At 42.1% G+C, this 141,741-nt stretch overlaps 12 protein-coding genes, 1 non-coding gene and 1 pseudogene across 15 annotated transcripts in view; 7 read left to right on the forward strand and 7 right to left on the reverse strand.

Moving 5' to 3' along the window:
• Nucleotides 1-897: 897 nt before the first annotated feature.
• On the reverse strand, nt 898-9,088 carry stx3a (syntaxin 3a). Its single transcript, XM_018660862.2, has 10 exons — nt 8,758-9,088; nt 7,561-7,635; nt 7,315-7,414; nt 6,762-6,836; nt 6,603-6,673; nt 5,338-5,446; nt 4,679-4,752; nt 4,414-4,548; nt 1,915-2,025; nt 898-1,332 (listed from the first exon to the last, which is right to left on the reverse strand). Exons 1-10 carry the CDS (start codon nt 8,785-8,787, stop codon nt 1,255-1,257), a joined length of 858 nt encoding a protein of 285 aa, XP_018516378.1. The 5' UTR covers nt 8,788-9,088; the 3' UTR covers nt 898-1,254.
• A 3,404-nt stretch (nt 9,089-12,492) lies between these two features.
• Nucleotides 12,493-13,816, forward strand: LOC108872948 (V-type proton ATPase 116 kDa subunit a 2-like; the record flags this gene model as incomplete). Its single annotated transcript, XM_018660879.2, has 3 exons — nt 12,493-12,563; nt 12,692-12,818; nt 13,441-13,816. Coding segments are annotated over 3 exons (303 nt in total), but the record flags the coding sequence as incomplete, so codon positions are not given.
• On the forward strand, nt 13,658-23,226 carry LOC127138949 (V-type proton ATPase 116 kDa subunit a 3-like; annotated as a pseudogene).
• A 3-nt stretch (nt 23,227-23,229) lies between these two features.
• Nucleotides 23,230-34,631, forward strand: wu:fc21g02 (uncharacterized). Its single transcript, XM_051070268.1, has 15 exons — nt 23,230-23,478; nt 27,321-27,366; nt 28,174-28,318; nt 28,438-28,495; nt 28,643-28,724; nt 29,641-29,756; nt 30,877-31,045; nt 31,371-31,501; nt 32,105-32,170; nt 32,310-32,339; nt 32,521-32,589; nt 32,697-32,831; nt 33,625-33,756; nt 34,397-34,463; nt 34,516-34,631. The coding sequence occupies exons 2-15, from the start codon at nt 27,321-27,323 to the stop codon at nt 34,629-34,631; spliced, it is 1,362 nt and encodes a 453-aa protein (XP_050926225.1). The 5' UTR covers nt 23,230-23,478.
• A 2,934-nt stretch (nt 34,632-37,565) lies between these two features.
• On the reverse strand, nt 37,566-41,922 carry tmem109 (transmembrane protein 109). The gene is made up of 3 exons (XM_018660907.2): nt 41,586-41,922; nt 40,237-40,339; nt 37,566-39,776 (listed from the first exon to the last, which is right to left on the reverse strand). Exons 1-3 carry the CDS (start codon nt 41,787-41,789, stop codon nt 39,403-39,405), a joined length of 681 nt encoding a protein of 226 aa, XP_018516423.1. The 5' UTR covers nt 41,790-41,922; the 3' UTR covers nt 37,566-39,402.
• A 3,424-nt stretch (nt 41,923-45,346) lies between these two features.
• Nucleotides 45,347-53,038, reverse strand: tmem176 (transmembrane protein 176). Of its 2 annotated transcripts, none has more exons than XM_018660922.2 (7): nt 52,891-53,038; nt 51,605-51,746; nt 51,027-51,137; nt 50,840-50,896; nt 49,674-49,820; nt 47,035-47,151; nt 45,347-46,860 (listed from the first exon to the last, which is right to left on the reverse strand). In XM_018660922.2, the coding sequence occupies exons 2-7, from the start codon at nt 51,728-51,730 to the stop codon at nt 46,801-46,803; spliced, it is 618 nt and encodes a 205-aa protein (XP_018516438.1). In that variant the 5' UTR covers nt 51,731-51,746; nt 52,891-53,038; the 3' UTR covers nt 45,347-46,800. The 2 variants fall into 2 exon arrangements, with proteins under 2 accessions (XP_018516438.1, XP_050926527.1); XM_051070570.1 differs by having other exon boundaries at nt 52,816-52,964.
• Nucleotides 53,039-53,105: 67 nt separating this feature from the next.
• On the forward strand, nt 53,106-58,874 carry si:dkey-9i23.16 (uncharacterized protein LOC571915 homolog). Its single transcript, XM_051070571.1, has 6 exons — nt 53,106-53,254; nt 56,223-56,307; nt 56,433-56,543; nt 56,776-56,832; nt 57,409-57,579; nt 57,796-58,874. Exons 2-6 carry the CDS (start codon nt 56,227-56,229, stop codon nt 57,901-57,903), a joined length of 528 nt encoding a protein of 175 aa, XP_050926528.1. The 5' UTR covers nt 53,106-53,254; nt 56,223-56,226; the 3' UTR covers nt 57,904-58,874.
• Nucleotides 58,875-61,507: 2,633 nt separating this feature from the next.
• Nucleotides 61,508-70,267, forward strand: vps37c (VPS37C subunit of ESCRT-I). Its single transcript, XM_018661581.2, is given in 6 exon segments — nt 61,508-61,682; nt 62,043-62,152; nt 64,597-64,712; nt 64,714-64,766; nt 66,197-66,279; nt 67,498-70,267. Coding segments are annotated over 5 exon segments (1,083 nt in total). The 5' UTR covers nt 61,508-61,682; nt 62,043-62,059; the 3' UTR covers nt 68,236-70,267.
• Nucleotides 70,268-76,959: 6,692 nt separating this feature from the next.
• LOC108873383 (uncharacterized) lies at nt 76,960-88,698 on the forward strand. Its single transcript, XM_018661549.2, has 6 exons — nt 76,960-77,195; nt 84,277-84,666; nt 86,042-86,185; nt 86,834-86,884; nt 87,822-87,884; nt 88,004-88,698. Exons 1-6 carry the CDS (start codon nt 77,144-77,146, stop codon nt 88,072-88,074), a joined length of 771 nt encoding a protein of 256 aa, XP_018517065.1. The 5' UTR covers nt 76,960-77,143; the 3' UTR covers nt 88,075-88,698.
• Nucleotides 88,699-98,220: 9,522 nt separating this feature from the next.
• tmem132a (transmembrane protein 132A) lies at nt 98,221-108,141 on the forward strand. The gene is made up of 13 exons (XM_051070269.1): nt 98,221-98,238; nt 98,355-98,636; nt 98,739-98,951; nt 99,063-99,259; nt 101,227-101,364; nt 101,466-101,729; nt 101,835-101,987; nt 102,473-102,668; nt 102,783-102,926; nt 103,028-103,230; nt 103,759-103,978; nt 104,069-104,260; nt 104,717-108,141. Exons 1-13 carry the CDS (start codon nt 98,221-98,223, stop codon nt 105,638-105,640), a joined length of 3,144 nt encoding a protein of 1,047 aa, XP_050926226.1. The 3' UTR covers nt 105,641-108,141.
• trnak-cuu (transfer RNA lysine (anticodon CUU)) lies at nt 108,031-108,103 on the reverse strand. The gene has a single exon. It is a non-coding gene; the product is annotated as a tRNA-Lys (tRNA).
• Nucleotides 108,142-108,286: 145 nt separating the features above from the next.
• Nucleotides 108,287-123,456, reverse strand: si:ch211-89o9.6 (fez family zinc finger protein erm). 2 transcript variants are annotated; one of them, XM_051070568.1, is made up of 8 exons: nt 122,573-123,456; nt 120,662-120,765; nt 120,417-120,534; nt 119,806-119,969; nt 114,022-114,115; nt 113,592-113,707; nt 110,680-111,040; nt 108,287-109,703 (listed from the first exon to the last, which is right to left on the reverse strand). In XM_051070568.1, exons 1-8 carry the CDS (start codon nt 122,862-122,864, stop codon nt 109,114-109,116), a joined length of 1,839 nt encoding a protein of 612 aa, XP_050926525.1. In that variant the 5' UTR covers nt 122,865-123,456; the 3' UTR covers nt 108,287-109,113. The 2 variants fall into 2 exon arrangements, 1 of the variants encoding a protein (XP_050926525.1); XR_007813233.1 differs by lacking the exon at nt 108,287-109,703 and having other exon boundaries at nt 110,891-111,040; nt 112,892-113,707.
• A 139-nt stretch (nt 123,457-123,595) lies between these two features.
• The window catches only part of LOC108873386 (uncharacterized), a 25,153-nt gene continuing 7,007 nt past the window's right edge, over nt 123,596-141,741 (reverse strand). Inside the window, 15 exon segments of the mRNA XM_018661553.2 lie at nt 123,596-126,790; nt 126,792-127,648; nt 127,859-127,973; nt 128,618-128,694; nt 130,786-131,172; nt 132,443-133,061; nt 133,354-133,640; nt 134,008-134,125; nt 135,069-135,157; nt 135,796-136,036; nt 136,245-136,249; nt 136,639-136,742; nt 138,020-138,216; nt 138,218-138,906; nt 139,810-139,876. Of these exon segments, the coding sequence (XP_018517069.2) occupies nt 126,611-126,790; nt 126,792-127,648; nt 127,859-127,973; nt 128,618-128,694; nt 130,786-131,172; nt 132,443-133,061; nt 133,354-133,640; nt 134,008-134,125; nt 135,069-135,157; nt 135,796-136,036; nt 136,245-136,249; nt 136,639-136,742; nt 138,020-138,216; nt 138,218-138,906; nt 139,810-139,876 (4,032 nt within the window). The 3' untranslated portion in view covers nt 123,596-126,610.
• LOC108873393 (gastrula zinc finger protein XlCGF49.1) lies at nt 132,259-135,972 on the reverse strand. Its single transcript, XM_018661561.2, has 4 exons — nt 135,822-135,972; nt 135,069-135,157; nt 134,008-134,125; nt 132,259-133,640 (listed from the first exon to the last, which is right to left on the reverse strand). The coding sequence occupies exon 4, from the start codon at nt 133,080-133,082 to the stop codon at nt 132,435-132,437; it is 648 nt and encodes a 215-aa protein (XP_018517077.1). The 5' UTR covers nt 133,083-133,640; nt 134,008-134,125; nt 135,069-135,157; nt 135,822-135,972; the 3' UTR covers nt 132,259-132,434.

Raw genomic sequence — 141,741 nt, forward strand, 5'->3', positions numbered from 1 at the left:
GCACAGTGGTATGGTTTCCACATCATAACACAAATCATAGACAAAGGTACAAAAGAATAACGACAGCTGTCTCAATACTTACGATACTGACTTCATAGAGATGCATCATGATGACAGGCAGTGTGGTACTCCTGCTACAGGGAGATCTGTCAGAGGCTGGGTTACTTTCACCTCACAGCCACCGCTATTCATTCCAAATACCACATTTAAGTTGTTTCTTGGGTTTAACAACCTTCTGTGAGGGCAGATCCTGACAGCTATTGCATCACCTGAGATAGTAGTTCATTCAGATTTGACAGCTTTGTAAGGAATCTTTCAGTGGCCTACAAATGAAGAAATCTTTTCATATGAAAAAAGTGGACAAAGAAATTAATAAAACAAGAGATATAACAGAGATTGGGGGCGAGACTGAGATGAGATTTGCTCATCGCCCTTGAACACAGAACTGTAAATATCTTGGTGACCCTGTGACCTTTCATCCAGTGCTGCCATCTGGTCAGGTTTTCCACATTTTACCTCTGCAGATTTAGCTAATCTAAAATCAACACTCTTGAAAAGTCCTACCAATATCCACCAGCAGAAACAGAACCTGCACCTAACGTCATTGGATTCATACAAATACTAAAACAGTAATCAGACTGAGGTCAGAGCCAAAGATGTCAGATGTATCTAAATGGACAAATGACTGCTCATTGTGTATCAAGCATTTTGTTTGACTGTTTACCCTGACAGTTTCTAGCTGATATTTCACTTCATTAGATACACCTATACAACCTAACACAATTCAGTATAACAGCTCTACAACAGATGTCACATTTATGATATAATGTTTAGGGTTTTTGTTGGAGCTATTGGTCTGATAGTTCAACAATGGTCATTCTGAAGTGCCTGCACTGCATTGAAGGGTGACTGATTTTTAACCCCTGCTTTGTTTAACGCTGCCATCATATGGCCCTCTATAAATTCTGCAGCCATCCATGAATGCTCACCTAAATATGTATGAGGCAGATAAATTCAATTTAAATGCTGTGGGGTCATGTTAAGATTTTTACGAAGACCTTTCAGGACAGGAGAGTGGATACTGAGGGGAAACTGCACTGAACCTGAATTTACATGTGGAGCACCCTGAGAAGGTTAATTTCTATTTTGAATGAGTTGAAACGACAGTGAAGTGAGCCCTGCTGTGTTTTGTGACCACCTGAGAACATCCTCTACTGCGTGGATTCAGCTGGTGAGCAGCCTCATGCAGGTTTTCTATTTGATGAAGCTGTAGACAAATGACCCGAGGATGATGGCCAGAATCACACAGCAGCAGAAGATCATCATTTGTTTCTGAAGAACAGGGGAAAAGGATGCAAAGAAGATGTTGTTAAAGGACCCTCCCCTACAACTTTGTACTTACATTCACTCAAAACAAATCCAAAACTGAGCACAACTTCGTTTGAGTTAACACCAATTTGAGGAGGGACAAATGGCTAAAAGCAGATGGTTCAAGACTAGGTCCCTTATGTCAAGATTAAACTACAGAAGTGTCTAGTCCTAACTTCAGAGTAAAACAGCTGATGTAGTAGTAAGACACATTTATCAGTGACTACTTACAGCCAAGTGGAATTTATTAAAAGTTCATTTTGTTAACACTTTAAAACTTAATTTACATGGAAAATGAACTAAATTTATGATATTTATTATGTGTGAATATAGAAACAGACATGAAATAAAAGGAATCCTATCAAATGTTCAGATACAAATATTAGTCCAAATGTTACTCTTTTTCAATTATACTGCTTCAGCTAATGTATTCTTATTATTTTTACTGGCTTACAGTAGAGGGAACTAAAGCCTTCAGAAAACTCCATCAAGTATGGGACTGTTAGAGCAGGCCATTACACTCATGTCTGTGCTGAATAAACTCACCCTGCGCGCCTCCTGCTGGAATTTGGCTGCTTTCTTGGTATCGGCCACTGCCCTCTCTACAAAGCCCACCGACTGGTCCATGTTGCTCTCAATCCTGTCAATCATGCCTCCCTGGAGGTGCGTGGTCCCAGATGGAGGGATGTAAGAGAAGAGACAGACAGACAATTAACAAGGAGGATGTATATGTTTGTGATGCTAACACTGGCAGTGGAAATGTGTTGTGTTGTGTTGACTGACTTCACTTTGTCAAACATGTGAGCAGTTTTATGATCTAATGTCCAGCCTGGAGGACTGACAGAGGTGGACTCTCCTCTCCATAATGACTGTCAGGTCAGTTCTCCTGCACAGCTCTGGGATCAGCTGCTCATCTTACTGTTAGAACAGCCATAGTGACTGATCGCAGCGTGTTTATAAATATATGATATTGTAACATATTCAGACGTTGTCTGATTGTGGCCATTCAGAATCACAGTGGAGACTCTTACACTGCATGGTCTTGTCTTCTTATTGTTTAACAAGCTGATTCTTTCACATTATTTAATCAATAAAGATGTGTTGATGTGTGTTTTAGTCCGTGTTGTGTCATGACATCAGATTGCAGACCAACAAAGTAAAAAATCAAAGTGCCATGAAGGTTTCTCAATACTTCAAATTTTCAAAACTCTTGTCACAGTAAGTAAAACTGCTCTGAAGCAGTGGATGTTTCCTTTAATAAAAACCTAAATCAAACCACAAAAAAAGACGAGGGCTGTGTCTGAAATCACTCACTACTCACTATACCGCGATTTTGTAGTGCTGCCCGGACGTATAGTGAGAATTATTATACCCTATATAATGGACTCGTAGTATCCCATAATGCATCATGACAAGCAGCAACTGATATATCCCATCATGCACTGCATTCACACAGAGAGTGGAAAAGACAGAGAGAGACAGAGCAGAACTGCAACACAAACCTTTGCAACTCAACTCCGACAAGACAGAATGTGTAATTATTGCTCCTGAAGGCATAAGTGCTCAAGTCAAGCAGAGGTTTGGGTCTTTTTCTTCCACCTAACGTTCTAACGTTCAGAACATCGGTGTCATTTTTGATCAATCTATGACTTTCGAGTCTCATGTCAAGTCTCTGACCCGATCTTGTTTCTTCCATTTATGAAACATTGTTAAACTCAACACTGTTGTCTCAAGAAGTGACTTGGAGATGCTTGTCCACGCCTTCATCTCTTCTGTTAATCCCCTCCGATCTGTGCAAAATGCTGCCGCACAGCTTCTAACCCACACTCAGAAATCATCACACATCACCCCACTTTTAAAGCTTTTGCACCAACTTCCAGTCAAGTTTAGATTTCATTTTAAAACTTCCTCAGGTAGTGGTCTTCTTATGATTCCACGTAACTGTGATTTGGAGTGACTGGGTGATTGTGCCTTTCAGATCTTAGCTCCAAAGCTGTTGAACAGCCCCTCACCCACTCTTCACATCCACGCATCTTTTAAGACTCAGTGTTAATACACAGAGGTTTGTCACATGTGATTCAGTCCACATGAACTGCTGCTGTGCTGACTGTGCAGAACACTGAAAAAGTAACTGTGGCCATTTTTTTATCACTCTACACACACCACTGGATTTAATCATGGAAATAGGTTAGGAGATCACAAGTGGCCTGAAAACTTAGCCCTGGTCCTCATTCAGTAAATATATTTCTGTTACATATGAAAAGGTTATCAGACGGAACTAAAGCCTTCAGAAAACTCCATCAAGTATGGGACTGTTAGAGCAGGCCATTACATCCATGTCTGTGCTGAATAAACTCACCCTGTGCGCCTCCTGCTAGATTTTGGCTGCTTTCTTGGTATTGGCCAAGAAAGGCAGCTAAAAACTCACTTGTTTAGACAGGAATTTGTGCTTTGATTTTGTGTTTATTATGTTCGCTTGTGTGTGTGTCTCCCTTTCTGTTTTTATGGTGCTGGTTTTTAAATGATACTACTGTGACTGCAGAGCATTCACATACAAATTAACTTTACTTACTTTACATTTCAACAAGACAATTAAAAGAGCTTTTTATATAAAACATTAAATGTATTAAGACAAAACAGAAACACATAAACTGACATTCAAGAGCAATTAAATGCCTCAAATCTGATTTAATAGAAGTCAGCAGCAAACTCTGATGTTTATCTGACATGTTTAATTGTGACGAGATTACTGGAGCAGAAAAAACAACCTGAGTCCTGAGTGTTTGAACATTTTGCAGATGAGCTCACTGTATAGTCCTCTGCATAAAACTCCCTCAATAGTGAATAGAGGGGAGTGAATGAGTGAGTGATTTTGGACACAGCCAATATAACCCTCTCTTTATCTCACGTTTAGAAATCCCTTTGTGGCTGCAGCACAGACTTAAAACAACTGCATCAAATGTGGTGTCATGTTAAGAGAGAGCTGTTCATAACTTTACAGTTTCAAAACTCAGCTCTCAGCTGTGTGTGTGTGTGTGTGTGTACCTGGTTCTCAACCAACATGGCGATATCAACAAACATGTCGTGGAGCTCTTTGATGCTGCTCTCCAGCCTCATGATGTCTTTGTGACGAGCCTCAATCTCATTCAGGGCCTGCTGGTTGATTTTAGACTCCGTAATCTGGGGGAGCACAGTAACAAAAGAAGATAAAATAGTCAGCAGGACAATGAAAATACATTCAAAGAGAAAATACAAAATCAGAAATAGATCAACAGAGAACAAATTACAGTGGTAGTAATGTCAGTCTTACCCCAGCAGTGAAGACGGCTGAGTTTCCTCCCTCCAGCATCTCTTCCAGTTCCTCATCAGTCGTTGCTTTCCCAGCTGTGATGGGCAGACATGACAGTTAAAAAGCTGTTTTAGATCAAATTAAGTGTTTTTAAAATCATAGATGGACAGACATTGACCCCAAACGTCTGAAAGCCAGGACAAAATATCAAACACACTCTGACAGCAGATGACAGGGAAGCTAGCCTGAGTCCTCTCCTGCAAGTTTGTTGATTATTAGTAATAATTATACAACCACACAGTTTAGTTGGTAATCTGTACTTGCAGGTAAAAACTGACATGTAACAGTAGGCCTGTATGGATACCCTTACCACGTGGCCTTTATGAGATCTGTCATGGCTCAGTGTAAAAAATGACTAAATGCTGTGGCACATAGGCCCAATCAGACCACCAGCTCACGTCTGAAGGAGTAATAACATCATCTGACACTTTATAATGGACATGTGAAGTAGTTATAAAATGTGAAGGTTTTCATGTGATGTGAAAACTGATTGATGAAGCTGCAGATGTCTGAAGTGTTTCTGCTCAACACCAGCAACGTGTCCATCAGCACAGTTTGATGTTTGTGATAACATCGTCCTCTTGTCTGATTGTAGCGTGTGTTAATCAGCTGTGACTCACTGATCTCCAGCTGTCGGGCGATTCGTCCTTTGCTCTTATCTCTGAAGTCAACTTGAGCCTCGTTGTACTTTGTCATCACCTCTACAAACTTCTTGGCCAGAATAGCATGCTGGGGAAATGAAAAGTGCAGATTCCCTGTTAACTGACTTCAAAACACAGGTCAGTGTTTAATGGAAATATCATGAAACATATCAGAAAATGAACAAGAGTCTTTTAAATCATTTAAAAATGTGACCATCTTCGTGCTGCATTACTGGTTAGTTATTTTAGTGTGACTTGTTAAGATTAGTATTTAATACCTCTTTGAAATGTTGGATTGTGCCATATGACTGATATCATGCGTTATTTCTATTTTCTGTCAGATACCCAATCTCCGAACTTCACCTTATTAAACAAAAGAAAAGAAATACAGTGGTCTTCATGTTCCACCAGCAAACCACTGAGTTGAACTATCCTGGGGCCAGGTGCAGATAAACCCCTAAAATCTATAACACTCTTGAATATTGGATCCTAGCAGGTGTGTTGGTCCAGCTACTGCAGCAGCTTCATAACAGCGTGCGCTGGAGTAGAAAACAAACGTACCTTTGTCAGATTTACAGCTGTGGAAAGTTTCTATTGTGATCCAAAGAGGAAAAACTCTGACAATGTATTGTAATAAAGTAATGTAGCACTACAATATATAGATGTAGGTGGATCAAACATGGCTATACTTTAATGTTTAATAGGGAACAGAGTGATTATTATTTTAATTTGTTAAATTACAGAGTAATGAGATCTGTGCTATAATATGAAGTACAGCTGGTTAAGGTTAAGAATAGTCTTCTTTCTTAAACATTTACACACACCCAGAGAGCTCAACTTAAGAGCTTCATCATGTCAATGGTCGATAAATTCACCAGAAAGTCATCAGTCAGCCACACTGGGTGACAGTGTAGTCTAATACAGTCAGAGCTTTGAGTTGGTCACATTTAATATGAAACATGATGAGTACTGTATATGATATATTCAAAAAAGAAGCGAACGTAAACACCGTGTACACAGTGCTGTTTCTCAGTAAATCAGCAGTTTTCTCCTTTGTGGTTTCCCTTATTCTCATCCAAGCATTTCTAGTTGTCTAAATCTTATTCACAGATATCACTGTAAACGTTGGATGTTGCAGGCTGTGAAGTTTCACCTCCTCCAGAAGTGTTACAACATTTCAGCTCTAACCTCATAATGAACATGTCGGGTTAATTTCTGGTTATTTTAAAGGTGTATTGTCTGACCTGTGACTTGCGTATCCTGAGGTCAGCTGAGGCCCTCTCATCTGTGTTTGACTCCAGCTGGCGCTCAATACCTGATAACACAAGACAACAGAAATACAACACAAACACTCCATTACTCCATTCTGTTAAAAGGTAATAAATAAATAAATAAATACTGACTCTTCAGTTTGTTTCTAGCGTTGTTGGCCGACTTCTTGATTTCATTGGTGAGGGCTTCAAGGTCATCCTGTGTTTCTGAAAGAGAGAGAGTAAGAACAGAGGGAGATCATTACCAGCAAGAGTAAATATATTTAACATATACTCATATTAGCTACACCTTGCTGGTGTTTGGTTGAACCCCTTTTTCCCTCAGAACTGCCTTAACTCTTCATGGCATAGATTCAACAAGGAGCTTGAAACATTCCTCAGAGATTTTGGTCCATACTGACATGATAACACAGCATCACACAGCTGCTGCAGATTTGTCGGCTGCACATTAATGATGTGAATCTCTCGTTCCACCACATCTCAAAGGTTCTCTCAAAGGTGCTCTACTGGATTGAGATCTGGAGGCCACTTTTAGTTCAGTGAACTCACTGTCATGCTGAAGAAACCACTACACTGTGGTCATGAGAAGTTGAACAGATGGACCTAATAAAGTGGCCGGTGAGTGTAAGTGTGTGTGAGTGTGAGTGTAAGTGTGTGTGTGTGTGTGTGCGTCAGAGGCAGTTACTCTGATCAGATGTCGGGGCTGACAGGATGGTGGAGTAGACTTTTTTGATCTCTGTGACGCTCTCATCAATCTTGTCGATGCTGATGCGGATATCTTCAATCTGAAACACACACACACACCACACAGAGAGAGAGAGAGAGAGAGAGAGAGAGAGAGAGAGAGAGAGAGAGAGAGAGAGAGAGATCAGCAATCAAGAATTTCCCTTTAGAAAAGTGAGGAACACATGGACACAAACAGACAACATACCTGAGCAAAGAAATCATCCATAAAAGCCTCATTCTCCACAGGGACCGCAATGTCGTCTCCTCCAGCATCACTCTTCTGTTAAACACAAACAAAAAAGTGGGTCAAAACTGAACCTGAGAATAACTACAGCACATTTAGTATCCTCCACTAGCGCCAGTATCTTTAAAATATAGAAAAAAAACCCAACAAATATTCTGAAGGGGTTAAGAGGCAATATTCACTTTCCAAGCAGGTACAGGGCTGGGAATCAGCTCACAGACCTCTTTCTTACTGTGTAATGTTAAACACACTGTGGTTTTACACTTTAATAAATGTTACTGTGAGGTCAGGGATGTTTCATGGGTCTGTGCTTTTGAATATTTGCTCCTAGCAGGTGTGTTGGTCCAGCGCTGCAGCAGCTTCTAACAGGTACGCTGGAGTAGAAAACAAACGTACCTTTGTCAGATTCACAGCTGTTGAAGGCTTCTATCTCTACACTACTACATTTAGATGAAGGTGGATCAAACATGGCTAATATTTAATGTTTAATAAGGAACATAGTAATTATTATTCACACAGTAAGAATGAGGTCTGTGCTGATCAGATCTTCTTGGCACCTGATTTATGCAGTAAAATCACACAGTGACAGAATCCTGTCATAAAGTAACACAACATTACTCGGTCACCTCTCCATACTGACTTCTAGCTCCACTCAGCCACAGTTTCCTGTGACAGTGGTTCAGTTCACCCGCAGCTCTGGGTGCTGCTGCTGTCATCTGAGGACACCTACAGGTTAAATGAATGCGTGGCGCTGCACGTTTCAGACTCCACTGATCTTTAACTACTGAGTGTCACATTCATCAGCAACAATAAAACTGGATATCACAGATCACCAGGTGATACCTATTGTCAAATATTTACAAATAAACCAGAGCCATTTCAGATTCAGTTTATATTTGAAGAGAAGCTCCTGTCCTGTGTCTAATCTGCTGCTTCTTATATTTCTAGTATTTCTGTTTTTATATGTGTTGAACATGCAGTGATTTGGTGATTTCATACTGCTGACATTAGACACAGACATATACTGCAGGCACAGTAGCCTACTCTTAAAAAACACATTACTGAAAGTAATCAGGAGGCACATGAAGGCCTGTGCTGTCAACAGGTGTTCCTCGGAGTGAACCTGAACCTGATGATCCTGTGGTAAAGTCTGCCTACCTCCTTCAGCTGCGCCAATCGGTCCTTCATCCTCACAAGGTTGTGGTTCAAACAGAATGTGGATAATCAGATGGGTAACAGAAGACAGCGATCAACAATGCCTCCTCCTGCCTACGGCAGATATTAAAATGGCCTCCTGAGCAGCTCGGTGGAGGTGGAGACGAGTGGCTCCTTGAATTAAAGCAGGATGATAACTGACCGGGGGTCAGCTGTCAGAGCCGCGGACATGAAGATGAGTTAAATCGGGGAAATAATAAAACTGTGTGCGAACAGAAGGTCCTGGTTGTCTGGATGTTTCCTCTCTCAGCTAATATTTGTGGTCAACCAAACCTGAGGTTCCACTAAGCCTCTATCCTCTAAGATCGGATTAGGACAGTAGTACTCAGCACGATAAACCTCCCCTCCCTCTCACCCCTCCCCACGCGTTTAACGGTGCACGTAGACTTCAGGATTTATAACAGACAAAGAAAGAGAAACAAATATTTAAATTCACGTTTTATTTATTTATTGTTTTAAAACTGTATTTGTTTAAATAAAGTTAGTTGAGGCCAACATGATGTTTATATACAGGAGGCCTTTAGCAGTACTTCCAGAAGTATTCACAGAGCTGAGCAGGAGAAAAATCATATCAGTAATTTATTATAACCTTTCCCCCTCATCCACCTTTACTTACCTCTGTTAAAGAAAAGAAAATTTAAAAAGAAAAAACATAAGAGAAGAAAGGAAATCTATAAAACTGTAGGAATCTTCTTTTCCCCCACAAACAGCTAATTGATGAATTTTGCCTTAAATGCATTTGACTCTGTCTTGTCTTTTCTTATCATTATGTAATGTATGTTTATCTTGACATTTATAACATTTATATTATTTTATCACAGTCTTCATGTTTGCCGATCTGTTCTTATTTTGCAATTAAAAAACAAAATAAAACAAGCAAAAACAAAAAACTGTCTCCAGATCACCTTTTACTGTAACACCATGAACACATATTAAAAGTAAAATACACAAATATTTTTTCACATAGTTATGTCTGAGGGGATTTGTTTTTAAGTGACGTCTGAATGGTTACCATATATAATTTCATTATTAGACCAGGTAAATACAGGGAGCTTCAGGGTCTGGAGGGGGTCTTGTTGAATCCTGATTGGCTGTATTACAATATCACTAGAGCATTTGTAAATTCAACATTTGCTAAAAAAGATTGCTGCTATGACTGCTATGAATAGTAATTTTACTATTTCAGCTGCAAGCAGCAATTACTGGGCCCTTAGACGTAGACAGACTTTATTGATCCCTTTGGGATGACTCCCTCAGGTAAATTAAGTTTCCAGCAGCTTATACAGACAGAAGCAGCACACAGGACAGTTTGCAAATGACACAAAATATAAATAGAATAGAATAAGAATGAATTAAGATAAATATACTGAGTATACTGGACTGTATATGGCATTAAGATAAATAAATATACTGAACTGTATATGGCTGGCGGTGGATGAGATTATTGAGTGCACTTGGACCCCACAACCACCGGGACAGTGGTAGCCATTGGGTCATCACAAAACATGACATTTCCTGTTGCCAGTAGGTGGCGCTGTGACTATGCTTGATCATTGGCATGTAGATGTGTTCAAGCCGGGACCCTGATCATACGTGTAAAGTTTGGGATGGATTGGTCAATGTACCTTTGAGTTAGAGCAACTTCCTGCTTCATGGCGAGACACTGAAATTTGCCACAGACACACCCTCCAACAAAAACTCAGAAGCTGTGTCTTTAATTCATTCTCAACAATGTTTGGAAATGGCAAAAACTGTGCAAAAATTGCACAGCAAATTCAAAATGGCTGACTTCCTGTTGGGTTTACATGATGGGTCCAAGAGGCTTTAAGTCTCAGGATGCTACATGTGTGTAAGTTTAGGGTGGAGTCATAAAACCACAGCCATGACAGGTCTACAGAGTGTACGTTTTAGACAGTTGCTGGTGCAGTCATTTCTGAAGTGGGGTCAGACTTTGTCAACATGCAGACATCAAACTCATTAGAACTGAAAACAAAAGCACCACCATGTGTGATGTACACAGCAAACCACAGATCATACTGAGTAATACTCCCCTCTCATGTCTTCTCGTCCTCACTGCCTCGTCCTCTCTTCTCTGTAAAGTGAATTACTGTGACTCCCGTCTTTGGTCACATGAAGGAAGTTAGGTTTCATGGGTTTGTGATTAGAACTTCACATGGCTCTCTGCCTGTCACTGTCTTTACTGCAGCAGTTAGCTGCTGTGTCCTGGTATCTACTGGGAGGAAAAACTGTTCAGGCGAGAAATGTTTTTTAGTTTATTCCAAGCATTTTCAAAACAGACTGTAGATGGTTCCTGTGTTTGAGGACAAAGCATGAGTGGAGATTCACCTCTTTCACCTCTGTTTCTTTCATACTGTGCATTGTAACAAACGGTCTCCTCCTGCAGGTGGTGGTCATGGGAGCGCTGCTGCGGAGCGAAGAGATGTGTCTGGTCCAGATCTTCCTCCAGTCTGGATCAGCCTACAACTGTGTGAGCGAGCTGGGAGAGCTGGGACTGCTGGAGTTCAGAGATGTGAGTCACTGACGTTTGAGAGATCATTCAGTTTACACTCTAGGATCAATGGAGAGCAGACTAAAGAACTTTTTCTATTTTCTAACGCTGCATTAAAGTGAAAGAAACTGAGAGTCCCCACCTTTTACTGATTAAACACAATTTACAGTAAACTGATGGTGAATTCTCTCATACTGCAGCTGCTGTAACTCTGAATGATACAAACCATTGTCTGTTTGTTTGTCAAGGGTTTAATTTCTACAGGTGTTGTGTGTTTCCTGTTTTGACTTTCTCTCTGTGTCTGTCTGTCCTCCCACCCCTCTGTCCCAGCTGAACCCTCACCTGAACTTGTTTCAGAGGAAGTTTGTGAATGAGGTCAGGAGATGTGAGGAGCTGGAGAAGACCTTCTGTGAGTAACGAGCAATGTGCCCTGATTCCAGGCCTGAGACTAATCCTAATCAACTTTTTCTGGGTGGAGTTCAGATGACTGTGACATTCCAAAATCAGTGTGCAGTGTGTTCAGTCAGTATGCAGCACTCTTGTCTAACTCTGTCATGTTGGTTTTCCCCCTCCATCCTTGCCCTCCAGCCTTCCTGGAGCAGGAGATCAGTCGCTCCCTCTCTCCTCCTCTGACCGAGCCACTGACTGTTCCCAGTCCTGCTCCATCAGCTCCTCAGCCCAGGGAGCTGTCAGTGATCGAAGAGGAAAGTGAACGACTGGCCAGAGAATTGACAGAGGTGTGTCTTAAACTGCACACTACACACACACACACTCACAAAACCCACATGTACACATACACATATACAGTAGATAAAAATAAGAAAACTGATATTTTCATTGCAGTCCTTGTGTGTTACTTTGAAACGTACCACCCACCTCAATGTAGCTGTACTACATTGAGGTAGTCTCTGTCTCTGATTCTGGTTCTGGTCAACGTTCTTGTCCCCTTGTCCAAATCCATTTTTCTTTCATGCTCTTCAGGTGTCAAAGAACAGGGACAGTCTGAGGAGTCAGTTTATCCAGCTCAGTCAGTATCGCAGGGTGCTGAATCGGGCGTATTCCTTCACTGAGTCACAGGTAGAAAGTGTGGGTCTGACATTTGCAATCTTTGGTCTGAATGTTCCACTGACGTGTGTGTGTGTGTGTGTGTGTGTGTGTACTTCCAGGTTATACCCCCTCCTTCCCCTCCCTCTCTGGACACCTCCTCACTGTTGGATTATGGGGATGATGTACACCTGAGGTTGGAATATACACTCTCTCTCAAACAATCTTTTTCAAATCAAAGAATGGTTCATCTTAAATTGGTGAAGTTTAAAACACTAACTCTAAATAATGTAGAGATTTACACTTTGTCTCACCACCTTAAAGTTTTGTAGCAGGGGTGGTCCATCCATGGAAAGTGTCAGCGTTCGAGCGACTGCTGTGGAGAGCCTGTCGAGGTTATATCATCGCCGATTTCCAAGAGATGGAGGAGAATTTGGAGTTACCTGAAATGGTAGAGCTGACTTTATTCAGTTGTTTCTATTCTACTGTGGATCAGTCTGTGTATAGTTATGGATTTTACTCACGGCTCATTATGGAGCCAGTCAAATCAAATCAACTTTGACCTGATCAGAGAGCAGCCAGTCACTATGTCAGTGGAGGATATATCAAATTTGTTGCATGTTTAGAACATACTGTGAGAGAAGACTGGACTTCTGACTTTAAAATCTTGCACAGTTCCCGTTTTCATTTTGACTCTACTTCTAATTATTTATTTCTTACTTTGTGCAGTGTCTCTTCTCTTATTCCTGTTCTTATGAAGCTGCTACGCCTGAACTTCCCCCTCATTTCAGTAAAGAGTCTTTTTGCTGCAGACTCATGTTACATCGCCATCTACTGGCCTGACATACCACTGTGTTTTCACTCATTGTGCAGATTAGTTTGCACACTGTCACAGACAAATCGAGTCATATTCTAAAAAAAAAAAGAAACACCATTGAATAATGATATAATGAGATGCATAAAGGTATTTCTGCTACTGTAGATCAGTGGTTGCTCCAGACTTGAAGCTGCAGTGTCTTTAAGAGACTTTCTTTGAATAACTGAATGAGTTTCTGCTCTTCCTTTTATCCCAGGATGAAATGGTGAAGTGGACCGTCTTTCTCATCTCCTACTGGGGCGACAACATCGGTCAAAAAGTGAAGAAAATCTGTGACTGGTTAGTCTCAGAGGGTGATTGATAGGTTTGCTGCCTGAGGTAGAACGAGAGGAGTTAAACTGCTCTTGTTAATAATTTTTGTTGTGTTTTTCTTTTGGATAATTGAACATTTCAATTCAGCACTGCCTGAGAAAATGGCCCACAGCAGCACTGACATCATCATCACAGCCAAAGTGACCACTGAGCTCCTTCTTCATCTTGGGAAGAGGAAGTGGTCTGAGGCTGCCAAATCAGTTGAATACAACAGGTGTTGGACACGTTCAAATCCACATTTGGTGGATGACAGGATGAAAGCTGACGTTCATTTTCTTTTGCAATTTTCAATCACCTGAAACAGAAAAAAACAGAATGTCACAGCTCCTCATGTTTCCTGTGTCTTATTTTCCCTGTTTCTCTCTCCCTGGCTCACCTGCTCTCCTTCAGTCACCATGCTCAGAATAAAAACTCTCCACTCACAGATTGTTCTGTATGCTCTGTGGTACCACACTCTGAGCCGCTCAGCTTGCTGTAATTTCCAACGTTTCTAATGCTTGCGTTTCTAAGCCTGTTCTGGTGCTGACGCCTGCTCCTGCTGATTTGACTGACTCATTGCCATTATCCGACTATGCCACTCGCCTACTATCCATCTCCAGTCTCTGTCGTCTCCCTCTAACCCCCATCCATATACATACACAAGCCCATTTTTACCTAGATAGCATGTTAACATCTCAAGTTGTGTTGATGCCATTTTTCTTGCTGTGAGGCGACAGTGCTAACCACTGCACCACTGTGCTGTTGCAATATTTCAGTTTTTCCTTTTTAATAAATCTGCATTAATGTCTTAAACTCTGTCTTCACGTCATTATTATGTGGTACTGATTGTAGATTTCTGAAGGAAACACGATCTGTACTATCAGTCAAAGGGTTGAACTGTTTAACTCCTCTCCTTCTACTTCCTGTATTCCTCCCAGTCATAGTTTTATGTTTGGGGCAATGGGCAGAGAGCTTGTGTCACAACATCTCATCTCTCCCTTGGTGTTGTGCTCTTGTCTTGTGTAGTTTCCATACCAACACATTTACCTACCCAGAGAGTGCAGAGGAGGGACAGAAGATCCTGGTGGGTCTGCAGACCAGAATAGAAGATATCAAAATGGTAAGGCAGACAATCCACTGTAATAACACAGCATTCAACGACTGCAGCACACTTCTGACTAGGACTCCCATGAGCCTCAGCTTTAAGTGTGCTATCAAAACCAAATGGAGCAGAAAGGTTATGAACTGCTAAACATAACTTCCCAAAAGGTTCAGTGAGTTTTAAATCTGTGCCAGAACAACATGTCGCAGTGTTTTTCTTTATCAGCAGCAGCATGAAGAGTCCTGGTGTTTCCCTGTTCTGTCTAGGTGCTGTCCCAGACTGAGAGTTACCTGCAGCAGCTGCTGTCTCACTGTGTATCTGTCCTGCCACAGTGGAAGGTACTTCATACTCACAGGTGGCAGTACACAAATCTAACTTACCTAAAATCACCCTCACTGACTAATCATAATATAACTGTATTTATCAGTGTGTATGATGGCTGATACAGACATTGTTTATATGTTGTATGCATCAGGGTAAATAATGTTTACTCTGTGTGTTGTGTTGTTTCAATACTATTCACTTAGTTTCAAAGTAGGTTAGATTCATTCATTCAATCATCAGGCAACCTACATCATATTATCATTAACAGCAGTAACAGATTATTATATTTCTGTTTCCTGCAGGTGTGTGTGGGGAAGTGTAAGGCTGTCCATACAGTCCTGAACCTGTGCAGTCCCTCTGTTACAGACAAATGTTTGATAGCAGAGGCCTGGTGTCCAGTCAGGAAGCTGCTGCTCCTGCAGAGCGCTCTCATTGAGGGAACGGTGAGCATGTCACTCTTCAGACATCTATTTTCTACGCCCTTCCACGTTTGGATTATAGTCACTCCCATGAAAAAAGACAAGCTCTGGTGTGCATATAACTACAATGAAAGGGCCATTAACTAAAGACACAGAATAATATGGCACACAGAAATACCTCTGTGCAATGAAAATATTCAGAACCACCATAAAATCAACCAAACACCCAAAAATGGAAATCCACTGTATTAACAAACCCTTTCTTGTAATAAACACTAAAACCAACTGGGCACATCTGTGTGTATGTACAGTCTATGGAAGTCTATGAGGCATCTACAGTGGAGCTGGAGTGAATCCTTACAGACCCTGCATGTCACGAGGTCCATGTAGTCCCTCAAGATTCTCTTTGGGTTCTGTGAAATCCTCCTCTGAGACCAGTTTGCCTTGGGAGACGCTGCCAGGGGCTATAACCCCTGACAACACAACTCACAGTTTCACAGGGACACATAAACCTGTCCACCCATGCCAGTGGTTAGCCTTTATTTGTCTCCCTTTACAAGAAATTTATTTTAGGCATCCGGGAAACATTTGCGTCACAACTCACAACCTCTACACATACGCATGCACAGTCAAAGTTACAGACAGCATTCAGCATTAACAACCTGACTCCATGTCCTGGCTCCTCTGACAGTAAAAGTCCCAGATAATGCACAATGCCCTACAGCAGGTCACTGCACTGTCCTGAGAGAGCCTAAGACATAACAGACTGGTGCGGCATCAGCACCAGCTTTGGGTAGTGACTGAAAGGACAAGATCGCGGATACAAGTGGCTGAAATGGGCTTCCTATGTAGGGCAGCTCAGCCTAAGAGATAGGGTGAGAAACTTGGACATCTGTTGTAGAGCTGCTGCTCCTTTGCATCGAAAGGGGCCAATTCATGTTGTTTGGGCATCTGGTTAGGACGGCTCCCGGGTGTCTTCCCTTTTCCTGGAGTATCCAACTGGGAAGAGACTAGGGTGGACCCAAAACTTGATGGAGAGAGTACATATCTCATCTGACCTAGAAACGCCTCAGGGTCCACCAGGAAGAGCTTGAAAACATTGCTAGTGAGAGGAATGTCTGGAATAGACCTCTTAGCGTGTTGCCACTGCAGTCTGACCTCAGATAAGTGGAGGAAAAATAGACAATTAAAATGGTATTTACAGGGTTTATGCAGCCCCTGATGTGTTCTTCAGTTTGTGAGTGTCCTGAAGCTGCAGAATGCTTCTTTGTTTAAATGTCAGCCATGTCTGTTTGTGTCTCCTCACAGTTTGATATGTTCGTCTCTGCAGTTGGATTTTTCTCTCTTATCTGTCTCTCTCTCTCTGTCAGAGGAGAAGTGCTAGTGTTGTGGACTCCTTCTACAACCGCCTCCCCTCCTCCTCCTCCTCTTCTCCTCCTCCCACCCTGTTCACCACCAACTCTTTCACAGCTGCTTTTCAAAGCATCGTGGAAGCCTATGGAGTGGCCAAATACAGGGAGGTCAATCCAGGTAACACACACACACACACACACACACACACACACACACACACACACACACACACACACACACACAAACACATAAAACGCCTGTGTAAAATGCTGCCATAGTGTAACTGTACACTACAAATGACCTGAGATGTGAGATTATATTTGTGTGTGTGTGTGTGTGTGTGTGTGTGTGTGTGTGTGTGTGTGTGTGTGTGTGAATAGCTGTCTATACCATGGTGACGTTCCCCTTCTTGTTTGCTGTGATGTTTGGAGATGTGGGTCATGGTCTGCTGATGGCTGCAGCTGCTCTCTGGATGATCCTGCAGGACAACAAGAACACACCCAGTAGAAATGAGGTTGTGATCCACACACAGCAGAGCTGACTTAACACTGATGTAAATGTATTAGTTGGAGGCTGTGTAGATTTTATGGAGTTGAGGTATTTTGTAGTGCTCACTCTCAGCCTGTGTAGCATTCATATTTTTTATGTTCAAAATTCAAAAATCTACTGCAGTAACATGCTTTGAAATTTTGGGTTTTCTCATTTTTCTTTACCTGTGTGTGTGTGTGTGTGTGTTGTGTATGTAGATGTGGAGGATGGTGTATGCTGGTCGCTACCTGATCTTATTAATGGGCCTGTTCTCAGTCTACACTGGAGCAATCTATAACGACTGTTTCAGCAGAGGCCTCAGTACCTTCCCCTCAGGATGGCATCTGAGACCAATGAACTGGAGGTGAGAAGGAAAACAAACACACACACACACACACACACACACACACACACACACACACACACACACACACACGGGTGTATGGATGATATGTGTGTAATGATGTAACACTGATGTATCAACAGTGATGAAACCCTCAGAGGGAGCCAGTATCTCAGTTTGGACCCCAACATCGCTGGCGTCTTCCAGGGGCCATACCCCTTTGGCATTGACCCGGTATTGGTCAAGTCTCTACTTGACCTCCTCCTTGTTCTTTCTCTTTGTTTTCCTTGCTCTTCCTGTTTTTGTGTAACACACATTTTTGCCTTAAAAAAGCAGTTTTCCTCTCTTTGTGACTCGTTTGCATGTTCTCATCTCTCAGTTTCAGACGTTTCCTCCTTCCTCTTTCCAGGCTCACTGTGCCTTCATTTATTCAACTGAGAAAAGATCTGATTTGAATAACCGAATGCTTGGTTTTGTCACGCTTTACTTCACCTTAATTTTTCTTTCTTGTCTGTCCAACAACCAGACGTCTCTGCTTTTATTTCTTCTGCCGTGTCCTGTTCTCCTCCTTTGATCATGTCTTTTACTATGTGTTTTTCTCTTTTTATCCTCTCTCCTCCTTTTTATGACCCTCTCGCCTCTTTATTGCCAGCCATTCTCCTCTGCTCATTCTTTACTCTCCTCCTTTCAGTCTTTTTCTTGAGCCTTTCCTGCCATACTTTTTTCTTTTTACAATTTCTTCATTGTTTTTCTCCTTTTCTTTTCCCTTCTTTTACTACTCGTTTGATCATTTTCCCCTCTTCACCTCTCCTTGTGATGCTGTCCTCCTGTAGATCTGGCATCTAGCAAGCAACCACTTGTCCTTTCTCAACTCCTATAAGATGAAGATGTCTATAATAATAGGAGTTGTTCACATAACCTTTGGAGTCTGCCTGTCCTACTTCAACTACAGGTACTGAAAACACAGAGTGCTTTCATTAATGTACTGCATTTTTTCACAGGAAGTGTTTCAGTTCATCTTCATTTAATCTTTGTCTCCACTCTCTGCCTGCAGACACAGAGGTCAGTGGGTCAGTGTATTTCTGGTTCTGATCCCAGAGCATGGTCTTCATGATGGGTCTGTTCGGCTACCTTGGTGTTTCTGATCATTTACAAATGGCTGGTCTATGGGCCAGGGCAGTCAGACCGGGCACCCAGCATCCTCCTGCACTTCATCAACATGCTTCTCTTCACTGACAGCAAGGACTCCCTGCCGCTGTACCCAGGACAGGTGAATCACACTTCTCTTCAGATAGAAATCACTCATCTATCAGCCAGTCAGCCTCCCCTCATCTTCCCCCTCTCTCTCCTCCTGCAGTGGATCGTCCAGAGAGTGGTGATCGTCATGGTTCTGGCATCAGTTCCTGTCTTGTTAGTGGGGAAGCCTCTCTACCTGTGTTACAGTCACAGGGGTCAGAGCACAGCAGTAAGTGTGTGTTATGGGCGTTAAATATATAATGTGATCACCTTCCAAATTATTCTGATGGCACAAATGAAAGGTGGACAGTGGTGCTGTCTACGAGCTCATCACAGCTTCTAAAAGATGAAGAGAGAGTTTATCACAGCAAATAATCACATACTGACAGTTATATCTTCATTTTGATAGAACAAAGATGCTTTTATCCACAAACTGTTGAATATTTCCCACAATTATAAATGGACGTTTCAGTCAGATCAACCTCAGACATTAACTCTCTCCTCTCTTCTCTGCTTTGCCAGTCTGACATTACTGTCACTGTTTATCTGCATCACATATTCACAATAACTCAGAATAAATCACCATCTGAGTAAAGAGCAAAAACGCTCACTCAGTAAGTAAAAAGCATTTATTCACAATAAATCCTCAGCCATATTATTCTGTATCTTTAGTTAATGGCCCTTTCAAAGTAACCACTGATGGAATCGCATTCTCCAGATCACAACAGACTGGACCCAAGAATGCAGACGCTGACTAGCTTTAAGAGCTCTGGAGTTTAATTAAAGTCCAACAAGAAACAAAGGAACAACAACAGATATACCAAGCAGTGGAAAGCCAAAAGTCAAAAGACAGACACTGAAGACACTGGAGAACCAGAGGGAATAACCCACAGGACAGAAACTCCAACAACTCACCAGAGGAGACACAGGAATATATATATGCAGGGAAACTAATTTCAAATGAAACACAGGTGGGACTGAAAAAAGGAGGGAAAAAGAAAAAGACAGGAAGTAAAGCACAATAGACACAACAAGGAGGTAAACTACAAAATAAAACAGGAAGTAACAACCTCCTCAGTCAGTTGTGGAGTGAGTTGGAGACATCAGTTTTCTGAGGTATGTTGTCTTTCAGGTATGGTCCAGTTGCATAGCTTTACCCTCACAGGTATTCTTCAGTTCTCCTCAGTTAAAGTTAGAGTTAGCCTCAGGCATGTAAACAAACCAGGCACGTGCAGCTAATTATGCAGGTTCCAGGCTTCGATCAGCCAGGAAGTCACCCCAGATAATGCCTAACACAATGGTTGTTCACTTCCAGTCAGACTCAGTGTTTGAAATGTCTCACTGTGTGACGCTTCTGCCAAAGGCCCCAATACATGCTGTTTGTGCAGGTCCTTCTTCAACTCGACAATGGAGGTGGTGAATGTAAAGTTAGCACAATTCACAGAGCCACATTTATGGGAAATACAGCAGTTTGAAATACAGTGGAACTATCCTTTAAGTTCACATTTGAGCATTTCACTTTCAACTTTATATTTCTTCTCCACCATATTTCAGAGGGACATACATCAATATAACGATTATGATGATGATTGTCTGTTATAAACTAAAATGTCCAGCAGTGAATGAAGTAGTCCAAATTAGCTCCATCTATCTGAGCTTAAACATTAAAATGCTGCTTATGTGTTAATACAGTATTAGTATTTGTACTTTTGATACTTTGAGTACATTTTAATACTTTTACTTTTACATTTAATTCAGCACACTTGATAACTGCACTGAAAGAAAGGATGTGAGTACTCTTCCACCACTGATAAAGATAAACTTAGAGCTGGTGGAACGAATCTCAAACATACATGTTCATCAGCAGGTTAAAGGAACTCTGGGAGAACACAACGTATCCAACTGTATTCCTGATTTTATGTAATGTCTACGTGTGTGTGTGTGTGTGTGTGTGTGTGTGTAGACAGATCAGTCAGCAGTGACGGACACCAGTTCCATCAACGCCATGCTGGGAGACCTGGAGGGAGGCAGGAGACAACAGCAGGAGGAGGAGGAGGAGGAGGAGGAGGAGGTGAGGAAAGACCTCAGACATCTGAAGATAACTAGATGCTGCGTCCAGCTTTATTTGCTCTCCAGACTTTTTCAGGAACCCGCTCTTTTCTGTGTGGTTTATACAGAAAAGAGCCAAAAGCTGTACAACTTGTTTCCATCAAAATATCATTTTATAATACTTTATTATTTCAAATGCAATTTTATTCTTTTTCATGCCATCAACATCATCTGTCAGTTTGTGTTCTGCCATGTACACTAGTCCCTGTTATGTGTCCAAGTACAGAGTTACTCAGTCACTGTTGAATCCTGTTGTTGTTGCTGTAGGAGTTTGATGCAGTCGAGGTGTTTATGCACCAGGCCATCCACACCATAGAGTATTGTCTTGGATGCATCTCAAATACGGCCTCCTACCTCAGACTGTGGGCTCTCAGTCTCGCACATGCACGTGAGACACACACTTTCTCTCTCTCACACACACAGTGTCTAGTTTTTCTTCTTCTCTCTTTATTTTTATTATTTTATGTTGCTCTCTTTCCCCTCCTCTGAGCTGGACGATGTCTTAAGTTCCATAATGTCATCTCTGCTTTATGTTAAACTGAAGAAAACAAGAACATAACAATAAAAAAATCTGAATATCAGAATTAATTTTTAAAAAATAATACGCGTAGGATGTTCAGTAAAACTCAGAACACAGCAGTTGAAGTGTTAACAACAACTTGTAGCACACACACGTTTCACAGTTTCCACCTGTGAGTGGATGTGCATTTTGACGAACAAAACAACAACAACCTTGTCAGTTCACAGTGACAACAACGACAAGTCAACAGTGGCGTGCTGGTGTATATTTAACATGTGGGTAAAATTTAAACAGATTATGTCCTTCCTGTGTTGATGTACCAGAGAATGATTTGTGCTCAGCGAGTTGAGGGTACAGAACAACCGAAATATCAGCACATGCTCTCCAGTGATGCACACAGCTGTTGCTGGTTTTACATGATGCAGGAACATGTTCACTGTGTTTTCGAGGTTAACGTTGAATACTGAGAGGTGAAATCAACTTTCTCTTAGCTTTGGGAAGCATTTGATGACTGGTTGTTACAAATATGACCATGGTCTTATTAACACACAGTTTTGCATAGCATATTAAGTGTTTCGACCTGTTGTACTCTCCCATCAGAGCTGTCAGATGTGCTGTGGGTGATGGTGATGCACATCTCTCTCTCCTGGCGGGGCATGCTGGGATCTGTAGTTCTGGTTCTCATATTCTCCCTCTTTGCTTCACTCACCGTCTCCATCCTGCTGGTGATGGAGGGAATGTCAGCGTTCCTACATGCCCTCCGCCTGCACTGGTAAGAAACACACACACACACACACATTCATGTTACGATGGATCACACCCTTTCTGATGTATTTCAGCTCCTTTGTTTCTGATGAGAGTAAAACACTGTTGACACTGTGAGGAGTGTGTAATACACTCGTGGCTGTCTCATCTTTTCACTGAGCTCTATCTCCATGTGTTTCTGTCCATCAGGGTGGAGTTTCAGGGTAAGTTCTACAGCGGGACTGGGTACAAGTTCAGCCCGTTCTCCTTCTCCTCCATCACCAACTCTCTGTAGGCTGAGCCTCCATTCAGAAAGTCATCTGAACTACGTCTGTGACCACCTCAACAAAGACACTGCTGCAGAGTTATTACTGTTTATCAGACAGGATGCTTTCAGTGTTGGTGGCCCCGGCTTTCTAACAGTATTTGTCTGTGTACTTTCAGCTCTGTGCTAGGTTTGTATATCTGTGCAGGTTTCCATTTATTGCCCATTCAATCTGAGAAAAAATATATACCAACATTTACAACTGTAGTGACCACTGAGGACACCGTCATCCACATGCTCACACAGGTTTGAGGGCTGATAATGATGAAGACTTTTTGAGTCGTAATACAGGAAAATTTTTGTATTCTTAACCCAAATCCTCTCTGGTCATACAAGAACAGATTCTCTCTCTCTCGACTGACAAACTGCAATACAACACAATCTGTTCCACTCCATCTGTGACTTTCTTTCACAGAAATGCTCCTGTATTTAACAGAATTAATAATGGGCAGATTAAAACAGTATATTGCAACTCATTTAAACTGTCAGTTATTTGACATTTCAGCTGTTTCCTGTGTTTGACTATCCCTCTCTTCTCCCTTCGTCCTTTCTCAATTCCCCTGCTGTCTGGGTTGTTGTTTTTGATTGGGGACATCAGCCACAACATCAAACCACTGAACACAATCATGCAAATTTATGTGATACAGTGAAATGTTGTTGCTATTTTTCAACAATAACAGGAAATATAAATACAGAGAAACGAAGGTGCTGTGAAGGCGATCTTGTCTTTAGGTGTCTACATCACATCACATCACATCCTCGTGTTTCCCAGTGTGACTTTTTGGATATTTCCGACAGTATCCTGAAGGCAGCACCTCCGGCCGCTCCTCCGCCCTCCTCATCTCGGTCTGGGAGGTCCGTGTGGACGCAGCAGTGTCTCAGACATACAAACCTGCGACTGTGTTCCGAGCTGTCTACAGACGGACCGTTTCCACACAAGGTAAGTGTCTCGGGGTGCAGGCTTCAGCGGGGTGTGCGATGCTGGGTTATGAAACGGGCTGGGTGCGGATCAAAGGCACATCTTGTTCTCAAACGTCTGCACAGTAAGAAACTGCTGGGATTGATTCAGACAAGTGTCTGAGCGCTGGGGTTTATTGCACATGTGGCGGGACTGAGGAGATGAAGCCGGTTCCCTGCCTCAGGAACAGAAACACTGTAACCTGCCGCTGGATGTTGAGCCTGATGTGGGCACGGAGGAGCCGCCTTCTACCACCCTGATGCCTGTTTTCTCCTCCCAACATGAGCGCGCTTAGTGGGAGGATCTGCTGGGTTTTGTTAATGGAGGGATGACACACACACACACACACACACACACACACACACTTGACACACTTTTTTGTAATCTGTGCGCACGTAAAACCGTCACATTACGGGTACAGGACTGAAGCTGCATGAAACAAGAGGCCGTTCCGCCCTCTGCCCCTGTTCTTTTTTTTCCCCTTTTGTTTTCCTGAAGGGACACCACCCACCCCCGTCAGGGCTGGGGCCTGTGAGGCGTTCAAGTGCTTTCGGAAGACCTACACATAACACAGGGACTGCACATATCTCCACATCATCTCCTGTTTAAAGTTTTATGGTCATTAAATATAAAATCTTTAACCTCTCAGACAGTGATGCAGGGAGAGTCCAGGACTGTAACCAGTTAGATAACATGTTATTACATACGTCCAAACCTTTTCTGCTGGTTCTGTCTGTGATTCATCTCCTTCCATATGGTTCAACATCCTACACGTTAAACTACACCCCAGTAATACTTTGTATAATGTTGCATGTGTCAGGTTGTTGAGTCATCAAATATTTACTGACATGGAAATATAGAAGTGAAACACTGCACATTAACTGAAAATGGAATTTACTTAGACTTTAAACAGTGATCATTTGAGCTTAGAATTGAATTATATCATTATATCAGAGTGTTATGGTTATTTTCATGATCGATTAATCTGGAGACAGTTTTTTTTATTACTCATTTGATCTATAACATGCCAGAAAATAGTGAAGAATACTCATTCTAATTTCTCAGGTGACATCTTTAAATTGTGTTTTGTCAGATTAACAGTCGACAATCCAAAGATATTCACTTTACAGAAGAAGACAGGAATAGTAAATATTCTGAATTTTTTTGCTGAAAAAATGACAGAAACTACTATTCAGCAATCAAAATTGTTGTCATTAAATTAGTTTAATTCCTTATATGTAGATTGACTGATTGACTATTCAGTTAATTGTTGCAGCCATGAACTATTCAACACAGAACAACATTACTTGACGAATACCTCTGGTGCAGTTCTGCTAAATTTAGATCCAGCGCTCCCTCAGAATAGAAAGTTAGCCGTCAGAACAGCTGAAGTGCAGACAGGTGCAGACCAAGAGCCCACAGCCACCATGACTGGACTGACAGAAAAGGCCAGTCTCCTTTCCCCCCAGTACCCAAAATCTGCACAAAATCAGAGTCTGATTATTCTGATGTGAGGATCTTCTATGTGTTGGTTTGGTCACCAGTCGTTGCATGGCTATTCCCCTTGGCTGCTAAGATAATATTCTGTCTAATGAACATGGACTTCCTGCAGAATTAGGCAGCAAAGTGGACTGAGTTTTGTGCTCTTCGAAGATTGCTTATTGCACAGTGTCCTTGAGTGGCCAGAAAGGCGCTAATAAATAAAATATATTATTATTATTATTTATTATTAAATATAGTGAGATTATGTTTATGCTCAAAGGAGAGAGATTTGGTTGTATATTCACAGTTGCCCTAACCTTGACACCAACACCTTTTCACAGCTATTGAGGAACAGCTAAGTGTAATGGCATGATTCCTAAGAAGGCTCAGGTACACCAGATCTTGTCATCACATGTAAAATTGAATCCCTGTTGGCATGGTTTTAATACTTAGCTTTGAAGAGGGCGGGTTTCCAGTGAAATACTGAGATATCTGCTGGCAGAGGTCTAAGGAGGAACCTAGCACAAAAGGTAGTTCAACTAACCGACAGGGTTTGTTAGTGACAGTTTGAAAGAGCGGGAGTATAAACACAACGAGGCTGTGGAGGTGGACTGGTGAGTATATCGGTTTTCATGTTAGCGTTTAACATTTACTCACAGATTTTATGTCGTGGAATGAAACGTGAAAATGTCTGGAGCTTGTGTTAAAACCAGAGACCTTATTTCAGACATTTAACCAAAAACCCAGTGACTGTGGGACGAGGGAACAGGAATTGCTAACATTCCAATTAACTGTTTTATAACTATTGATGCTGTTTTTACTGCTAATATTTACTGATATAAATAGCACACACAGATGAAGAACTTAGAGTAACCTACTTAGAGGTGATGGATGGGTGGAGTGGGAGTGAAATGGTTGTACTGGTGGCAGATTTGAAGTGAGGTCCAGATCACGCATCCATAGCTTGTTGGAGGACGCTGATAGACTGTTTGATTGTGCAGACGGTCTGTATTAATATTAAAATAAAAATTTAATTTAATTTAAAATTACAGAAATAGATGCCTGAGTTTTTCAAAGATTCACCAAACATCTCACTGAGAAGGAGAAAAAGGCCAAACAGACCCTGGACATTTCCCACTTTGTAATGACAACATGACCGTTTTAAGCTCTTTAACTGAATCTGTTTCTTCTACATACATCCTCTGTACCCAGGTTAGCCTCTGTCTGATGTGACCTGAACGTGCCTAAACACAGAGTTCACTGTATGCAAACAACTTATGAAACATGTTTCTGTGAGCATACACCCAACAAAAACTCTTGTTTTTCCCCTAAATGTGCACAGCAGATTCCATATCAGTCTTCAGAGGCGAATAGTTTCCTGTCCTGGCACCAGCCTGCAGCAGCCGACAGAGTTCACACACACACACACACACACACATGAAAGAGGGAAGAATTCTGAGTGGAGATCGCAGTAATGGGAGATGATTAGCACACAGACAATGGAAACCAGGGTTACATACCACTGCTTTGTGAGTGGGAGCTGTGGGAAGCTGCATGACCACATATTTGATCACCAGTCATGGTAAAAAATACTGTTCCCATAACCTGCTGCTGCTCTGTTGAGCAAGGTACCTGCAGTGAAGTTTGACTGATACAAAGCCAGAGCAAAAGATTGTTTTACAGTGTATGTCAGAAATATTATCATATTCATATTACTCATAAAGAGACAGTTGAGACTTGTTCAGACCAGAAAACACTATAACTGATCATTCAGGATCAACACCCACAAAACCACTGGTCCAGACAACAGTGACGAAAGTCTGTGCAGAGGAGCTGAAGGATGTCCTCACAGACACTTTTAACATCTGCCGGCCCTCCTGACCGAGAGACCACAGGCAGTTTGGATCGACAACAACACATCCAGTACTGTCACACTAAACACAGGGTGTGTGCTGAGTCCCCTGCTCTCCACCTCACTAACCCATGACCGTTTACCAAGTTTCAGCACCAACCACAGCCTTAAGTATGCGGACGACGCAACTGTGGTGGGTCTCATAACGATGAGACCAAAACGAGGTGAACCAGCTGTTCATGTGGTGCAAAGACAACAATCTCTTCCTAAAAGAGGAGAAAAAGAAGGAGGTCATCTTTCTACAGTGATAATACAGATAATTCTTTATTAGTCCCACAGTGGGGAAAATTACTAAAGGTGTTTTTTGTTCCGTACAGGGATCGAACCCTTGACCTTGGCGTCATTAGCACCATGCTCTAACCAACAAGCTAACTGGCCATGTATTGTGTATTTATTCCCTAATGACCTCTCTGGTGTGTTCTGTCTGCAGATGATGTGGAGTGTAGTGATCTTGCTGGCTGCTGCCTTCAGTGTGGGTGAGTATCATCTCATTTATTCCACTTGTTGTTGTTGCTTCATGCACCTTCAACGTTGTGTCTCGTGGAATGTGAACTGAGTGAAGCACTTATTCTCAAAGACGTTCTCCTCACTCTACGATCAAACAAAACATGCAAATAAATAAAGTAACATAATGGGAGACACTCATAGAAGAGTCAGTAAAGGAAGAAGAAATGTGAGGAGCAATGAAAATGTGTCGCTTGAATTTCTGCCCAGTTTTACACCTTTACAGATCCAGTGAGCATTAATAATGTTAACAGCTGCAAACCGATTTCAAACCTGCAAAATAGTAAAATCTAGAATTCCTACAGGCCTCAATGGCTATCATCTTTAAAACCCAGCCCAGCTACAAAAACTTCATTTTACCATGACAAGATCAGCTCTGCTACAAGGTACTCGCAGACTCAAAGCCTTTTCTCAAGTCTCACCCCTTAGTGTCACTTCTCCAGGAAACGGACCGAGTATGAGCTGTGGTCGAAAAAGTCTTATTTGCCAAAAAACTAAGTGAAAGTATCTCAGTGGCAGCCATTAAAAGAGCTGGTTGAATCCTTTAAATGCTAAGAAAGGAACTTCAGTGCTTCCGATCCTATGTCCTATAGCGAAGAAAACACCGGAGCTTCCTTTACCAAACGAAGGGAGGTAATTCCATCCCACGTTTGTTGGCAGCAGCAGCTTTTAAAGCATTTGCATCTTTGTAGTTTCACTGAGGAAGACCCATGTGCATGTAGAACCACACTCGAAAGAAACTGAACCTTATTGTCTCCTTCCTCCTGCCTTTGTCTCAGAGTCCTACACTGTCCATGACCATGAGCGTTTGGCCCATGGTCGCCAGCTGAAGATCTTTCTGTCCAAGAATGCGGAGAAGCTGGAGTTCACCCCAGCAGATGATCCCAGCAAGACCTTCCTGTACTGGGAGAAAGGCAGACTCAGGTTAGAAACAGCCAAGGACACCTCATGCTCTGGTTATGGACAGCCACAGGAGGGAAGCTGTGAGTTGTTTCCAGTGTTGTTGATGTATTTCAGTGTGGCTGTTGATCTGTCCTCTACAGGATGAGCAAAGGCCGAGTGTCTGGCACAGGTAGTGACCGACGCTGGTACATCGACAAGGTAACCGAAGGCTTTTGTTTTGTTCTTCTGTCCAAACTCCAATCAGTGATGTTAGTTTTCCTTCAGCTGTCGAAAAGAAAAACACCTGGTCATAGTGTGGTCAGAGATCCTCACAGTGTATTTATGTGATCTGTATGATTTTGTCAGGTGACTTATGAGGACCAGGGGACGTACATCCAGAGAGACTTCTGGAATAAAGAGATCTCCACTTTCAAAGTGGCCGTCACACGTGAGTTATCAAAGGGTTATAGAAAGGTTGTATCAGTAAAAGCTCAGGGTGTGCTACTTTAAACGAGGGTGTGTTTAATTGCCTGTGAATCTAACTTTTCTTATGTAAGTGGAAGAATGTGTTGAACTTTCTGCATAGTTAAATTCAACCAGAGGTCAGTGAGAAAATCTGTTTTTTCTAATTTGTTTGTACTGATCCTTTATTCTTTCCTAAGTGAAACAACACAGGGTATAATTTGTGTTAATCAGGCTCTTTCATGCCTTCTCAAATATCAGACAACCTGCTGACAACCATATAATCTCAGATATCCCTTATTCCAAAAGGATTTTCTCTTACTCAGACATCCATTAAACCCGAGCTGTGAAGCTAAAATCTGTTCAGTCAGTGAGGTTTTTCCTGTCAAACTTTCTCTGTCTCTCTCATCTTTCTTTGTCTCTGTTCATTGCTTTCCTTTACTCAAAATATTATCACTCAAAGAATAATTACATTTACGCGTTAAGCTTATTTCAGAGTGTGCTACATCTCATTCTGAGAGCCCCCTAGAGTGATCCATAATAATAATTAGTCAGTCAGGTAGCTACAAATATTATACTGAGTTGAAAACATGTGAGGGCACAGTTACAGAAAGCTAGGTTGCAAGCAGTTTTACTTATTACAGTTTCATAAAGGATTATAAAAGTATGTATGTACCTTAAGTGTATAAATTACTAAGTGTGTATTATTTAAACCATAATTTCAAGCAGTTGAGTGGGAAAACTGTTCACATCAGTCTCCCACCTGTTATCCCTGACAGAGACGGTCTCTCCCACTTGGCGAAAAGAGCTACAGACATGTCAAGAAACTAATGGCTGCAAATGCTCCACCATTGCGAGTTGTATGTGTATCTTCCCTCTCTTTATTTCCCTCTCTGTTACAGCCAGACATAACTATGTGAAGTGTGTAGCAGGAGAGAGTCTTTACATCTCACTGGAGGGCATTGACCTGGCTGATGCTAGCCTCTCCTTCTCTGGAGAGGCTGCCAACGTTACACTGGTGAGATGGATGGATGGACTGATGGATGAATAGATGGGGGGTGGGGGGGTATTAAAGGTGGAGAAATAGGTGGTTAAACTTCTGTGCCCTGTACTGGAATATTATAAATGTAAGTATTTATGTATTTGTGTAATAGATCTAATAGAAGAGTTGAAGGGAAATATTGTCTGTAGGAAGTGGATTTTATTTCTTCATCTCTGAAGAAACAAAGTGCAGTGGTGAGTGTCAAAGATAATAGTGAAGTGTGTTATAATAATAATGATTATAATAAAACACAAATGACTTTTTACAGTTTTGCAGCTGGGTGTGTTTTATGGACCCCTTGTGAATTCCTTTGTCAGGGGTCCAGGCCTGAGGGGGCTGGGGGCCACACATGTAAAGCAGTGTGGCTCCCAGCACCACAGAAACCTACTGTTTCAAGCTCTGCCTAGGCTGTTTGTCTGATATACATGGAACATGACACACAATATATAAGGAGTCTTACAATCAAAAGTAAAAGAATTTTGGAAATTCCCAAAAAAAAAAATTCACAAGTTACAAAGGAACAACTTCCTGTAGGTTTCAGTCAAAATAGGAAATGCTGCACAATCCCTCCCATTGACAAACTCAGTCCAGTAGTGGCGCTCTCAGGCTCTGTACAGTTTGCACCAGTTGACACTACGCTTTGGGCGCAAAATACTGAAACACACTAAAATTATTTTTCCAAACTACTCTGAGGCTGTAAGTGCGATCTGCGTGAAACTTTGCATGTATCACCTATGTCATCCCACAACCACAAATTATGAATATATTTGTGATGCTTACATAGGAAGTGATGTCATATCTTTAAACATTTCTGTCCCATTAACACAAACCTTAACCACCACCATCACACCAACACTGGAGCTTTTACACACAGTTGAAAAGTATGCAGAGCCTTTTCAAGCAGAAATATTCCAAACTTGGTGAAATGTTTTCCAGTCTCTGAGCAGCTCTCAATCTGAGACATGTATCGTACAGTTGGGACTACAGGTCCTATGTGTACGGCCTTGAAAGCTGATCAGAGAGTCCCTGTGATTTACATGAACTGCAGCTGGAGATCCTGAGTGATGCTCCAACAGGACTTGTCTGTCTCCCTCAGGTGCGTGATGGTGCTCGGATGTCCCAGGACCTTGTGGATTACTGGGATCGGGTCCAGACCCACTCCATGAACATTGAGATCAGGAATGTGAATTTCAGTGATCAGGGACATTACATCCTGAGAAACCGCAGAGACAGGGTGGTGTCTGTAACTAGGATGGACCTGACAGGTGGGTCTTCATTTACTCTCTTCTGTTGTGGATCATCAGCTCCCACAGAGTGGTCTTCCTTGTCTACAATAATGTCTGCAGGTCTGCTAAAGAGACGTAGAAGTACAGAACAAGCTTCCAAAGGCTAATGGGCTAGTGGGTTTGGGATTTGTCTAAGGATGGCTGAGGGGCTTTTAGAAGCCTTTTCTGTAAGGGCAGCAAGGAAACTAAAGATGGGCGTTCCCAGACCAGTGCTAGTAATAAAATATAATGTAAAGTAATACCCTCATTTCCTTTGGACCACCAAGGCTAACAACCTGCCCTCTCTCCACCTCCTCCACTGCAGACCACCATGAGTACACAGGAGGAAACCCTCTCATGGCTCTGCTCCTTCTCCTGGGCATCCCAGCTGGGATTTGCTGCTGCTGTCGGAAGAAGATTTTCAAGAAGAAAGCCAACACTGCTGCAACACTACAGGTACAAACAAGGACATCTCCAAATGTTTTATAAGCTGCTCCCCCAACCAGTATTTACTTGTCAGCTCCACCTTCTTATTATCATCACTCTACACTGTGAAACTTAAAAATAATATTAATGTTTAATATTTTTATTTCACTTTGTGTGATGGGACATTTTTGTCCTCTAAGGACCACAGTGTGATTTTGTTATTAAATCTGACACTACACAAAAAATGATAATGAATCTGAATCATTGATATATCCCAGAATACAATAATACAATAAAAAAAACCAAAAAAAAAAAAAAAAAAAAAAAACAATTCCCCTTGGCTTTTAGTAGTAAAGAAAATAATTCATTTTTTAGTTTTTTTCCATAAAAACATCAGTGACATTTGTAAAGAAACAGACTTTTAAAATCCTAAAAAATAATGAATATTTGGTTGTTATGATCAGGGCTGATGTTGATTGAAAACCCCAACTCAGTGAAAGTGAGTCAATGCATATTTTAAAAAGGTATACACAAGAGTTTAGATCTGTCACTGTCCACATGAATAATTATGGGTTCCAGCTCCTTCAAGGCTGCAGCCTAAAACAATGAATAATTATCTGTGTCTTTGTGCAGACTCTTCCTTCCACTGGTCCTGTTGGACCTTCTCCTCCCTACAGTGGTCCGGGACAACCTGGAGCGGTGAGATTACACTTGTCATTTTTATCTGTTTGTCTTCATATATCTGACAGTACGTCATAATCCACTGTCTGATGGATGAGTGTCTGTATTAATGTCTTTGCTATGTACTAAATTAAAGAATGTTTTTCTGTGTTTGCAGGTTTATTACCCCAGCCCTAACCCTAACATGGTACATAAGACATTACATTTATTACAGAGCAGTGTAACTACAGAGTAAATATCTATTTACATGATCAGAATGCTTATCAAAGAATTTCCTGGATTTTATAAATAGAAAATTATTGAATTTGTGTTATGTGGTGGTGATGTGAGTCAGGTACACATCGGTATTTGTATGTGTCTCTGTATAGGGTCCTACAGTCCATCCTCCCCCTCCGACCGCCGGCCCAGGACAGTGGACTGGTCCCCCACCCTCCCCAGTGAGTATCACACTACCTGCCAGCTTTCTTTAATTTGGATGAACTTGATCAAGACAACCTGCCCAGGACAGAGCTTTTGCATTTTATTTATTTGTTTCCCTTTGCAGGGTATTATCCCAGCTTACCCACCCTACAACCCTGCCTACCCTCCTGCTGGTCCAGCCATGATCCCCCCTGGGCAGCCTCCACAGTGGAACAATCCACCCCCGGGCCAGTACCCCCCCGGACCTGTCGCTCCAATGGTATGAGAGGAATTTCTGAGAGGAACAGAGAGCTGCAGGAATGAGTCCTATAACCCAGAAATATGTTAGCATGTTAGCGCTACCGGTTCCCTCGTCCCACAGTCAGTGGGTTTTTGGTTAAATGTCTGAAATAAGGTCTGTGGTTTTAACAGAAGCTCAAGACATTTTCACTTTTTATTCTACAACATATCCGTGTCCGTATACGTGTCTTAAAAAAGGTGGTTGTTAACGAGTGTCTAAATGAGACTACAGAGGTTGTCAGGGATGTTAACATGAACTGATTTACTCACCAGTCCACCTTTACAGCTTCGTCGAGTTTATACTCACGCTCTTTCAAACTATCACTAACTTTCTAAGAAAAAAGGCTTTTGTAGTAGAGGTCAGAGCTAAACCTTCAAACAGCAGAACAGTCGGTGTTCATCTGTGAAGATTATCTGATGAACTAGACCTGTAAAGAAACTTGAGTTGGTCACAGTTTATTTTCTATAATAATCCAAAAACCAATGGAAAAATCGCATTGGTTTTTGTGGAGGGAACCAGGGTGATGCTACCTTTCTGACCTTTGACCTTTTGTGGATTGAGGCTGTCTGTGTTTTCTGTCTCTTCATGTACAGGCTCTGATGCTGCATGATAAATGATCAAGAAAAATATGATGGTGAAGTCAGTTCACATAAAATGTTTCTTTGTTCTTCCATCCTCAACAGAAAGCTGTCTCCAGGAAATCAATGCAAGTCTTTGTAATTTCCCCAAAACAAACGTGTGTGTGTGTCTGTGTCTGTGTCTGTGTGTGTAGGGCTATGCTCCAGCTCCAGTCATGTACAGCTCCGCTCCTCCAGAAGCAGCCAGTGAACCTGTCAAAGAAGAAGTGAAGATGGAGAACATGGCGTCCTCACCTGCTGACCCCTTGCTGAGTGCGGCACCACAGGTACAGTCACCACACACATTACAGAGGACAGGGTGTGAAATGAGTTCACTTACCACCAAATACTGTGGTGTTTCAAAACTGTTACTGAATGAAATGATGGAGTTTCTCCCTGGAGTTGTATCAGCCCAGGGTCATAACACCCACAAACAGATTTTATTCCATTGGATCAGTTGATTTCAAAGCATAATCAATGCAACATTCTCAGCATCAGTGATGATAAAACAATGTCTGTGCTTCATTAATTTGAAGAGCTCACTGTGAGGGACTTGCATAATATTATGGTAAAAATACAAACTAAAGTGGATTTGCTGTTTGGAGATCACACTGTGATTCACATGCATTAAAAATTCAGGGGTACAGGGAATGACATGTCTAAAAGTCAGATTTTACTGGGAAAAAGTAAAGAAGTACATCTGTAAATAAATAAACCTGCTCTACTGATGTTTCTGGAGCTCAGTTAACATTTTGCCCTGAATAAAGCCCTGCTCACAGTCAGTGTGGACTAAGAGGTAATGATGTAGTAAGAGAGCTGAGGTAACTGTCACTGACAGACAGTAAATCTGTCCTGTCTCTGTGGTCATATGATCACTGATCACAGTTAAATCTGCATGGAGGAACTGAACCATGTGTGTCATGACAGTTGTCAGTTGGACTCAACACGACCCATGTGAAAAATCAGAAAACAGAAAATGCTAACCTGGTCAGAGGTACTGATGTGGAAACAAACTCAACATGAGTTTTACCCCCCCCCCTCCCCAGCTGCATCCTCTCCTGTGGCTCCTGTGCCTCCCTCCTCCACCAACACTCTCAGCTCCTCTGATGCTCCCTACCAGTTCAAGATCGACGGAAAAGACAGCTCCACCAACTTCCTGTAGGGACGCTGACTCCTGCAGCCTCCTCCCTCCTCCTGATGTCAACTTTCTCTGGCACCATTTTGCATTCCTCTGTCTATGCGTTCAGATCAGGGACACAAAATGGCGACAGTGGAAACAAAGGATAGCCTTTGGATGTTAGATTCTGCTCTTTGCCTCCTTGCCTCGATCAGATAAAGATAATGGTTTATTCGGCTAAATGAGAAGTTATCTGTGGTATAAAATCTGCTGTGGTGTCTTACTGTGTAGGAGTCAGTTACTTGGAGATCAAATTTCCAGAGGTGAGGAGACAAAGAAAGACAGTGTTTTCCTGGTATTAGCATGTAGAATAGAAATGTAATATTAACAACTGATTTAACAAGTTTCAGTCCTCTTTATGTCTTTTTCTGTGATTCTTTTTCTATTTCTATTTCACCTGAGATACTCCAAAGTCAGTCTAGGAGCAACAGAGAGGAAAGACTGAAAACCACTCAGTAGTCACAGCTAACAGATGCCCTAGATGAGGAGATGTTTCATTTGCAAAGAAAGAGCCCTGAGGTGTTTTCAGACTAAACACAGAGGACGTGTTTGTCTCACATATGACCAGGGAGTGTTTTTCAGTCTGTGTGTAGACCTAGACAGATAGTTGAAGATAGTTAACAACAAAGTGATTTCAGACTTAACAGCAGCTCTGGTTATTATTTAGCACCCTGTGAAGTGGTGGAGTCATACAGCTTTGTGATACATGTGAATATTGGTCTGTCCTTGGTCTTTGCATCTACTTTGTGTAAAATGCCATCTGTACAGTTGCCTTCATATTCAGTCTGAACACACCTCAAGGGCCTGAACTCACCAGACAGTGGCTGTTGCAGTACCAGAAGAACAGTCAACACCATCGATCCAGTGCTGTATCATCACTACACTGTCCTGGGTCTGGGCTGTATGCTTGTTTTCTAATGTAATTTAGCCTCGGCCAGAACCAGTCGGCTGAAGCTCGGTTGACCTGAGCCCAATCTGAGCTGTGTGATAGAAAACTGCTAAAACAATAGCTACCTCATTTTTAGATGGTTTGCCTCAATACAGTCAAGACAGTTTGCATTGGTCGAAGGTATAAATTTGTATATTAGTGAACTGAATGCACTACAAACTCTCAAATTCTCTGATAGTGAGACTGTAGTTCTATCAAAATGAACTGGCTCTGGTGTGAAGTCTGGCCTTTAAATGTTAACAGCTAAAATGTCATGCCTTCTTACTATCACAGCAAAAAAAAAAAAAAAAAAAAAACATCACTCATCGTCCACCCACAGCCTTTGATACCTGTGTCACAGTCGAGAAAATGTAGCTTTGTGGTACAATGATGACAAATGATAAATGATACAGACCAAGTGCCACCATACCAGCACCTTTTTCAGCTGTGCAACTTTCTTACCTTTTTCAGATGCCACATTAAAACCACTAAGAGGCGTTCACTGAGCTAAAGAACTAAAGAACATCTCTGCCAGAGTTTGGTTGTCTTTACTTTGTTTTAGTCTTTCATTTTGTTTATTGAGATGTGTAAATACATTAAGCCTTGATACTGTCATCTCCACAGGGTACAGAGACCAGATGTTACAGATCTGCCTGTAGGTTATTGTGTTAGCTCAGCTGGATTCGGTTTCTCTCCTGCATTTGGTCTGTAGACATTTGGAGTCACATCTTAAACTGGAACAAACCACTTCTGGACTTCTCACCTGTCTGCAGTTCACTTTAAACTGAGCAGCACGCTCCACTAAAGGGGCTGTGAACATACCTCATACAATCTATCCTTAACTAAGATAGTCACATGATCTGAATATGGTCAGTGCCTTTTTTAAAAAAATCTCAGTGTGTAGGTGACTGTGGCCTCTTCTCTCCTCCATCTTTTTGTCTTTGGGTAGATTTTCACATAAAGACCAAATAATTCCTGACATGTAGCAATGTTGAGACAAACTGGTTTACATGATGTGTCTTGAAGTGTCTTTTTTTATTTTCATTTTGAATGAACATAAACATTATCATCAAACTGGCCCCATTTCTGTGGTATTTTGATCTCTCACATCCCACATCCACATCTGGATTTTATACCAGTGACCTCTGACAGTGGCTTTCTCATTTTATACGTCGTCATGCAGTATGTGTATGTGTAACTGAACTATGTCAAAAAAACATTGCATGAATAAACAGACATTCTGGAGTTCCTCTCAAAATGATTGAACAGATCTATATCAGGAACCACTGATGTTTGTGTTAGACCTACATGCCCCCGGATGCAGTGAGAGTACCAACTCTCCCACTCATTCACTATCAATACCTACACACAAACAGCCTGTTGAAGCATGTCAACACTCACTTCCTGCCTTCACTTTTCCAGCAATTAAAACCAGTTTGACTGTGCTATATCAGCTGCAACTCCAATAATCAACAGATTTGCTGTTTTAACTTGCTGCTGCATGACAGATAGACGTCTGAGGATATTGTTTTTATTGGAGATACTTTATTCTCCTCTACGATCTGTGATGTGTGCAAAGAAAGAGAACACGCTCTGAATCCGTTCAGCTGCCTGCGAGTGAAACATGCTGCTGTATGTGTTTATCATCTTTTTTTCATTTTGATTAATGCATTCCTCCCTCTGTATGTTAATGAGGAGACTGAGGTATTGTTTCATTTACAGAGTGAAGGAAGGTCACAGGAACATCATAATACTGCTGCTGTTTGAGAATAGAGGAATCTGTTAAACCTACAGGAGGATTTCAGAAGTTCTCAAAGAATCATGTGGATAAAAAATATTTCCAGACGCAGGACAGAAGTAGATGTTTAACCCAACTATGACATATCTAGAAAATTAAAATATAAATGTGTTAGGTTTGTATGTCCTCCGCTACACTTGTGCTCATACTCCACATCGAATCTTCTCTAATTAGGATCACATCTTTACATCTGTAAAATATGACATTTTATTTTATTAGAGTATCACAACAGCATTTATAGCTGCACACATTCATGTCAGAAAATATACAAAGTGTTGGTCTTTAAGTGTTTCACAATGACAGTGTGTGTGGCAGAACATGTTGAATACAAACTACATCCAAAGGCACAGATACATTATTATTATGGTTATACAGTACATCCCAGCAGACCCAAAATGGTAAATGGGCTCGTAAGGCACAAACACACATTAAAGATTTGTTTGTTTGTTTGTCAGATTTGAAATGAATTGAACAGTCAGTGAATGTCTCTCTGTGAAAACACTGTGGATGGAGGCAGTGGGTGTTCCAGAGAGCAGGTTAAGACTCAGTTACTGTGGTAACTTTAACTCTGTGAAGCTGACACCACCTTTCATTTCCTTGGTCATACAGACTGTAACAGCGCATTTATAGCATTTGCAGTTTTTTGAGGTTTGGTCTGCAGGGGAAGATCAAAACCCCAGTTGAATGTTAGTTTAATCACTGTAGCGTAAAACTAGAATCACTGCTTTGTGGTTGTATGTCAGTTAAGTTGCAGTTTACATCCAATGATTGCCCAGAATCATCAATTATATAGTGAGGACCTTTAAGGAATGTGTATTTTTTGGTGAAAGGTGAGCATCCAAGATTAGGTTCACTGATTCAGTATCTGATCACAGCCTCTCCTGCTGTTCCTGAATTTATGGTGTTGAATAAGAAAACATTATGATATATAAGTGAAGCTGACCTTTGACCTTTTGGATATAAAATCACCCCCATCATTTTATCCCATTAGACATCTGTGTGGAATTTCTCATAGTTAGCAGATAAGTTCATGAATTATGGCAAAAAATGTGTTTTGTGAGGTCACAGTGGAGCTGACCTTTGACCAAAATCACCAAAATCTAATCAGTTCATCCTTGAGTCCAAGTGGATGTTTGTGTGAAATGTGAAGAAATTCCTTCAAGGCGTTCTGATGTGAGACACAGACTGATGATTAATTATTTCCCATGTGATTGGTCAGAGTTAATGAACATCCCAATTATTGTCATCAGATCACAGAATGAAGTGTATGTGAATATTTCTAGGTCTACACTACATTTACACCCCGTTTTAACTTTGACCCTTTTTAAACTGCAAATCATCGAAGCCATTATTACTCTGTGTGGACTGTGAGGTGATGACAACAGGTCTGTTAATAAACCTCTGTCTTGTCTGTTTGACCTCAGCTCTTGCTGCCAGCAGCACTTTGTTTCCATCTGGTTACAGCTGAATAAATATATTTAAACACTGAATGTGGCTCTCACTCTAGAGTCCTTGCACTTTAAGGGACCATGCTCACAGCTGACTGAGCTAACTCTGATCAGTAACTGAGAGCTCTACACCTTCCATCTCAGGGTTAGTTTGTTAAACCTGCTGTCTGGAACAGGCCCTTGGTGAATATAGGTTAATACTGTTTGTCTTTTTCAGAATGGATCCAAAGCACTGCATCAAATCTAACCTCTGTGTATCAGGCTGAATAAAACTGAGACTACACCTTCTGCCTGGAGGTATTATTACTGTTAAGTTAAAGAAAACTGTTTTGAAATTTTGAAATAATTCAGAAAAATATGGTAAGGTCCTTTCCCTTTGAGGTTGAAATAGGAAGACTGATACCATGTCCGTGTTGAAGTATTTTACAAGAAGACATGCAGACCAGCTGATCACTGCTTCCAGGATGACTGAGTAACTACACTGTGTGCAAACGGAAAATATCTGAAGTGTAAAAAGGAAATTCAAGAAGCCCTACAGGGTTCCATCATGTGTGGATATGGCATCGGGTATTAAAGGCTCCGTCACTCCTCCGTCCTCCTCCACCTCTCCATTTCTCTCAGCCGCCTCTCCAGGACCTTCACCTGCTCCTCCAGGTGAGCTGTCTTATCGGCTGCGTTAGAGCCCCCTGAAGTCCCAACGCCCAATAAGACACACACACACACCAGGACAGCCAATCGCACGGCCATGGTTTCTGTGCCCACGCTGTGGTCGCTCAGGATGAATCCGAAACAGACCAAGGCCACGCCCACTTTCAGCAGCCACAGGGCCCGCTTCAGGGTGGAGGCAACCAATCGGAAAGTGAGGGAGATGAGCCAGTAGCCAATGAGAGCCACCAGAACCCACTGAGCGACAAAAATCAGCCCCTCTGGAGTCACTCTGTTGATGGGGAAGGCAACTGTGGAAACCACCAACAAAGACGGCAAGAAGACAACATGTTAAGTTATACTGCAATTAGGTTTTTATTACTGATACTAATTATGGAAAAGAAAGAAATTAGATTTACTGCCTCTGCCAATCAGTCCAGTTGCAGTTAATTAATATGTGAATTAGTTTGTGTCACAGTAACACTGACCTTTCACTTTGACCACCAAATTCTAATCAGTTCATTAAGTGTTTTTGTGCAAAACTTGAAAGCCATCTTATCACATTTAAGAAAACGTGTTTTTGTGATGTTGCATTGACCTTGAACTTTGACCTTTGGCCCCAATCTAATCAGTAGGTTTGCACCAAATTTGAAATTCCCACCAGGCGTTCCTGATATCATGTGCATGACAACAGAATGGATAAACTGAAAACATACTGCCTTAGACCACGGCTGTTGCTGGCTCGGAGGCATAAAATATGATGATGCTTACCTTGGATTCCAGCAGCCTGCAGGAACTGTGAGACATATTGTAGGAGCACGTTAAGACCACTGGCTAAACTAGTAGCAACTACACCCAGAACCTGAGAGAAAGCCTGGAGGAGAGAGGGGAGGAGGGGGTATGTTCATGATTAGCTAAAGACAGGAGCATGGGTAAGGCAGTGGGCATACAAGATGGCTGCCACTCGTATCAATAGTGGCTAACACTCTGCAAATTTTACTGTTTATAGTAGTTCTGTATTATTAGTTTCACATTAAGTAAGTCATTATACATCCTACTGTTCAGTTTTTATCAGAGGACATGTTACAACGCAGTTTGTATGGACAAAATCCCATGTAGAGCGTTGTTATAAACTGATATTGCTAACAAAGTCGGTCAAAATTTCTAACTGGCATCATGACTGTATCATTACACCTTATTTTATCTCATGTAGCTCTTCTAATACATCCATGATTGGTAGCCATTGTTTAAATCCCAGCATGCATCACGTCAAGTCAGCGCAACGCAGCGCCGCGTAAAGTTGAACAATTCGAGTGCACCTAAAGTCGAACGCACGTGACGTTAGCTGGAAGAACGCCACTGAAGCAGTCACCAGTGCGCGTGCATTAGCATTAGCGCCACCTAGTGGACGGAGTCTCATCATATTCCACGTATTGTCCGTTCAAGTCAAGTGCTACACCTAGTGGTGAATTCTAGTATATCAGTCCAGTGTTTTGCTTGATATCAAACCAGTTTTAATTTTTTTTTAAAACAATTTAGAGACACTGCAGATATAAATGTTGATAAGCCGTTAAAAAACCTGAGGATTTCACACTTTGTAAAGTCAGCCTGCAGTCAGAAATGCTAGTTTGACATTAATAAACGGTTTAATGTTCGGTCACCAGCGATAATAAACATTATTAAACCCCCAATAATTAAATTATCTCAGTTGTAGCTGCTCACAACAGATCGATGAAGTATTAGTAAGTGATGAATTAAACACAGCTTCAGCCTTTACAACTGGAGAGCTCACAGTGAAACTGAAAAGACTCGAACCAGGAAGTAACCCTTGATGCTGCTGTCCACTGACTGAATACAGAACCTGACAGAGGTAAACTCTCTGTAGCACAAACCTCATAGCTATGTCAAAACTGTACCTGTGAGTAACAGGCACTGACGGGTTATTTTACATTTCTGAGTATGTGGGCCGCGTGATACTTTAATAATTGTTTAGACGTCTTTTTGTACTGGTCTATTTCCCTTGCATTTATAACACAAACACATTTATAAATCCATATTTGCCGCTTAGCCTTCATCAGTGAGCCACACAGATGTTTAACAACATCATTTTCATCTCTGACCTTCTGTACGGACAGCACCGTCTGCTCCCCTGCCAGCCTGCCCAGGTAGGTCCTCCCCTCCCCGGCCAGGTCTGCCATGGCTGTCCGGATCTCCTGTATCATCCCGGGGCGACTCTCGAACTCTTTCTCCGCCGAAACAGCCAGGAACAGGGCGGCGAGCAAACACAGACCGCTGAAAGCTGCGGGGTTTGACTGGGAAAACATACTTACAGCGGCTGTGCTACAACGAGTAGGAAAAAGTTACATCTACAGGTAGGAAACCACGACAGCTAAACAACCAAGTTTTTTTCCCAACAGGATGTGGAAAAACTTAGTTGTATGAATGAAAAGAGAAGTCTGCCCCCTGCTGGGCTGAGTGTGCAACAAGTTTCCTCACCGACGTCTTTATTTGAACTTCTCACAGAGCGGTATGAAGCTTTGTCTGAGATTGAAATTAACCTTAAAGACTGATCAACAGTTTTGTGCTGCAGTCTCTCTTGGCACTTACCTCATAATAAGAAATGACGTTTAATTTTTCATCATTATGTCATGATTTATTTATTCTGAAAAAGTAAATAGTTAAACCAGCACATTGTTTAACTATTTACTTTTTTTTTATCTGGACATGTGTCCAGAATTGGAACAGCACTGTTGGAAGTTGTTTTATTTTTTAATTCCTATCAGAACTACAATACATTAAACCTGCAGAGAATGTAAATGTACAGCATCAATTACAAGGAATAGGTTAAAGATATTGATAATAAAAGTATGAACAGAATATTTTATTTATAGACATATGTTACAGCTCTACCCACTGTAAAGCTGTAGCAACTGCTTGCATGTCTGGTGAATAAACTGCAAAGCGATCTGTTGTTACTGGAGTGGTGAATGAAAATCCTGTTCTTCCTGTATTTGGATCTTTAGATTCATCTGTATAAACTTCAACATAATGTTGTGTCTGAAGCCTGTCCAGTATATATAAATTCAGCTGATGCTGAAGGGAGAAACCATGATGGTGTTACTGATTTACTGGGGATGTACACTCACAGAGTGATTGATTACACCTGTTCATTCATGCAATTAGCCAGTCAGCAGTGCAGTGCATAAAATCCTGCAGATACAGGTCATAAGTTAACGTTCATATCAAACATCAGAATGAGGAAGAATTGATCTCAGTGATTTTGACTGTGGCATGATTGTTGTAGTCAGACAGGCTGGTTTGAGACACTGCTGATCTCCTCGGATTTTCACACTCAACAGTCTCTTGAGTTTAATCACAATGGTGCCAAAAGCAAATGATATCCAGTGAGCAGCAGTTCTATGGACATAAACACAGCAGAGGAGAATGGCCAGACTGCTTGAAACTGACAGAGAGGTAACTCAGATGGCAACCCTTTGTGTGGTCATCTGTGGTGAGCAGAACATTCAACCTGACGGGCAACAACAACTCCTGTCAGTCAAGAACGGATATCTGAGGCTGCAGAGGACGCTGGCCCACCAAAACTGGACAGCTGAAGACAGGAAACACGTAGCCTGGTCTGATGGATCAGGATTTCTGCTGAGGCAGCCGATGGTAGGGTCAGAATTTAGTTTTAACAGCATGAATCCATGGCCCCGTCCTGCCTTGTGTCAACAGTCCAGGCTGCTGGTGGTGGTGTAATAATGTGGAGAATGTTTTCTTGACTCACTTTGAGCCCCTTAATACCAATAAATCATGGTTTGAATGTCACAGCCTGGCTAGGTGTTTTCCCTGTTTCCAGTCTCTTTGTGAAGCTAAGCTAACTGGCTGCAGGTGGTAGCTTCATATGAACTGTACAGACAGGAGAATGATATCAGTCCTCCCATCTAACTCAGCAAGAAAACAAATTTCAAGGAGTAGAGCAATTACTTTAAGGAAGGTCCTACATTATCATCTAATTTTGAAACCTTGTCTTACAGAGGAGACCTGAGAGACTAGTTTTAAGACGTTCTAGTTGATATTGTGCTTACATGACCCTTACCCCTCAATGACCCTTGTACAGGAAGGATTTCAGAAAAACTACAGGTAAAATACTATGAACCTGCCACAGTGAATCAGCTGTGTGCACTGTATGTATGGTACATGAAGGTAGTAAAGCACAAAAGTTCATTTTTTGCCTCAAGGTCTTTGTTTTGATGGTGCTCAGGTCATCTCTTTCCTGTGAAAGAGATGGATAAGAATATAACTTTAATCCATCGAGGTGAGTCAAACAGTGACAGTGACACCAGAAGTGATGGAAACACTGCTGCTCACAAAGTTTGTAGTATTAGACATGTTTTTAAAAAAGTAGAAGTCCAGTAGGTGGCAACGTTGGCCAGTTCACAAAAATGCAAAACAACCAGACCATGGAGTCATCTAACTAAAATGGCAGAGAGTAGTAACAAGGTGCTCATGTGGAGTAAATCAGTGGATTATGGAAATGTCTTCTTGCTCGCTGTGAAATGATCCCTACCCACCATGACTAAACATCAGAAATCCACAGTCAAAAATTTGAATGTCTAACTGAGGCTGATGTCAGGTTTTATCTGTCTGAGTAAACTGATTAAATGGAGATCTTCCAAAGTTACAAAGTTCCCTCTGTGTTTCTCCTGATAGAGTCTCTCTGAGTTATGGCAATGTTGTTCTGAATTTTACTCATCAGAACAAACAACACTAGTGACTGACACTAACAGCAACTACATGCAGCTTCACATAGCTGCCAACAAGAAGAATCAATGCCTGTAGCTGCATGGACAAACACAGAGTACAGACACTCAGTTTCCAGCAGGCAGACAAACAACAGATCAGAGTACTGAGACATTTTTATGGAGACACCCCAACTTCCTTCTCAGTGAGATACAGATGAAGAAAGAAAGCTCTGTGGTCAGACAGGAAGAGGAGGTCATCAGCAGGACCAGGCCAGAACAAGCAACAGCAGAGTATTTTACTCTTCATAGAGCCTCTCAACAGTGGAGCTAATGATGTTCTGCTGCAGCATCAGTAGAATTTATTCTCTGGGAACATGAATATCTGTGCAAAACATGATAAATCGCCCAACAGTTGTTGAGATTTTTCAGTTTGGACCGAGATTGCGTGGCTACAAACTTCAGACAGGGTGTCTGTTGTGTCATCATTCGCAGGCAGTGTTGTTTGGGAACAAATCACACCCAGTCTCCATAGGAAATCATGATGTTTGAGTCTCTAGAATTAATGCAATGTCAGCATCCAGTCTTTGCACTTCTTCTCTTATTCCGAGTCTGTCATTTTGCCCTGTCTTTACAGTATTTCAACAGAAACTGGATGAATACTGGCACATTTTTTCTCTCCATTTTCTGCATGAAAGAATGAATTCTGAAACCAGTGTCTTTTCTAACCTTGAGCAAGACTGTAAATACAAATGTTCCACCTATTCTAAGGTCGCGCTCACTCCAAACAAGTTCCACCAACTAACTTTCAAGTATTTTCCCCATGATTTTGGAATTTTCTAATTTTACTAAAAATGTTGCTAAATAAGTTTTAAAAATTGCTTTCTGCAATTAGAAAAACTGTCTGAACTCCCCGACCCCCACCCCCACAAAAAAAGCTCTTGTGTAAACTGCAATAATTCGAACTGTTCAATAAAAAGTGAGCGTGGATTTTTTACAACCAAGGACTGATGAAAATACAAATGTTCCAACACTGCTCTGAAACATGAAACCAGCAGAGTGTTTGTTCTGTTATTTCCACTCCCTCAGTTGTCTTTATAGATCCATACTCAAACAGTGATCTGGACATATACGCTGTATATGTATATATGATTTTATTTTGTGTAAAATAAACAAAACTATATCAGAGTTAGTACAACATGGATGAACATGTATAACACTGTGTAAACAATGTCTAGAAATATAAAAATAGTGCACCGTACTGTATACACCGTACCAAACACACATTTGTTCCAAAACTGCAAACTACAGCATGAAAACATTTACAGATCAATAGGAGACGAGTGAGAGGGCTTTCTGTCTGTGTGGACTCATGGAGCAAAGTGCAGGTTTCTTCTTCACATGCACTGAACCCATGTTAGTTTGGTGTTGTGGTGACTCTCTGTGCACTGCAGTACCTTTGGTGAACCACTGGTGCAGTTCTGGTCAAGACAAATTATTCCTCTCATTCAAGTCAATATTTAGAGTAAGCACTTCTTGTGGAAGTAGCAGAAGTGAGTCTATGAGGAGAAGTCTGTATCAGTTTTGTATTTTGTCCATTGATTTTTAAACATCTGCTCACATGTTGATGGAGACAGTGCGTGAACAACCTGCAACTGATTCTTGACTGGTGGTCTGGGCTTTCATCTGAATCACATAGTCCTCATCAGAGGCTGCTGACACAGCTGAACCACTGCAAACTCCATCTGATGGAGGTGGAGCACAGGACTGATGAGGACCATGTGTTGTAGCTGTAAGCACAGCTGGTGAATGACCCCTGAGTTAGATTGTTTTGTGCCATTTGAAAGCACTCCTGTGTAGCCTTGGAGTTATATTGGGCTCACTGTCTTGATGTAAAATAGATCAGCTGTCTCACAGACTGTATCAGATTCAGTATGATGCAGTGTTTAAACCTTTGACCACTTTTGAGAGTGTCCAGAATGCCTTCCAGCCAGTATATCATTTTCACCAGTTATAAGCAGTGAAACACACCGGTGTTACACTTGGGTGTATTTGACCTAAAATCACTTATCTCATCTTGATTACACGCAGGTGACCTTGACACTTTTATGTAACTATAATGTAAGTTTGAGTTATTTTAAGTAATGTGTGGCCCAGGTTCACTGTGAGCTGCAGCTACAAATAGGCCCACACACACACACACACACACATACATACATGCATGGCTGCACTTTGCATCCTGTACCACCCAGAGAGTTAGCTATAATAGTCAGGGTTATGTTTTACCACAGGAGAGTACGATCGCTTCATGCTGCAAAATGTCTTTTTTCATTTCATCATACATTTGAACCATTGAATGAAATCACACAGTCCTGCTTTTCTTTCTTCAGCTGCAGTTCTGTTATTTATAAGTTTTGAATCATTTGGCTGAAGTTTACCAATAATCTAATATTCAGGTCTTGATAAAAATAAAAAAAAGTTAGAGATAGACAAATTCAGTTTGAACAGCAGGTGATACATCACCATCGTAACGACAGCCAATCAATCATCTTGATTGGAAGTGATCCATCTCCTTTACTGGTCCACTGATTGATCAGTTCAGGTCAGGGGGGGTGAGTGTTTGAGGGGTAGATGGAGCACCTTGAGTGAGAGACTGGTAAAGACAGAGAGAGACAGCATCAGCACCTTGGACAAAGATGCATTCAGGCTCGCTGAAAAAAGGAAGCAACATTTCATGATTTCAGCTCAACATCCGCAACAATCTTCCCCATGAAACTGACACTGGTACTCGGGGCTTCAGTAGTGAGAGAAAGCGTTGGAGTCTTACAGCGTACTGTCCAAAGCTGTGTCTCTGTCTGAAGAGGAGGAAGCAGACGACGGCAGAGATGGCTGTCTGGGCCAGAGTGAAGAGAAGGAGGGACGACTTCACTCCTCTGCTCAGCCTCTGATGTGAAGGACACACAACACAAACACACAACATATTCATTCATGTTTGACGGCAGCTGAGCGAGAATTTATTTATTGATTTTTACCCCAGTTACATGTAGTGTAAGTGGCTTCAAAAAGTATTCAGACCTCTTTATCTTTGCACTCTTCATTGCAGTGTAGATTTCAAAAAGGATAAGATTGCCATTTTTCCCCATCATTCTACACACAATAACCCATAATAACACAGGGAAAATGTGTGTTTAGACATTTTGCAAATGTATTAAAAATCAAAAACTTTGCTGTGGCACTCCATCCTGTTTGTTTTAATCATCCTTGAGAAGTGTCTAGAGGTTGACTGGGGTCCAGCAGAGACTCTAACAGAGCTTCAGATGTCCTCTGCAGAGGTGGAGAATGAGCCAGAAGGACGACCGCCTCCATCAATCAGGCCTTTATGGTAACTCATAGTACCAGGCTGTTATGGCTGTATGTGTTTGTGGTGTTCTGTTTGTCCCTTTCCTCTCCTGTCTTCTCCTGTCAGGTGCTACCTGATCAGCCATCAGTGAGCTGCAGCTGGCTGCAATGAAGCACTGAAAAGCTCCTGTGCCAGCATCAGAGGAGAGAAGCTTCTAGCGTGGGACGGCTGGACTTTCTGCCTCTCACCTTGTAACACCCTGAGAGCATCAACGGAAAGTCCTCCGAGTACTATGTCAGGCAAACACCAGGCTCTACTCATCACCTGGCTACTATCATCGCTACAGTGAAGCATGGTGGTGGCAGCATAATTTGAGGAGCTTCTCAGCAGCAGGGACAGGGAGAGGGATTTGAAACTGAGGTGGTGTTTCTGCTCTTAATACGACAATGACCCCGAATATAAAGCCAAGACAAAGCTCAGCCAAAGAGGAGAGGATCTGCCAGGAATAATAGGATAAATTGCCCAAATCCAGAACTTGTAAAGACCTACCTAAGAAGAAATGAAGCTGTTAAAGAGAAGCTGATTTTCCAATCCACCTTTAAAATGCTTTCTTTTCCATCATTGCCGTTGTTATCTTTGAGGAAGTTACAAACTAAAATGACAGTTTTTCATAAAGGGAAGTGATTTTTTTTCAATGCCATTCCTTCAGTTTCACTTCACACTGACCCACCCTGCACCCTCTGTGAATGGCAGTACACACACAAGCGGACTGTGGAAAATGTGGAACTGTAACTTTAATGGTGTCCTCAAGTTTCTGGATGGAGTCTCTCTGGAGACTTTAAGTCTTTAGAAAATTCTGTTTAAATTCTTCCAGTGTCACGAGCCTCTTTCAGACAAACGCTGTGACCCTGTTGCTGTGCTGACAGTTTCACCTGAAGCTGACACAGTAAGTTGCCAAGCTTGTCACTGTTATTTATCCGCCTCACATAAAGACTATGCACAATGGAGCGGGCAGTGATGCAGTTAAGCTAATCAAAGTGAAACAGCGGATTGTTCCTGACTGGAACAGACCACACATGTGCTTCCCTGCTACAGAACATACTGAAGCAAAAACAAACAAACACCCAAAAAAAAGAAGAAAAAAAAAAAGATAGAAATAAGCAAGAAATGTGGATGTTCAGAGTCCAGGCCTGTGAGAACATCAGCAGAGAGAAAACCCACACTGTGTAAACTACAACCTATATTCTTTGGCATAAATAACAATGAGGAGTTGCTGTAAGTAGTGTCAACAAATGAAGCCATCGTGTTATTTCAGTGACAGTGAAGGAGTCCTGATAATGTTGAATCTTTATCTGTGATTCATTATAAAAAGAGGAAGTTCTGTTTCTGTGTTTGAATTGTTTCATTGTCACTTTCAGAAGTAATAATCAGGAGTTCAGTTGAAAAAATGTCCAGTGGATTGTTGATCTAACTTATCTGCATGTACATTTATCAGACATTTGAGTCATGAAGTTCCTGAGCTCACTGCATGAACTCCAGAAATAGAAAAAGCTGTTGTGAGGGATAAAGAGGAAAAAAATCTCTCCTTGCTCAAGAGAAAATTTAAGTTACTTCAACTTGGAGTAAAATAAACAAATGAAAAATTCTGGGTTGTGATCATGTACAAAAAAAGAGTCACTTGAACTTGTGATTATACTTTTTTTAAAAGTTTGAATTGGCCTCAAAATTCAAAAATCCACTGCAGTAATTTGCCTTGAAATTCTGGGTTTTCTTAACTGTTCATATCATTTGAAAGTGCCTACAAATGATATGAAAACAGCATAATTACACACATATTGTAGCATAAAGGCTTTTAAAGCAAAAACAGGCAGATATTCAAGCCAATATGATGATTATGGTTATTTTATGTTAAGTGGCTCAATTACTCTCTGTCCCTTTAAGAGGTACTACTCTAAAAAAGGCTCAATATAAAGCTAACGATCAGCACTTTTATCTTCTAGATGAATGGAGGAGGACATGACCATCAGCCCTGGCATCACCTGACAAGTTCCTTTCACTAACTCCTTCCACTTTACATTTTGAGCATGAAGCTGTTGTAGTTTGTACGACAGCGTGGTGACACCAACCGTGGCGTAGTGTTTGTCGTTGCAGTTGCCGTGTATCGTCTTGACGCAGGGCACCTCAGGATTCTTCTCCATATCCACAGAGTAGATGATCACAGCTACCACTGACAGCACAGTGGACGCCACGCTCACCATCAGACACACCTGCAGCTGATGAAACAAACGCAATATTTCAGTATTTCAAACATCTGAGGGGGAGTAACAGCAGCAGCGGTAATGAGAGCAGTGGCTGCAGCAGCACTGGGGTCATATTCCAAAACAAAGGTTAATTCTGAGCTGAGAGAAACTGTTCCAGAGACAGAGACAGCTGTGAAGCTGACCTGTAACTTCAGGCATGCCTTAGGGACATCAAGACTTGGATGACTAGCAACTTTTTACTATTGAACTCAGACAAAACCAAAGTTGTTGTACTTCCTGAACACCTCAGAGATACATTTTCTAACGATGTAGTTACAATATATGGCATTGCACTGGCCTCCAGCTCCACTGTAAAGAATCTTATCTTATTTTCTTTGTTACTTCCAGGCTGGAATCCCACTAGGACTCTGCGCTCCCAAAATGCTGGTTTACTGGTGGTTCTGAGAGTTTCCAGGAGCAGAATGGGAGGCAGAGCCTTCAGTTATCAGGCTCTTCTACTGTGGAACCTTCTCCGAGTTTCGGTCCGGGAGGCAGACACCCTCTGTACCTTTCAGAGTAGGCTTAAAACTTTCCTTTTTGATAAAGCTTATAGTTAGGTTTGGCTCAGGCTTGAACCATCCCTTAGTTATGACAGACTTTTATTTTTATTCACCACACACACACTTAACTCAAAGTGAACATGCTCAGTTGGTTCAGTCATACTTTGACTTATTTAAGAAAAACAAGGTTTTCTTCATGAGAACTGCTGCCTACATGTGCTTATCCGGCCACTATGGGGGGAAAAAAAATAAATCTTTTTGTTATTTGTAACAAAGTCTCAACACTCGCCCGCAAAAATGAAATAATTATTTAATGAGTTCTCCAGATGTCCCCCCAGGATAATCACTAAACCCTGAGTGTTTAGATCTGGATACAGCTGCAATATTAGAGAGGAGGAGGAAAGAGGAATTCAAGACATGTTGGGTGTTTGTACACAAGCATGCATGTACACAGTCTATCTAGCTGTGTGTGTGTGTGGTCTTCAGACTCACAATCTTCATGGTGCAGTGTTTGTCCAGGATGATAGCCACCACTCCTGCAGCGATGAACTGGGAACACACACACACACAAAGGAGAGAAGAAGAGCGTATGACATGAAAACATGAGGATGCCTCTGCTCTGTTGACCAAAGCACATTTCTGTCACATGATGTCGGCAGATAAAAACACACAGACTCACCATCAGGCCGCTCCACCAGGGAACCCCCAGACTGACGACCTCTGTGAGCTCAGTGAAGTGCAGAGGAATGGAGTAGGACATGACCATCAGCCCCAGCATCACCTGACTCACCTGCTCACACACACACACACACATCGATGTTCCCATCACTTCAGAGGGAATTACACTGACTCACATTATAGGTTCCTGGAGGTTTAAACCACTGCTTGTCTACCCTTAAACCAAGTCTTCACCTGAAAACTTAACGACTGACGTTATAGGGACCTTCAAAAAACCCACAATGTTACTGTGTAAAGGCATTTATATCCACACACACACACACACACACACACACACAAACCAACGTTTTCTTCATTGTAAATACTGAACCAAACCTTTATGTTTTTTCACCACACCTTCCAATCTTCAAAATCACTTTCTCTCAGCATTTGGAGGAGCGTTACAAAGTTAATCATTAATCCTTTTTTGTTGTCCATAGTGTTATGATTGTGTGTGTGTGTGTGTGTGTGTGTGTGTGTGTGTGTGTGTGTGTGTGTGTGTGTGTGTGTGAAAATGATCTGGCTGACAAAAACCCTCACCCCCAGACATTTGGGCTCTCCTCTCTGGATGGCAGCACGCAGGGCCTGCTGTCTGTCAGTCAGCTTGACAGCATTCACATCCTCCAGCACCTGCACTGTCAGATCCCTGGAGACCGCCACCGCCATGAGTTCACTGTCCAAACTGCAGGGTCATACAGATCAGGTCACAGACTGTTCCCACATCAGTAAAGCGAAATACAATAACCTACTGGTATTTTTATTTGCTTTTTGGCTGTGTTTACCTCTAAATAATTCAGATAATTCAGTTATTTAACCTTTTGTTTGTAGTTAGCATAAATAGTTTTCTCTGTCAGCTTTGACTTGATAGGACGTGTAAAGACATAACCATTAAATGTCTGAACTGAACATACCTCAGCCCAAAACCCCCAACTGAAATATCTGCACTTAAAAACTGTTCTAAATCTAAAATAGCTTTAAGAACCTTCACGTGGCTTCTTCAGTACAAACCACATGTAGTGTACATACTGTAACAACCAATAATGCTGCTGTGTTTTAGACATTTGAATGCAGTTTTTTCCCCACATTTCCAGGTAACTATGGTTTCCATGTATTTTTGTGTGATGTGAAATTCAGCCTTCTATATACTCACATTATTAAAGCTTAGTGTGTGGTCATCTTCATTTTAACATGTCAGTGAGTATTCAGACAACTGGTCCTGACTCTACAAGCTGTCTAATGCAGGTGCTAAAGCTCTTTGGTGTGTTGCTATGAGCTGGTAACTCTGTGGAGACATCTGACAGGTCACAGTGTTCACTACATGATGTATTGTTATAGCAGAAGATGTTTTGCTGTCGCTTACGAAACCAAACTGCTCTTCTTTTCTGTTTCTGCAGGCTTTATCTCCCCAGCGGTCAGTCCCCACTGAGCGCGCTGTTACACTCTGCTAAAGCTCTGAAACACAAACCACTTTTATTTAAGATGCAGTTTTAGGAGTGGACTAATCCAGTGGCACAAATACAACTGAGGGTGACTGCAGTGTGATCACATCATGCACAGACAGAGCTGCGATCAGTCTGGATGATCGTCTCCGTTTACGCACACTTTACGCACTAATTGGTTGCACTGCGCACGTTTGTCGCTCATTTGACTCAGACTGACACCAAAGTTGTTTGGGGAAAACACAGTTCTGTGCGCCTGAGCTCTGAAGCTCTATCAGCATCTATTTAATAACAGACACAGAGTTCTCTCACCCTGACGGTAACGCGGTGCCTCTCAGCTGCTGCTGCTGTGTAGTTACTGGAAAACACAAAACGTCTGAGTCCTACCTATTTTATCTCCAGATAAGTAACAAATGTGTCCTCCTTTGTGAGCTTCTCTCGACCACTCGTGATTTTTAATGCGCTTCCCTGCAGTCTCTCTTCTTCAGGAGAGAACAAGAGACAGAGAGAGAGAGAAAGAGAGAGAGAGAGGGAGATATTGTTCTTCGTCTCTGGATGAGATCCAGCACAGCTCCTCCTTCGCTTCCTCTCCTGGATTGTGCATTCCACAAATTATTTGTTGTCGGGATTTTTCACCGTTAAAAGTTCATTTAGAGGACAGAGAAACAGTCCAATAGTGAGGCGCTCAAACCTTCCTGCTGTCATCTGCAGACATCTCAGATATTCCAGGACTTGCAAACTTAAAGTCGGGGTGAGTAACACACTGCTTTTTCTGAAACCGTTTCGACTAAGTGTTAGACTGACTGTAGCTCGTAAGGTGACCAGGGAGAGATTACCAGTTCAATACATTAAAAATATGCAGTGTTTTAGTCTTTGAAATAAAAAGGGGAACTGTTTCATGTATTTTGACTCTGGTGAATGTAATAAACTATGGTGAAGGTCAACTGCTAAATCTGGGTATTAACTAACTAACTTTATAAACCTTGTCAGGGAATCAGACAGTAGCCTGCCATGGTGATTTAACCTGTGGTAAACTAAGAAAAGGTGCAGAGCTTCCATTTTAGAGAAGGTAGAAGTATTAATGTTTACCACTAATGCACATTTATCTTGAAAAAATCACAGCAGCGAGTGACAGAGCCTGAGTTGGAGAAAAGAATCAATCAAAGGTCATCCGCCATCCATATTTTATTCAGGGTTCAGTTCACTAAACCACATTATTTAGCAGATTTTAATGTCCCTCTCAGTCTTAAAGGAAGAAGCTTCACACAAATGATAAAGCTGGAATTCTACTGTTTATTAGATTCAATGATTATATATATTCATTTAGCTGTAATCTGATGGGAACAAAGTGAAGATGAGAAGATATAAAATAGAATTATCTGTATCGGCTCTATTAACTGTAACCTCATAGTCTGACCCAGTAATAATGATTTTGGTGATCTGCAGATGAAAATCTTGCATTGACCATGTGTCAACTTGTAGTAGTGTATTTAAATATAGTAACTGAAATGCAGTTTTTTGCATGCAGACTTAATGCAGCCTGTATTTAAAAACTCAGTTTTAATCTAGCCCACATTTAATTCAGTTTTTTAACTTAAAGTAAAGTAATATTAAATTTTAAAAGTCAGCAGGTTAGCTTGCTTTGAGTTCAGGCTAGCTCACAGTTTAAGTGATCTTTGTTTTTGAAACAGAAAAGTTTCCCTTCACTTAGGACTAAAAAACTCACTAAATCCACTTTCTGAAATAGGTCCCTGGTAGTACAACTCCAGTCAGCACAGTCCCGTAATCCCACCTCTTACACCTTGGAACAGGGGCTTGTGGTGGCCATGTTTTACTCTTTTTGCCTTCATAGTTTCATTTAGTGATGTATCAGAGTTTTCCCCACAAACATTCAGCGGCTGATTAAAAAATCTGTTTCCTATAGTTTTACTATGCAGCCTAATTAACATAATAATAACAATAATGCTTGTATGTACCCTGTGCATTTCCCGCAAATTCTTCTGTATTGTGACTGAAAAAATTTGCCTTGCCTCCCATCTTGTATATTTACTCTCACTTTAGAGGATAAACATATTGTTAGTAACGATTGTTACTTTCATTAAGGGTATGGTGGTCCACCTGTAAATTCCAAATAAATACCCCAAATCCCTAAAATAAATGATTTGTTTTTAGACGCAGTAAAGGACAGAATGTTCCCCTCACTTTCATGGGGCCTTGTACAACCCCTCTACTTGGCCCTCACTCTTTACTTACTCTGCCTGCCCTCTTCCTCCTCCTCTCCTCTTCCTCCCACTACATCTGCTTCTCATCCTCCAGCATTCCTGTCTTTCCTAAGAGGATTCTGACATGTGGTTTTGATGAACTAACATACACACACACACTCACCCTCTCTGTTCCTTTTTTCTCTCTTTCACTACCTACTTTTGTTCTCTATTTCTCAATCCCTTCCTCCGTGTCTGAAGAGATACCCACACTGCAGAAACACACATGAATGCACTTGCACAAGCACAACACCCATGCTACTTAGTTTTACTGGTTTCTCACTGTCCCTTGCCCTCTTTAGTGGTGTGTCCCTGATCATGTGGTCTGTTCTTTGGGTCTATTCATGTCTTTTCTTTTCTACTACAGTCTGAAAGTTTAATGAACCCTTTCATTTTTATCTGTTGTGCATATTGTAATGTAGGGAACAGTCACAGAGAACATATATCCTAGAAGTGTTTAAGGGTTAACATTTCAACAGGCGCTCAGTCTGTTTACATCTAGTGTACATCATGGTGTTGTTGAGAACCAGGAGGTTCTGCAAATCAGTGCTACTCTGTCTGACTGCTCTTCTCCTACATCATTACATCATTACGTACATGCACATGTCCCCACTCAGTATTTCACAATAACACCATATACACTGTTGCCCATAAAGTTTTTTTTTTTTTTTTTACCTCTTCTCAAAACAAAACTGGTGACTGGGACTCAGGATGTAATCATTGCACCTGGTCAAAGGTGATTACTGATATGTATAAATAGGAATAAAAAGAGGAATGTGTCTGAAAAAATTATTCTAACTTTATGGGCAACAGTGTATTATTCACACTTAATGCTGTAGGAGCTTGGGAAGATAACAATAACAGTCAGTGTAGCCAGTCATCAAATTCCCAGCTGCTTTGACAGAATGCCAATAAGTGAGGCTCAGTGGGAATGTGGTTGTTTAATGCTAATAAAATAACAACTCAGGACTCGGGATGCATGGAGTGAACCCTGCAGGCATCACTACACTCATATGTCCCCACACTGCAACATAAATCCAAGCACCCTTTTAACTGTGGTGGTGTATTTAAACTGTCAGTGCTGTCTGCTGTGGCACTGCTCACATGATACTGTTCCTATAGCATTTTATGAGTCATTTCTCCACCCAGCATCCACCTGAAGGCTCTGAGGCTGAGGCTACCCTCCACTGTGGAGATGTTGTGTTTTATTTCTACATTCCCTTTATCATCTAACATCTTGTTCTCTTACCCTCTACTTCCATTTTTTTCTAGAATAGTTACCAGTCCCAGTAAATACTTTATTGATACCCTGCCGTTATTTAGTAAGTATGCCATGATTTATTGACAAATAATATAATCATCTTGCAGTCACACAGGAGTCTTGGAAAATCCAGAAGAGTTCAGTTGGCATTCATTAAGATCCACTATTGAATCTGACATCAGCTTCCTATTTTGCAGTAAAATGCCTTCTGAGGGGGCAGTGCCAGCAGTTGGACCCAGGTTACATCGCCTCACTGCCTGGTTTGACCCTGAAACTGCTGGGGTAAGCTCAGGACACTATCCACTCTGGTCTGAGTCAGTGTTGTTTGACTTTAAAGTCTAACATCCAAATTAGTAAATAAATTATCATTCAGTAGGTTGCAATGCTAAATCTGTGTGTCTGTGTAGGTTGTGACCATCCTCTTGGGGCTGTTCCAGGTGGTGCTGTCTGTTCCACTCGCTTATGCTGATCAAACTCTACCAAAACTCTTCATACTGCCACTTGTCTTAGGAATGATAGTATGTACCTAGTGCTTCTTGTTCTGATTGTTAGTCTGATTGTTGATAGTTTCAACAGCTTCAACTCTTAATTTCCCAATAAATGTATATAAAGGACATCACATTTTAATGTAAGAAATATATATTTTAGCTCACTCAAGTGTCAAGTTCTCAAATATTCTGCCTCATGTAATTTACTCTGATTAAAGCAGCATCAACCTCTCAGTTAACAGTCCACAACTGTGTCCTGTAGATTGTGACAGGAGGATCATTCACCATGGCCAACGAGAGGAACCCCAGCAGACAACTTGTAAGTTCACATAATAAACTGATCTAAAAGTTCATAGGAGATTTGTATATATTACTGTACTTTAACAAACTATTACCTTCATGTAATCAGTGTACAATTTGTCTAAAAATGTCACAGTGATGGATCTTCAAGGCCTTGATAATCACTTACAAAACAGTTACAAATATGGCTCCAAAATATCTGATTAACTATTTCTCATTGTAAAGAGTCAATCATAGCAATTCAATCATTCAATAACTTAATGGGAAAAAAACAGATTTCTCTATAGAGCAGCAGTACAGTGGAATAATCTGCCCACTAATTTGAAAGTGAGTGTTTCACAGAACTCACACCATGTAGTGTACTCAGGTCATACTTTTATTAATTTAATTTTATTATTTATTAGATAGGTTTTTGACCAAGAAATTTGAGTGTTGAAATAGCTACTCATTGCCTGCTGTTTATTTAATCATCACTTATGTTAAGTTAATTGTATTGTCTACAACTTGGCGTGTGTAATGACTGCAGTTTTATATGTGTTTTTTTTTTTTTAAATTATCCAATAAATTCAATCAATCAACCAATCCCTCCTCACAGCTTCAAGGTTGTGCCTGCAGTAATGTGGCCGGGCTGCTGGGAGCGCTGCTTGCCTTCTGCCTCTACTCCTACAGCCTCAGCACTGTGAATACTGAGGAAACGTGCATGCCCGGTGTCTTTGACCACGACTACAGACGACCATACTACGAGTGTCCTGGGGAACTCCTGATGGTCAGTGTGATTAAACTTTTCTTTTCAAGTTAAGGTAAAACATAGTGGAAAGATCATAATGGTTATGCTAATAAGAGGAATAAACTGGTGCATGTAGTCCTGTCTTCAGAGTAGATTTTAGTATATTTGCTATAGATCACGTCAGTTTCATCACGTAGTTTCACAATCTTGAACAATGAAAATAGAGTGGTGAAGCGTATTTCTTGTCTCCTGCAGGCCTACTGTTGGAGTTTGACACTACTGCTGCTTCTCTATGACACTGGAGCTGTGGTCCTGCACTGCCTCCTGTCTGTCTCTGCCCTCAAAGCACTCAAAACAGAGTAACACACACAGAGGACATCCGTGTGTTGAACTCTTCATCATCAGCTCAACCACCAACAACTAAACAAACCTTGGAAAATACAGAAATGCCAAACTAGGTCTGAGGTCATTTAGAAACAGCCTCAGTCACAGTGTTTGTCCACCGCAGAGCACTGATATGTCGATTTTTACACTGTAGAACATCACATGTATGAGTCCTGTTTGCCATCAGCTCCTAACCTGGTTGTCAGGATCCCAAGATAAACCTAAAGACGATCAAAGGATCAAAAAGGAATAAGTGTTTCTGATAAGATTTTTTCTGTCTTTTCTGTGAAGTGTGAATCACATACTGTATCTCTTATCTGATCAGCTCTCCAGCTCTTTAAAACTCAGGATGGACAACAGTTGGAAACCAGCTACACCTGGTTACCAAATCCAGAAAATATAGTCACTGTTTAGGATTACAGTCTGGTTCCCTTTTCTGTGTTTTTCAAAGGGTCATCCCGGCTACACAGCCAGCTAACAACAACTAAACCATGGAGCTGAGCTACATTTAACAGAACACTTAACTTTGGGTTTTATTTTCATAGAGGATTTCTGAGTTATGTGGTGTGTTAACTGTAGGCTGGGCCATTCATTACTGAATGTTTTAATGTGGTAACTCAATAACAAAAATGACTTTCTTCCAAAATATTTAATGTTTAACAAGTTTAACAAGCCCCCCCCAGAGATAACAACTTGGTCTGGTATTGGAATACTTAGAACCAAATACAGAGACTTAATATGTGTAATCTCTACTTATATTTTTTTCTAGGGTGGGAAATAATAATATGTGACAAAAAGCACTGTAAATATTCAAACCTGCTCTCTGTGAATCTCTGAATATTGTTCTCCCCATCACAGATACACAAAACAAATAGCATTCATGTGTTGTTTTGTAATGTTTTACATGTTTTACACATCAAAGAAAATAAAAATGTGTGTATGTTTTTCAACTCGATTATCATTTTTGAAGCAGGAGCTTTTTGCTGTATTACAGTGTATGGTCTTCATAGTCTGTACCTCTGTATATTTGTAGGGGACAACACCTCACAGCAAACTTCAAAATATCAGCCGTGTCTGAGTTAAGTGGTGTGAACTGTCTCTAAGACTGAGACTAGTTTTCCATCCTGGGACCTGTGGTCATTTGACAGGACAGAAGTTTAACAAGTGTTGAGACAAACAGCAGATTTTAAGAAGTTTATTTTCACCTCCTGCTCCTCATTTATCTTTCATTCACATTTTAAACCAGTTCAGTCTGACACCTCACATTAGAAATGTTTTTTGCAGCAGCAGAACATAGAGTTTAGTATCAAGGCTCCATCGCCATCATTCACCACCTGCAACATTCAGTACAGTTACAGCAAAATAAACCTAACAAAACTCAGATGATTGGATGGAAATATGCTGCATTGTGACAGACTAATGAAACTGTCTTCTTGATATAAGACAATTATTCTGATTCTCATCTATACTTAAGTGGTCATACTTGCATTAAAATGTGCATGGAGTAAAAACAGAAACACCTGACTGTCATTTCAGCTAACGACCTGTCCAGGTGTACCTTATCTGTGCCTCGTTACCACATACACAAAGGGGCTGTCTCTGCTTTCTTTATGATGTCATGGAGGAGCAAGAACACTTGTTTCTGATTAAATCAGAGGCCACAGTCATTAATCACATGGTAAATCATGGCCTATTCCTGGAGGAGGCAAGTTTGAAGGGTCAACCAAACTTAGATCCACAGTGGCTTCAATAGTGAGGACTTCCAGGTAAACCAACAGTGGCAGCCTTCTGACTACACATCCCAACTGATGTGTAGCTCACCAGCCACTTAATTAGGTACACCTGTTCAACTGCTCGTTAAGACAAACATCTAATCAGCCAATCACATGGCAGCAACTCAATGCATTCATGGTTGTTGTTGGTCTGAGTGTTTCAGAAACTGCTGATCTGCTGGGGTTTTCCCCTCACAGCCATCTCTAGGATTTACAGAGAATGGTCTGAAAAACAGAAAGTATCCAGGGAGCAGCAGTTCTCTGGGTGAAATGCCTCATTGATGCCAGAGGTCAGAGGAGAATGGCGTCATTTAAATACTACAGCCTCCCTGAGTGTTGTTGCTAATCATGTCTTTTGTTTTACATGTATTAGGCAAGTTAAACATGAAGGCCTGTCTTTCATTGTGAACAATATAATTTAATTCATAAACCCTTGAGAACAACAGTTAAATATCTGCACAAGACCACATTGCATGTTGGTGTATGAATGTCTCCACTTTTAAAAAGTGATATGCACATCGTAAAAACGACTTCAATTAAAAAACACAACCGATTGAGGTCTTATATGAAGTATTATTTTGTTATTTTAGAATTACTGTTGTATAACATTCCTTCAATAAATCCACAAACTTTAAATAATCTTTATTGTTACCACTTTTATTTATTTAATATTACTCATTACTGTATTTGTGACTGCTCTCATTGGTATCATACTGATACAAGATGCCTGAAAAATAATATAGTAATAATATAGTACTTGTGACATGTCTTGTCACAACCTTTGTCGACAGAGAACGTGCAAATATCCACTTTTTTTTATTAACCTGCCTGAGTAGCGCTTGTTCAGCACTTTGTGACTTCTGAAGTTATTGACTACTGGTCAGTAGTGTTGCTGCTACTTGGCAGCCTGTATCTGTGATGGGTTGTGTCAAGAATATTTGCTGCATTTGTCTGTTTAGTTTTGTTGCGTGTTGTTAAATTGGCGAAGGCGTTTTCTCAATTTGCTTGAACTGAATACTACTAAATGTTAATAAATCATTTAAGTGCTCGACAGTGATTTATCAGGTCTGCTGTTGTAAATGTTAATAAGTGAACCATGAAGCATTAATAAATTATGCATAAACATTAACGAAGCCACTGATTGCAGCCGCTATAACTGAGACAGTGGTACCGTCGTACTTTCTATCTGAGCTCGGTCTCTGTGGCGATCCTGCAGCTGAGCAGAGTGACAGATATACATCCACTGACAGCACCGGTGGACGGACACTGGGAGCTGGAACATCACCGTCACACAGTGAAGGGTTTCCCTTATATCAGCTGAACACAGGACCCCACCATTACCCTGCCACGTAGGGGACAGCAGAAGGAAAACGGCCACAGTCGAAAAAAATACTCCTACGCATATCGGCAAACGGTAAGAATTGGAAATGTAGAAATCAGTTAATTTTAGTTGACTAGTGCTGTTTGAGAATGTTTTTGTTTTGCCCCGAACACCCCCGCAAACCACGGAACGTGGATAGTTCCTAAAATGGCGGCGGTTTCTGCCAGTGTTGAGTGAAACTTTCTTCATTTTAGCTAATATTTGGCGCTTTTCTAACGCGTTCTGTCGACTGCGGGCACGTGTTTAGTAATATAAACTTTATCGCGACACAGAGGCGCGTGAACAGCGTCGTTAGGGACAGCGACGTCATCCTGGGTTCCGTTTTTGATCGACAAACCGCTGGGCTTCCCTCGAAGTTGACGGTGGCTGAGTGCCTGACATTGCGATCATACCGACTGTTGTTGTCATCAGATAGCTGAAACGCGAACCATCAGCTGAGACCAGACGTCGCCGAGTAGCTAGCTAACGATTCGATTCGGCGGACGGAGTTAGGGCAGGTCGAAGATCTCGAGGCCGTGTCACGTCAGCTGTCAGTGGGAACAGAGAGGTAGTGTTGGATGTCACCACGGCGCAGTGTCAGGCGGGATTTGGTTTGCTAGCATCGTGTAAGTGGCAGCTCATTTTTCAGCCTTCTCTCTCCTCAGTGAACACTCACCTCCACTGTGTGTCTACAGGATGACTTTAATATGCTAGCTAGCTAGTAGCCAGCTGTCTGTATATCTGTACCAACACTTGTGTTGATAAAAAAACAAATACCCACATTTGGTCATAGACTCCTACATAGTAGGAACTTAATGGAGAAGCAGCTGTAGGCGACATGGTTTATTTTGATAAGTCAGTGACTATTTAATGATCTACTCGAGGTTAGGGACATTAAGATTCAGAAGTAAGGCCTGTGACTGTTCACTTTCTGTCTCTAAACATTGTTTTTAACTTTCATTTCCTGGTTTCCATGTGACGGACAGCCATCCTGGCAAATCAAATGGAGAAGCTCCAGGACCTTAGCCAATCAGAGCTACAGGATCTCCTGGACAACCCGGACAGGGTGGAGTCTATGGCTCTGGAGTCTGATGAGGTAAAAATGATGCCTTACTTTCCATAGGCTTCCATTTTCCAGTCTGGCTTTCAAAGAGGGTGAGCATTCATACAAAATGCCTCTGTGAAAAGTCAGGGTTTTGATCTACAACTTCTGGAAACTTGCGGGGTGTTTAGTTAATTGAACCTCTCAGTAATCACGTGACACAAACCATCCAGACTGTCGCTCTAATTAATTAAAAATCCAAACTGACTGTGTATCACGCCAGCTCCTCCTCCTGGTGTCATTGTACATATAGACACAATACAAATCAGCATCAGTTACTCTTAGCTCACAGTCACAGACTGACAACAACAGCACAGCACACAACAACACACTCATTACTGGAAAAATACAGTGGTGAGATGTGAGGAACTGTTTCAGCTGGCCCTGGTTCCTGCAGCGAAAGTCCCATTCATTTGTCCCATAGACAATATTAAAGAGGAAGTTCTGAAAAAACTGTAAAACGAAGTTACTAGTAACTAAAGGTCAGAAACATCATGTTATTGATTGAAAATGTCAACTTCTCAAATCTTGTTCGAGGCTGAATCTGATCTAGAATATGAGAGTGGACAGGACAAGCATCTGCAGCAGCAAAGATTACAGCAGGATGTCTGTTCCCATTACATACTTATTGTATTAGTCTTTCAGTCACAGTCTATATATAATTTATTTTCCGTAGATGTGTCTGTTTATAGTTGAGTATGTGGGGAAAGATGCTGACTAAAGTGGAAAATGTCTGCTGCTAGGAAATACCAAAGCTATATATTATTCTGCTGTTGCCAAAAAACTGTACAGTAAACCTGCACCGTTGTGTGTTTGTATCCCGAAGTACATTAAATGCCTATAAGGTAGACTTTTTTGGGAGAACATGTTCCTGGAGTTGGAGCTTTGCAGCGAATCACCATATAAAGAAATCTGTGATGAACTGATGTCAGTTCATTGTAAAAGTATAACAAACTGTGTAAACCAGGTGTTCAGACACCTGAGTCTTTATCTCACTGGGATTATTTTTACATACGTTTATCTAGGCTGGGTGATAAAACAACCACACATTGAATTTAGCTGAACTTATTTTTGCATTGGTAAACAACTCATACATGTCATTATTTCTCCTCAGAGGTCCCCTCCTCTCCAAAACAAACAGACCTGACAATTAAAACTTGAAAAAACACTGAATAAAGTGGTTTTATGTTAAAAATCATTTTTTTCTGGTGCTCCTCAGTGAATACAGGACATCGGGGGGGCTGTTAGCTTAGCTGAGCTGCTGCTAACCTTAGCTGAGCTTGTTTTTATTGTGGGATTCCTTCAGTGTTCATCATTCAGATGGATTTACTGGTAGATGAATTATCCACAGAGGTGTCCTCCCTAAACAAACAGACCAGACTCTTAAAATAACACTGGGTGGCTTTTTGCTCAGCTTGTTTCTCTAAGTGCTGAAGATCCAGACTTTTTGATGACAAAAATCCTTCATTTGGTTTGATTTTAGATATTATTTAAAAAGCATCAGTGACGTGACTTGAATGACCATCTGGCCCACAGCCTACACTTACAAATACCCCTGGATTAGTTAGCTTTTGGCCATATCACCCAGTCCTACGTTTCCCTCATTGTTTGAATCTTTTTGTTTAAAATGTGCATCTAACATCTAACAACTTAAACCAACTTAGAATTAGGAACCTACACAATCTATTTAACTACTAACGCACACAAGGAGCTAATTGGAGTCAAGAGTTAGCAAGCCAGAGGTCTGTACTACAAAAAGAGGTTACTGGCTTATCAGAGTAACTTAGTGACGTCAGGTGTAATTTCCTGATTAACCTGTACTACAAAGAGTGGACAGGTTTTACCTGAGGCCTGCTGCCGTGGTAATTTACGCTGTGTCTCTAAACTGATCCAAGCAGGTTATTTCTTATAAAAGAAATGATTCTTTTGTCTTCGTGTATTTATTCTTTGCATTCTCCATTTCCTAAAATGAAAAACAGGTAGTGGATGGTAGATATATGTGGATAAAGGGATGGTTTTTATGCTCCAGTTTTTCCATTTCCAATTTGAAAAACTGGAACATTATTGTCTCTCCTGAAGGAAAATAAAGCAAAGGCTGTGATAATAACTATTACTGCAGATCACTATAGAAAAAACAGTTTTCCAAAGAGCATTATTATTATTATTATTATTATTATTAGTACAGCTGGCAGAGACAGGGAGGGCTTTTTTTCTCATTCATAGCAGACTAAGATAATCAGTCTGTTTACAGACAGCTTTCCCTTTAGCTTGTTCATACTTTTTATTGGACTTTGAATGTTGAATGACACATTGAAGTATTGAGGGTTGGTGCCCAGTCTTTCAACCTACACCATGATCCCTCTGCCTTTAGTGACATCCACAAAGTGCTTTAAATGTAGTTGTTACCAGTGTTTGACATCTGTCTGTCTCCACTTCAGATTCAGAATATTCAGTTGGAGAGAGAGATGGCACTGGCAGCAAATCGCAGCCTGGCTGAGCAAAACCTGGACATGAAGCCTCGCCTGGAGTCTCAGAAGGAGGTGCTGGTGGAGAGACTCTCAGCTGGAGGCTGTCAGAGAAACCTACAGACAGCACTGCTCCATGAGAGGTGGGAGTTGGGGGTGGGAGTCTAAGACCTCCTCACACTGATCGGTCGGTGTTAGGACAGTTGATATTATGACTCAGTTAAACACAGTTGACCATGTTGACTTGGACATGGACTGAGAGATGAGCTGAGTACAGTCACTTAACATCACGAGTGTAATGGAGGATCAAACTTACAACCAACTTAGCCAATAACTGAGGTTGAACTGTGCTGCCATAAAACATGGAAAATGTCAGGAGGTGGTGGAACAACTTCAGTGAGGGGTTTCAGTCTCTACTGTTATCCAAACATATTTCTCAACTTTGTGTAACCAAGTGGCCAATATGCCAAAATTTGGACATAATGTCACTGTGGTGCGGCAAACCAGTGAGTCAAGTTTTATGTTAATCAGAGAGAAATATGTGAAGATATGACATCACTTCCTGTGTATGAGAACAAGTTTTTCCATTGTAACTTTAAAAGTTTTTGTATGATCAGAACTCTTTTAGTAATTTGTCGTCATGAGAGGACACAGGTGATACATGCAAAGTTTCATGCTGTTTCACGTTTCTCACACTCGACGTCAGAGTAGTTTGGAAAAAATAATTATATATTTCAGTATTTTGCAACCAAAGCACCCACCTAGTAGCTGATTGGCACCACATTTTTCACATTGACTCAGCAGGGCGTGACAAATTATTGGACCAAGTTTCATGCTAATGGCAGTCATTGCTGCCAAGATATGCTGTTCTCTCTGTTTTGACTGGACGCGACAGGCAATGGTTATGAAAATTCTTCTGATAACTTTTCATCATGAGAATCCAGACATACGAAGTGGTTAGCTTGGTGCAGATTGGACATACAGCTTTGGAGGAGTTTGAAAAAATAGGTTTCATATTTTTGCAATTTTGTGGAAAGAAACTATAGCCAGAAATGTGGGTACAGTGTTTGAGTTATGGGCTAAAACATTTCTCTCTACACTGTTTTCACAATTCACAATTCACATCCAGTTTTCTTGTGCTGTGATCTTCAGTAAATATTGGTCTTCTCTAACACAGTATCTCCTGTCATATTACCAAAATACAACATCATACATGATCTCTGTATATCACACCCCAGAATTTTAACGATAACCAAGTGAACATTTCCCTAAAACTGTACAATTCTAGGACACAAGTAGAACACATGAGAATTCATGTTCACAGTCTCCAACATGACTGAACTATGGACAAGGATTTTCTCTTAATTTTGGGTGTAACAGAAAAATCTAATCTGATACGTGAAGATGTTGTAGATTGCTGTGGTTTTTCTGTATCCAGTCACACTTACCACTGTAATAATGTCACTACACACCAGATCCAGTTTTCCTGTTGGGATGTATTTTTATCTCTCTCTCTCTCTCTCTCTCTCTCTCTCTTCCTCCCATCCCCCACTCTTCCTCTTCTCCTCCTCAGATGGGATGGTGGGTCAGGTGTCTCCAGAGGCGTTGTTCTCCAGACTACAGACAGAGGGCAGCAAAACCGAGGCAGAGTCAGAGGTCAGTGTGTAACTGTGTAAGACTGCACACACACATGCAGGTGTTAGCAGCTGGCTTACAGCAGATTTTTCATGTTCGACATTTAGCTGACAATCTTCAGTTGGAAGGCCACAGATATGTGGCGTAAGCAGCTATGAGGAGATTTAAGGTTGAAGCAACAAATTACCAGGTTAAAAACACAGACACACATGACGGTGGCTGTGTAAGAGCTGCATACTTAATGCTCAGTTTAGGGCTACACAATTATGGCCACAATCATAATCACAGTTATTTTGATCAGCATTGAGACCATGATTATTTATCATGATTTTTCATCAATTTTTAGGGATTATTTCTTTTTGTGCCACATTCCACATGTGCCGCATGTCCTTATTCACAGTGCGTCTCTTAGAAGCTCCCTGCTCTGGTAATACTGTGATATATCATGATGTAGCTTCTTACATTAGCAGCAGTATCACAGCATGATGGTATTCTGTAAGATGCCTTGATAAATTCTCCAGTATTTCCTCACTGACAGCTAAGAAGGATCAAAGCCTGTCCTCTTGTCAGGGGTATAGCAGGATTTATAGCACTTTTTTAACAGCTTTTATTAAACTTAATGTGACAAATTGTCAACCTGACTCTCCTGTGTTGATCTCCATGCTGTATGTGTGCAGAGGCACAAAGAGACATACATTAAAGAGGTTATTTTCTACCAATCAAAGATGATCCAGAGAAATGGGAGGAACCTGAGCTAAATTTCAAGTGTCATAGCAAAGAGTCTGATTACTCACTCACTCACTGTGTTGTTTCAGTTACAGTCTCATTGCTAAAGTTCTGTTTTGCCCTTGTTATTATGGGATATTGAGTGTAGATTGATGAGGGTAAAAATGTTTTTTGTTTTTATTTTAGCTTTAGCATAAGACTTCAACTTAACAAAATGTGAAAAAAGTAAAGGGGTCTGAATACTTTCTGAATACACGCTATGTGCACTACATCATTGTCCAGACAAATTCATACATAAATGTAGATAAAAAGGATTCACTTAAACTTCACTTGATGTTTGAATGTCACTGTAGCCTAGATGGACAAGGTGTAGTCAATCTCATCTCATCATATCTAGACTGGACCTACTTATCCAGAGTTATTGTGACGAGGAGGCTTGGTACTTGCAGTGCTGTGATGTGCTCAGCAGGAATCACTGGGTGTGTGTGTGTGTGTGTGTCTGTCTGTCTGCAGGCTCTGGCTGATGAGTTTCTGGAGGGCTCTCTCCCATTGGATTCCTTCCTCGACCGCTTCCTCTCCCTGCGTTCCCTCGCTCACAAAAGACGGGTGCGGATAGAGAAACTCCAGGACATCCTGCGACAGAGGAGCGAGGGCAATCCCACCACCATGACATCATCAGTAGGCGTCAGCCAGGACCCCGCCACCACACCCTCCCCGTGGGATCAACAGACAACAACCGCGACGACGACAAATCAGCAGCAGCCGAACTCCAAACCTCAGTCCTCCAGTTACCAAAACGCCTCTCAGCCGGCGTCCTCGTCCGCAGGGTGCTCCTCCGGCCTCCCCTACAGTCCCTACCCTGTCTCCCCACCCAACCCTCCCCCTGCAGCAGCGGCGGCAGCGGCAGGCTCCGGTCCGGCCAACCCCTCGTCACAGTTCCCTCCCTACCCAGGTTCCGGCTCCCCTTTCGCCCCAGCAGGGAGCTACCCCAGCCCCAGGCCCGCTTTTGGGCCCGTGGCTTCGGCCTCCTGCCCTTACCCGACCCAACCCTCATTCCCTGCCCCACACCCAGGCTCAGCGTTTGGCCAGTACACCCCCAGCCACCCCCAGAGCGGCCCCGCACCCTACCCGGCCTCCTACAGCTATGGCGGCTACAGCTACCCCGCCGGGCCCAGCTATTCCAATTCTCAGTCACCAACGGGGAGACCCATCTACAGACCAGGATATGGAGTTCCACAGCCATACTCCTGAAAGCACTACTGCTCCTATGTCTCAAATCTTCTTCTCAATCCTTCCCTTCCTCACTGTCTCCCCCTTCTCTCCTCCCTCCCAGAGCTCTCTCTCTCTCTCCTTTGTCTTTTTACCTTTTCTGCCCTCCCTCTTCCTGTCCACCATACTCCCAGATTCAACAGGTGTCTTGCTTTACTTATCTTTGTTGCACTATTTCTATGTCTCTCTCTCTCTCTCTCTCTCTCTCTCTCTCTCTGTCTTTCTCTTTCTTTCTCTTTCTCTCTCTTTCTCTTTCCTTTTCCCTCCCTCTGTCATCCTATAACCCCCCACTAGTCTCAGGTTGTTGCGTTGTGTTTAAATGTTAAAACACTTGTATATGGCCCATCATGCACTCACTCTCCTCCTTGTCTCCATCACTCCCTTTTACCTGATCTTCCATTTCAAGTGTGTGTGTGTGTGTGTGTGTGTTGCTATTTGGCAATCAGACAGACCTTACAAACACACAAGTGCACCCCACAAGACAAAAACATGACAGAGATCAGTGTTTGTAACACAACATCAGTGTCCAGTAGCTCTGTGACCAGAATCTGTCAGCTTCACATTGTTATTCAAGAGCACAGTCTGCACGGAGAAGCAGCTCCTGATGGAAGGTTTACGTCCTAGTTTTATCTCCACAGGGGCTCAGTGGACGAGTGAGTGGCTGTCACAGTATGGCTCCTACATTAGGTTCATTTAATATGCAGGGTTTGAGCTGTAGCTGCCTCGTATATCGGCTCTTCCAGGCTCCAAACATAGACGTGTCAGGTGATAAGAGTGGCAGGTAAAGTTCATGATACACAGTTACCTGTGGACAGTGGGCAGAAGCTTCACCAGTAAGTCCAGAAACCAGTCACTCTTTATTTTCTTTAACCAAAGACAATGACACTGCTTTGTTTTGTTTCCTTGAATTTAACATTGACAGATGAAGTGAACTGCAGCTGCAGCTCGCAGCAGAGTTTGTTGCTCAGGCAAAGCTGACTGTTGAACTACTGTAGCTGACGAGCTAACTGCTAACACACTGGGAACTAGACAGCAGCCCCAGCTACAGGTGTCCTCTCTCTTTTAGCTCTGTTTTTGGTCTCTTATGGATTTCAAAGGGATATCTGGTTGTTTAGCTGCTAAATACTCCACTGCGCTCGGTCTCTACGAGCTGTGTCTGTCTGCTGTTTGCCGCTGAACCAGATAGTGCTTCATCAGAGCTTTTCTCTGAAAACAGCTGCTGCTGCTGCTGCTGGATAAATGGTTGGTGTGGGTGGAGTTTAGCAATGTGCTAAAGGAGGTATTTGAAAGAGCATGGTAATAATAGTTAGTGGGTTTGTCACTGCAAGCGACACCTTTTACTGCAGCTTAAAGAAATGGATGTCCTTCCTGTTTGTAGTGAATTCAAATGTTTAAGACCTCCCCAAGATTTTATCTCCATTTCTTGGTGCAGCTGGACACAGAGGCAGCTTTCATTTCCAGTTGTTTGCAGATGTTTGGTACCATCTGTTTGTAGTTTCAAACTGCTAGGAAGACAAGGCGAGACAGGAGCACTAGCAGATGACTTTAAAATGTTATAGCATGTGTTGCTGTAGAAGGCATCTTAGATTGCCCACTTGTCCGATGAAGTATTTCTGAGTCTTACGGCTGTCTTCACCTTTCAGAAGCTTGGGTCCCCCGTTTAGGAGACCTGGAGGTGGGATTAGACCAGGCCAGGCCTGTGTATCAACAAATCCCCTCTGATGAAGTGTGTGTTAAAACCTCACAGTCTTCTGTGTGTTAGAGGTGAAATATAGATAGTGTGGTGTGCTGTCCTCATCTCGCTCACCCTCCTCCTCTGTCCTCACCTCCATCACCCTCCTCCTCTGTCCTCACCTCCGCTCCTCCTCTCTACATCTGCTTGTTGAACATGAACTGATGCTTGACAATGATTACCAGAAGAATATAGTTTTATTTCTATAAGTTCACACTATCAGTGAGAATACATGTGGTCTGTATAGTTCTATTGAGTGAAAATATAAAGGTTGGCGATCAATTCTGTGTCAATTTAATCAATTCAAATAATATCACTGGAATTGTAATGTAGGTAACTGATGAAAGATTATTAAATGGTGTTTTAGAGGTTTATACCACCTCTCTAAATTTCTATTACACTTCTCAAAATCATGTTTATCTGCTGCGTCTCCTCTCAGAGCAGTTAAACATGATCTGTCGTAGCGTCCCGGTCACGGCCTCCAGTCCTAAATGTCCTCCCAGCTCCAGACATCGACCAGCTGAAGCAGGAGGATCAGTGTGAGATCTGCACTGTAGCAGTGTCAGGAGGTGTGTCTTCAAACTAAAGTGCCAATACTGTCACATTTATACAGTGAAAATATTCCTGTCATCAGTGATACGAGCTGTATGTTGAAGTGACTGAATTGAATCCAAATTGGTCCCAGCCTCTAAAACACTGTACTGCTATTAACACACCAGTGTTTTTGCTCCAAAAACCAAAAGAATGGAGTCAGTGAAGGGAGCTCAGACTGAGCGCTGAGGCGAGTCGGTCGTCGATTCAGAGTTAGAAAACATAAAGAGAGGTAGACAGTGGTTGTTCTGTAGCAGTTAGCAGCTGTGTGATTATAGGAAGGGTGGACCAGCAGCCAATCAGTGATCTCTGACAGTCTCTGGTACTAAAGCTGGCTGTAGTTTTTTCAGACACTGGTTTTGAGGTCCCTGGTTTCAGTTGTTAGTTAAATTAATGACATGGTAAAAAAAAAAAAAAAACAAACAAACTTTTGGACGTTTTAGGAGCAGGCGTGTCCGCTGCTGTTGTTTTTCTCTTCTTCTGTTAAAAACCTGTTTTCCAACTTAAGTTACAGTTTATCTGCTGCATCTCAGAGTTTGACCCCAGCGTCCATCCTCTGTGTTTTCATCATACTCCGAGCTGAAGTTGAGTGTGTGCTGTGTAATATAAAAAACATGAAAATGGATGTGTAGCATTTAACGGCTACAGCTTTGTATGTCAGAGGACTGATGGGAGCTGTGGTTGTATCTGTAGAGGATAGTGACTCTCCTGTCAGATCAGATCAGCGCTGTGTCAGACGTGTCTTTATCAGAAAGTGTCGTGGATCACTGATACATGGGCAGATGTTGGGGTGTCGCCCTGACAGGATAAACATGTCAAAGTCTTAATAATCTGAAACAAAAAGCATTAGTCTTAGATGAGTTTATATCTGGAGCATTGTCAGACGGAGAGGTCATAAATAAGAACAGTGTTTTGGATTGTCAGACTGTGGAAATCTCTGGACTGTGTTGCAGCAGCTCATCACTCAGTTTGTGTGACTGCAGGCTGCCGTCAGATGATTTACTAAACCAGGTGACAACATCAAACCTTCAGGGGTTAGGGTCCAAATGTTATTAAAGTATTAAACTAACTGCCAACTGTTTGGGAATGTAGCTAGGAATTAGTTTTATTTCTGTGTGCGTACATTAAGACATCTGTGTGTTTCAGTTTGTACTCGTGGAGTTCAGAGTGAGCTGGAAATATCACAGCTTATTTAGTTTAACACAACATTTTGTAATTTGCGGTATATTCCATTTATACTTGTGAAATGTCATTTAAAATCTTTCTCAGTTCACATCAGCAGTTTGACCAAGTGTAAGGTCTATATCCTGTTAACGCTTTAAGCACTTCCACCTGTAGTTTACTAACAGCCAATCCTACATGGAGTTAAGACAGTGGTGAGTGAAACTCCACTCAGTCCTAATGAGGAGCAGCTGGTGCTGCAGGAGACGTCGTCAGTCTCTTTAGCTCTCTGTTCGCCTCTGACTGTCTGAACCAAAAACACACTCTGTGGTAACATATTAACCTTTACAGCTGCAGACTATTACCAGGTAGAAAGAAATAAACAGCAGCCAACCTGCCAGCCACAGTGTCTTCTTATTCCGAGCTGATCATTAACTATTAGTAATGATTAATTAACAGTTAATAATCATTAGGTACAATGTACAAACTCTTTATTACTAGACCTTGCTCACCAACAGTTCATAACCAAACGTCTGAGAAATGTATCTGACGCTCTGGCCGAGCTCTCTGCTGCTGCCTCACAGCTCCACACGATGGCGCCAGCTGACACAGTCTGGATCTGACACTGTCACCACAGCCCCCGAACAGTGAGGGTGATCAGGTGTTGTGATCTGTTCACAGGACGCGATGTGCATGAAGGATAAAAGGCCCGCTGATGGTGCTCACATCGTCCTCTTGTTTAGTTCTGTCTTTTTCTCACCGCAGACGCAGAGCAGAGTCTCAGCTGGCCTCAGTTCAACAGGTTAAGATACTAAAATAACTCCTGAGCTTGACAAACTCTTCGTGTCCAGCTTTAGGACCTGGGTGATCCTCTCTGAGCGTCCCAGAGAGAGGATGACAGTAATAATAGTATCACAGTGTTTTAGAAGAAGCACAAGGGAGATGTTGTGTTAGTCTATCATGATTATTATCCAGAAGGAGGAAACATTCAGATGGTGAATCTGTTCTGATGCTGAGAAATTATACGATGACTGTAGATTGTTAAAGAGCCTTTTTTGTTTTCTTTCTAATTTTTTTGGGTTGTGAATAATTAAACTGGAGTTGATCTAAATACAAATGCTTTGAGTCATAATTTACTAGAAATGAAATGTTTTTCATATAACAACATTTAGAAATATAAAAGTTACTTTATCAACTCACAAAGCAAAATATGACAATTCATTTAGAAGATATTTAATAATACAAGGGAAATGTAGCCTAGATTTTCTTGTTATTTTAAAGCAAATTTGTTGCTTTAATATTAATCAGATTGAGTTGAGACTGTTTCTAATCATATTCTGTGTGTTAAACAGACTGTGAGCTCCAGTTTTACAAACACCCACACAACACGTGCTACATCAACACTGCTGCCTCAAATACAGCTTCTCTGGTAAATGATCAAATCCATATTTCAGTGGAGTTACAGAGCTGGTCTTTACATTCAGTAAGAGTCACATTAGACGTCATGGAGGCAAAAATGTCAAACCAAAACGACCATATCTTAACGAGCTTTGTCTGAACACACTTTAACAACATGAGCCTGTGCAGGTTTAAACAGCCTCTCAGTCTGAGGACAGATGTGGACGGCTGCACAACAAGATACCTGTGCTTTCATCTGTGAGACATCAGGTTAGGTGACACCTGTCCTCTCCTGTCCCTCGGTCCTGTCCTCTCTCTCTCCTCACTCTGCAGCCTCTGGTAAAAACTCCACTGTGTCTCATCAGGCTGTCGCCAACTGTCGACCTCTCTCCAGCTCTGATGCTGTTGTCCTTTTTGAGTTCGATCAGCAGGATGTGGTTTTCAGAGCGAGGTCCTGTTAAGTCAGGAACCACATGTCAAATTAGAAATCAGTCAATATACAAGAAAAAAAACTCAAATGTGCTTTTTACAACATAAACAACAGTGACTAATCTTGTGGTCAGTTCATTACATTAGTTTCATTTTTTTTTGTTCAAAAAATTTTTGAAATATTTCTAAAAATTTGGATTCATATTGCACAGGACTGCAGCAAAATTAACTGATTAAATGTTCCCTGTTTACACAAGTTTTCAGAGACAGATTTCCTCTCATTGATCGTTATGTGTCACTCACTGTACAACACCACTCAACAGAGTGTCAGTGGTTTGGGTTCAGAGATTATTGTTACTGACTGACATGTTTATTCTTCTCCAAACGTAAACATTAGTCTCATATCACCTCGAACAATTCACTGTTCATAACATATAAGACTGTTTTAACAATACAGCTAAAGATTATTTTTATGATTGATTATCATCTTTTATAACTCAGTCAGTTGGTTCATAAAATGTCATAAAATGGTGACAAACGTCCAAGATGACTTGTTTTCATTCAGTTTATTATCACAGAACACTGAAGACACAGGAAACAGTTTTAGCATCTGAAATTACAAATAATCAATTATCAGAATTGTCACTGATCATTATTATTATTATTATTATTATTACTTATTATTATTACACTTTTTTATATGAAGTCATAAACACAGTACTACATATAAAATTTAAGAGTAAACAGTTTCATTTAAGGAATAAAACTTTAAAAAGAGAGCTGCATAAAACTGTAAAATTATAACAAGAAACTGTCACTTAAATTGAATTAAGGTGAATTTTCCAGGACACAGCAGTGACATGTGCGGAGCTTTCTGCTGCTCTGGTAAAGACTTCTACTGAAGATGGTTTTAATGTGAGATGTCATTTGTGAGACAAAGCCAGTGGACCTGATGTGAAATACCAGACGACACACTGTAATAAGTCACTGTAACATTTATATACTCTGTATAAATGTCTTTCTTCATAACAATTTGATTTTGATGTTTTTAAGATCTCTGTGAGATGAGTGTTTGAAAAGAAAAAGTAGAGCTATCCGAGCTGTTTGAAGACACTCTGACTGACGGTGTGTGAGTAAAAAAGTTTTAAGTCTTGTAAATTTATTATTCCACTGTTACCATCTGAAGTGAATCTGAGGAGAAATTTAAACTCTTTCCTAAACATTTCCTAAACTCAGTTCAGATGTTTGTGTCTCCTGAGAAGAGCAGGCGACCTGGGTGATATGTGTCCGCTGTGATGAGAAAGCTGATGCAGAGCAGAGAGGAGGAGGAGGAGGAGGTGAAAGTCTGCGGGGCTTTTGTCGTCTCTACGGCCCCGTAAACCAGAGGCGGAGGATGAAAGAAAACGAGAGCGGTGATGGTGATGGTGGAGTAGAGCGCTGAGATGAGTCAGGAGAAGATTTATCACCAGTGACAGTAGCAGGAGGTGATGTCTCACTCTTTCTACATTAACAAGGCTCCACACACTGAGGCTGAAGCTTTGCATCAGGGAACACCAGGTTACACACTTTAACTTTTCATTCCTTTTGACTGCACTGAAAAAAACATGGCTGACATGAATATGACCCACTGTAGAATATACTGGAGCAGCACTGAGTGTTCAGATGATAGAGAAATCTAAAGTCCAGAGCAGAAATATTTACTATTTTTATATATGTAATATAATATATATTATAATATGAAATAATATAAACAATTATTAAATAATTATATACATATATGTATAAAATTTGAAATTACCTTAATTACTGAGCCCATGATAAACCCCAGACTGCGCAAAATTAAAAGAATAACATTACAGTTGAAAGAATATTTATTTATTTATTCAGCAACTGAAGAGTGAGAAAATTTATTTTTCAAATAATATTTATTTTAATTATTTTCTCTCATTTCAGCATCATCAGATGAAGCTGTCAGCAGCCTGCTGCTCACAAACTCAGTGCAGCTGAATAGTGGTCAAACTCTGTGAGCATGCAGGCTGATTTATTCATCTCTAATTTATCAGGCTGATTTATTAGTTTGATTTATTTATCTCTGATTTATCAGGCTCATTTATTTATCAGGCTGATTTTTGGAGAAATGTGTCACTGGGCATTATGAAATATGGAGTCCTGTATTTAAGGATTTCACTCATTGTAAACAACATATATTCATGTGAATGAAGAACTGAATGTTATTCCACACAGACAGGATATGTTCTGTGTATCACTTGTTTCATATATTCAGGTAAATGAATCTGATGTTTACACTGAGTAAAATCCCCAACATGTATGATCCTGTCATACTGTGAAGAAAAAGCTCATTTTTCCAACCTTTGGTGAGACTGTGTAACTCTAACAAACGTAAAACATAAATGATACACATCCATGTTACAAACGCTCATGGTCTGGTTTGTCAACCGGCTGATCGTGGCTAATGTTAGCTAATGTTAGCTAATGTTATATGGATGCTAACTGCTAACTGTCACTTCTGTTGGAGACAGTGTCGACTGCTCAGAAAAAATTAAAGCTACATTAGGTGAAATAAAAAAGGGAAAGTGACTGATACTGACAGTCCCTCTTTACATGACCTTCTCAGGTACAAACCGAAACCTACATGATGTTTTAATCTCTGTGAATGATCACTGAATTGGCCACGCAGTCATTTTTATAGAATTGCATGTTGGCTGTAATTGCAAATGTAAAAATTGTTTTCTTTTTTTTTTATCAGTAGTATGTTCTGAATTGCTTTGGGACGTCAGAAAATTATCCAGTCTGAGTCCCATGTTATATTACAACACTTACACAGCAACCTGACCATGTCTGTGAAGCTTCTCAGTCCAGGTCAGGGTACTTCTAAGTCCTATACAAAGAGAGCTGGACTTCCTCTCATCCAGAAGGCTTCTTCAGTTTGAACTGAGTGGTCAACCTTGATCACATTGTTCATTTTAAGTTGGGTATGTCTAACTAAACTAAAATCCAATTATTGCACATCAAAAATCTTTGAGACGCCTACGCTGCAGAAATCGTTTATTTCTTTCGCTAAATGATTACTGCACAGTTTTTACATTTGAGTCCATCATTGTGTTGCATTTCAAGCTTTGGCCTTCCCTGTCGAAGCGCCGAGGCTCATGACTCACAAACATGTTGAAAACAGTGAATTTAGTCTCAAGTCACATCACCGTTCCCTTCACCTCTTCCTCCTACCTCTTCCTCCTTCCTCCCCTCTTATCATCAGTTCTTATTTTCCCCTCCCCTCTCTGCCTCTCTTCACCCATCTCGCTTTGAAGGGAGGAAATCTGCAGTTTTGCACAAGCAGCAGCAGCAGGCCCGGGGATGAAGTGATTCACTGTATGGAGAGAGAGAGAGAGAGAGAGAGAGAGAGAGAGAGAGAGAGAGAGAGAGAGAAGTTTTACACCTCTGCACCATTTCCTCTCTCATCAGTTTTTCTGTTGTTGGCGTCTCGGTGTGATTTGTGTCGTCTGTTCTCCTGCTCTCTGTCTGTCTGTCTTCTCCCTCCACTCGTTGTCCATTGATACTGTGATGGATTTCAGGACTGTTGTGACCATCTCAGCCCTGTTTCTCATGACTGCTGGTAAGTGATTTTTTTTTCTCATATTCTAAATATTGAACAAGTTTTGGTTCAGTCTTAACCCACGGAGATATTGGGATATTCCAAGGCCTGAGACTGACGAGAAAAGTCAATCAGCGGCAAGGGTCAAACTTTAACGCGACACAAGAACACAGAAGATTATCTTCATATAACCAATACACAATAAATGAGACAGATATAAGGAATAGCACAGGTTAGTACAGGAGAGATGGACAGAAACAAGTCACAAAGTCCAGCAGAACAGTCCAACACGTCTTTCCTTTGGGTCAAAGTTCAGGCAGACAGGCTCATTGTCCTTTCACTTCCATTTAATCAATGTCAATCGCATAAGTAAGAATATCCCAGGCTCAGTGGAGATGAAGGTCGTCCCAGCATCACATCGCAACTGTTGAACTGATAATTAGCATCAGTTAGCATCATGCTACCTTAGTTAACAATCTTCAAAAACAGAGCTAAAGTTTAACTGATGAATCTGAGGCCCTCGAACCCAATAGAGAAGAAACGCCTGTGAACAGAGAGGAGAACATGAGCAACAAGCTCCGTGTGTTAGCAATAATCAGTAAATTAACACTGGATGTGTTCTGATAGCTTCAGATTTTGATTGACACGTTAGCAGTCCAGTAGAAAACCACAAAAAGAGCTGAGGTTTGAGGAAGCGATCATCTCTGCTGTGAGCTGTCCAGACACCAAATGACCTGAGGACCAGACAAAACTGTGGGTCCTGTTCACAGACGGTCTCTCTGGTTTCTCTGTGGCTGTCTGAAACTGAGAGCCATGTGGTTCATAATGTTAAAATCTGCCAGATAAAACTGATCGATAATGTTCCATGACAGGTGTCTCTATGATGCTGTGTGTTTATCAGTTATTGTCTACTGGAAATTAATATTAAAATATATTTAATAAATAATTTAATATTAATATTAATATATATAAGATATAACTTTTTTAAAATTAAAGTTCCTCCACCCTCCACAAAAGGAAAAATGAAAAAAAAAAAAAAAAAAAATTAGTTAATAACTACAACCAAAAATAATCCTAATGGATCACCATTAGATGTGGTGCAACCAAAGTGAGTCCATCAGTAAAGTAAAGGTTAACAAACATAAAAGTGACATACAATATCTAATCTAATCTAAGACGCTATGTACACAGTTGTGTGTGAGTGTGTGTGTGTGTTAAGCTTTGTTTTATGCCATGCAGCTTGAAAATATTCTCGGATTAAACTGTAGCTCAGTGTGAGGCCTTTTTCAGACATAATTTAACCATCGAACAGTTAAAATTAGAAACACAACTTATATTTGAATTAGACACTGCCCCATCGATCACCATGATCTTAACCTTCTTGTATATATATGTATGGATATCTTGTATATTAATAAAAAGTTTCACTGAGGAGGAAAATGTCGCTGAGGACGCACAAGAGTTAAAATGTCACAGAATGCAAGAGATTCCTGACTGACTGACCTTCAGTCCAAACAACTGCCAATGTCAGTGTCTTTAAACTGGATTAGTTTTACTCACTCGTCTTTTGAAAGAAATTAGTCAGAAGCTGTTTTCCCTCAGTTTGCTTGTTTGGAGTGGGCGGAGGATTAAACCATTTTTAGCCTTTTGTAAGGGGTGAGAGAGGTGTCAGAGAACCTCTACTATATATTTTACCCACAGATCAGTCTCTCAAACTATTTATTCAGTCAAGTTGAATTTATTCACACCAGTAAATACTCGTGAAGAAAAACAAGCATTTCATTCGAGGCTTTTCAAGGCTTTTCAAAGGCCCCTCCCCACTAGGGTTCTGAGATCAGACTACATAATATGATTAATTAAAGCAGTTGTTAAATCAGAGTTCAGTACAAACAACCAGTACAACTTATTCAGTGTAAATTGAACAGAGCAATGAGACGATATGAGACACGTAGATTTCTCTAAGACAAATCCAAAAAGTTTGACCTTTGTTCCAGCTGTGAATGTTGGATCCTGCTGAAGGGAATCAAACTCTGCAGCGGTGGACGGAGACTTTACGGCCTCTCCACCCCACCCACACAAAATACACCTCCAACACACATACACACGCTGTGTTTCTGGGATCAAATATCGTCAGTTGTAGATTTACTGACACACACACACACACACACACACGACTGGAGAAAACAATCAGGAATTGTGAAGATAGACTTGTATAATTGTTTTGGGCGTGTGATGGAAAAAATCACACTGATTACCACTGAGTAATATACAGTACAGACAGACTGAACACCTACACTTCGACTGAACTCAGGAAGTGACACGATTTGATGTTTGGATTTAAAAACTACTTGGACTCGTTTTGACTTTAAAGAGAAGATCTAAGTTATTTATCCCACTTATATCAATCTTTAATCTTTAAATACATCTTTTTTTGTACTGGACTTACAGGTGTTATTAATCAAATATAGAAATTTAGTCTGCTCGTATTGTTCCTATTGGTTGACTCTCAGCTTACTGCGACACTGGAGCATGGCACAACCATGCAAATTTTATTGTTCACTCTTCATACGCTTCATTTTCCTGCAGGTGTAAAGTCACAAGTGAGGCCAACACACATTTTTTTACAGTATATTTCAAACACAATTGACAGGCAAAGAAAAGCTCTGAAAAACAAGCAATTTGAGATAGAGTAAAATTAAATTCAAAAAATGTGATAAAGTGAAAAGAGGTGAAAAAAAAAAAAAAACTAGAGCAGAAATACAGTTAGAGTTCAGTCACAGTGTTGTGATACGAGGTGAGCTGCCCCAGCCGGTGAAGTAAAAGAGAAACCAATCGATCAAAATTAAGAAGAACAGCCGAAGCTGAGTCTACTCAGACCACCTCCGACCATTTTCATGTCTTCAGTCGTCACACAGACCTGCAGAGCTCGTGTGAGGGTGACAGCTCAGGGTGCAGGATACTGTTGGGGTGCACAATGACAACATATCAGGTCTCACATTATTGGGTGGAGACTGGTCTGGGACTGACTTAGAGATAACTGCAGGACTGGTTCAGGGTGGTTCAGGTTTACAAACAACCTCATATGTGTGAACTTATTTAAAAAATATTCTCACAAACACATTTGATTTGTTCACAGTATAGAATGTGATGTTACTGACTATATGGAAATGTTTGTGCATATGAACCATAACTGCAGGTTTAAACATGACTGTAACAATCTTTTTCACACGACAGAAAAATATTTAAACTGAGTTTGGACGAGTATCATTTTCATCAACTCTTAATCAACTACCCAGAAACCAGTTGTCACGGACAGCTCACTTATCACGAAGAACAGCAGAACTTGGGGTCACGGGGTTGACCTTCTGTGGATGATATTGTTGGTAATCTCTCTGGGTGAAAAACAGAAAGAGGGCACAGTTGATTTAAATGAGAGGTGTGTTTAGATTTTAGTAAAACCATGAAAACTCTCCTCCCTCTGCGATCACTATAAGAGCTGGTCTAAGCAGGTTTTAACACGAATGCAATTTTGAGACCAGAATTAAACTGCAGCGTCTGATCAGCACGAACTCCGGCTCAGCCGTGCCTCTCCTCCAGCAACACAAACACAAATGTTCCTTTGGTGCCATGAAATTATGAACCGGTGCAGATACAAAAAAACTTAGAGGAAAACTGCATAAAACTAGTGCTGGTATTTTGTTTGTATGAACAGATCCAGGAGGAGCAGAGACCTGGCCGGCGGCCGTGACGGATCGTACATTTTTACATTATTTTATAAATTATTCTTATATAAGAAATAAAATGCGGTGCATATAATATTAAACTATAATGTGAAATGCATTAATACCATAGAGTAAACAGCTGATTGTCCAACCATGTGTTTGTAGTTATACACCAATCATATTTTGTACAGTGTTATATTCGTATAAAAGTCACCCTGACAGGGCTCATCCTGCTTTTATTTTTCATATTTAAGGTATATTTTGTTTATAATACTAATGTACTAAATTTACAATTTTGAGTTAATATTTTGACGTGGTGGATGCAGGACTTCTTTGTTGAACTGATACTTTTACAGGAGTAAAATATCTCAGTGCTTCTTTCGCCCCTGGTTTTAGATTCATTCTGTGAACAGTGTAGTTTGTGTTGTAAGATATGAACTCCAACGCTGAGCTGCATTAAAAACATCTATAATTGTAAGATCTTCAACTCAAAACTCTGACCTTGCATTACGTATATGGAGCTAATCTAGTCTTGTACTTGTTTGAAGAACAGATTGTGTATAATCTAACTTCTCAGAAAATAAGTTTTATTTATCCAAACAGATATTTTTATATAAAATATAATATAATAAAATATAAATATAATAATAATTCACATTGAGATGTGAAGCATGCACACATAGAAATAAGGTTTATTGACTAAACACATCAAACCAATTGAAGTGAGCTCGTTGGATTTAGAGTTCAGACGAAGTGTAAAGTGAGAAATCTTTTTTAGGAATCGAGAGGTTAGATTAGAGTTATCAGCACTGTGCTGCTGTCAACTCAAACAAAAAACCAAAACCTCGGTTTGGGTTTTAAAAACTTTTAGTAGAACTTTAAAAACCTTAAATAAAACAGTGACAAATGTTCACATTTATCCATGGTGGTACTCAGCCATGCAGATGGTTTCAGTTCTGTTTGCAGAGGCTTTGAAACTTGTGGCGTCACACCAACACGGCGGCACTGAATAGAGGCGAGATTGTGGTGATCAGATCTGAAAAACTGACGGAGTGCTGACTGTTTTAACTGACAGGTAGTTTGGATGATCAGTACTTCACAGGGAATGAGAACATTTGTTTGTGTTGATTCTTTAATTAAAAAAAAAAAAATGCTGATGGACACATTTAAACAGATAAACAGTGTTACAGCTGAATGAAAAATGGTGGAATCTGTGAACGTAATACATATTTACATTCTACATAATACTTAAGCAGGTTGTAATGTGTCTTCTTTCATTGTTCAAATTCTTCTTATTTTAATTATTATTTGGCAGCAGGAGCAAAATAAGTGTTGCTATTTTTTATATATTCACTTTTTTAAAATGTTAAATAAATTAAAAAAAATATTTTTATTATAGAATATTACACTGGATGGGTTTGTGTGGAATGCAGTTGTGGGCCGTCAGGGCCAGCAAGGCCTTCTCTGCTGGCCCAAACACTGTCACAATCACTGAATTATATTTTTATACATGTTTTTTTCCCATTTATATTATATGTATTAAATTGTTTCCAATAGTGTTTTCTCTTCATCTCATCTAATTTCCTCTTGGTTACATTACTTCCAATACAGTCTGCTTATGTTAGAGCTTTTATCCAATCAGATTTCAGCCCCATGTTGCCAAGTTAACAGAACTCTGCCTTGGGGCCTTCAGAATCAACAGTGCAGGCCCCGGTATTCTAAAATGAAACTCAATGGAACCGTTGCCTCGCGGGTCCTTTAACCAATCAGATTTCGAGTTGGCGAGGCCCGGGCCTTCTAGCAGGGCCTTCGCTAACGTCAGCATTTTCATGTCATTTGATTGGATGGTCAGAGACCGAACTGGTCAGGGCTAGCAAACCGCATCTAGCTACTAGCGCAAGCTAATACACTTTACTATAGATTTTATAGCTGTTTTCTCTGTTGTAGAGCTTCTCTGTGCGTCTCAGTTCAAACAATAAGTCTTTTTCTATCGCTATGGAGGCTAATGCTGAAAGTCGAAAGTTTTAAATCGCTTTAGGGGTGAGAATGTCTGCTCGACAGAAACAGTTTTTTATTTGTCTACGTATAATCAGCAGTTTCGGTGAGTAAAATACATTTAACCTATATTTTATTGTTTATGTTTTTGTCATTTATTAGTTGATATTGATGCTTCTGCTGGATATGGTGTGTGTGGTGCAGCTGTGGCTGCAGTGTTTGAAGACCTGTTGAATTGTGTGTTAACCTGGGGATTTTTCTTATTTATAGCATTGCTTCAGTTATGGCATTTATTGTGGCTTCATGACATGCCTGTCTGTGCAAAGTTCTGTTGTACTGCGTTTCTCTATATTAGTTTCTATAGCCGTGACAATAAAAACATTTCCATTGATTAATTAATTCATTCCTTTCTTAGATTAGTTCTGTCGTTTCATACTACGAGGACATGCTCACCAGTGTGTGTCTGGATCCAATTTACATTTCATATTTTACATGGCCTGAAACTAGGGGCCTGTTTGATCTGTTAGATCAGGTCCAGAGTGCAGGGTCACATCACTGTGACCGGTTACCTTCAGAACCGTTCGCTTCTTGTGTGTGTGTTTATGGTGATGAGGGAACATGTGCACAACAACAGTGTACAACAGTGTAGCTCTGTGGCTCGGAGGAATGTGATAAATCAATGATCAATGATCTTATATACCAGTGTGTATGAGGACAATTATTAACCAGAGTGGAAGCAAAGAGACTTTGGGCTTAGACCACAAATTAAAAACTACTAGAATATTTGAAGAATAGTACTTGACTGAATGATCTCAGATTTTTTCAAGTTGAACTTCAAGTCCTACAGTCCTGAGCTCTGATGTTGTCATTGTACGTTCTCAGTCATTCAGGTCATGTTTGTCTTAAGAGTTGAAGACAACTGGACTTCTTTTAGATTTCTTCTTCTCTAAAAGACTTCCTCATTTCGAGAGTATGGTTGGGGAGTCCCAATTATTTAACCTGTTGGAGGTGGTCCTGAGAGTCGTTAACCCACCCTGTCGTTATGTGAGTTGTTAGGGTCACATGAGCCCAGGTGTGACTCGTTGGTGGGTCATTGCTCCACCCTGAGGGTGAGATTCTCTCCACCTGTGCAAAGTTGATATTTGAGGAGAGAAATAAATCCATCCCCTCTTACAAACTGGCATTAAAAATAAGTGTTTCTTCAAATGTTTCTTTATGCTAATATTACAAAGTCTTCATTAATTGTCAACCAGTGAACCCGGCAGGTTTGATCATCCATTAGATGTTTTACATTAATGTGAACTAGGACACAGTGATGCTCATCTTCTTTTGAAGCAGTGTGTTGATGTTGTTGTTTTCCGTACTAACTGACATCTGTCTCCCAGACGCAGACGCAGCAACACTTCCACTAAACAGCAGCGCAACTGCCCCCTCTGCTCAGATGAATAACACCTGTCCCTGCCTCAGTGCTACTCCAACCACTGCTGCCTCCAGCCCTAGCAGCTCTGCACCTGTCGTGAGCCTCCTCACCGTCCACTGGACAGGTAAATGTGAAGGAAGCGTGAGACTCTATAATTCCTCCACCGACTTCACACCTGTCTGTCACAGCAACAGCCACACTGTCCTGGAGCTTCTGAAGAATGTGTGTCTGAACATAAAAGGTTGTAAAGGACAGCCAGGCCTGATCAAAGGAAGCAGGAACGATGGTTATGACATCTCTGAGGATGGAGGAGAGTGGATGATCAGCTGTGAGACACTGGGGGTCCGATGCAAAGGTTGGTCCACCGTGTGTGTGTGTGTCACTGTTTGCCTTCAGGTGTGTGTTTTAGTGAGATACTTTCATGTGTTTTTGTAGTTTGACATTTTATACTCAGCAGTATCAAATACAATGTAGTATTTAACCACAGAAGAAGGATCTAAACATACACATACCAAATTTTGACAAGGTATCTTAAGTTTTCTATAAAACATCATCTACAGACACTAAACTTCTCAAACACATTCATTTTTTATATTGTCAAGCCAAGAACCTTGCCTAAATAAAAACAACGTTTAAAAAAGTGAGTTAAATTCTGATTGAAATCAGAAACTGTCTAATCCAAGAATATGTCACTGACTAAGAATATCACCAGGCATCCAACTTTCACAGTTTTCAGTACAAATGTGGTTTGTATTTCAGATCATGGTGATAGCAGAGAGGAGACAGGAATGGGCTTCTTACTGAAGCACAGAAAAAGAGTTTTCACATTGTTATGACTCAGTATTAGGGTTGCACAGGGGCAGAAAATTTCTGGTGAATTCCCAGACACTTTCCATGTGAAGTTAAGATGGGGAATTTTGGAAATTCTAGATTAGAAACTAGAAATTTGTACAAACTGTATCAAATAGAAACCTAAATCTGATCGTGTAGTTTTGTCAGAAACAGACATGCGGCAAACTAATACACATTCAAACAATCACATTTATGACTTTGATTTATTTGTGAGTAGAACTTCAATCAACAAAAAGCATGAATGTTGAACAAAATAAACATATAATTATATAAACATATAAACATGGTGTTAGCTAGCTAGCATCTAGCATATCTGATTTAGTAGCTAGCTACTGTATAAAGACGTAGATGTATTTTTCCTCTCAGTTAAACTTTAAGAGCACAGATCAAATATATTGAGTCCTGTAATATGATCCAAACTGACTCGACTGGATGTAGTCTGTGGGCTCAGATGCAGTAGTGAGACTATGAAATACTATGAAATAGTAGATGACTGAGAGTGACTGACAGCTTGGTTATCTGATGTTGTGGATGTTTAGACACACACACATCGTCTTATCTGTCTGATTTTGTGCGTTCTGACCACTGCAACACACTAAACAAACAAACAGCAACATGGTAATTCATGATGATCTGTCCTCGTTTCTGATTTTTGAACTGGTAAAACAGCAAATATCAAATGTAGAGACACTGAAACCATGGGAAGATTATATTTTAGGTCTAACTTAAGGCTTTACAGTTTAAAGATGCAGTGAGTCCTTTTTATAATCTAAACACTTAATTTCTTGGTCTAACTCATGTCTATGAGATTTAACAGATTCTGGGTAGATATTTCCAGACTTGAATCTGAGAACCTTTGTGTGTGTGTCCATCTGAAGTTGAGGCAGTTAAGCCAGTTGTCCCAGATGTGCGGGGACAGCTGCAGGCCTACAAAGTGGTGACAGCTTTGCTCTGCTGTGTGCTGCTGGTCCTTTTACTGATCCGCTTCACCAGGCCCACCGTCAAAGCTTTGCAGAAGAGATGTGAGTACACACACACACACACACACACACACACACAATAGACAGATGTGTATATGTACACTTGGTTGCATGCAATCAGTACTTACTCTCATATTTTCAGATAAAGAGTTGCCAGATTAAAGATTATGTCTAAGAAAAACTGTTGCCTTAAATTCAGGGATTCTGTCAAACTGGCACAATAGAATAGAATAGAATAGAATAGAATGAATGAGTGGTGTTTTTAATAAACCTGCAGAAAATAATGATACCTCATATTTTCATGGTGTATCGGGCTGATCTGGGTGTGAATCTAAAGGGTGAACATGGTGCTCATGACTGCTTATCATCATCACTGAGGGAGTGAGTATCAGTTATGAGCAGCAGGAAAGTGACGTTTCTCTGTGAGAGGTTCACAGTCACTTTAAATTCAGCTGGCTCACAGGGACAGGACACATTTAGTTTTTGTTTTACTCCGCCCACCTCAAAGTGAGTTTGTCTTGTGAAATAAAACAGACTCTGGTGAGTTTGTCAGAAAATGTCGTGTTCATGTAGGAACCATCACTCACAGAAAAAATGAGCTCCGGGGGCCAGTTATTCTGTTGCTCTGGTTATTATCAGTATCAGGTCAAAGTGTAATATTTACATGTTGACTGTGTCGCTGGTTTTCAGTGTCAGACAGGAGACAGAATCGCTGGATTGGACCAACGCAGAGTCACAGTGGTGAGTCTCTCTCTCTCTCTCTCTCTCTCTCTCTCTCTCACACACACACACACACGCACGCACACACACACAGTCTTTAACCATGAGTGTGGTGATGTTAACTTTTTCTTCCATTTTACACTGTAGGCTGCTGTGTGTGAATATACGATATACACCTCAAAACACACAAGTGGACGACACTGTTACACTGGGCAACATGTTCCTTCATCACCACGAGCACACACACTGTAGTGTATTTTGACTCTCACACACACCATCTTGCTGCCCCAAATACTCACAACAGCACCAAATGAAGATTAATCTGCTGCTGAAAGTGCTGGTGTATTGTTTCTAAACACATCCATCTTCAGGAGCTGAGAGTCAGAGACAGAGGAGGGACGACAGTGCTGAGAGACAGACGACAGCTTTTTACAGTCGTTTTAACACTTGTCTCACACACATCAGTTAACTTTTGGTGCAAAATGAACCACAGTCTCCAAAACACTTCATCATTCACCCAGAAGTGACTCATGCTGCAATGACAATGACAAATGCTGTCACCCAGCAATACTACTGAGGTACTCACTAACAACTTTAAGCATTGGAAATTACATATGTAAAGAGGTCCCCATAGGAGACAGACTTTTTCATACTACAATGGTATTGTAATCTGAAATAAATAAATAAAAGCTTGTTGTATCTCTAATTAAAACTGTCTGTCACAGCCATTCACACCAACAGATAATTTAGAGTCACCAGTTAACCTGCATGTCTCCAGGCTGTTGGAGGAAGCTGGAGAACCTGGAGAGAACCCACACAGACACAGGGAGAACATGTAAACTCCACACAGAAAAGCCCAGGGCTCAAACTGGGGTTTGAACCTGGAACCTTCTTGAGCCGCCCTGATAACAGCAGATGAATCATTTAATTGTCCTGTCTGTTTGTGTCTCTGTCTCAGTGTCTTACCATCGAGGGAAAACTGCGGTTAAAAATGATGGAGAGAAGAGACTGTCCTACCCTGGTAATACTCGCACACAGAGACAGAGTTATATACATATCTCTACATGCTAAACGAGGGCTCTTCTTTGTATAGCACTTTGATAGCACATGACTTTCTCTTCCTGTGTGTTGTCAAACCAGCTCTGGAGCGACTGGCGGTCAGTGACAGCAGAGAACCTTCATCCAACAGGAACAGTGACTACAACTTCTGATGTGCAGCTTCCTCAGCCATCATCATCATCATCATCATCATTATCCCCTATCAATAGATATTTATCTTTGTGAAAGCACATCAGTTACTTGATCAGTTATTTACCAGGATATTATTGCTAAAAGTTCATATTAGAAATTCTGTTGTAAACCATCTGAACGATCTGCCCAGAAGTTAGCCATGCTTCTTCTACATGAAAATGAAAAATGTTACGTTACATCACCCTGACTGAACTGTACAATATTTTGGGAAACACACGTATTTGCCATCATTGTACATTATGCTCATACATTATGGTTTTTAGCAGCAGTTAGCATTGGAGCTACTTCGTAAATAGCAGCCTCTGGGTACGGCGACTGCTCACAGCTGTCCAGATGAGCTGCAACAGGTCGATCAGACAGCTGCGGAGTGCAGAAGCTGTTTTAGCCAGGCTAACAGTTTACCTCACTCCCATTCTTTGTGCTAAGCTAGGCTCTGTACTGGAAAAACAGCAATAAACCTGAGAACAGCAAGGGATTAAATGTGAGATAATGACATTTGTTTTATAGTTTCTCTTGTCGACTGTGATTTGTAATTAATTTTGTGAACTTTCTATTTTCAGTAAAATGATCTGAGTTGTGTTTGACCTGATTTGTCGTCTTTGAAGTTGCTGAATGGAAAATTTTGGAGAAGACAGAGACAGAGGGAGGAGGAGGAGAAGAGAGTGAGAGACGAAGGTGGTTACTAAGCGCAGAGATGTGGTTTCCTCTGCCGTTGACACCAGCTTCCTGTTTGTGATATTTCTGTCGTAACCTGTATATCCTTCCCCCTCTCTCCCATTCTCCTCCTCTCTTTCACATCCTTGTTGTCCTCTCATTTCTTTTAGTCCCTCCTTACTCGTCATTTGTCCCTTTTGTGTGCCTCTGTTCTTTTCTTCCTCCCACCTTCTCTTGTCATCTGTGAGGCGTGATCAGGACTGAGGCTGATTGTTCATTCATCTGTTCATCTCACAACTTCACAGCTCTCACTGGGTTGAAGGAAAACACTGCATCAGATGGAAACATCTGTAATAGAAGTGTAGAAGAAGAGAGACTGACTCAGAGACTCTTCACACTGGGTCCACATCAGCTGTCAGAGCTGCTAGTCACTGCCTGTTCAGGGTCAGGTTCAAACTCATTTTCTTATCAGCTGTTTATTGCTGGGATCAAATTAAATGAAGATAACTGAAGTTGTCATTTGGGGCTTAAATAGCAGCTGATGAAACAACAAAACATAGCCTGACTGCAGTTTGGGTTCAGTCTTGGCTTCAATCAGCTGTGTTTCCTGCAACAGCTGAGGCTGTTTTCAGATAAGAAGCTACACACAGGTAGAGATGAGCTGGTGCGTTTACAGCTAAAGAGCCAGATATTTACCTCAGGAGGTGGTAGAGACCAAAAACAGAGTCCATACTTAGTGTCTCAGAGCAGGACATCACTCTTAAGTGTAGATTTGTTCCCACTTTAGGGCGATTTAGTGGAAACACTTGATGATTGATTTTATGTGGCCCGTGGGAGCTTTCAAAGACCACGATTATTAATCATATGCCGCTGTACAGAAAGATAGTGAATGCATCTCGATTTTGTTACCTGTGCAATGAAAGGACCTAGCCACTAGATGGCAGTGTCTCAATCTCAGCAGTTTCCTGTAGCGGTTTTTAGTCACTGATGGAGTTGGGAGGGCAGGCGGAAAAACCGTGTGAAAATGTCGAAGAAGAAAAAAGTTGATGCAGAGGGAAGGTAGTTTAATGAGAGATTGGAAAGCGAATAAATATTTGTGCTTAATGGAGACAAGCCGGTATGTCCTCTTTGCTACGAGGCAGCGGCGGTGTCCATGGAAACAATTTACGTCAGCGCTTTCACACCAAGCACGGAGCTAAGTATGCTAACGTTAGCCACCGAGAGAAGCAACAGAAGGTCAAAAAGCAAACAGTGATGCAGCGGTGAAAGCCAGCCGCCCGAGCTTCAAAGTATTTTTCAGAAGGTGTATTTTTGAAGCATTGTATGTGAGCAGCTGTGTCCTGAACAGAGACAGAGTCCAGCAACTAGCGGAGAATGAGAAGCGCGCAGTTGTCTGGCTGACAAAGGAACTGACAACACTGATACAGTGCATCTAGACATCTTTAAGAGGCATGGATGCAGACTTGTCAGTGAGGAGCCCCTGGATGTGGCCGCCATGCACGGGACGACAAGAGAGAGGAACATCTTCAGTGAGGTGGAGAAGTCTGTAAGTAAAATGAAATTACCCTGGGAGAAGTTGGTGGGGCTAATTACTGATGGCTTGCCTGCCATGTGTGGTACATGTGTGTACACCCCTGATAACTTACCTTTCAAAGCTAATTACTAATTAAGTTATTGAAACAAATAATAATAAAGTGCAGTGGCAATTATGTAATATGAGAGCATAGATACATTCATAAAGTCTCTTTGAGGTCAACCACAATGCTGATGTGGCCCGAGATGAAGTTAAGTTTGACACTGTCCTAAACAAAGTAAATCTGTTAGGGAGCTGCAGGAGAAAGATGTGCACACTGTGGAGGGAGGACAGATGTTTATTGATCACTATGAGATTGATAAAATTAGATTTTTTTTTTTTTTTTTTTTTTTTTTTTGATGGACTTTGTGTGGCATGCAAAGAGATCTCATGCCATCTCCATGTCTAGCTTTGTGTAACCCAACAGCTACTGGGTAAATAAGAGAGAGCACAAAACTAGTGGGGAAAGAAGATGTCAAGTTAATCAAGTTAGTCATCAAGGATTTGAGATACGAGATGAGGTATGATTGTGAAGGAGAGAACAATAAAGGAGCTCAGAGCATCATGGAAATGCGAATAGCTAAAATTAGCCTAATGCTAGCTGACAGAAAGACAGAAAATACACAGGTGGGAAAAGGCAGTCGTTGTGCTGCTTGTACATCTCAGTGGAAAGGACAGAGAGACTGGCCCAGGCAAACCCTATAATAATGAGATAACTACCCAATTCCAGATGTTAAAAGCTTGCATAGATTTACCCAAGAAGACTAGAAGCTGTAATTGCTGCCAAAGAGGCTCCTACAGAGTGCTGAATTAAGGGTCTGAATACTAAGGAGAGATTCAGGATTTTGACTTTTTAATAAGTTACAGTCAATAGACAGAAGTGATCTATATTGTACATTAAGTGTTGTGTTGATAAAGACAACTGTGCCAGCCACACACACACACACACACACAGAGGGATGTGTTGGCTGTATCTGTATTTTATCCTGTCCTCAATACACCTGTGTGCAGACTACATTTCTCTCTCTCTCCCTCTCTCTATGTTGTGTGTGTGTGTGTGTGTGTGTGTGTGTGTGTGTTCATGTATGTGTGTGTGGGTGTGTGTCCATCTGTTTAAGAGTGGGTGTATTTTGCCTCGTCCTCCCTGGTCAGATCACGGTATGAGATGATAATCTGGCCTCATTGCAAATGTCCCATCTACAGAAACAATAACAGATGACTGCAGATTACAGCTGCAGATTATCCAGTGGGGGATTGACACGGGGGAGACAGAAATGGAGGGAGAAAACAAGAAGAAAGAGGGAAATATGAAAGAGTATGTGACATATTCAGGGAGGTGAGGACATATCAAAAAGGGATGAGTTATGAAGGACAGATAAACGACAGACAAACAGAAGAGGGAGCTGTCTGGACAGCAGATAGATTAACTGGAGGAGACAAATAATTTGTCACTGTCTGAAATAATGTGGATTTAAAAGGGCTCATAAGGAATCTTAATGCTGATGAATATTGTCACATTGATTTCACAGATCAGAACGTGTGATTGACAGGTGATCTCCAAGCAGCACTTTACAAAAGACAGAAACCAGAATTCATGATTAGCCATGAGCTATCTGGATCCTTAAAACCAAATACCAAAAAAGTCAACAGCAGGATCTCCACATGACAGTCCACCACCAGAATTTCAGCCTCCCCTGCTCCGTCTGTGCCTCCTGTGCTTTGATAGAGCAGCCGGCTGACTTAGCTGCTCGCTGCAGCTAAAAATAATAAGGGAGTTTCTTGGGGATTACCAGTTTAACAGTCAGTGTTTTATGCAGCAGACGGCCACTAAGCAAATGAAATGATAACCTAAATTGGGCCTGCGCATGAACATTAAGCCCAAAGCGACAAAGTGAAGCTGTAAGCAAATGTTTGGCCAAACCAACTGAGCAACTGACTGAGGATCCAAAAATGAAGCCGACTGATCTCAGAAAGATATAAGAGAAGATAAGTACGGATAGACTAAATATCAGTAAATTCTGCTTTTCTTATTTTTTAAGTTGATGAAATCAAAAGTTACAGTATTTTAACATTTGAAGAAACACTTATTTTTAATGTCAGTTTGTAAGAGGGGATGGATTTATTTCTCTCCTCAAATATCAACTTTGCACAGGTGGAGAGAATCTCACCCTCAGGGTGGAGCAATGACCCACCAACGAGTCACACCTGGGCTCACATGACCCTAACAACTCACATAACGACAGGGTGGGTTAACGACTCTCAGGACCACCTCCAACAGGTTAAATACCTGGGACTGCCCAACCATTTTTCAGACCTGAGGAAGCCTTTCCGATGAGAGGTGAGAGTCCAGTTGCCTTCAACCTCAGCACTTAAGACGACCATGATCTGGATGACTGAGAACCAACACAGATAACTTGTAAGAATGAATTGCAGAAGCATCTAAAGTACCAACTGAAGAGTAAAACAGTTGGTAGCAGAGTGTGAGCAGTAAGAGGCAACATATCAGTGACTTCTTCTGACTTACAGCCAAGTGAAAATGAAAACTCTTAGAACTAGAAATGGAAGTCTTTCGAAAAGCACATAGGATTAACGTCCTATCAGAGATGTAGGCCCAGTCCCTAACTGGCTCCTGTCCCCTCACTACATCCACCCTCTGTCCATTTGGGTCGCCATATTAAGGACTGTCCTGGACAGATAAGTGTGGAATGTAAGTGGACTGTGAAGTAGTGAGGCTGTATTTGTGCAGGTTTACGATCATCCTCACAGGAAGTCCACATGCAACAGGAGAAAACAGGATGTGTATATCTATACATACAAATATATACATATATTTCTTCAAAAATATATACTCCTGCTATCCCGATTGACTGCCTCCAATCTAAGCAATGTACCAATATTAGTATATATTATTGGTCTATCCTCACCTCAATGTCTCAGTAGCCTCACAGCAAAAACATGAACTATGGAAACTCAGATCTGTTGCAGTAGGGAGAGACGTTAACTAGCCTACGATAGTGAGGGATTATCGGGGGGCTGGAGCCAATCCCAGCTGAGATTGGGCGAGAGATGGGGTACACCCCGGACAGCATTTTACAATATCTAACAGGCTTCTTCACTGTGAAACACCATAACAGCTATGCAAGCAGGGCATCAGGGCTGTCCAGTAATACCCTCCCCTTTCATAGGATGTGCCCTCCATGGCTGTGAGCAGGGAGCACTTCTAATGAAGGGTGAGGCCATACTGTACATTATTATTATCTTTTTGTTTTTAAATCCTTACAGTTTATTTAGTGGTTTGTTATTCTGCAAAAAGACACAGAGTTAATATTCATTTATCATTCAGTTTATTTGTATGAACTCTTTAAAGCTCCTGTAATAATTACCACAGGAAATAAACAAATATGTCATATATTTATAATATATTCATAATAAAATCAGATATAGAAAGAGGCATGGAAGAGGCATACAGCCAGATAATAAGGAGAATAATAAGGATGATTATTCTTTTGAAGTCAAATTATGTTTGTGAGTAAAATGTTTTTACTTTTATCTTTAAGTTTAGTCCAAAATTTGACTTTTGGCAGTTTGATTCACCAGGCACTGCACCCAAAAGGCACAGAAATTATAATATGCTAATTAACCAATGTACTATGTTTTTTTGTTTGTGTGGTAACTTCAGGCCACATGGGTGGTGACGTATCTCCAGGTTGGTGCAGGTAGTTCTCTCAGTTATGATAACCCTTTACTCAACCACAGTAATCACTGAGATCACAGTAGCATCACTAAAATTCAACAGGTTCAACAGGGGAAATAAACAGATGATCAGATGGGTTTTATACAATCCTCCAGGTTTGACATGAGGGTGGAGCTCAGGGTCTGTCACACATCTGACTTTTATGCACGTGACAGGAGTCACAGAACTGAATTTAACACTGATGCTAACAGTATTATTGGAACTGATAGACACCAGGTTTAATAAGCCATAGTTTTTCCTTTAAATACCTCACACTCCTCACCTGACAGTTGCATCCTCCTGGGTGGGTGATGAAACACGTGCAGTCAGAATATAATTAATTTTGTCTTGATAATGAGGTGAAGTCCACAGATTGGATCCTTCATGAGTCCTTGAATAGATGAGATGTAGGAAGATAAAACTGCAGGAGGTTCAGCAGGGGGCCTCATTTCTAATCTAAATAACTGGCAGCAGTTTGTCTTTAGCATAAAGATGTAAAGTGTTTCTCAGCTAGAAAAGGATATGTAAACATTGTTTTTATAAATGTAAAAATTTTAGTCTAGAACTCACACCAGAGGACCCACACAGTGCAACATCCTGTAATAAAATATTAATGTAAGGAAATCAGACCATTCACTGGTTCCAATCTGGTATTCACTGCTCCAACACCTTGAATGTAAACACAAAGATTGAACACCACTAGATAAAAGAGGAGTGAGGTAAAAGTATGGAGTGCAGTGGAGGTAGGTGGAGGTCTGTTTAGTCTGTTTTTCATTTATTCTCTCTGCTCTGTTAAGCTCCTCTCTCAGTGTCAGATCCATTGTCCTCTAAGCCCCTTCTGCTGCTCTATTACAGTACCATTCTCACCACACACACACACACACCACACACACCACAACACAGTCTGTCTGCTGTCACAAAGAGGCACATATATACTATATACGTATATGTATGCATATATACATACAACAATTTCAAGGCCTGGAAAAGTCATGAAATTAAGTAAACAAGCAGGAATTTTATGGAACAGAATTTTATTGTCTGTAATGAAATTAATTGGTCTATGTTACTGTAAACTTCCACTGCAATGTTCCACGTTATGTTTTAATGTCAGTCTGAATTTCTGTAGCTGTTGTCGTAACAGAACATGCATCGGTGTATGATTATGATTATGCTTCTAAAGTTTCACCCTGCGCCCAGTAGTAACTCTCCCAAGAATTTCCTTCAGGATTAATAAAGTCCTTTCTTATCTTATACCATCCGTGTAGTGATGTTTGGGCCCTGTTTTCGAAGATGTTCCTGGACAGTGAGATCACTGCTCAGTTTACACGTTCAGTGCTCCACCTTACTAGTTTTTGTTTGCTTGATAGCAGCATCATACTGCTTTGTTTCCTTATGGCTGCCATGTAAAGAGCATCCCTGTAATAGTTTATGTAAATACCATGAAGCTCTAAATGTTGTCGTGCCTGTCAGATTTAGACACGAGCACCGAAGAGAACTAAAGGTTCAGGGACATTGAAGTTGACATTGATCGTTGGTAGGAGATGGGTAGTGGAGAGCTATCTGTAGCATCAAATCTTCCCTACCTTTTCTCTAGTAAAAGTGTCATGTGACTTCAGCCCTCGCTCCTGAGTCACAATTCACAGTTACAGGAAAACATAAATAGGTCATTTTAACATCTGAGTAACTGTGCTGGTGAGGACAGTCTCCCTATAAAATATGTTTCACCATTCTTCACTGTGTTATTACTCAGATAATTACCAAACAATCAGAATACGGTCACCGTCCTGTCTGCACATACACACTGTGACATAAAGCACAAATGTGAAGCTGTCGTGCCTGTTGAGACCAGCTGACAGTGAGCCCATAATACCCATAATCATGTCAATGCACAGAGACCATACAGTGTGTGAGGCCAAAAGAGAGAGTTTATTTCTAATTAGACCACACGCTACTCCTAACTCTTATAGCTGCTGTGTGATGAACATTTAGGCACACACACACACACACACACACACACACACACACACACACACACACACACACACACAACAGCTGGAAGAAAAAGACAAAAAAAGAAGTAATTCAGAAGAGACGGGTGAAGAAGGGGGAGGGAGGGGGCAAGGAGCAAAATCACCAAGAAAAAAATGAGATTGTAAAGCAGAGGATGGGAGGTGGAGGGTGGAGGAAGGCGGGGGGATTATTTACCGTTTTAAACACATAAATCCGTACTGTGTGAATCTGGCACACACACACAGAGAGAGAGAGAGAGAGAGCGCAGGGCGTGAGTCGAGGTTCGTAGCAGCAGCACATCAGCAAAGAAAAGAGCGTATCACTGTTTATTTTCATTTAGTTTTTTAAATCATCCTCATTGTGAAATAATATTTAAATTCATTTTGGAAACTGTGACAGGGCCCTGGGCAACAACAGAGGAATCAACTCACTTTACTAAGACCTCGAGGAAAAGATGTGACCTGGAGCTGAAATAGGCAGATACATGTGAGTAAAAAGGATAGGACTCTGTGTGTGGTGTGTGTGTGTGTACGTACATGTTTTTGTTCATTTGGACGTTTTCGAGAATAACTGCTGACCTTGTTGGGACCAGTAGTCCTCATGGGGACCAAAGCCTGGTCCTAATAAGGCAAAACATCATCTCTGAAGTCCTGGTTAAGTTTAGGGGTAAGGTGTGAATTGACTGGTTAAGGTTAAGGTTAGGCTGTCCACAATGAATGGAAGTCAATGCAATGTCCTAACAAGGATAGTTGTACAAACCTGTGTGTGTGTGTGTGTGTGGTGTGTGTGTGTGTGTGTGTGTGTTTTAAACGCGTGTTAAACATGATGACTTCATGGTATACTATTATCTGACCTGTTCACAGAGACTGTTACCATGTGGGAACAACACACACTGTGATACATTCAGGTGTATGTTCTGCTGTTCAGTCTTTGATCCTGTACAGAACACAGTGTCTGAATTCAACCTCATTCCTCACAGCTCAGGTGTGTGACTGTATGTATGTATGTGTGTAGCAGTATAGCTAGAAGCAGAGCTGATGTAGTTCAAGTCAACATCTTGGGCCCAGCAAACTTTCACAACCAATCAAACCTCTTTCTTTTTATCATCAATCAATCAATCAATCGAAAAACCATCTAACTCTCCCCGTTAGTTTTTATTTACCTGCTTGTCTGGAGCTTTTGACTGTATCACAGTGTCTTCATCAGCAGTTGAAATTTGCTCAGTTTCAGCTGTAGATGTTCAAACCATTATGTTCTTATTGGCTTGATAGTTGAGTGTGACAGCGTGTGACGTGTGATCTGCTAGAAAACGTCAGAGAAAGTGAAGAAATGGACCTCGAGAGGAGACATTCAGTGATGAGATACACCTGGTTAACATACATCACATCCTAGTTCAGCTGAGGTTCGAGAAGTTAAAGTGTTAAGCTTCGCCTGCACTCATACTGAATGATGTCTAATGCAGAATAGTGTTATACTGAATTCCCAGTGGGCTGGTTGTCTCTGTGTTGCATCAGGTCACAGATGATGGCAGGTGTCAGCTGGACTGGTGTGTGTTGGTGCAGAAGAGGAGGTAGCGTTCTGCTGCTCTTATGGATTTTCATTGCAGGTGAGTCTTCACTGTAGCCATTAGATTTTTATGTCATTAGCGAGTCATTGTGAGGTTGACGTTTGCAGAGATCAACACCTCATGTGTCTGTTAATGGAGATCTTTTATGGTCATTCCAGGTCATTTTCCTATTTTCACCTTGTTTCTTAAAGATCTACAAGATAAAGCAGAAATTAATTCTGTTCATAAACTGGATGACAGTTCATCGACTTCTTCAACAAACACTGTCAGTGCCATGACCATAAAACAGAAAACCAAGGTGTTTCAAACTGTAAATCACACAGAAGTGCTTTGGGACCTGAAAGTAAAACCACACGGACATTTAAATATAAGATGGAAAACGTGGGGGTGTTATGATCTATGTTTAATAAGACATTCAGTGTAAACAAACAGATTCATCAAATGACAGTCTGGAATGTGTTGGAGTTTCCTTCCTACTCTTTCCCCTGAAAAGTTCTTAAATGTTATTGTAGTATATCAACCACCAACTGAAAAACAGGTGCTTTGATAATTCAACTGTTATAAAAATGTGTAAAGGCAAAGAAGTGCTCTTAATGGGTGATTTCAATCTGAATCGGATAAAATAGAGGGAAGTTAAAGGAAAAGATATGGGGGTCATATTTTGGTCAGGTGAGTTTAGGGACTTTCTTATCTGTGTCAGTCTCTAAAACTTTGGTTCACACCTTCTCCTCCTCTTTTCTTTTTTAATCCCTCAGTCCCTCCATCCCTCCTGCAGCCTCCTCTCCCTCTCTCTCTGCCAGTCCACATGTCGGTCGTCCCTCCTCCCTGGCAGTTCCTCCCTCTGTCCCAGGCCGAGCTCGGCCCTCTTTTCTCCAACTCCAGCCCCTTCTCCTCCTCCCAGAGCTTCTTCATGGTGCCACCGCCAGGCTGGGGCCCCAGGCCGGGCCTCCAAGCTTCATTTGGCCCTTACTCTGTTACACAGGTGAGAGGAAAAAAAAGGGCAGGTGAGATTTGGTGGGTTGTCTGAGGATGGCAAGCTATGCTAAAGCTAACTAGCTACACACCTCCCTGTGTCTTTCCACAGCTTGTGTCAGAGGCTGTCCTCCCCCTCTCTCCCCCTCTGTCTGCCTCCCTCCTCTCAGAGCATGTGGAGAGAGAGCAGGATGAAGGAGGACAGGAGAGGTTCAGGGTAAGGACCCTGTTCCACAAGCGCGGCGACACCAGCAACCAACGGACCTGCGTCACCCTGCATGCCTTCAAGGAGACAGAGGAGTACAAGGCCTCCTGTATCACACAGGTGAGAACCAGATACTCTCTCAGCCTGGCGTCTTCCTCAGTCGTTCATTTCACCTTTTTTTCGTCCTACTTGCTTTTATATCTCCATCCATCCATCTGTCCTGTTTCCCAGCCTCCTCTGGGGCTGTGTGTGGCAACTCTGATACTGCCCAGCGACTGGTTCAAGGATCAACATGCCAACCGATCACATCAGGATTTCAACAAGTCGCACAGCAACAGCCACGCTCATAACCGTGTCCAGAGGCGGGAGTGGCAGCGGGGCAGACGTCATCGTAGGAACCATCAGCGAGAGACTTCTCCTTCACTGAGGTGAGATGTTAAAGTTTATTATTTATTCTATCACCATTACAGTTCAGTACAAACAATAAGAAGGTGACGAAACTGAAAGATATGTCATCAGTATCTGTAAAATAAGTAAATCAGGCAACTTAACTTTAAACTTTAACTTTAAATCTAGTTTTGCAAACATCCTTGATTCAGTCCAATCAGTGTAATAATTTAGGACTCTGTATATTCTCCCTTGCTATCCTGTTCCACTCCTGGAAGATAATCTCCTTGAGCTCCTTCATGTTGGATGGGGAGTGCTGCTCAACTTGTCTCTTCACAGGTGCTCAGTGGGGTTGAGGTCAGGTGACAGACTTGGCCACTGCAGCACTTTCACCTTGTTCTTCTGTAAGAACGCAGCAGTGGTCTTGGACAAATGTTTTGGGCGATTGTCATGTTGAAACAGTGTCTGTTAACACAGAGTGTGGAGAGAAGGTAGCATCTTCTCCTTTAGGATTTGCCAGTGGACTTTACCATGGCCATACTTTACTGTGGGGAACGTACAGTTCTCACTGTACTCCTCCCTCTTATGAAGTCAAACATCACTTTAATTGTCAACGAGTTACACCTGTTTCAGTGGCTTTGGTCCAACAGACTCAGCTGTCCTTAACGAGCACGACATCTTATTAGGTGTTATTTGGTGACATTCAGGAGGATGTACACAGTTTTGCAACAGGGCTTTTCACCACTTTGACAAGAAAGTCATATTTCCTGTTTAGTATTAAAATAAATCATTGGATTCTGATAAAGGAGAGTTGCAGGAACAACACATAATATAAGAAATATGTTTTATTTTAAAAGCGAAATCACTTAATTTGCTCGGTTTGAGAGAAGGTGTATACTGAATAAACACAAGGAAACACAGAGCTCAGCACAGCTTGGAGCAGGGAATGATGATAATAACGTGGTTAGGTAGCCTCAGAGCCTTCAGGTGGTGAAATGCTATATGGCCAACAGCTGCAGCAGTAGCATTTAACGACAGCCGAACTCTCAGGTGAGCGGTTTTACACCCGACATCAACAGAGGGAGAACAGCACTGACGACTTCAATACGCCACCATGGTTAAAAGAGTGCTTTGGATTTATGCTGTAGTAAGACAGAGTATGACATAATGACACATGATTTTCTGACACGTGAAGTGCAAGTTAAGAGTCTTTAATGAACACTCAGTGTATGGATGAGAACTGAGGAAGAGCAAAGGTGAACGTGGAGCCAGTCCGAGGGGTGTGTGAGTGGGGAGGCTGAGAGGGAGGCTTGAGCTTGGTGGTCGAGTGGGTCAGCCAGAAGACACCGTGAGGCACCGGAAATCAAGAACTAGCAAGAATTCAAAAAAGGTGAAAACACCAGAAAGCTTCATTAGAAATATACAGTGGTAGTAGGCTGAGCAATTTACAAGACAAGAGAGAAGAACTGTCTGGTGAGGGCTGGAGGTTGAGGTAGTACTGCTGCTAACGAGTAGATTGAAAACAGGTGAGCCAGACTCCACACCCTGCCTCTGCCAATGAAACACAGACAAACAGGGGAGGAGACAGACAAGAAACACTAGGAACTCCCTGAGTCACGAGTCCAAGGCTGAATCAGTGTGGGTGGAGTTAGAGTCAGAAGCTGCTTTGTGGTCACAGATGGCAATATCAACCAAATTCATATCTTCCACACAGAAACCAGAGAACAAGGTTGAGTGTGTGCCCTAATGGCTTGGATGCTTGACACACTGAGTTAGATTAAAAGAGCCTACAAGTTTAAGTAAAAGAGGAGAAAGAGGTGCAACAAACACAGATATTAAAATCACCAATGATCTGTTGAAAGGTCTGAGAATTCCTGAATAAAACCATAGATAATTAATTTAAACACATAAACACTCTGGCTCTTCAGCCTCTCAGCCGCCATCATGGATAGTCTGCTGTGAGGTGATGATGATCCTGTGTGACAGGTGAATTTATGTCTTCATTCAGATACCATCCAGATGTTGATGGGGACACCCAGGTGGATGGCCCATGGGCCCTCAGATACCCAAGGGGCCCTATGAGAAACCACATACAGCTTTACTACTCCTTTGACACAGTGGCCGACCCAAAGATAACACCAACAGGGTACGTTACAGAGAATTTGATAACATGTAGAGACTCTTCTCTTCCTGACTTTTCTCAACAACATCTTCTGATGTCCTGTTACCCACTGGACAAACATCCAGATGTATAGAGGACCGAGCGGCTCAGTCCCAGAGGCAGCTCTTTCATATCAAAGCAGTGACACTGAGGGAGGAGGAGAAGGAAGAGGGGCAAAGCTGGACCAAAGAAGAAGAAGGAGCCTGCCTAAATGGACAGGAAGAGGAGGAGCTTAGCTTTGATTCCAGTGTTGTGATTCGCTACCACAGAGGTCCGGTCCTGATAGGACAGCCAATCAGGGTGTCTGTGAATCTGAGATCCAACCTCAGTGCTGAGTTTGTTGTCATAAGGTAAGCACCAAAAATATCAGAATCATATTTTCTCTCCTAAAATGCTGACAACAAACTGTTGTAGTCTTACTTTGGAAATGTGTGTGTGTGTGTGTGTGTTTTCAGGCTGAAGGTGAAGAAGGGCTTGGTGTCTATGGTGGCCCAGAGAACTCTGACCTCTGACCTTTGGGCAGTCACCCTGGAGAGAAGCCAAGGCTCCAAACATGACGTGGTGTCCATCCTCTGCCACAAACACAACACATTGAAGCACAGCCACAGGTAGGCTGGGTTTAACTCTACCTCACTTTAGTGTGTTGATGAAGCATAGAGTGAAAAATGAAGGCAGAGTGAGTCCTTTTAGTGGAAAAAAAACAAGTAGTGTGTCAGTACTTAGTGGAAATGATTCCTTTATGTTTAGGACAGTAAATCATTAAACAGGATGGTAAATACTTAAACAGGATGTAAGGTGAAAAGCATAATTTTGTTTGTAGAGGAGAGCAGTTTAATAACAGATCCTGAACCCAGACCTAAATGAGATCCAGATGCAGAGATGCTGAGAGCGCAGTGATCATATTTACTGTCAGAACTTTGTAAACCTTTCTAGTCCTCATCTACGTGGTCTAACTTAACCACTGTGTAGGAGAGGTGACAGAGTGAATGCACTGCAGCCGTCCTCTGCAGTAACTCACTGATGACTGTGGTTTCAGCAGAAGCAGCGAGTGCAGCATTCTGACGACTTATTCTCTGCTCTCTGTCATCCTCAGTCCCAGTCTCCTCCAGCAGGTGGTGTGTCTGTCAGTCGACGGCCTCAGGCGGAGCTTTGGTGTTGCCATGACAGTGTCAGCTAACTGGTGGGTGGAGTACTCTGGACATAGTAACCCCCCATCGCCACGAGGGACAGCAGTGAGCATCTTCTCATTTGCTGATCGACGAATCGTCGGCATAGCTCCCATCACAGAGGTACTTCATATATTTTATTATGTTTTAATTCTCAACGCAAACCAAATCTTTTAAAGTCCATCTAATCTGATTTGTTTAAACATCATTTTGATTATGTTTTCTGTCTGTCCTCAGAGTAACACAATCATCAACACAGCCATACTGAACAACCAGCCGGTGTCACTTCCTGTCATTGTGCTGGCCGTAAGCCATGATGGGAAGGTGTCAGATGTCACCTCTGCAGTCACATGTCACTCTACCAATGAGAACACTATCAAGGTGCAACAGATACAGATACTGTACATATGTCCCTTAGCCACCGGTCATCACTGTTGGTCACTCTTCTCCACTTCCTGTGACTGTCTCCATCCTGTCCACAGGTGTCCAGTGACTGCTCCACCCTCTTCGTGGACGGCAGCGAATCAGGGTTGGGCAGCACCTGCGCAGTGGTGGCGTTTCTGCTGGGTTCGCTCAGTGGCTCTGTGTGTCTGCAGGTGTGGGCGCCGTCAGTGCCCCTGCAGGTGTCCCTGGCAGACCCCATTCTCAACACCATCAGTGGCTGGAACCACTTCACTGAGAATGGGTACAAGACAGCACCAATGTGTCTTCACTCTGTGTGTGCATGTTTGCCTGTGTGTGTTTCTCTACATGATGAGAGCCACTGGAGACTGAAAGACCTCTTTAACCTCATTGTTTTAGTATTCAGTATATTCTCCAGGCAGCCATGTTTGCTTCTTTGATGCTTGTGTTTCTAACTTCTGACTTCTGACATGAGTGTGGTGAACTGACCCTTCTGTCATCACAGCTGTGATTCTCACTTCTTAGAGACTGTAAACATAGTCATATGGTTATAGGGTCTGTAAATGGACTAAATAATGCATATGCATATACAGTGATGTGTGTACATACTCATATTGGACCAAGACTGAGTCTGAAAAGTTCTTGAGGCCTTGAGTTTTAGCACTTTAGCTATATTCTGAGATCCGAGGTGTAAAACTTCCCCGATAGATCAGTAACACAGGCATCATCACATTCATCTGTGTATTATCCTACACACACAACAGAAATATGTTTTGGCTTTTTTCTCCTCATGTGTGTCGTGACTTCTCAGGTGTGAGCCGGTGTATCAGCGCTCCTCGGTCCAGGTCCTGACTCAGTTCACAGCTCAAGACTCGCGCAGCAGAACCATACAACTCTTAGGCTCATCTGATTGGTTCGTGGATGTGACAGAGCTGGTCCGTGACTGGTTGAGAGTAGAGGACCCTCGAGTGGCTGCCCTCGGCCCCCAGAATAATCTGATTGGTTTACAGCCAGGAAAGACATCACTTCATGTAGGTGATACTCGTACATCAAGACATTCAGTCAGACATCTTCTCTCACTGAACATTCTCTGTCATCACCATCATCATCATCTCTCTCAGGTCGTCTCTGAGCAGTGGGATGGTGTGCTGGGCAGATGTGACGTCACTGTGACCTCCGACCCCGTTACATCTGCAGACCTGTCTGTACAGGTAGTCAGCGGCCTTGGTATGTCAGTCACAGGCAGCACTGTCCACCCTTCCATTGTCACGACGACAGTGACAGCCTACAACATCCTGTACCACCACCACCAGGTGAGAGACATTTATGATGTGTACGTCAGTTCAGTTCAGGTGATAGCACAGGGACTGTGGCCAGCGCAAGATACATTCAGAACAGCTGTAAACACTCTGATCATACAATGTGGTCAGATGACACTTTGTACAAATGACTACATTTCTGCTGAATACTGATGCCTTCGTGCTAAATCTCAACATTTCCTGTTATTGTTAAAATAACTATAAGGAAAGAGATTGTGACTTTTTAGCAAGTGGAAGGCTTTTAATGTGAAATATCTGACTAAAATAAGGAAACGTCCACTTTAAAAGCTGCGAACTGATTCTCCCTGAAGTTGAGGTAAATTAAAGCCACTATCTGAGAGACTGACTGTCACTTGAAAACAATATAAAATGAAAATGAAAACAGTTAAGAGGACAATGACTTGTGAGGTCTAATTATCTTTCCATCCATATCCTGTCATGTCTCTGCAGGAGGCATCCATCAGCGTCTGGCTCCAGTTTAGCGATGACACCGCCTCCCTCCTCTCCTCCTTCAGCGACCTTCCCTTTTTCCTGCGTCTCTCCTCAGTGGCTGAGACTGTAGTTATGGTGACACCTGGCCCCAGCCAACGCATCTTTGCACAGGGCGACGGAGGCGGGCCTTTACTGCAAGCAGAGCTTCTGGTTTCAACCTGCAGTGACCAGCCAATCACCTCAAACTTCATCACTGAAGGTAACGGGGAATGGACCGTCACTGGCGGAGGCGGAGGTGGAGGTGGTACCAGGAGGCTGGCGAGGGGATCTGGTTGGATAAGAGTTAACCTAGACCTGGGCTTCCTGCAGCCAGTGGGGAACAAGGGTGAGCATGACGAGGAGTTTGAGTTTGACATTTCAGACATGCTGGTTGAGTCAGACAGCGATGTCTACACGTCGAACTTTGACGAGGACGACAGTGGGAATTTCACCAGTGACTACTACGACAAAATGAGCAGGAGGGTGGCCCATAGAAAGTGGAACAAGGTGGGAAACAGAGGGATGATCAGTCGGAACAATCTGGAAAGAGCTGTGCTGAAGCCGAGTCAGGAGGAAGGCTCTGTGTACTTCTCCCCGAACCAGGAGAGAGAAGGAGGGAGGGAGGTGGACGGGCATGGAGCTGAAGAGATGGAGGTTGGTGTGGGTGCTGTGCTCTCTCTGCTCTGTCTCTCTGCTGTCCTCTTCCTGGCAAACTGTCTGCCCTGCGCCCTGCGAGACAGGAGGAGGGCAACAGCAGAGGAGGGGAGAGAACCAGAGAGGGGTGCAGAGGAGGATGAAGAGGAGCAAAGGAAGAAGAAGAAAGAGGTAGAGGACAGGGAAGAGGAGAGGAGGGAGACAGGAAGGCGAAGTCGAGATAAAACAGCAGCAGGAGGAGAACAGTAAAAAAGATGTTAAAGAAGTAGAGATCATTTGCTGATACAACTCAAACTCTGTCTTCTGACACCACAACCAGAGGGAACATGGGTCTGCATTTGTGACAGAGCAACAGTCTCATTGTGTTCACTGCTGTTTCTGAGAGTCAGGAGGTGCTGCACTGAAACTGAAAAGAGTTTGAACTATTTCTTTAAACTCTACAGATGCAACAGCCACTGAGAATCCTGTCTCAGTGTTTTAGCTCCAGCAGACTCACAGGTCAGACCTCAGCCTCGTTCAACGTGGCCAATGGAGAAATGTTTGGAAAAGTCCTGACAGAAACAGTGAGCTGTCACCCGGTTTTGTACAATATTACATTACCAGTTGCACTGCAGTGCTCATACACCATCTACAGTTTGTGAGCGCTCTTACCCTGGGACATCACTTTTTTTTCAGGGTTTTGTTGCGTCACTACGTGATGTTGCACTGTAATCTGTAAACTGTATTTCACATTCTCAGAGCCAGGGTCAGTGAACATGTGTGTGATCCAGATCCAGCTCAAAACATACCTATTGGACCCTTTTGCTCCATGGATTACACTGTCAAACTGCGTGCTCAGCTGTAGTCATATGTGTTTGTTTCAACGATAAAAGCTTTTATTAGTTATCTTTCTCCTGAGTATGCACACCAGCAAATACAACTGTAAATCACCTTTTAAATCTGTTTGGCCCACATCAGTCAGTAGAAGCTCCTGACAGGCAGACTTAGGAAAAATGACTTAAAATAATGGTGTTTGAGAACTCTAAACTCACAGCATATCAACTGAAACTGAACCCAGCTTTTATGTGTGTGAGAGGTCAGGGCCAGTTCAGAGGTTGTTATGGGTAATTGAAGTCACCAACTGCAGCAAAAAGCAGAAAAAAGCTGGAGATCTACTGTCCATTATCATCCCTGGATAGAGTTATAAGCTGAAGAATAAATGTCTTTAATCCTCTCACACTTGTCCCACAGCTCAGTGGGAAGTTTCCTCTTGAAGCAGAAAGAAGAAAAGCCTTTTTATGGCCTAAACAGTTATTGGCAATTGCTCCATCCTAAACTGAGCTTTCACTGTGTCCCAGGGTATATTTACAACAATAATACTACTGTAAATACTGTGAGAAAAGTAATCCAGCACTGAGAGTTCCCTGTAATAATCCTGCTGACTCCACATCCATCTCATCTTTACTCAGGTCTTTATTTAATCCATCCAAGAAGCACTTGTTAAATGCAGCTACACACATCAGTGGGGTTGTTTGATAACAACCTGCCTCTGAAAAACAAATCAGAATTTAGCTGAGGAAGTTTTCAGAGACATTAAATGTAATCTGAGTGAAGTGAGAGCTTTTCTGTGAAACTGATAAATCACACTTTGATGGAAGCCAATCTACAATACAGTGTAAATAATGCCTTTGTGTTTAGAAACTATATGGTTTACTCTGAACCTGAATCTGTTATTTTCTCAGTATATGTCACTCTGTCAGCTGTCTTTAACCATATCTAGTTTCAATCAGTGTGTTTAAATAAAGAGTGCAACATGCGCCAAGTTCCAACCTCCATCCAGCCTGTGGGGGTCAAACAAGAGGAAATGTTTCCTCTCTTTCTTTCTTCGGCTTGTAAAGACAGTTACCTACTTGACACTTGCTTTTGATTTCGTTTTTTGTCTGGTTTTTGTTAGATCAACAAAACAAAAGACATTTCAGACTCTTTTTTTGTCATTCATTTTTTATTTTTACGTGTTCTGTGCATTTTGAACGTTGCGGCTGCCGCCATTTTTGTTGCGTAGAGTTATGACATAACCAAAGACGTCGCCAGACCCCTTTTACTAGGGCACGTGACTTGCGGTGGGGGTCCTGTGTCCAAGTAGAGTTTTCTGCCAGGCAGTGATGCCCCCATATAAAGTTATATATCTATTTAGCCACTCGGTCACAGATGTAAAGATAAAAACAGACATTTTAAATTGTCAGTATAGTGAGCAGAGTGGCGCAGCGGAAGCGTGCTGGGCCCATAACCCAGAGGTCGATGGATCGAAACCATCCTCTGCTAATTTTTCCCCCTCCTCCTGAGAATCAACTTTAACATCAGAGACTAGAAAGACACTTCAGCTGTGACTGATTTTCATTAAATGTACTTTCTCTCTGCTTCAGTATCAGATAATTATTCAAACTACTGCTAAGGAGAGATGTTTTAGTACGGTCGACTTAACAGTCCTGATAGTTTGTATCAAAAAACCCTACCTGAAGCGATAAATCATCCGTTGAGCTCAGGAGAAGTTGCACATCAGACATTAAATGTATTTCAGTGGTTGGTTTAGGTGTAGTACTATCGACAGCGGATAGATGTTCACATTAATCGATCTCTAAAATCATCAAGAAAAGAACTGCCGCCCAACGTGGGGCTCGAACCCACGACCCTGAGATTAAGAGTCTCATGCTCTACCGACTGAGCTAGCCGGGCGATACGTAAAGACGTCATTCGTTTATGTTCTCATATTTATTTCTATGACTGTGGTCATTACGTGAGCGTATAAGGACTGGTGAGGGGTCACTGAATAGTTCGTGAAACATGCTTTATATACTATTACCTTTGCAGTGTTTCCTTTAATTTGTCACGTACAGTGTAGACTGACCTAGATTAAGATGATTGTGTAATTAAATGTTTATTTTACATATTAACGAAACATAAGGAGTGAGTTGAGGCGTTCACAACACAAAGTCGTTTCAACCAGTGGTTCCTCAAACCTGGGCGCTGAAAGGTTCACGGTGTGGTGGACATACACAGATTATAGATAACAAATATCATCCTGAAGTAACACCTTGAAGACATCACTGTCATTTACTGACTCTACAGTCTACTGCAGTATTTTGGTATTTATTTGTGGATTTTAGGTTAGGATTAGTTTTGAAAGCACAGGGAAAGGTCTGACAAGATGCCCTTTCATTTCCAGGTCAAATTGGACAGGCTGACACAGCGCTCAGGACAAATACAGTGGCATAATTCATCTTAACTGCTCACATCACTGCAACAAAATGAACTCTTAACTGTGGAGTTCAACTGGGAACTGTGTTACTGATTCCCCACAATATTTCTATCCACACCCGAGAACTAGTCAGAGGAAGACCAGTCAACTTTTAGCCCAAAACCAACACATTCAAAGCTCCAAAACAACATGTCCTGCTTTGGTAAATGGGCAGTGGTAATGTTTAGTGAAAAGCACTGGTTTGGTCCTTAAACTGAAAGCTAACAGGGATACAGAGTTTCAGAGACACTTAACATCAGGACAGAGGGAATATATTGCTGCTGTATCACTGTTAAAAACTGAAGGAAAGGCCAGGTGTTTGTCTGTGTGTGTGGATGAAATACTACTGACATTAACAGTCCTGTTGGCTGTGCAAGATCATCCCAGTCCTAACCCCCCTCTGGCCTGTTGTCCGCAGCCTGTGGCGGACTGCTGGTGTGTCCTCAGGTTACAGATCCAGGCGAACCTCTTCCCACACTGGCTCACAGCTGAAGGGTTTCTCTCCGGTGTGAACTCTCTGATGCTTCTTCAGGTTCCCAGCCTCGGAGAAGTGTTTCCCGCAGGTGTCGCAGCGGAAAGGTTTCTCCCCTGTGTGGACTCGCTCGTGGGCCTCCAGATTGGACAGACCGGAGAAGGCCTTGCCGCAGGCTCGGCACACGTAGCTTTTCCTGCGCCGATCGCCGGGCGCAGAGATGGCAGCCTGACTTTTGTTGAGGTGAGACGAAAGGCTGGCTCGATGCTGGGCAGCGATGGCGGCCTGAACGCTGGCCAACACTGCTGTGGAGCCCCTGGCAGGTAAAGCTGGCTGCGGAGCCAGGGTGGAGCTCATGGTCCTGCAGGTTGAGCTGATACCAGACACACTTGTTTTATCAGCACTGTTAGTGGAGGATGGTGCGCTCTGCTTCTCAGAGTTCCTGCTGCTGCTCTGAGGCTGCAGCAGCTGAGACTGAGCGCTTCTCATCATGGCTGGTGTTCTGCTCCATGGACGCTGGACCTGCATGCTCAGAGGTATGGACACAGACGTCCCTGCTGACAGAGCTAGGAGCAGAAAAAACATGGAGTCATCACACCATCCTCTCTGAATGAACTCATCCTCATCCTCTCTGATCTGATCCAGCATCTGATCCACAGAGACCCCACCCTGTAACCCACAGGACCAAAGAATCCACTACCTGTCCTGTGGTGTCCTGGTCCAGACACCACAGGACAGAGAGAGATCCGATTTCTTAGATTTCTGCTCTGCTAAACTTCCAGGTCCACCTTAAATCTTCACATGTAGAGTTTCAACACAGTTAATATGTTCTTATAGTCTGTGTTGTCTGCTCACTCCAAAACTAACAGTGATTTTGCTCTGACCTGTTTGAAAGCTCGTCCACTACAGAACTGAGCAGCAGTTTAACACTGAAACACTCAGGAGACTTTTCTAAAGATCTAATTTGGGTGTAAAACTGACAGCTTTGTGCAATCAGGAGCCAAAACAGAGACAAATACATTTTCAAGTTCAGCCACCCCAGTGATGGATGTGTTCTGAGGAAGCACTCGTCTAATCAAAGGCCATCAGAAATACCAATACCTTGCCAAGGACAAATATTGACCCTACTGTTCAATGGCAGGAGGTTAACACTGAGAACAACTTTTAGCTGAGGTCTTTTCCTAAATAGACATATTTCAGACACGAGTGATGGCCCCTAAAGCTGGAGAGGTCACCAATAATATGGTACTGGAAGTGGACACTTTGTCCATTTCACATTCACTTTCATTCCAAATTAAAGTTCAGTGATCGGCTGCTAGAGCAGTTAGAGGCGTCAAATTCAGTACACGTTCCATGCGTGGCCCTGAATGCACCACAAAAATGTGGAAGCTCTGGTTGCTCTAGAAAGAAGTTATTCACAAGAATTAAAAGGGTCAATTTTCATACAGCTACAGATGAGGCACCTGATTTTTTAAATCTTTCTGTTACAGCACTCACCAGTGTCTGACAAGCCTGTAAACAGTAACAAAGACGATGTGTTACCTTGTGACACCGATGGCTGGATGTGAACTGCAGAGGACAAACTCTGCCCTCCACTCATCCTCACTGCTGAGGAAACTGATGGTTCAGGATCGACGATGATAACTCCATCCTGGTCACACTCTGAGGGGCCGCCAGGGGCTGATACAGAGTCATTATCTGGGGCCCACCGGGTGAAGAAGGTCTCCAGCTCAAACAGAGAGTATTCAGAGGTGAGAGTGCTGCTGTGACTGGATCTCTGTGGTGGTGGTTGCTGCTGTGCGTTGGGATTGGCTGGTGTGTTGGTGTCCGGTACCCTGAGCTGGACTGCCACTATACTGCTGGAGTCTTCTGATATCATGGGGGTCGACTGAGGGGCTGCAGTCTGGGGAGGAGCGGGGGCAAAAGCAGGAGGTTAAGACAGTGCTCAGTGAACGACTGAAGACAATGTGACATTTTGGGAAATACACTTCCTCACTTTCTTGTGTTTTGGATAATTAAATAGTGATTAGATTAACACTCTCATCGCTGTGTGCTCAGTTCAGACTTGGAGTAGTGTAACTACTTGCTGACGTCAGGAAATAGCTGCACTTCTCCATGAATTTATATGAAATGGGAGAGAGACACAGATGAACAGAGACCAGACGAGACACAGTCCATCATCTGTCACTGTACGTTTTAACAGCATGTGGCGTTCATATGCAACTGAGCTCTTTACTCTTTACTCTAAAAGAGCACTTTAGATTTTTGTACCAATTAAACATGATAATTAAACTAGCCTTTTCCTCCTGCTTCCAGTTTTTATGCTAAGCTAAGCTAAGCTAACCATGTTTGTACTGAACCCACAGATATGAGATTTACATTGATCTGAACATCTCACTCTGACAGAGAGCGAAACAGTTCCTGTAATGTGTTCTGCTGTGTTTCAGGTGGAAAACTGCAGCTGATGACAGGACCCAACTGTAAAAACACAACACCCCACAACACTGTCTGTAGTTTCATGCTGAGGTTGGCAGCACAGCAATACAGCAATACATCCCTCAACTCTATCTGCAGTCATACAGACTTGTTATGAATTAGAATGATTTACTGTACGAGATAAAGATTAGACGGAACCTGACCTACAATGATAATATTGTGTCACAATTTTGTATTTTGTATGTATGATTTATAATAAAAACACAAATTCATGTTAATGTTTTTGTAAAAATTTTAATGATTTCCATTGCAAACTATGGACATTGAGCAGGATTTTACAAAATTGTGACACAATAGAAAAAGCTACTGTTACATTTACAGTATATGTTTATGCTACAGTGGCTTGTATTTACAGTCACACTTTTAAATGACACATTTAAAGAAGAGAATTATTGTTGTAGATAAAACAAAAGAGAAATACTGTATATATATATATATATATATATATATATACTGTAATATATATATATATATATATATATATATATATACACACACACACATCAGAGGGGCTGTATTATTAAGAGTAAACTGCATTTCCACTGGAAGAACAGGATTAAAATATTAAAAACACTGCAGAAAGACCTTCATCTACTTTCCCATGTTTTATATCTGATCATATACAACAACAGGTCATGTCATACTCACCACTCTGCTGCTCTGGCTTTCTCTTTCCAATATAAATACTCTTTTATTTACTAATTATCTCCATACTGCCAATGAAACCCACCTTTTCCTGCAAAGACGTTTCACATTAAAAGCCTACAGGTGGTGCATACTGCTGGTAGGCTTTTAATGTGAAACGTGTCCAAGAAATACTGATTTTCTTTGACTGACCCGAAAAAAAAAGAAAAAAAAAACAGCCAAGTGATATCACTCATACTCACCACAACACAAACTCTGTCCACAGGTCTACTTTGCCATTTTTTTGTTCAGTATTAAGCTTCTGTCAGTGAAACTTCCACTTCCTGCACATATTTCTCACATTTAAAGTGTCTCTGAATCCCTCCTGTTCTTGGTATCTTTCAATATGAAATGTGCAGGAAGCTTGACAGTGTTTAAAAGAGTGTTTAGAGGAAACCAGAGGGTGGTGAGCATGACACGACTGTTGAATTAGCGCTGTGGAAACGGACATTACACTGAATTTACCATGTGGGCTTTCAAACTGTAAAGTTTCGATTGCCTGGGATGAGAAGATTAATTTCCTGTAGCATGTTTTGGCTCTGATATACTGAGCTACATGTGGTCATTATCTTACTGATGTCTGTAAATTTCATGAGTATTCAGGCATGCTTTGTTCTGCATCTCAGATGTCCCCTCCTGCATGTCTACGTCTGTGGGTGGTGTCTCTTCTGGTGTTTTTTCAGGTTGCTGGGGTCAGAGAACCTCTCAGGGCAGAGCGAGCACTGGTACGGTCTCTCCCCGGTGTGGATGTTCCTGTGGATCTTCAGGTTCCAGAACTGGGAGAACTTTTTGCCGCAGATGCTGCAGCCATACGGCCTCTCTCCAGTGTGAGTCCTCAGATGAGATTCTAAATTTGCTGGTGAGCTGAACCCTTTCCCACAGAATCTACATATGCATACCCTCTTCCTGGGAGTTTTTTGCTGTGTATCAGCGCTGCCATAAGTGTCCTGACCCTTACTTGGACCTGGGTCCAGGAACGGTTGGGACCCCTGAACAGACAGCTGACCCCCCTGTGTGTGACCTGAAACCTGAACGGGGCTAGACTCCTCGGACAGGTCGATAACGGGATGCTGCCGCTCAAAGGTCACAGAGGTGTGGAAGCCTCTGGAGTTTTCAGCAGCCAATCCCCTCCCAGAGCTGACAGGCTCTGCTCCAATGAGTATGCTGGGCAGGTAAGTTAGGGGGGCACAGTGTGGGGAAGGCCCCGGGAGGCTGCTATCATGACAATAACTACCCCCACCGTTAGTCCACAGTGAAGAACAGCCATAGCTGACCTCTGAGAAGCCCCCCCCAGACTCCTGCAGGTCAGACAGCTGACTGGTGGAAGCCTGTGTGGTTTCATCAAATGGTAGCACTCCTCTGTAGTCGTCTGTACTCGACTCCACCAACCCTGGATACAAAGACAAAGACATTCAGTGACTTCTCTGTCAGACTCAGTGTCTACAGCTCAGGATACTGTGCATCTGGCCTATTGGATGAATGTTTGGACTGATGGGACAGATGTTTTGGGACCATTTTGTTGGTTTCAGGTTCATGTTTTTTGTGGTTGTATTTATACATGCAGTGTCTGGGCCTATTCACTGCTGCTTATCGGGGTGTCCTAGTTTCACCCACTCCTATGATTTTACTGATTGGACGATTGGAAGATCCACAGCTCCCACAGGGTGGTGTCGGCTGTACCTCATGGTGGATGTGTCCACTCACCCTCCTGGATACTGAGGCCTGTGTGGTTCTGAGTTCCTGTTATTGGCTCCATCTCCTCCACCTTCACCAACACCACATCTGGCTCCTCTTCTTTCTGCACACACAAAGAAGAGAGGAAATGTGTGATGTTAGTGCACCGCAGACACACAACTTCACATAGTACATAGCGTACACAGTCTGAGCGGCACTGAATAGAAGCAGCTTCAGTCAAAATGTGACAGAGACAACACAAGGTTTCAGTCTTCTATTGACAGCCCAGTCTCTCTATATTTTGCTTTAGTTAACCGCCACCAATAAAAGAATGTTTGATTTTGTTTTACTATAGATTCAATTCACCCACGTTCAGAGCGAGAGACACTGACTGAGGGAGAGAGAGAGAGATCTGTAATGGCATGATTGAGATGTGGCTGAACAGTCAAGTCTGAGCAAAAGCATCGTAGCATCTAAGGCTGGTGATACTTTATATTCATCTTACCATCAATGAATCCCATGTACAACTCCAACTTGACTTATTCAGTATCTCACACTCTACGAAACTACGTAGCTCCTCTTTGGCGGAGCGCAGTGCGGAGCTGACTGGTTTCTCCTCCACTGACAGTAACATTCGGTCTGTGTTTTCTGCTGCCTGTGCTTCAGCTCCACCCGACAAAACAGTAATTTTCCAGAACACACTGAGTATCAGTCTGTTTTTCACCACCCTGTTAGATGGGGACAGAGTCAATATTCAGGGGATGTTAGATAGTGAGTTTATGCTTGACTCTTTGTATGCAGATTTGGTACCTCAGCTAAAGGGGTTGAAGTGATGAGTGGGGACTGGGCATGATGGAAAGCAGTTAGAGCCAGTGAGGATTTGTGAGATGAAACTCAAGAGTGTTTCATTCTGACTGCCTTGTCCCAGTTTTGATTGCTGATAGGTGGATGAATTAGTTGCAGGCACAAATCAGTTTAATCCAATCGTCAAGACGTTCAAAACTAATGAGGCGTATTGGCATAGGAAGAAGTGACTGAGTTTGCTCAGTTTTTGGCCAATCTGGAAAGATTCCAGACAGGGACAACAAGACTAAAAAAAAAAAGTAGTGGAGCTATTGAGCTGGAGATTATGAGCGAGCATGTTGTGTAGAGCTGCCACTCCGTCACACTGTGTGCTCCAAAACATACTAGTTGGCAGTGTAATGGCCTGTTTTGGCGAGATGGATGAGCCCAGCTGCATCCAAAATCACTGTGAAGAGAAATGCAGAAGTGGCCAATGTTTCTCTTTGCACTGCACTGGTGGTGGTTTTGAGGATGATACTGAGCAGAGAGTTTGTCAAAAACGTAGGGAAGGTCAACAGAGGGAGCTACAGCAGCAGTTCGACAACAGAGTTCTGTGTTGTAGGCTGAGGATCTGAGACTTCAGGAGTTGTCAGTGAATGGACTGTGACATACCTGGAAAGAGCAACTAACTCATTTGATTGTGATTGTGTCTTTTGCCTCATAAGGCAGATGTTTAGGCAGCGCTGCGAGGCAGTGCCTTTGTTGGACCTGATCTCAGGCTACTACAATCTGCCCCTCCATGAAGACAGTGCGAAGTGCATCACCTTTTCAGCTACATGACTACAATCACAGGTCTTTGCAACAATATGGATAGACTCAAACTAGTTCTGAAGCTCTTGCAAGAGCATAATCTGCAGCTCTCTCCAGCTAAGTGTAAGTTCCTGCAGAGTGTGAAGTTTTTGGGGCATTTTGTTCCGCAGGATGAGATGGACACTAATCCTGATAAATTGTGGGCTGAGAGAGTGATGAGATAAGATTCACCTGTTCCTTAGCATGGTAGTTTATTACCAACATTTCACTGAGAACTTTTGTGTGATTGCTCTGCTGTTCCTTCATCTTATCTCAGAGAGTAAGACTCATGGTAAAAGTGTGTTGTGGAGGAACAAGCTGTGCTTGGGGCTGTGTAAGCATTAATAAAAATCTGTGACGAGCTGAAGCAGGCTTGTCACCAAAACAGAAAAAAAACATTGGAGACCTGAGGGTTCAGAGCATTGACGATGAGTTTTTATCATAGGTTATTTTTACACACCTCTATCTCAGTAGGTACAACTTTGGCAACATCTAATATGAACAACCACTACTGTAACATTATGAGACAAAATAAGTGAAAGCGTAATAGGTTCCCTTTAAATGATACAGAGGTAAGCGGCAAACTGCCAAAGGCAAAAGTAAACACAGGACAGTCTGTTGCAGTGGTTACATACCAATATGTCAGGCAGGAAATCAGATTTTGTCATAACTTCAAGACGATAAAGAATGAATCCATGAAGGCAACATGAAAACTCTGTGCGCAAACATTCACCTATCATTCATCCACCTTAAACATGGCTCGTAATTTGTGTGTGCCCTTGTATAGTTTATTTTTTAATGGCTCCTTATTGCAGTTCAGTATTTCTCTGTAATGTAGCACAGTGTTACCAACATTCTCTCTCACTCGTAGAGCTCAAACCATTTTCTGCTGATAACCAAAAATATATATTTAAATAATGAAATTAATCATAAACGTGCAACACCTAGTTGACTAAAGGCTTGAACTACTGACTACCAGAAGTCTTTGGTTGGAGGCAGCCCAAGAAGAAACTTACACGTGTAGGAACTTCTAACAGTTATAACAGTGTTGGAATGACCTTAACAAACAGTGTTTCATTTCCATTGCAGAAAGAAAGAAAGCCAGTGGGTTCAGTTGCTGGATGGAGTCAAAAATTAAGATTAGATTTAGGATTTAATATTCCATGATTCCTTTTTTTGTTTAGTCTTTATTATTTATTTTATTCTATGTTTGAATTTCAGAGTACACTGAGACATAACACCATGTACATTTTAGTAATAACTAGAAAACTGAGGTGTTCTAAAACTTTTGACCAGAATTGCATGTGTGTGAGCCATTTTTAAAGATTTACATCTTCAGTAGGAACCAATGGGCTTATAACTGAGCACCACAGACAGTGGGGAAGTCAGACAGTGCGTAAAGACGAACCAACACAGTGACGGTTCGGCTCTGCACGTGGGATTTGTCGACAGTAACAAGGTAGTGTCTTGAGGTAGTGTTAATTTCGATGAAAAGTGACGAAAAAACCAAAATGAGACCAACACTGAATAAAAAATAACCACTGAAAATAAGTGCTATGACAAAATGTACTACATTTTTGGTCAACGAACAACTAAATGTGAGAAACCAATGACCTGATGATTTAATGCAAAGCCTTACTCAACAACCTGCATGCATCTGCAGAACCATACACTGTAGCTCCTGAAACACGCTTGAAAGTTATGTCTTTGTCGGTCATGTTATCTGACGTCTCCTGTCATTGGAAGAAACATATTTATGAACTAAATTCATCAAGACGGCCGCAAAACAGCTGAAATAAACTACAAAAACATGCAGGCAGCCCACCAACATTTATAAAGAGATAAGGTGATCAAGTCCATTTTAGTTTCAGTCAGTCACGACAGGAAACATAACTCTAACACAAGCTCAACACCATCTGACTGGGGAACCAGACTTTGACACAACACTGGCTAAATATATCCAGCTGCATCCGTGGTGTAGTGCACAGCACAGGAACTGAACTGCAACATTTTAAAACTACATTCCAGTCTTGTCTTCTTTCATTAATGTTATTGCATGTAGATACAGTCACAGTTAGTGTTCAATGACATCAGTACCGTCTTGTCATCATCTTATCTTATAAAAAAGGTTGTTGACAAACATATTTTGTCATTGTTAGTGTTGAAATTAACGCTAGTTGCTATCAAAAGAATTAGAAGATTAATGTCATCGGTAACAATCTAAATCTCCCTCTAGGCGTTCGCTAAAGAAATATCCTATTGCTGAAGTTATCTGACGATCCCTCCTCTCAAACTAAACCCAGACAGTGAACAAGTGTGTGAATGTAGCTTCTGAATGATGCACTGCTCTGCAGTAAACAGCACAGGCCGCTGTAGTAAAGCTAGGTAGGAGGAACAATTATGGTGCGTTCCAGCTGTTCTGGGAAGTCTGAATTTCTGAAGTCCAATTCGTAAGTTTCAACTGGAACACCCCGAGGTCAGAGGCAACCCCACCACCCCCGACATAAGAATTCAAGATGGCTGCTACTCGCATCAATAGCAGTGAACACTGATTATTTTACTGTTTGTAGCAGTTCTGTCTTATTAGTTTCACATTAAGTCAGTCATACATATAATACTGTTCAGTTTTTATCTGTGGACGTGTTGCTACGCTGTAGAGCACAGTTATCAACTGGTATTGCCCACAATGGCTAGCCCGAGTTACATTTGAATCGGTTCACGTTTGTGGTTTAACTGCACGTTTTTTTCCTCAATCAGTTAAATTTGAACAGCTTTTTAAGGACGTTCTAAAGTGAATTAAAATTAACTTCTGACCTCTGATGTAAACATAACACACCATTACACCATATTAGACTGGATTACAAAGAGCAGTTCTGTTCAAACAAAGTGGGGAAATGCTGATGAAATTCACTGAGGTGAGCCAGTCCGTGCATCACTGCAGAGCAGAGTAACATGGACACTTAACGACAGACACCTGTAACCACGGTAAGATGACAATAGCTGTGGCCTTAAAATGCACTGAAGACGTAAGGAGTAAAAATGTCTGACGAATGTTCGACATACACGTCAATGACGAAAACGACATGAAAATGTCTGTGTTGTTTGTTTTTGATGACTAAAACTAATGAAACCAAGAGTCAAAATTAAAGCCGAGTATACACAAGCAGAAAAGCTCCTCTTGCCACATCTCTCCGCCTTTTAGAAGTTTAACGTGCTCTCAAAACGTAAGGCTCCAGCTATGTGTGGTATTATCCATGCAGGTGAACAGCAAACAGGTAAATTAAACAACACATTTCAGGTCCATACTCTAAAAATATGTATCCCCACTTTCCAGTTTGGAACCTTGATTTGATCAGAACAGTTTTTTTAAGAGGACTGGAGCTGGATTTGGGTTGAGAGACTAGAGGCAGAAATACTACAGTCCTAATTCATCAGATTTTTACTTCTCTCTGACACCAAAGACACATTTAAAACAAATGTCTTTTTCTCCTGCCAACGCTAAGTCTCTGCTGGATTATTACATCTACAGTGGATCTCAGGTCACTGTTCCCAGGTCTCCTCTTCAGCATGAATTTCAGGGTGGCTCTTTTGCTGGTGTGTTTTCAGGTTTCTTATCCAGGCGAATCCTCTGCCACACATCCCACAGCTGTATGGTTTCTCCCCAGTGTGAACTCTCTGGTGTTTCCTCAGGTTCCCAGCCTCAGAGAACATCTTCCCGCATGTGGAGCAGCTGAAAGGTTTCTCCCCCGTGTGGATGCGCTGGTGGATTTCCACCTTCTTCGGCCGGTTAAAAGCTTTGCCGCAATAGCTGCAGACGAACAGTCTTTCCTTGCCGGTTCGATGGTGTGCGTTGCTGCTGTCACAGAAGGGCTGGGACAGCAGGAAACCAGGGCCGTAACGAGCCCAACCGTTAATACTGGATGAGGTTGATGGGAAATCAGCCGCTGCCATTGAATATGAACAAGACGGCCTCTGTCCTTCCACTTCACCCCCCAAAGGTTCATTGAAAAACTCCTCAACCAATGAGTTAGTACTTTTATTGTTGTCACACAACACGTCAAACTGTGAGTCACTGCTGCCATCATCGACATACTGGTGTGGGTTTACTGTTTCCTGCAGCAAGTCTCTGCCCTCAACAGAGCCACTGAGTTCACACTTAAGGAGAGGAGAGGAGTCACTGACCTCCACTCCTCTGCTGCTGCTGCTGCCGGGACACCTCGTCCTGCTGATCTGGTTCTGAGTCTGAGGCTGGGTCTGGGACTGGGACTGGGACTGGGACTGGATGTCCTGCTGTCCAAGGTTAGGTCTCTGCCCTGCGGCTCCACCAGAGACACACTCCAGCACTCCTTCAGAGAGAGAATGTGAAAACATACAAGTTTAATACTTTGTCTCTTGATAGAGACTCGTCATCTTAGACATTAAATATTCAGCCCTCACGTGGTTCTGCTGATTAATCTGTCAAATTGTTCAATGATTAATCAATATAATGATGATCTCACTTCACAGAAATCCTGTTCTCATTCACTAATTACAGTATCTACTGTCACCTCTGCCATTTCATCAATCACCATTAAGGTACCATCCATGAAACTCAACACCTGAAGATGTTTCACAATAAAAGCCTCCTGAATGTCTTTCTGTTATTTGTTTGTAGTCTCCCAAAAACAAACAAAACCTGTTTTCATAGTCCAAGTAGAACTCACCATCACCACCACTACTAAACTGACAGTGTGCACAATAAAACGAGTACTGCTGTTAATAATAAAGGATGTAAATGCGTTGGCCCTGCTCACCATCATCTCCTATAAGTGGCACGTCTTCCTCTGTTTCTTCAACCCGCGACATGTTTGCCTCCACCTTCTCCTCCTTCACCAACACCGCGTCAGGCTCCACCAGCTCCACACCTGGAGACTGCACAACAAGGCAGGTTTGTCACTGGGTCAGCAAAGACATGTTTCACACTCCTGCTGCTGGCAGAACACACAGCCATCCACTGGTTTCTACTCAAAGTCTAATGTCTCCACAGTGGTGTGCTTACCTTGCTCTGGATGTCTTCAGAGTGGTTTGGCTGGTTGGCTGTGTCCCCTGCAGCCGCTCTGCCAGACCACAGAGGCACATCTATCTGTCGCTCAAACACACCTCCTACAACAAAACAAGTGTGTTTAGAAACACAGACAGTGGACATGGTCAGCGCTGACAGTGGAAAAGACTGGAAACAGTGATGAGAAAACACAAGTATCAGTAAACTGTGGGCAATATGTCATTACTGTATAGTGGACAGCAAACACAACTCTACATGAATGATCACGTTGCTCTGTGTCCACTGGATGTAAAAGGAAACAACAACAACTTTATAAGCTGCTGATACTGTCAGACTCTCTCTATAGGTCCTTTGTTCATACACTAACTGTTCCATCAAAGCCTAAGTCACAAGGACCACAGCAGAAACTAAATACTACTGTCATAGCAAGTGATTTAATCATGTTACTGAAGTTTTGTCAGTTTTGTCAAAATGGAGGCTTTGGGGTAAAATGAATCAGTGATGCTGGGGAAGTCAAAGGTATAACTGACCCTCCAGTGTAAGGTTTAAACAGGCTACACTCAGTCCTTGGAGGATCTAAAGAGACATGTGTCAGAGCAAAGGTCCATTCAGTCTGTGGCCACAGGTTGGACAGAATGACCAATAAAACAGGTAAAGGAGCAGTTCATAGCACAGGTAGGAGCAGTACAGGAGCAGGAAAGCTCATCAGATTTTGATGATACATGGAGTTGAACTTTCCACCACATCGAGACATTTTCAGACCAGTTTCATGGACTTATTTGTACGATGCATGTGAAATAGCAGCCAAGAACTGACGTCATGCTGTTGTGACATGTGACATGTGATTCCTGGACTTCAGTCAGAGAGGAGTCTTATTCAACAATAACAGCACATTACATCAGCAAGGACCAGCAGATTAGTTCACGTGCTGCCAAAGAGAGCAGTTTAAGAGTGTCATACAAGTGTTCATCTGGCAGAGCTACTGCTGCATGTACATCATGAAAATCTCTTTTCCTAGAGCAGGAAGCAGCTGCTAGAAGCTGAAGCCAGACTGCCGAGGTATTAGTTTTGTTTTTGAGGATTGAACAATTTCACACACACATATGGGACAGGCTAGACCTACACAATTGATTTATTTTGATTTATAATGTAAAGACATTTACGTGGACTTTGATTTCCAAAGCCCTTTTCTAAACTTTAAAAACAGGGAGTTGATAATTATCTGACTGCTTTTATTCACTGATGAAAAAGAAGCCAGGTGCAGTGATGTAGAAAACTGAGGCATGCAACACATCGTCATGCATTGTGATGTGGAATCAAATCGCTGACAGGATAATTGTAATCAAATCATGAGATCAGTGAAGATGCACAGCACTAATATTTCCTCAATATGCTGGGAACTTACATTTGATTCAGAAAGCAAGACTGGCAGTTCTTTCCCTGAAAGCTGGACCGAACAAAAGAGAGCAGCTGAGAGGCTCAAGTTACCCCATCCCCATGTTTACTTTATAACAACCTGAGAACATGGTCAAGTTGTGCTACAGAAATAACTTCTTCTGAAGAGTCATTGTTCTTAGACCATGATAATCAGCTTTAATTTCCATGGCTGAATAAATACACTTTTATCTTTTTAGTAAAATCACTGTTCATGTGTGTTACCCCTTTCTACCCTTGTATATATGTTAATTATTACGGAGAAGTCTGTCTTAACTGGCATGTCGTAATAATGTGACAATATATTGTTAAACAGTGAGGGACTTTGTAAAAACAAGAGGTTTCTGGACAGAGCGCGTATTTCTGTAATGAGTTCATCCCAAACACGACCTGCTGACAGTTTAATACAGACAGCAGTCTGACACGTGTGTTTGGCTGATAATAACACAGGTATTGTTGTATTTCTGATCTTACTGGTGGACGGAGAGGACTCCCGGTGCCTGTCCCCGGTGGTTATCTGCACCCTCGGCCGGCTGTTGACGGCGCTCTCCCGGAGCCTCCTCTCGGCGTTTCCCCGGGCCATCTTCAGCTCCAGCAGATGCAGCTTCCTCTTCAGGGCTTTGTTCTCTCTCTGACACTGGGACATCTGTAAACTCACCACGGCGTAGTCATCGTCCACCAGCTTACAGATCTCCGCCACCGCGGCGTTAGCCAGGACCTCCATGATGGAGGCCAGCTGGGTCTGGAAGGCCAGGCGGCTGGACATCGCTCCCACAGTCGGTGTCTCTCCGCTGCTCCGTCGGTGAAAATACGTCGTTTGTCGTCCGGGAGGAGGGGATGGAAATGGCGGAGACTGGTCAAACCATCGCAGTGGAAAACAACAACGACGTGTTCAAATGTTGAGCAGGTAAAGATGGCTAAGCTAAGGTAGTTCCTGCTCTGAACACAGGCTCCTCCGACCGCAAACATCTGGCGTCATATCCGGTTAAAGCAACAGAATGTTTTCATCAAATCTTCCTGTTTCCGGTCAACTTATCCCCTTGTAAAGACTCCTGGCCTGATTTAGTTTTATCAATAGCCATGGGCCAGTATGAGATTCTGACGGTATGATAACCTCAAGCAAAAATATCACAGTTTTACAGATAAAGCTCTAAAATTAGTTGTTGTTTTTTTTTTTGACATGCCTGGTATGAAAAACATTTTCTTTTTATTTTCTGAACATAATTGATTTAATTTTTAAACAAGGGGAGGAAAACAGGATGTGGAGATCCACTGTTTTTAATGACGGCTAAATATTTTGCACCTTTATTTGTAGTATAGATTGGGTTTTGTCACTTTTCATTTCTGCTCAGGTGAATCAGAATAACACGTTGTACTTTCACTTCTCCTCCTGCCATCATATATTTTCCTCAGTTGAACATCTGAAAACAAAACAGATTCAATCAGAGGAGTCGAGGTTATAGAGAAGTTAGAATACATGAGATCACAGCACAGAAATGATGTCCAAAGTACAGCCAGTTTTATTGCAAACCTTTTACATGTTTAATGATACCCATACATTTTTAAACACAGGAACAGATCATGAAAGAATACTAAAAGACAAAATATCTGATATAGCTGTGGAGCCTACAGCTAATGTCAATGACATCCAAACACCAACACATACAAACTCTGCTGATATATATGTTTTTACTTTACATCTTTTTTCTTTTCTTTTTTTTCTTTTTTTTACAGTGCTTTATTCTTTGATATTTCATTGAGGTCAAAAAAATGACGGTTACACCTAAGGCTTCGACTTATGGACAGTTGAGAAAGGGGGTTTAAAACATTGCAGGTCTACTTCAACTGGGCTTTGTACCTAAAAAATTCAGTATTCTGATGTCACCGCCCAACTGTGCAAACAAACCATGAGGTCAATCTTCAGGACAACAGCACGTTACATCTCCCCACTATGTAAATACATACTGTATACTGACAACAGTTAGTGTGATACACTTAATCATGAACACAGTCATACAGGAGAAGGTGCAGGCCTACATTACAAGATTTATTCAACAAAGTGCCGACATTTACCATTCAACAACAGACTGCTCTGAGAAGGCCTCTCATTCATGACACTGTAGCAGAGTGGACTATATGTGATGGATACATCATGAGAAACAAACTGTCTACCAGCACTGCCGTCTAGGTTTTCCTCATGGCTTTAAGGAGGAGCTGGGGGAACATTTAAAGTGCTTTAAAAGAAGAGTCTGACATTTTGGTGAGAAAACTTTCTTGTCATTTTACCCTCAGTCAGAAAAGAAGATCGTGACCAAACAGTACAGAGATAGGTCCAGCACGTGGTTAGCCTACACTAGAGGCAGGCATCAGCAAGTTAGATTAGCTAGCTCCATCAAAAAACAACAACCAACAACTCCAAAGTTGTCTGTATTAGCTAGCAAGCTGGTCTCCACTACATCTCAAGTTTGACTGGCAACCCCGCTCCCCTGAAACAGCTACCTTACACCCAACAGAACTAATACAGTGGGCTGGATAGAGGATGAGGAGTACTATGATTGCAGACTGAGACAGACTCAGTCATGACATTCCCATTTCTAAATCCTCTAAGTTTAATTTTTCATCTAAAGCAGTATGAAGTGTTCAATGGCTATACCTCAAGGATCAGTGTTATTTAGTCTTCCTCCTCCCTTCCATAAATTTATTTTTCTCACATTTATGCCAGTGACTCTGTTGTTCTTTTCCAAACCATTGTCATTGTATATCCTCCTAATGTTTTCACATTCTCACTGACGGTGAAAATAATAATATAGTCACTGAACTTTAATATCTTGGGATTATAATGGACCCAATCTTCTTTTTAAGAAACATGTCAAAGAATGATGAAAACCATTAAATGCAACTTGGCAAGTTTTAAATTTTAAACAGTCTTATTATGAATGAAGCCAGAACATTTCAGCATGTAGTCATCATTTCTCACGTCCTGTTGTGTTTCATTCTGGGGTCAGACTGGAGAAACACTCATTAAATCACCTATGGTCCTTGTACAAAGAAAGAGTCCAGACAAAAGGCCAATTCAGTATCTTGGGCGACAATAAACTACGAGGGGGCTTCAAAACGTTTGTGGTACATAGCCAAAGATCATGTGCAGGGATCTTGATCTCAGTGCACCTGTACGTTCTCGTACTAACAGTGTCATAACATGTTCTAACATGAACCCTTAAAAGCATGTTGCAACCCAAAAATAAACATCACAACTTAAATCATTTTTTCCAACTGTCCTTTTTCCACAAACTTTTTGAAGCCCCCTTGTATTATTCTGCCAATAACTCTGAAAAATTCCCAATAAAAATTGACCAAACCAACTTTTGTTTGACCAAAAATCAAAAACCCAAAGATATTTCCAAACTGGAAAATCGACTATAGTTCACTCCAATTATTTTATTGATTTTTGTTCAGCATAGAAATATTTATGCTTTCAGTTTATTTGAATCTGACATGGTGCATGTGTGTGTGTGTGTGTGTGTGATGTACTGCTGTGTGTAACTTTGTATGCAGATGATAATAAGCTTTAAGCTAACTCTGTTACAAGTGTAACATTTATGTTTCAAATTGCTCACGGTCCCTTTAGAGTAAAATAAATAAATATTAAAAGAGTTTAACGATGCAGTGTGTTTCTTCCTGGTAGCAGCACAGTTTCCACTTTTTTCACCACCACGTATGTCAACAACATAAAATATAAACAACCTTGGAGTTGTTGGAATGTGTAGCTAACATGTTCCCCTGCTTTCAGTTTTTTGGAAAAACACACACAAAAAAAATTGAAATATTCCACAGAGGATGTAACATGGACAGTTTGCAGTTTAAGAAATGAAACAAACAACAGAGGCTGGAAGTGTGTGGCCATGTGAAACCACAGTAGGATAAGGCAAGATTAGATTTTTGTTAATTACGAGTATTTCAGGTCTGATAAATTTCAAATGTATTGTAAATCAATTTTATGAATCAAGTCATGACTTAGATACTACAGAGCTGTCAGGCGCTCAGAATAAGGTTATGTTCATCCTGTTCGACCAGCCGGACTGTGGATGGCCAAAATGATCCAAGATAGACCATGATCCTCTGCTCCAGGATCAACACGTGTGTGTTAGTCATGTAAACCAGATGACTGTCACAAACAAACTCTTTTCATGACAAATGGATAAAGTGTTATCAACACTGGCTGAGGCACTTGTCCACTCTGTGATCCTTTCAGTTTCAAACAAAGAGTAAGAAAAGGTTGAGAGCTCCTAACAGGGAAATCCAGCTTAAAACAGAATTCACATATTACCACTATGATCTAAGACAAATACCAACTCTACATGTCGTGATATCACAGGATACAGTCTCCTCGTGTTTGCTCGTGCTTACATAAGATGCATGAATTCCCATATAAAGGGATTTCAGTGATTCACCCTTCCAGAGTCCAGAGTCCAAACTGTATGGGAATCAGTTCCATCAGCTCCAGTGGTCGGTCTACAGGCCACACTGGGACTGCTGGCGGTGTCTGCGAACACTACACATCTGGCTGAAGGACTGTCCACAGCGTGAGCAGCTGTACGGCTTCTCCTGCGTGTGGACCGTGCGGTGCCTCTTCAGGTGGCTGGATGAGATGAAACTCTTCCCGCACAGCGTGCAGCGATATCGCCTCTCCCCCGGTGTGAATGAGGAGGTGGACCCGTAGGTTGTTGGGCTGGGCGAAGCCCTTCCCACAGTGGGGGCAGGTGTAGGGTCTCTCCCCTGTGTGCACCCGCTGATGCAGCTCCAGGGCTGCTGCACTGGGGAACACCCGGCCGCACACAGCACACACCACAGGATCTTTAGCAGCAGCAGAGCTGCTCCTGTAAGATCGCCTCTGGCTGGTAGTGGTGACAGAGGGAGCTGCAGGGGGAGGGGGTGGTGGAGGAGGCGGTGCAGCCACGACGGCAGCGGCGGCGGCGGCTGCGGCCATGTCGAAGGAAGCGGCAAAAGCAGCCATCTCATGAGCTCCGCCTGTGAAGAGCATGGTTGGAGGGCCATCCAAGCTGTCTCCTCCTCCCTGTGAGGGGAAGGAGGCAGAGGGGTGTCCAGTTTCCGTGTTCCCCAAACCCAGCTGTGCCACTGCATATGCTGCACCAAGATGGCTGACCCTCTCCTGCATCCAGGCCAGGTCCAGGCCCAGGCTGTTGAGGCGGTCGGGACTGGGCTCATCTGACGCTACAGGGGCTGACAGCTGAGAGGGATGAAGTTCTTCTTCTATGGTATCATCTGTCTGGATCTCTGGCTTCAGAGCACCGTCTGTCAGGCTCCCTCCAAGTTCCCTGTGAGTGGCCTCGTGGACCGGGACGCCCCCGCTGCTGACTGTTACACTGCTGCCCAGAGGCTTGGTGGCTTTACGTTTCGCTCGAGGCCTGCAGGTCAGGTCCATTGTGGTGTCAGTGGGGGAGGAGGATGGGTGGATGGTGGAGGAGGCGAGGTTGGAGACACTGGTGTCAAGAACATCACTGGGGGGGGTCTCTTCACTGGTCTCCAGGGCTGAGGAGGGGCAGACAGCGACAGAACAACAGGGTGAGACGAATCACATAAAAAGAGAAAAGAAAACGTGATTGCTGTTCGCGTCTCTTTAATTTCACAGTCTTCTGTCTCGATTTTATCTTTTCCACGTGTTTTTGCTGCTGAGTCAGTTTGACCTTAAACGCCTCTCTATTGTAGAAACCTCTGAATCATGCACAGAATTACACTCACCAGTAGACAGGCCACACTCTGCCCTGATGTTCACCTCCACCTTCAGGTCCAGGTTGCAGTCGTCTCCTTCCACTTTCTCCTGCTTCACCAGAGGCAACACCTTGGGCTCCCCATGCTGTGACAGAGTGAAAAGCAGCTAGAACATGACAGTGTCAACACTTTATCTGTTTGCTTCTCTCTTACTCTTTGCACTTACATACACTGTATTTTAATACAGTTATTCATTGACAACAGGCCTGAGATGTTGATAAATCTAGTAGCAAACATACTAAGTTGGCCACACTGGCTGTAAACACCTGATGAGCAGAAACTGCTCACGTCATAGAGTCCTGCAGGGATGACGTATCTTTGTAGACCGGCCCAAAGTTAGCATCATTCTGGTTTCCTTGACAAAAGCAGATGGAGTTTTTTCATTCATCTCCACCACTAAGCTTATAATTTGATTCAGCACGCTCACCTCTTCTACAAAAACCTGTCTTCATAGAAACTTAGGGAATAGTTTACAAGACCGTGACAACTGATAAAACAAGGCTCTAAAGGCGGGCCGGTGTATAGATAGGGCTTTTGTTTTCAGTATGTTGTGGTTTCAGTTGTTTGGTCTACTTGAGTGAACACTGCATCGAGGAGGTTTCAGTTTCCAGTGAGTGAGTGAGTGATCTCTGCTGTATTCATGTCTCTGTGCTCAGAGGAGAGAGGAGAAGCCCTCCAGTTACAGTAGAACCCTGAAGGACTCAACAGGTCGTATTTAAAAACTTTTACCTTTGAAATGTGATGGAAGGATTTGTCTTCGGACGTGGCAGGAAGAGGTGGCACCAGAGGCTGATGGTCATCAGTTCCTGGAAGACAACACAAGACCCTGAGTGAGGACTGTCGACAGGTGTTCCTGCCTTTTCAACAAGTGGCGTTTGAGGTAACAGTGTCATAATTAACATGGACAATCTATCTAAGATCAGTGCTTTGATTCTGAGTGAGCTCCTATACCTTCAGATCATAAATGCTCTGTTATAATGCAAAAATATCACCTGGTCTGAAGTCTGTGACTGGAGGGGGAAATGTAGTGATACAGTAGTATAAATATATTCAATTCTGTTACACCATAATAAACCCTTAACACGTAGAAGAGAAGAAAACATTATTGAATAAATGAAATGAAGAGACAAAAGGGAGAGAACCAACATGTTAATAATGCCGTCCACAGGAGCTCAAAGTATAAAAAGTTTTTTTTTTTTTTTTGTTTTTACCAATACCTTAGAGACCAAGGGGACCATAAAGAGGAGCTGATCAGCTCCAAGGAATTGTCTTACACTGTTGTCTTGTATGAAGAAGGAGGCATTTGAGAGCATCTAGTATTGTACAGTCATCAAATCAGCTGGTGTGTATTTGGAGCACATGGAGAAAACCCACATAGAACATGAAGTCCACGTAAACCAAACTCAAAACCTTGTTGCTGTGAAGGACAATAAACCAACCGGCTGCCCCCAAACCAAACCTCACTGCCTTAGGTTTTAGTTACGGTTTGATTTTCCACCACATGCAGCGGCAGGAGAAACACATGTCTGTGGTTTGTTGAAATGAGGCCTCTGGTGAGACATACAGAGTCATATCTCCTCACCATAGACCTGTCAGAGATTTTAGGAAGTTGCTAAGACTGTGACCTTACTGGTTACTCTCTTCTGCTTACAGCTGACAAACCACACAAGAGTTCAATATGTTAACAGAGTTATCAGAAGGCAGAAAACTTCTGCTGCTCTTTGTAGCTTCAAGCCTCACTCAGCTGTCACAGCAGGAGATCTCCATCAGCTTTTGTGAAATCCATTTTCAGGTATTCAGGCCTTGTTCTGAGTGTAGGGTAACATGAAACCAGATTCCCCAGGTGGCAAAACACCTGCTGGGACATCACTGATTCAGGTGTTGCCTGAGGTCATGGATGGATTATGAGACATTTTATAGGAGCACGCCCAGATTGAAAGAAGCAGTGTGTCTTTGTTGTAATTTTTTGTCTCTGTGTCGTGGTTTTGTGTCTCTTTGAGTTAGTTTGTGTCACTCTCTACTTGTTTTTTTTCTCTTTGTGTGTCTTCACAAACAGTTCCTTATTTCCACATCCAGCAGTCACACACTAACATGACCATTCATATGGAGAGGTGTTGAAGTCCAGTATTGGACTTGTTTGGACTCTACCACCTCCTGAGGGAAATCTCTGGCTCCTCAGCTGTTAAATACTCCACTGTGTTGATCAGTCTCTGTCTGTCTGTCTGTTGTTTGCTGTTTATCAGAGCTTTTCTCTGGAAACAGCTGCTGCTGGAGGAAACAAAACTGAGGGTGATGCAAATGAACCAACAGTAAACTTCCCTCTTTGTGCGTCCAGCACACTGACTCTGCTGAGCTGTCGTGTAACTTTCTCTATACAGGCCTGTGACTAGTTGAAATTGAGGATCCCTCTGTCTTACAGAGGGTCTCCCTGGGAGGAGGAGGGGTTAACAGCAGCACATCAGCAGGAGGTGACGTGGATACCTCCACATCTGGACAAATAAAACCAAAACTATCGGCATGACTGGAGAAAAGATGACCTTTCAAATAAATCCACTCTATTTCCAAACATATTACAGAAGCACCCTCTGAAAAGGTTCAAGTTATTAAGGCTTAATAAGCTGATTAATGGTTAACACGTCATTTACTAATGCTTCTCTCAGTTAGAAGCCATCAATGAGAACAACTCCTGTGTTGTGACAAATCCTTAATTCATCCCACTGATCTTAAACGTCTCCAGACTGATCATCAGAGAGTGTGTGGTTATGTGACAGTCTGTGTGTGTGTGTGTGTGTGTGTGTGTGTGTGTGTGTGTGTGTGTGTGAGGACAGGTGTGTGTTGTGGCTCTGTCAGGGCTGGTGTCACCACAGCAGGCCAGCTGCAGCCTCCCATCTCTTTACCTTCCGGTGGCCTGAAGTGAACGGCGGTGATCTCCTCCCGCTGACTGCGCCTCCTCATCTTCCTCTCGTAGCTCCTCATCTTCACGTCCATGTCTCGCAGCTTCTGCCGCAGCGCGTCGTTCTCCTTCTCGCTCTTCTCCCGCTCCTGCTCCATCTGGGAGCGCAGCGCCGCGTAGCCATCGTCCACCAGTTTGCAGATCTCCGCCACCGCGGAATTGGCCAGGATCTCTATGATCGAGGCGATCTGCGCTTGGAAGCCGACACAGTCCGCCATCATCGCCAGGGCTGCGCGTCTGTTCCTGCACGGACGGGTGTCAACAGATCCGCACGCCGGTGTGTGACTGGAGACATGCAACGAGCTCAGAGTCCGCGTCTCCCCGTCCGTTCATCCATCCATCCGTCCGTCCTCACCGCCGCTCAACAATGTTGTGGCTTTATGAGATGCGAGAGTCGCCGTGTGATGACGTCAGTTTGTTATTCAGCATCACCTCAGTCAGCTGAGTCCAAATCTCTCCTTCCTCCTGAAATGTCAGCAAGCGAGCAGTTACACTTTCACCTTCCACCAACAAGCCTCTCCTGCAGGGACAGTGTGGGATAAAGCCCTGCTCCTCACCTCTGATTTTAACTGAACTCTGCTCTCAGAGCTCTGCCTCAGGCTGTAACACACTTTGTTAAATGTCATTTGGCACATGGAGACAAGGCAACTGTTTCCTTTAAACTCTTTACACTTTCACACCAGCTCTGGCTCTCGGACTCATTTCCAGGTGTGTGTCATTTTCAGGTGATCACACACACACACACACACACACACACACACACACACACACACACACACACACACTCCTTCAGCCTTTATATGTTCAGTTATTTTAACACACAGCATCAAACTCTTCATTTCTTTGTTGTCACATCCTCCCTGTGACCTTACTGTGTAGTTTCCCTGTGTGTGTGTGTGTGTGCTCTCATACCTGGCTCACCTGCCGCCCATGACTCAGCAAGTACACCGACAAGAACCCGACTCTTCACCCACTCACCGTCAGATTGTTCCACATGCTTCATGGTGCCACACTCAAGGGCATTAAGTCACTGATTGTTTCCAGTGTTTTCTTTGTGCCTCAGCGTTCGCCTTGGTCCTGTCTCACTGTCATTATTCAGACACGCTGCTCACCAGCTCCCCTCCTGCAGTCTCCACCCCCCCACTCACCCCCTCCTCACCCCCACTCAGCTGAGGAGAGGGGCAAGGAGCAAAAAACTATTCAAATAGAATTGTTTTATAATATTATGAGATTGTAATTTTCGATGCCTGTGAGAGCATTTACATTTACTCATTTGGAAGATGCTTTTATCCAAAGCAACTAAGAAGAACTAAATACTAAATACTAAAGAACTAAGTAATAAATTAATAAATAATAAATTAAAAGTGTGCTGTGAGTGAGAACATACTGGCCGAACTAAAAATGACACTCATCTGTGGGCAGTTTTTTTAAATGTTTTATTGTAAACATGTATAAATGACACCAGCACAGGACAAAGAACAGCATGAACTACTGATTACATATGCACATTTCTGAATATTAAAAACAGCACAGTGTGTAACTGGCAGCCTTAGTCCCTTTTGGCTGTGTGTGTGTGTGTGTGTGCGTGTGTGTTCACTTGCCGAGGTGGACACTCTGGTGGCGGACCAGGTTTCCCAGCACAGAGAAGCTCTTGCCACACTTGGTGCAGTTGTAGGGTCTCTCTCCGGTGTGGACTGCCTGGTGCACCTTGAGGCTGCAGGCCTGTGAGAAGCGTTTCCCACACAAGCTGCAGCTGTAACGCTTCTCCCCCGTGTGGACGCTCATGTGTCTCTTGATGTGGCTGGACTGAGAGAAGCGTTTACCGCACTGAGCGCAGCTGAACGGTTTCTCCCCTGTGTGGACCCGCTGGTGGGTTTTCAGCTGGTGCGGGTGGACAAACGGCTTCTTACAGATGTTGCAGAAGTAGATCCTCTCCCCGGCATGGGAGCGCTGGTGCACCACCAAGTCCCTGGAGGTGGAGAAGAGGCGACCACACAGCTGGCAGCTGGATACTCGCTCTGTGGTGCTGGGGAAGCTTCTGCTCCTGGAGTCAGAGGAGGCGTTGCTGAAGGAGGAGTCGGTCAGACAGCCTGACACGGAAGAGTTCCCGAAACTGCTCCCATCCCAGGACAGGAAAAGACGAGACTGAGAGCGACTCCTCTGCACCTGTGACTCCATCTGTGGAAGGTTTATGAGGAAGTGCCAGAGACCGGGCCACCTCTGGAGACGAGAACAGGTCATCGAAGATGGACAGGTCCAAGCTGCTGGTGTCCAGCTCCGCTGCTTCGCTCTGTGTGTGGTGACTGTTTGTCAATCTGCTGCTGCTCACACACTCAGTTCTAGTGACAGACACTGAAGCATTATGTGTCCTCAAACCTTCAGACCAGGAAACTTCAGCCTCCAGTTTGACAGGTATTGACACTGCCTCTCCCCTCCAGTCTGCTGCAGCACCACACAAACCCTTTACTCCAGGGTTTGTTATTGGCAGCTCTGAAACCAGTAGAGTCTCTACATCAGGAACTGTACTTCTACTAGACTCAGCCGACACAGAATCTCTAGGATCCACAACATGTTTGTCTTCTTCTTCGGTCAAGTCTCTGCTTGAACGTCTCGGTGTGGCTCTGATCCTCTGCTCTGCTGGAGGAGAGTCCTGACACAAAATACTGGTCTCCCTCACTCCCTCTTTCTCTTCCTGCTGCTGAGCTTCAAGTCTGGCTGAGTCCCGTTTTTCAAAGTGACCTGAGACACTGTCTCTGGGGATTTCACTCAGAGCAGCAGAAGAGAGAGACGGACGTCCAACTAAAGAATGAAAGGAGAAAAAAAAATACATCAAACATCAAACTTTTCAGTTCACTCAGATAAGATTAAGATACATTAATGAACTTGAAATTCAATTTTCCCCTTGATGACAGTGAACCATCCCCAACCATGCATGATGTATTTAATATGGACACAAACAGAACAGTACTTTGTGTATTATTAGTTAAAATACATTGTGTTTGTTTATTATTTTCAGCAGAACATTCTATTGTAATGGGATGATCAATATTATTCACTTCATCTGTCATTGGTTTTAATGTTATGACTGATTGGTGTATATGGAGAGGTGACAGGTGAGCATGTTAAAATTCCCAGCACATTTGTGTTTGCAGTCTTTCATACATACTGCTGCTGTTAGCAGCTGTCTGATGGTCCTCTGGCTCACTGCAGCCTGTCAGCTCCAGCCTTTCCTTCTTTATCACAGCCACCTCTGGCTCCATCGACTCCTCCGCCACATCCACCGGCTGACAGACGCAAAACAGGGACAGAAAAATGATGCAAACCCTCTGGAATTACCAGTGTTTCTGCATTAATTGGTTACACAATGTCATCTCGTCTTCATGTAAGTTATAACAATAAAAACACACAATCAGTTTTAACTAAGAACAGACAAAATATTGCATTGTTCTTGTCCCCACTGAGTACATCATTCAAACATTCACAGTGCAGGTTGGAAAAAAAAATTTGTTTGCGTCACTGTTGTATTTTTCCATGTGTTTGTAGTTGGTTTGTGTCTCATTGTAAACTCAACGCATCTCTTTGCAGTCGTTGTAGTAACTGGATCTGCATCTCTTTGGTGTCATTCTGTCTTTGTAGATTCACCTATTATCCAATCTGTGATGATATATTGAAAAATGTAGTACACTGCACTGCCTCTGTTCAGTTTCGTTTAAATTTGTTTTCATTTCTGAAACACAGTGAACAACAGAGGCAGCGGTAAATTACCAAAGAGCTTGCTGAGATAGACTGTGTTCCCTGTTGAGACGACTGCCTGAAAAAACATCACAACTTAATGAAGTCTTGGTTAGGTACATAAACAAAACTGTCTGTTGCTGTTAATCCAAATTGAGCCAATCACGATGTGGAAACTGTTACTGGATGTGTTTTATATGTGTTGCATTTCTGGATTTGGAGCATGTTTCCCTGAATGTTTGTGCATCCTCTGTGTCTCTTTGTTGTTGTTTTTTGTCTCTGTCGTCTTTTTCAGTCTCATTATAGTGCGTCTGTGTCTCTTGTTGTCATTTTGGGTGTTTTTGTACTGATGCTGAATCTCTGTAGTCAGTTGGTATCTCTTCATAATTGCTCTGAGTGTCTTAGTGGAGGGTTTTTGTCTCTGTGTGGTTGTTTGAGTTTTGCAGGAGAGACAACACAAGACAAGCTGACCGTTGTACAGACAACAGCACTGACCTGTGGCTGCTCAGAGTCCACATCCTCCACTGTGGTGGACTTGACTTTTCTTTTTACAACAGCACGACCATCTTCTTCAAACTGATGATCTGCTCATAGGAAATCAAGTTGTTCATTATATTCACTGTTACACCAACACAACTATCATATTCTTTGCCATGAAGCTGGTGATTAACACACAGGCGTGTGAAGCAGGAGGAGAGAAACACAACCAACAACATGACAAAAAAAAAAAACAACTCTCACACTGAGCTGAAATAAAAGAAGTACACACATTCTGTAAATTACATTAATAAAATATAGAGTAAATAAATGTTTCTCCATGACCACAGCTGCAGTGTTTTCTATTGAAGCTTTCACTAGATAAATGTTATTATTAAGGCTGCAATTAACAATTGTGTCCATTATCATTTAATCTGTTGGTTATTTTTTTAATTGATGGATTAATTGTCAAGTTTATAAAATGCTTTTATCCCTGTAGATGAAAGTGATGCATTCAAATGTCTTGTTTTGTCTGATCAACAGCCCAGAACATATATGATATCTTAATGTAAAAATGACAAAGACAGTTATTTGATAAAATAGTTTCTGGTTAATTTCCTGTGAATCAACGAATCGAATCGATTAACTGATTAATCAGTGCAGCTCTGCTCATTATAATAACAAAAAGCCTTCTGAGATCTCAGTGTGGAAGGAGATGAACCAGTAAAGTCCTGATGTCCTGGACCCTGGCGTTGACTGGAGAAGACTAACCTCTCCCGGTGCAGGTGACCACCAGTGACGGTCTGGGCTCTCCTGACAGACCGCTCCCCCGCCCGGACCTCCATCAGCCGCAGGCGGCTCCTCAGGGCCAGGTTCTCCCTCTGACTCCGGGAGACCTCCAGTCTCAGAGACGCAAATCCGCGGTCCACCAGCTGACAGATCTCCGCCACTGCCGCGTTAGCCAGCACCTCCATGATGGAGGCCAGCTGAGAGTGCAGATCCACGGAGCTCTCCATCCCGCGGGACCGCTTTCACCTTCCACGGCTCCTCCAGCCAAACTACTGTCTACAACAACTCAACCACGTACGGTCACGTTGCTGAGAGGAGACGGTCATTGTAATGTCCGCTCTCTGTAACACTTCTTACCACTGAAAAATGTTGTTTCTGTTTACATCCGGGTGTTTCTGTCCGTACCGTAACTGCAGGATTAAAGACGAACAATCACAGAATCATGTGTGGACATGTTGGTGTCCCACATTACACTGGTCTTTTCAATACAATATTTCATTATTTTTAAACTTTATTCAACCTCTGTTCTGTATCAACCTCATGTATCATGCACAGTTATCCGAGTTATAAACCACCCTCTGCAGCATACTAGAGGTCTTAACTAAAATTAATAAGAACTTCAGATATATTTACAAGCTCAGCTTGAGGAAAATATAATATGCTTTTTCCTACAGTGTTCTATCGTGTTTTACAGTTTCCTAGTGTGTTTTCTTCCATTGTCCTAAAGTCTTTTCTTTTATTATTGAACATAACAGAAGGAAATGACCACAGTGGACCCCTGCATTCTTATTCCACCAACCTAGAGCCTTTTTTTTGGGGACAATTGTCAAGAGTTCCTTCTCCAGTGTGATCTGGTTTTCCACCTGCAGCTGCAGACCTCCTCCTCTGAAGTACATTTTATCACTGAATTTAACAAGAAGAGCCTGATAGCTGAAAGTTCTGCTCCCTGTTCTGCTCCTGGAAACTCTGGGAGCTCTGGGAGAGAATTACAAGAACAACTTGGTTAAACGTAGTTGGATGAATGATTGGAAGTCAAATAAGTCATTTCTGCAATCAGGAGTCACGTTGTTAAAGTCCAGTTCTGGAGGCTGCAGCTGTGAATCCTGGCCACAGTGACGGTTTGTGACTGTGACAGTGTGCTGGTATAACATTGAGGGGGGAGTGGTTAATGTGTGCTGACTGCTGTTTGTCCAAATGTTCAGCACCTGTCTCAGACGGCTGCTGAGTTCATCACTGCCCCAACAACATGGAGGGTTTGGACTCTGAGGCCTGGATTTACTCCTGAAAGGTTTTTTCCCACTAAGTTTGCTTTCTTTTGTACAGTAATAAATTTCAGCTTTTATTCTGTTGTCAATGTGCATGCTTACTGTGGCTTAGGAATGCCTTTTTCACAAATTACATTTACAGAACAGTCTTTTGTCATATTTATACCCAATGCACTTTTTTTTTCCTTTAGTTTTCCTTTTAGCACAATATTTATTTCATCCTCTGTATTTAAGCCCTGTGATAAATTCACTGGACCTCAGTATCACCTTATCTTTTCAGCTGCTGATGCAGTTACACAGGTGGTAGGAAGTTCTCCAGCTTCCTCCCCCAGTCCAGAGACATGCAGGTTAACTGGTGACTCTAAATGACCTGTAGGTGTGAACAGCTGTTTGTCTTTATATGTCAGCTCTGTGATAGACTTATGATCTGTCCAGGGTGTAGCCCGCCTCTCGCCCAGTGTCAGCTGGGATTGGCTCCAGCCCTTCGTGAGGAGGATAAACAGTATAGTAGTATGTACGCACCACTATCAGCTCACATTTCTGACACACTGCAGACTACAGACAATCAAGTACATCACACATTTTTCATCCAATCTTTTCTGGACTGATCGTGATTCAGTAAGAAGAGGGAGCCTGATGACAGACAGATCCTTTTAATGAGCAGGAATTCTGGAAACATTTTCCAAAGAAGAAACAAGACCAACAAGGACAAATACTTAGCCAGTGAAAGCCTACATGACACTGACTACAGGATGTTTCAGAACATGATGTACAGATTCACTGGTCCACAGGGGGTGGACAAAATAATGCGAACATGTCATAAAACAGCCGTGTGTTGTTGTGGTGTTGACATGGTTGCATCCTTTTGTAAGGTGTCCATGTGTTTTTGTCCCTCTCATAGAGGAGGGCAACTACCTGGCTGTGTGCAGAGCCTGGTGCCTGATTAGGTTGCTGAGGAAGGAGAAGTTCTTGCCACACTTGGAGCAGTGGAACTTCCTCTCCCCGGTGTGGACACTCTGGTGGACCTTCAGGTTGGTGGAGGTGGAAAACTGCTTCCCGCAGTGGGAGCAGGGGAACGGCCTCTCCCCTGTGTGGACCATCTGGTGGCGCTTCGAGGCTGCAGAACTGTCCGAAGCTCTTCCCGCACTGCGTGCACTGGTACGGCTTCTCCCCCGTGTGGACGCGCTCGTGGATTCGCAGCTGGCACTGGTGGGCGTAGCGGCGTGAGCAAAAGGTGCAGGCGTAGGGGAGGCAGGGCTGCTGCTGATGTGTCTGGACTGGACCAGACTCGTGGAGGTGGTTCTTACTGGAGAACTGGGCATTGTCCATCTGCTCCATTCCTGACCACAAATGTTGGGTTTGCTGCTGCTGGGAGTCCACTGTTCTCATGGAAACAGGGCGGCTGTTAAAGGTAGAGCTGTGATTTCCTTCATACGTCACTTCCCTGGGGGGCTCACTGATCTGAATACACAGCAGTGGCTGATACTGGGACCTCACACCGCTGAGAGCTGTCACTTCATCAACTCCATCGCCTCCACCTCGCCCAGATGACAGGGGCTCCCTGCAACTGTTATCTGTTGCACGTGGACGTGAGTTGATCACGATGATGTCCTGTTTGTCCTGAGACATTCTGGGAACAGCGGGGAAGCTGGAGGGTGGAGCATTTGTCCTTGTTTGGCTGAATGAGGAATTTCCTACAGTTTCTAGCACGAATGTGGAACAAGATGGCTGCTCTGTATCTTCAGTCTCACTGCTCTCCTGCCAGTCCAGCAGGGACGGTCTGTGTTTCTCTAGGGTGTCACCTGATGAGCCCACAGCAAAGAAATACAGTTATTTCCTGTGTTCTTCTTACATTCAGTGTAACACATAATCCGTACAACCACAACTTTAACCCCACTTACCTGTTTTTATGTGGCTGAATGATGTGTATATGCATCTCAATCATAATCTTTCTTGTCTGAACTGAACACACTCATTCAACATTCAGAGTCCTGATGGCAAATGTGAAGTTTTGGATTTAATAACTGGTCTTCCTCCCTTCAGTAGACAAGAGCTTTCAGTAGCTACAGATCAGACCCTCAGACCTGCACAACATTCAGGAGGAATTTTGGACCAGTACTGCTTCAGCTCAGACATATTCTCAGGACGTCTGCTGTGAACTACGCTCTTTAGGTCCTTCCTCAACATCTAGGCTCTGACAGAGTCACTCTAAAAGGCTGATTTCCTTTGGGTCCTTAGGGTCTGCACCACCCAACTTTAACTTTAACTTTCTGATCTATGAAAGTGAGCTGTTCAGACCCAAATCAAATCATATCTATATCTTTATCTACTGGTCTATAACTGTACAACCAGTTGTTTTAGGAAATTACTGAGGCTGTTTTTTCAATTTAAACTATATATTTATGAGGTGTTTCTCAAGGTTTACCAGTGGGTTTGGAGCTGAGAGCTGCAGACAGAGTAGGGAAGTCAGGAAGTACTGAGGACTAACACATTGCTGAGTTCTTTACATGTAACATGTGTTAGCAGGAACAGTTTTGTTTTGCCTCCTTTCAGTCTGACATGAAGCATCAGAGAACAGCTGAGGAGGTAAACACAGCTGTGGTCTGTACTATTTGGCTTTTATTGATTTTGACTTGGGCAGATTGAAATGATTTCACTGGTGTTTCCAGCACAGGGAAGGTGGTGACAGAAAAACAGACTGATACCTTGCACTTCATCCATCTTTTCCTCCTGGCTCTGAGGGTTTCCTGTGTTTTTCAGATGTCCCTGGGCCTGGAAAAAGGAGGGAGGTGTTTAGCTGACACAAAGAACCCACAAGCCTCTGACACAATAACCATTATCATTTCAGAAAGGAGTCATTGGGTTGATGTGTGAGATACATGAACGCAAGCTTGATATAATCATTTCAGAGGAGTCAGGACTACAACTTCCACTGTGACTACAACAGTAACTCATACATGAAATGAAACCATACAATCAAACTCTGTAAAAATATGATTTATTTTCATATTTACACTTGAATGTGTTGTGTAAAAATGTATGAGTGAATTTCCCTCTGTTCTGCTCTGATTACAAAAATACATTTTAAATAGTTAAACATACAGTTACATCTTTAAAACTAGATTTACTGCCTGTAGTTGCAGTTTACATCCATGTCTGTCAAGGATCATATGTAGTGAAGACTTTAATAAAAGGTTTTATGTGTATTTTATCATAATTAACATGAATTCTGGACTTATTGGCAAAGACGTCTTTTGTGAGATCACAGCAGCCTTGACCTTTGACCAACACATTATAGTCCAGTGTTGTTTCCAGGTGGACATCTGTGAAAGATGTTCCCTCCTGATATATTACACTCACAATGAGTGAGTGGACGTGAAGCCACAGTGACCTTGATCTTTGACCTTTGACCACCAAAAAGTAATCAGCTCATCTTTGATTGTGAAGGAGATGAAGGGTCAGAGGTCAGTCTCTCACAGCACAGAATGATAGCAAAGTAGCAATGCTAACATTAGCGGCAGCGTTAATTTAGTTCAAAAGAGCGAACGTCAAAGTTATATTTATTATGCTTGATGCAACAAAGGTGATTTTAAGTGATTTGCTGTTGCCATCTGTCACCATGTCAGGAAGTGGACTTTCAAGCAGAGATAACGAGCGGATTAGCCGCTGGTTCAGTCAACACGAAAAGAATAACAGAAAAACTGGATTATTTAAGTTTCTCAGGAGGATGGATTAAATGCATCACAGCCAGGCACAGGAGAGAAGGCTACACAAAGACACAAAGTCGACAACTTGGAAATTAACGTTAACTTGTTGATAGCAATCAGCTGTGGAATGGGTACCGGTGGTCTCTGACATTTCTCAGTTTTGTATGGGTCCAGGACCAGATATCACCTGATAGACTGATCTGGTTCTGTTCCAGTCAGTACATTTAGACCTATGAAGACCTCTAATGTGAGGTCACAGTAACCCTGACCTTTGACCTTTGACCACAAAAATCAGTTCATCCTTGAGTCCAAATGAACATCTGTGACAGAATAAATTCCCTCCAGGTGTTGGTCAGGAGGATGGGACAGATGGATGGAAAACGTGAAAACACAATGATGTGATAAATTTCAGAGGACGAGTGACGAGGCTCAGTGGTGATTTCTGTGTTTCAACGAGGAAAATTTCACACAGGTTTTTAAAGCAGTTCACTGCACAATGCTACACTGAGAGGATGCTCCAATGGCTCACGTGCTGTTTATTTCTAGAGATGCAGTATACTGTATGATCACGGATGTGATTGTACTCTGTTAGTGTGAGCAACAGAGAAAGAGGAACTCTCATGAGAAATCAAAACATGATATGATATGAAAACCCATTCAAATCTTTATTAATTAGAAGTTAAACAGAGCTCTGCGATTCCATTATTCTCAATGCACTGAAATACTCGCTTTAAAACATGTAATAAAAATGTTCTGCACCAGTAACACTCCATCATCTACAGCCAGAAATATCTTGCATTCATCACCCCGTTCAGACCAGTAAAGTCTGCTGGGTCTGAGCTGTGATTAATGGTGGTGAAATTCTAAATTGCTAAAACTGTTTTTATCTGAACTTTTCTCTGCACTAAGAAAAAACGACTGGTGACTTCA

This window comes from Lates calcarifer, linkage group LG5 (genome assembly GCF_001640805.2).
Source record: "Lates calcarifer isolate ASB-BC8 linkage group LG5, TLL_Latcal_v3, whole genome shotgun sequence".
NCBI lineage: Eukaryota > Metazoa > Chordata > Actinopteri > Centropomidae > Lates > Lates calcarifer.

Bases quoted from the DNA above. Each gene is read 5' to 3' on its own strand.
- stx3a (XM_018660862.2), bottom strand. From the start codon at position 8,787: ATGAAGGACCGATTGGCGCAGCTGAAGGAG. The intron at 7,636-8,757 runs GTAGGCAGACTT...TGTGTTTAACAG, and splicing joins GATTGGCGCAGCTGAAGGAG to AAGAGTGATGCTGGAGGAGA. The intron at 6,674-6,761 runs GTCAGTATTTAT...TTGTGTTATCAG, and splicing joins CGCTAGAAACAAACTGAAGA to GTATTGAGCGCCAGCTGGAG.
- wu:fc21g02 (XM_051070268.1), top strand. From the start codon at position 27,321: ATGATGTGGAGTGTAGTGATCTTGCTGGCTGCTGCCTTCAGTGTGG. The intron at 32,340-32,520 runs GTACATAAGACA...GTCTCTGTATAG, and splicing joins CCAGCCCTAACCCTAACATG to GGTCCTACAGTCCATCCTCC. The intron at 32,590-32,696 runs GTGAGTATCACA...TTCCCTTTGCAG, and splicing joins CTGGTCCCCCACCCTCCCCA to GGTATTATCCCAGCTTACCC.
- tmem109 (XM_018660907.2), bottom strand. From the start codon at position 41,789: ATGTTTTCCCAGTCAAACCCCGCAGCTTTCAGCGGTCTGTGTTTGCTC. The intron at 40,340-41,585 runs GTCAGAGATGAA...TCTCTCCTCCAG, and splicing joins CGGTGCTGTCCGTACAGAAG to GCTTTCTCTCAGGTTCTGGG. The intron at 39,777-40,236 runs GTAAGCATCATC...TGGTTTCCACAG, and splicing joins GCAGGCTGCTGGAATCCAAG to TTGCCTTCCCCATCAACAGA.
- tmem176 (XM_018660922.2), bottom strand. From the start codon at position 51,730: ATGGCGGTGGCGGTCTCCAGGGATCTGACAGTGCAGGTGCTGGAGGAT. The intron at 49,821-50,839 runs GTGAGTCTGAAG...TTGTTTCATCAG, and splicing joins AACACTGCACCATGAAGATT to CTGCAGGTGTGTCTGATGGT. The intron at 47,152-49,673 runs GTTGGTGTCACC...CCTTCACATCAG, and splicing joins ACGACAAACACTACGCCACG to AGGCTGAGCAGAGGAGTGAA.
- si:dkey-9i23.16 (XM_051070571.1), top strand. From the start codon at position 56,227: ATGCCTTCTGAGGGGGCAGTGCCAGCAGTTGGACCCAGGTTACATCGC. The intron at 56,833-57,408 runs GTAAGTTCACAT...CCCTCCTCACAG, and splicing joins GGAACCCCAGCAGACAACTT to CTTCAAGGTTGTGCCTGCAG. The intron at 57,580-57,795 runs GTCAGTGTGATT...TGTCTCCTGCAG, and splicing joins GTCCTGGGGAACTCCTGATG to GCCTACTGTTGGAGTTTGAC.
- LOC108873383 (XM_018661549.2), top strand. From the start codon at position 77,144: ATGGATTTCAGGACTGTTGTGACCATCTCAGCCCTGTTTCTCATGACT. The intron at 84,667-86,041 runs GTTGGTCCACCG...GTCCATCTGAAG, and splicing joins ACTGGGGGTCCGATGCAAAG to TTGAGGCAGTTAAGCCAGTT. The intron at 86,885-87,821 runs GTGAGTCTCTCT...TCTCTGTCTCAG, and splicing joins ACCAACGCAGAGTCACAGTG to TGTCTTACCATCGAGGGAAA.
- tmem132a (XM_051070269.1), top strand. The intron at 102,927-103,027 runs GTGCAACAGATA...TCCTGTCCACAG, and splicing joins CCAATGAGAACACTATCAAG to GTGTCCAGTGACTGCTCCAC. The intron at 104,261-104,716 runs GTGAGAGACATT...ATGTCTCTGCAG, and splicing joins TCCTGTACCACCACCACCAG to GAGGCATCCATCAGCGTCTG.
- si:ch211-89o9.6 (XM_051070568.1), bottom strand. From the start codon at position 122,864: ATGTCCAGCCGCCTGGCCTTCCAGACCCAGCTGGCCTCCATCATGGAG. The intron at 114,116-119,805 runs GTCAGTGACTCC...TTGTGTGTGCAG, and splicing joins GCAGCAGCAGAGGAGTGGAG to AAAGAAGAGGAGCCAGATGT. The intron at 111,041-113,591 runs GTCAGCTATGGC...GCTCCTCCCCAG, and splicing joins CTGGGGGGGGCTTCTCAGAG to ACTGCAGCCCCTCAGTCGAC.
- LOC108873393 (XM_018661561.2), bottom strand. From the start codon at position 133,082: ATGACCTGTTCTCGTCTCCAGAGGTGGCCCGGTCTCTGGCACTTCCTC.